General features: G+C 39.1%; 1 protein-coding gene across 1 annotated transcript; it reads right to left on the bottom strand.

Annotated features, from left to right (window-relative positions):
* Positions 1 to 23,806: 23,806 nt before the first annotated feature.
* Positions 23,807 to 123,510, bottom strand: SLC22A4 (solute carrier family 22 member 4). Its single transcript, XM_043981318.1, has 10 exons — positions 123,086 to 123,510; positions 75,478 to 75,581; positions 71,863 to 72,017; positions 58,111 to 58,282; positions 50,270 to 50,396; positions 48,325 to 48,425; positions 42,905 to 43,119; positions 35,211 to 35,393; positions 33,636 to 33,771; positions 23,807 to 28,739 (listed from the first exon to the last, which is right to left on the bottom strand). Exons 1-10 carry the CDS (start codon positions 123,476 to 123,478, stop codon positions 28,664 to 28,666), a joined length of 1,662 nt encoding a protein of 553 aa, XP_043837253.1. The 5' UTR covers positions 123,479 to 123,510; the 3' UTR covers positions 23,807 to 28,663.
* Between the last annotated feature and the right edge of the window lie 20,669 nt (positions 123,511 to 144,179).

Raw genomic sequence — 144,179 nt, 5'->3', positions numbered from 1 at the left:
CACTGTTAGGCCTGACCTAACAGGTCAATGACAAACAGAAAGGCAAATACACACCAAATCTATACCAAAATATTTACCATAGGGTCCCTATGGTTAGTGTTGGGGAGTTCTTCAACCCAAAGGGCCTAAAATGCTCAAAGAGATTACTTTCTCCCTCCTATGCCCATTTGACTGGAGATCAATAAATCAAGAGGCAGGGTCGAAAGATAAATAGTTCAATAGCATCTGCTGATGGAACCTTGCAGATTGCAGAAGCAGTGCTTAGAAAAAGGGAGATATACATAGATGGGGTTTTACAACATGTGAAGCTATTCAGCAATTTATTTGGGACATTGAGTAATAAGGACAGGAGGTCAGGTGATATGCGGTAGACTGTTAACTTTGGGGTTAGAACCTTAACCTTGGAGGCTCAGGAGTTGTCAAAGATCAAGTTTGTTCTAGTGGTTTGTTTTCTCTTAAATGAATCCCTCCAGAATATCCTGATGGGTCAGGAAATCTCTAAGTTAGTAGAGTCTTCCTTCAACATAGAAATCAGTAAGGCTTATCCCTGTCCTTGCTTGCTTGGTGGGGGATGGGGGGGTGTGTGTGTCTTTATTTACACAAGCCTGTAGCTCTGTTTCTTTGATTTCTAAGGTTACTTTTTCTGAGGAGAAGATGTTTACCCAAAACTTACAGGTTACCTCCTCCACAGCAACAAAGAACTGGAAATAAAGCATGTGTGTATATGCTAGTACTTTGGGCGATGGCTAAACAGATTATAGTACATAAATGTAATGGAATATTACTGTGCAGAAAGAAAAGATGAATATGATGAATACATTCCATCTCTTGACTCTGGGCATTTTCACTGGTTGTCCCCACGCTGGAAATGCAATCCCTCTTTATCTCTGCCTCCTGGCTTCCTTCTAGTTCCAGATAAGATTCCACCTTCTACAGGAAGCCTATCCTGGTTACTCTTAATTCTAGTGCTTTCCCCCATTGATTGTTTCCAATTATCCTGGATATAGTTTGTTTGTCCATACAGGCAATTCTTGCTTTATGTAAATTCATAAAAAATTCTGAAAGAAGTACACATGTTCAGTACTATTATCTCTCTCTCTCTCCCCCCCCCCCCCAGATCTCTCAGCTCAGCCATCTGTGGCCTTTCCTCCCCTCAAAAAAAAACCCTCTTCAAGTGAAAGATGAAGAATGGATGCACTGAAAAAACTGCCACTTGGGGGCTTGACTTGAGACCTCTGGCATTGAGTAAGAAGCCCTTTGCTTACTCAGCCCACCTGCTCATATGTCAGGCACCATGTCCCATCCTATCTGGGTCCCTGTGTCACCCCCTCCCCTACTCTACATATTCCCCATTTCCATTCTGGCCAGGCTCCTGGACTGGCTCAGCCAGATGTAGGGCTCTCCCTCCATGGTCACATGTACCCCCCTTTCTCCCTCCTTCCCTTTCTCCCCCAAGTCCAGGGCAACATTTGCATTATATAAAAATTGCTTTATGTAGAGGTCTGCAGAAGGGGCCATTTACATAAAGCAAGAACTGTATCTAGATGTTTGCATATTTTCTCCCCATTTAGACTATGAACTTCTTGAGATCAGGGACTATCTTTTGTCTTTCTATATTGTCAATACTTAGCACAGTGCTTGATAACTACTGACTAACTTACAGAGAAGGCTGGAGAGACATATGAACCAATGCAAAGTGAAGTTAGTAGAACTAGGGAAACAATAAATACAGCTATGTAAATGAAAAGAAATAACCACAAAACAAAAACTGAATACTGTGAGATATGAGAAGACACCACGTCTTTCCCTCTTTGCACAGCTGGGGCACCATGGGTGGGGAACACTGCATGTAGGTCAGACTTTTTCTTTTCTTTCTTTCTTTCTTTCTTTTTTTTTTTTTTTAGTGAGGCAATTGGGCTTAAGTGACTTGCCCAGGATCACACAGCCTAGTAAGTGTTAAGTGTCTGAGGCCTGATTTGAACTCAGATACTCCTGACTCCAGGGCCGGTGCTCTATCCACTGCGCCACCTAGCTGCTTGGGTCAGACTTTTTCAATGTCTTTGCTGAACTATTTTTTTTCTTCTTTGTTTTCTTGAATAAAGGAATGACTTTCTGGCAGGATCAGTACAGTAGGAAATGTAGGTGATAATGAAAACAAAAGATAGCAATAAAATGCATTTTTAAAAGATGGAGTGGTTCAAATCATTAGCATTACAAAAATTTTCTCTGTTAACTGTTTCTGTGTCCCTGTTCTTTTAGAATTGGCTGGTTATGCTTTTTACAATTATCTTGCTAATTTCTATATATTTTGCTTTAATTAAAAAGTCCCTTCTGGTACTATCTGCCAGAGAAAGGGAGTCTTTGCTAAATAATATCTAATTAGTTCTCTGAGAAGTGTTTTGATGATTTAAGTATGTGAGGGATTTTTTAAAAAGATGAGCATTTGGTCAATTAATAATACTTGGTTACTGCAAGGTGAAACATCTATTTCATCCTCACTGAAGGCACCCCACACTGCAGGTCACAAGTCCTTTACACATTAGATGATCTTCCTAAGTATCTGTGAACAATAATTCATCACCCTAAATTCAACTTGATGATGAGTTGAATTTATCTAAGCCACTCTTTATTATTACTGCGGCATTCCCCCCCAACTCAAACTCCTTCACCCCAAAACACTTTACGTCGTTCCTTTTTCACTGTCAGCACCAACAGGGTTCCACTCTTTTCCCTTACCACCCACTGGGAAGGGCTTGTCTCCCAGGGGTCCCAGGAGGCCACATGGGGTTTGGGGGTTCTCTATAACTTCCTCTTTCCCCTTCATTGCCCACCAACTCAAACAGCCTGGCATTATCAACAGTTGGGGTTTGCCTCAGTTTCCCCAAACTGCCAAGACCACCCCCAGAAAAGAATTCACTCAGCCCCTTTCTTTCTGTGGGGTTCCATGTGCATAGACTTACATGGTCCTTCAGCACCCTTTGCCTACCCCAAAAATAATTTTTTTTTTTTGGTGAGCTCACTTAATCCATCTGCATTTGAGACTTTTCCTTCCCTTAATTTGAGTCCCTTCCCTTAATTGGAACCACCCATACTTCCATGCCCAGTTCTCACCTGATTGCTGATAAGAGCTCAGTAGGACCTCCTTGTCAGAGAGAATTGTACTTGGAGGCCTGGCAAAGTGTTCCTTTCAAAACATAATATCATAAAACTAGCCCCACGCCAAGCTCCAAAATTATGAGAAACCCCATTTAAAAATTTCTGGGACTCAGTGTTGGAGAAGTATCAAAGGTCTTTATTTATACATTCACATGCAAATGGGTCAGCTCCCTAATGAAAATGGCAGCAAGTGTGGGACTCTGGAGCCCTTTTTTCTCAACTGGCTGGCCCCTCCCTTTTTCCTCAGTTACAATCTTCTGTCGAAGACACCGTGCCAAATGTTAGCCAATTGGAATGCAGTATAGTCAAAGGGGTGGCCCTCTAAACTCCTCCCCCACATGACCAGCCTTGGATCTCTCTCCTCATGTGATCCTGATTGCTGGGGAAAGGGGAAGGAAAGGAGCCATTAGTAAGTACCCTTCTTCCAGCTGAAATTCACCTCCTGGACATTAGTTAGTTGTTCTCCAGACAACTTCAATCAGCTTTTGAGGGGGCCCATATTTTTCCACAGGTCTCAAAGGCACATAACCTCAAAAAGCTTTTCTGGTTTGTACCAGCTTTAACTTTTTTGTACTTTGGTTCTGCTTGTCTTTGAGAACTCACCGTTATTTCCTAGTATCAGGGCAAGTTCTTGATGTGGGATGGAATTAGGGGTCAAATTGATCATGAGTCGTCCCAAAAGAATTACAAGACTCAGTGACTCAGTTTTCCAAGTTTTATTGCAATACTGTGGGTGACCACAGGGAGAGAACCAGAAATGTGGAAAGGCATCTCTCCAATACTTGGATTACTGGCTTAACCATCCAAACAATTATACCTGAATTCAAAACTCAAAACAATATAAATTACTGTCCCAAAAATATTTTATCTTAAATAGCAAAGCTCTACTCTCATGAAATTGCAATGAGCAAAAAAAAAAAAAAAAAGACTTACCAGGACACACACACATGTTGCTTGCTTTTTCCTTTCTTCTTCTCAGGTTTAAATTTTATCCTGGTGTAAAGATCAATCATTAGAAATTACTTCTATACAATAAGCAACCTTATAAATCCTCAGCAAAACCATTCCTTGTAACAAGCTCTTTTCTGGCAAGTTTACAAATTTTAAAAAGTCTAGAAGGTCTTTTTTTGCTGTGTAATGATTTACCAGTTTCCAATGCTTTCCTCTGTCTTAGAGGAAACAACTAATGTACCTATTTTTGTTAAAACCACCAATTGCTTTTTTTTCCAATAATTTTAACACAATTTTAACACATATACATCAATTTAAAAATAACTTTAAAACTTGGCAGTATTCTAGTTTTCAAATAAACTCAATTACTCGTTGGTTTCTTCCAGAATTCACAAACCTTGAAATGGCAGGTGAACGCTTAAAGTTGCAGTGCACCTTAAATATATTCCTCCCCCCCCTTTTTTTTCAAGATTCCAAATTCTTTGGTCAGTACAAAATGGCACAGTTTTCTTTCTATTTGCTTTTATCAATTATTTAAAATACTCTGGACAGTTTCTTAAGATTTTTCTAAACATTCCCTCTCTCACCTACCACTCCGCTCCAGTGCTGAGCAGCCAGCCAGCACCTGAGAAGGAAGGGGGGGGGGGGGAAGAAAGCAGCAGTGCAATCACGTTTCACTAACTTTGAAACTTTTACACATTACAACTAGTTCCTGATTTTTAACCATTCCACTACAAAAGATTTCAAAGTAGCAGCATTTTCAAACCAGCTTTTACAATGTTCATCTAAGGCTATTAATGCCTAGCAAAGAAGTTACATCCCAATTCCAAATTCAAAACTCTTAAGTAGACACATGCCTATACAGATATTCAGAAGTCAGAGACTTCCCTTCCCCCTACTTTTAGAGCCTGGCCATTGCTCTGAAAGGCTAGGTGGGTACAGCCAAAAATTCCCCACAGATTGTACAACACAATTACAACATTTGACAGACATAAATGCATGAGACAACAAGCAGGCTAGCAGCAGCACACAGACAAGCAAACAAACAGCCATAAAATATTACTTCTTCCTGACCATCCCACTGGGGCTAATCAGGAGGTCTGTTACCTTAAATCTTTCTCTTGCAAATAAGTCCAATTTTTCCCTCTTTTTTTCTCCAGATTTGTAAGTATACACCTGAGGGGTCATGCAGAATGTTTTCTCTCCCTGTCCCTTTAAGGTGGGTTGGGCTAAGACCGTACCTGTGAAAAATCCTACCTCAGACCTTGGGGGCCCACCCAACGTGACTGAGGTTTCTGAGGCAACAGAGGAGAAAAACACAATGCATACTTTATCCCGAGGAACCCAAGAGCCGAATGAGGGGGTTGCTGTGGCCAGACAGTATTGCAATAAAACACCACCTGTTCTCTTTTCCAGGTCAGTGCTATCAGACTTGTTCCAATTTGTCCCTTAATTCTCCTTTCTCTTAAAGTCATTTGTTTCTTTTTGGCTACATCCAGTTTTCTCCTTACTCCCTTTTCCCAATTTGTCAAAATTTCCTGACCCATCTGTAACCTCCTGGAGGTTATTGACACCACACCTGTGTCCATGTGGGTGTCCATTAAAACAGCAAAGAACCAAATCCAGGGTATCCCCCAAACTGCTGGATCTTGCCAACAGGGCAGTTCCTTTTTTCCCTTTTCAGGAAAAAAAAAGGAAACCCCTCAGGGTAAATCGCTTGATCCCAGACCAATGAGAAATACCCCCACTCGCTTTGGTGAGCTGGCTGGACTCCCAAAACCTGGGTGCAGGAGTTAAAGGCAGATCCCAAACTTACCTTAACGAGATCTCACCCCACTGAGTCTGGGACTTGAAGTCACACAGGTCACCAAATGATGTGGGATGGAATTAGGGGTCAAATTGATTGTGAGTTGTCCCAAAAGAATTACAAGACTCAATGTCACAAGAGGGAATGTGCTGCGTACAGGTGGAGGTATCTGGAAAAAAGCCAAGAGTACAATTTCAGACTCAATCTGAGGTAGGCTCCTTTTGGCTCATTGTGTTTCTATTGAATAGAAAATGTTTCCCCACCTGGCTATCCCTGAATTTGGCTAGTACTGTATGACTGGTGGTCACTTGTAACTTTTACCTGAAATCAAACAGAGCTAAGGATGTTTTATCCTGGCCTCATAATCATGTCCCTGCTTTTTCTTTTATAGCAGATTTCTATAATCAGAGCAAGTAGTCAGTAGAAGAAATGAGAACAATGCAAGTATGTAAGATCTTACTGTTTTCAGTTTAAATGTGTGGTCACTTGATATGCCAAACAACAAGGTATATTAATATTCAGGTTTGTCATCTGCCTGCTAATGCTTACATGGTATTATGATAAGGTTAAATTAACTGGGCATTTTTTTGGTTTAGAAGAAAGTGAAATTCTTCCCCATTCTGATGAGAGGGAGTATGGTAACTAGGAAACATAGTTATGCATTTTAGGTTTTATCATAAATCTGCCCAGTCAGATCTCTGTTATGTACTGCCAAGGGCACCAAGCTACCAGCTCCATAGTACAAGGGAATCACAGAGTAGACCTTGCTGCTAGATTAGTTGCCAAATCCATTCACCAGTCAACCCTAGCCCTGGTCTCCTTGCACCCTATTGTGCCCCAAAGGTATTTCCCCTTCCTATACCAAGGAGGAGATTATAAATCTTTAATGTTAACTACCATTTGCTTAAGCCCATATGTTATCTTGGGCTATTTGGATTATAGAGTAAAAATGCTACTGCCTCTTCTCATATTAAAGTCAGAAGAGGAACCTGGGATAATTTTCTTTGGTGGGTCTGAAAAACTGCTGCCCTTACTATTTTTTTTGTGGGGTAACTTGAACATGAAGCTATGCTTACAAATTTAACTTTGGTAATGGAATAAGTTTCTAATTCTACTGCATTAGGGTTACATGAATTGGAAGAGTGCTTTAACTTTCTGGCAAATGTGGCCCTGGACTGAGGCGGAGTCTGTATGGTTCAGAACACCTCCTGAAGTTTGAGCTGCCATGCAGAGATTACCTGGATGGCTGAAACTGTTCACAACAGCTTGCTTCGTCCAGTTTTTTTTTCATGGAACTCTTAGATTTATTCTGTATTAGGGTCCCTGTTGCCTCTTGGTCTGTTTGTAAATCATTTGTGTTTTGTGTTGTGGTTCTTGCATTTGTAACACTAGTTCCTACATTTCCCTCAATTCATAAACCCCGCTGTGGGCTGCTACTTCATCCCCACTCAGCAGGAAGCAGTAACAGAAGAGATGATCTTCGTCCTTTTTCCCGGGGTATATGAAAAGGGGGGAATGATGTAGGAGGCAAAAAAGGGTTAATAGAAAAACCCAAGACCCAAGCTCTAATTCAGATATTAGCTCTAAAAGGGAGTCAGACCCCAGTTAATGGATAACTTATACTAGGTTCTTGTACCTACAGAAATCAGTGTCCATAACAGGAACAGAGGGAGAGAGGCCATGATGACCTTAGACTAAAATGACAAGGCTATAGAAATTTTAAAGAAAAATGATTATATTTTGAAACTAGCCATGGGAATCAGAAAGAGACATGTGCAGAAAGGCCAAATTTGTCCCCAGATTCACCTTATGATGTGTAAACCCCCAAAACACACCTCCATTGAAAAAGGTACCCACCCTGGGGTTGGCTTAGGACCCCCAGGAACTCCAAATTAGGATAAGCCTTCCCCATTATAATGAGAAGGACAGGCCCTCCCCTGTACCTCCCCAAGGTGGAGATTATTATAATGAGATTGATAATCAATTTATCCATACTATAAATATAACTGTCTTTCCTTTCCTTATTTGAGAGATGTCTTTCCAATATTCTGGTTCTCTCCCTGTGGTCACCCACAGTATTGCAATAAAACTTGGGAAACTGAGTCATTGAGTCTTGTAATTCTTTTGGGACGACTCATGATCAATTTGACCCCAAATTCCATCCCACATCATTCTGACAAAAACAAATGAAGTGGATCTAAATTAGTCATTTGTGTCCTGGAACCCTTTGGCAGACTGATGAAATCTATGACTTCTTCTCAGAAGGGGTTTATGGCCTGTATTGATAATGGAAGAAAATCATAAATTTCACTTAATGGTTAGTGAAAATAAAGATGTATTTTTTCTCACATCCAAATTCATAGACTGCTTGAAATTCAACCACAGATGCCCTTGGACCCCCAATTAAGAACTCCTGTGCTTAAAAAGATATTTGAAATTTTGATTGGGTATGAGAAATTCTTAAAAAATATTAAATATCTGATTAGAAGTTATATATATATATAAAATTTTTTTTTTTTTGGTGAGGCAATTGGGGTTAAGTGACTTGCCCAGGGTCACACAGCTAGTAATTGTTGAGTATCTGAGGCCGAATTTGAACTCAGGTCCTCCTGAATCCAGGGCCAGTGCTCTATCCACTGCGCCACCTAGCAGCCCCAAGTTATATATCTTTAATAGATAAGTAACCCATCTGTGCTAGATATTTCTTTTTTCTTTTTTTTTCAATTTTTAAAATTTATTTTTATTTTTAAATAAAATTAAATTTTTTAATTTAAATTTTTGAGTTCCAAATTCTGTCCCTCTCTCATTCCCTCTCTCTCTACCCTCCCTCTTCCTTGAAGTGGCAAGCAACCAGATATAGGTTATACATGTGCAATTATGTAAAACATTACCATATTACTCATTGTATGCAAAAAGACTCAAGTAAAAAAAAAAAGTGCAAAACAGCATGCTTCATTCTGTGCTCAATCAACATCAGTTCTTTCTCTGGAGGTCGATAGTATGCTTCATCATTAGTCCTTTGGGATTGTCCTGGATCATTGTATTGCTGAGAGTAGTTAAGTTATTCACAATTGCTCATAGAACAATAATGCTGTCACTATGTACAATGTTTTCCCTGGTTCAGCTCACCTCACTATACATCAGTTCATATGAGTCTTTCCAGGTTTTTCCAAAATCATCCTTTTCTTCATTTCCTACAGCACAATAATATTCCACCACAATCACACACCACAGTTTGTTCAGTCATTCCCCAACTGACTGGCATTCTCTTGATCTCCAATTCTTAGCCACCACAAAGAGTTGTCATAAATAATTTTTGTACAATTTTTTTTCTTTTTCTCTTTTTCACACTTAGTATTGTTTCCCTCCATCCTACTCCCTTCCCCATGATATTTACTTATTACCTATCTTCTTTCACCCTACCCCTACTCAAAAGGGATTTGCTTCTGACTGCCCCCTCCTCCAACCTGCCCTCCCTTCTTTCACCCCTCTCTCTTTATCCCCTTCCCCTACTAGTTTCCTGGGGTGGGGTTAGAAAGATTACTCCACCCAATTGACTGTGTATGTTAATCCCTCCTTGAACCAACTCTGATGAGATTAAGGTCTTTGAGCCAATTCTGATGAGTGTTAGGCTCTATTCCTCCACCATCTCTCCCCCCACTCCATAAGCCCTTTCCTATTTCTTTCATTAGGATTTCATTCCATTCTACTTCTCCCCTTCTACCTCCCCCAGTGCAATCCTCTCACCCATCAATCTTACCTTAAAGATGTCATTGTGGGGCAGCTAGGTGACACAGTGGACAAAGTACCCACCCTGGAACCAGGAGGACCCAAGCCCAAATCTGGCCCCAGTCACAAGACACTCACCCACTGCTCAACCCGGGCATGTCACCCAACTCCAACCACCCCACAAAAAGAAAAGATAAACAAAAAATAAATGCTTTATAGATATTATCCCTTCATAGTCAATTCCCACCTATGTCCTCTGTCTAAATTTATTTCTATCATCTGCCCTAATACTGAGAAATTTCTTATGAGTTAGACATATCATCTTCCCATGTAGGAATGTAAGTAGTTTAACCTTTTAACATCCCTCTTAAATTTTTTTTCCTGTTTACCTTTTTATGCTTCTCTAGGGTCTTGTATTTGAAAGTCAAATTTTCTATTCATTTCAGGTCTTTTCATCATGAATACCTGAAAGTCCTCTTTTTCATTGAAGTCCCATTTTTCCCCCCTGCAAGATTATAATCAATTTTGCTGGGTAGGTGATTTTTGGTTGTAATCCCAATTCCTATGCTCTCTGGAATATCATATTCCATGTCCTCCAGTCCTTTAATGTAGAAGCTGCTGGATCTTGTGCTATTCTGACTGTAGTTCCACAGTACTTGACTTTTTTTCTTTCTGGCAGCTTGCAATATTTTCTCCTTGACCTGGGAGCTCTGGAATCTGGCTATAATATTTCTGGGAGTTTTCCTTTTGGGATCTCTTTCAGGAAGTGAGCAGTGGATTCTTTCAATTTCTATTTTACCTTCTGCTTCTAGAATATCAGGGCAATTTTCCCTGACAATTTCCTGGAAGATGATGTCTAAGCTCTTCCCTTGATCATGGTTTTCAGGTAGACCAATAATTTTCAAATGATCTCCCCTGGACCTATTTTCCAGGTCAGCAGTTTTTCCAAGAAGATGTTTCACATTGATCTCTATTTTTTTTTATTCATTTGGATTTGCTTTATTGTGTCTTGGTTTCTCATAATGTCATTAGCTTCTCTTTGCTTAATCCTAATTTTTAATCAATGATTTTCTTCAGAGAGCCTTTGTACCTCCTTTTCCATTTGGCCAATTTGGGTTTTCAAGCTGTTGACTTTTTTCATGACCCTCCTTCATCACTCTCATTTCTCTTTCCATTTTTTCCTCTACCCCTCTTACTTTTCCCTCTACCTCTCTTATTTTATCTTCAAAGTCCTTTCTGAGAGCTTCTATGGCCTGAGACGAATTCATATTTTTCTTGTAATCTTTGGATGCAGGAGCCCTGATGTTATCATTTACTGAGAGTGTACCTTGATCTTCCTTGTTACTAAAAACACTTTCTATAGTCCGCATCTTTCTCTGTCTGCTCATCTTTCCTGTCTTTTACTTGATTTTTTTTTTTTTTGGTGGGGCAATGAACTTTAAGTGGCTTGCCCAGGGTCACACAGCTGGTACACGTCAAATGTCTGAGACTGGATTTGAACTCAGGTCCTCCTGAATCCAGGGCCAGTGCTTTATCCACTGCACCACCTAGCTGCCCCCCTTTTACTTGACTTTTAACTCCTTCTTAAAGTGGGGCACTGCTTCCAGGATGTGCTGTCCCAAGCTTCAGGGGGTTTAAGGTGGTACGATTTAAGGATAGGCAGATTCTTCACTCACCTGTCCTGTTCCCTGGTCTGTAGATAACCCCAGACTAACTTGCTAATTAACCAGGCAGCAAAACTTTGTGTGCTGTGGTTGTTAGCTTTGACAAGCCTGTTCCCCTCCTCCACCCAGGCCACCACCACTCAAGCCTACTTCCTGGTTCCCAGCAGGGGTGAAACACCCAAATTCTGCCTCAGCACCAGCAGAGACCCCTGTAATCTTCCCCCTGCCAAGGGCTCAGCCCTCTCACTAGACCATGAGCTTAGTTCCAGATGACACTGGCATTGCCGCTAATTCAGAGGCTCTGGGGGTCTCTTTCTCTGGTGAGGCCTGCCTGGGACTGCATCTGTGTCAGTGTGACTGCGGGGTTGGGCTCCATTCCCACCCCAGCACATCAGCTCTCTTGTGCTGACTTTCTAAGCAGTCTTTGGCTGGGAAATGATCTCAGCCCATTCTTTTGTGAGTTCTGCTGCTCCAGGAATTATCCTATAGCATTATTTGGAGGTTTATTGGAGCGTTCACGTTGTGAGTTCCAAGAGCTTTGTGCTAGATGCTTCTCAATCTGGGATCTGTAGATAGATTTGGTGGGGAGGTGGGGGGGCAGGGTGGGGTGGGGAATGGGGGACTGTGAACTTGGACAGGAAAAAAATTCTTTATTTAAATATAATTGGTTTCCTTTGTAATCCAATGTATTTTATTTTATTCATTTAATGACATTATTCTGAGAGGGGGTCACTAGGTTTTTGACAGATTGGCAAAGTTGATCCATGTCACAAAAAAGTTTAACTCATGGCTTAGACATTCACTTGCCTGAAAGCAAAAAAAGTAGCCCAAATGCTCTCATAAGGTCCCTTGCAGCTCTATGACTATATAATTCTAGAACTAGAATGATAGTTAGCATTTACCATTCATAAACTAGCTGAAAAAGAATTTGTTGGGTGAGCTCAAAACTCTAAGTCTTGTCCTGCTAATGAATTAGATAAAGAGTTAACATGGCCATTTTATCCTGATATAACCAGGAAGAAGGAAGGTAGCAGAAGATTCAGAAGATCTGAGTCCAAAGTTCAAACTCAGCTGTATACAATTTTAAAGCCACTTTCCTTCTGGAGCTCATTAGTTTTTCTCTTTCCTTTCATGGAATAGGATTTTCTAGGTGATTGTACCTTGTAATTATGTCTACAACAGGAACCTAGCAATTATATAGTTATAGTGTTTGCTCAATTGAGTGCTTGGCATTAATTAAAATCAGAGTGAAGCTTGAAACATTTTACAGACTTCAGTAAAACTGATCAAAGTTTGAGAAATATGGGGTTAAAAGTCAACAACACATTCAATTACTTTGAGCAACTTGGAGAAATAGGCCTTAATTTTTATGAGCACAATTTATTTAAAATCACAATTTACCTTTAAGAGATCAGAGGAGTTATTTTGTAGATCTTGACAAAATAACAATTCATTTGGAGGGAAAAGTTTGAGAATTTCAAGGGAAATCATTTTTAAAATGCTGTAATAAAGAAGGCCTAACATAACCAGATATTAAGGGCAGCTAGATAGTTCAGTGGATAGAGAGTTGGACCTGGATTCAGGAAGACCTCAGTTCAAATTTGACCTCACACACTTAACCCCTGTTTGCCTTAATCCACTGGAGGGGGAAATAGCAAACCACTCCAGTATCTTTGCCAACAAAGAGTTGGACAGGATTGAACAGCAACAAACAGTACCAGATCTCAGAATATATTGCAAAGCAGCCATCATCGAAACAATTTGATACTTTTTTAAAAACAGAAAAGTAGATTAGTGGAAAAGTCCTAAAAGTAAATAAACACAGCAGTTCAGTGTTTGATAAACCCATAAAACTATAGAGAAGAGTGGAAGGGTGTAAGAAAAAATAGATTTAGACCAATACTTTTTTTTTTTTGGTGAGGCAATTGGGGTTAAGTGACTTGCCCAGGGTCACACAGCTAGTGTTAAATGTCTGAGGCTGGATTCGAACTCAGGTATTCCTGAATCCAGGGCTGGTGCTCTATCTACTACACCATCTAGCTGCCCTTAGACCAATACTTTTACGATATACCACGACAAGCTCCAAATGGATAAGCAACTTAAATATAATGGAAGGAGATACCATTAAGATCTTTGATTAAGAGAACTCACAACTAAACAAGAGAAAGAGGTGATTGTAAAAGTTAAAATCGATAATTTTGGTGTCATAACCCTAACCCCCCCCAGCTTCCTCATGATTAAAATAAGTACAACTATCATACAAAGACATTTTTGAGAAGAAATTTTTGTATCAACTATTTTTAATAAAAGTCTGAAGGTCAAGTTCTACAGGGAACTGACATAAACATAGAAGACCAAGAGCCAAATCCTGATATATATTGTCAAAAATTATGAGCAATTTGCTAGAAAATAAATGCAAGAGGTAAGGAATCATATAAAATGTTCCAAATGAACACTTCTGAAGTTTCATTTTATGTCCAGCAAATTCCCAAACATGTTAAAAGATGTAGGAAGGCCATAGGAAGTTGTTGTTGAAAGGTACACTAATACACTGTTGTATCGTAAACTGGTGCAAGGCTTCTGAAAAACAATTTGGAATTCTGTAAGAAAAGCTACTAAACAGCCCATTCATATTTTTTGACCTTGCAGTTCTACTACCAGGCATACACCTCAAGTGGGTTAGTGACAGAAGGAATTCACCTGTTCCATATATTCCACAAAATATTCTTAGTAGCAGTCTCTGGAAACAAAGTGGTTGTCCATCTTTTGGGAGATGGCTGAAAAATGTGGTATGTTAATTTAATGGATTATTTTTCTATCAGACATGATAAAAATGAGGAGTTCAAGTGTACATGGTAAGAGTTATATGAAGTAACAAAGAACAAAGAGCAATGTGTATGCATACATACATATATACACACATATACACATATACATTTGTTGGTGGTGGTGGTCCTTCATTCTCAAAGATGACCAATGACATCAAAAGGGTGATGTCAATGTAATCAAAATGATCCATTTTGTATTTCATAATATTCTCTATCTCATCTTTGGTCATAAATTTTCCCCTTCTCCATACATCTGACAAGTATATTTATTCCTTCCTTTTCTAATTTGCTTATGGTATCACCCTTTATGTCTAGGTCATATACCCATTTTGACTTTACTCTGGTGTACAGTGTAAGATGTTGGTTTATGCCTAGTTTCTGCCATACTATTTTCCAGTTTTCCCAGCAGTTTTTTTCAAATAGTGAGATCTTATTCCAAAGGTTAGAGTCTTAGGGTTTATCAAACAAGAGATTGCTATATTAATTTACTGCTGTGTTTTGTGTGCTTAACCTATTCCACTGGACCACCACTCTATTTCTTCACCAATATCAAATTGTTTGTTTGTTTTGTTTTTTTAGTGAGGCAATTGGGGTTAAATGACTTGCCCAGGGTCACACAGCTAGTAAGTGTTAAGTGTCTGAGGCCAGATTTGAACTCAGGTACTCCTGACTCCAGGGCCGGTGCTCTATCCACTGCACTACCCAGCTGCCCCAGTATCAAGTTGTTTTAATATTGCCTCACTAAAAAAAAAAAAAAAGAATATCAAGGGAATGAATGGAAAAAATGCAAAGGATGGTGACCTAGCTGTACCAGATCTAAAACAAACAGATATAAAGCAACCTAGCTGCCCCCTCCCTTGATATTCTTGACCTTTTGTTTTTCCAGATGAATTTTGTCATTATTTTTTCTAGCTTTATGAAATAACTTTTTGGTAGTTTGATTTGTATGGCACTGAATAAGTAAATTAATTTAGGTAGTATTATCATTTTTATTATATTAGTACAGCCTACCCATAAGCAATTGATATTTTTCCATCTGTATAGACTTGATTTTATTTGTGTGAAAAGTGTTTTGTAATTGTGTTTATATAGTTCCTGGGCTTGCCTTGGCAGGGAGACTTCCAAATATTTTCTATTATGTGCAGTTATTTTAAATGTAATTTTTTTTCTATCTCTTGCTGCTAAGCTTTGTTGGTCATATATAGGAATGCTGATGATTTATTCATCAGCAGTTTATTTTATATACTGTAACTTTGCTAAGTTATTGTTTCAAATAGTTTTTTATTTGATTCTTTAGGTTTCTCTAAGTATACCATCATATCATCTGCAAAGAGTGATGGTTTTGTTTCCTTCTTGCCTATTCTAATTCCTTCAATTTCTTTTTCTTCTTTTATTGCTGAGGCTAACATTTCTAATAAAATATTGAACAATATTGTCGATAATAGACATACTTGTTTCACCCTTGATCTTATTGGGAATGCTTCTAACTTATCCCCATTACATATAATGCTTGCTGATGGCTTAGGTATGTGAGGGCCAAATTTAATATATGGAGAGTTAATTGAATGGCTTACCGTAATATTGGGGTCCTGGAAATAATGAGGGACCTCTAGGTCCAAAGCTCCCTCCCCTCCAAAACTGCCTTTTTAGATATTTCTCCCAGGCCAGTAAGAAAGGAGCCTAACAGCCTCTTTTCCACAAATGAATCAGATTTTATTAATGGGAATAAAATAAACAGCAAAGGTGAAATTAATAAAAATCAAAGATAAGGGAATAGGGAAAAAAGAAATATGGATAATCCTCCTAGCTCTAACCTAAGTCTATACAATCCCCACCTTGCTTTCAGTTCAGCTAATTCAAAAGAAAGCAGGGCTTTTATGTTAACTCACAACCTGGGGTGTCTGCTTCTGCTGCTTGCACCACTGGAAAAGAAGGAGACTCCGGAAAAGAAGGAGACTCCCCTCAGCGAGCGTTTAATCTTCTTCCCCCAAAAGGGGAGGTCCTTCAAAACTGCCTGTGGAGAGTGGTTTCTCCTTCTGACATCAGCAGCATATGTCACTTCAGGGCAGGCCAGGTGTGCCCCCTCCCAATGAGTCAGCCAAATTCCAATAATCTTACTACAGGTAGATACTGTTTATCATCTTAAGGACAGCTCCATTTATTTCTGTGCTCTCTGGTGTTTTTAACAGGAATGGGTGCTGTATTTTGTCAAAAGCTTTCTTTGCATCTAGTGAGATAATCATATGATTTTGGTTAGTTTTGTTATTGATGTGGTTGATTATGTTGATTGTTTTCCTAATATTGAACCAACCCTGCTTTCCTGATATAAGCCCTGGTATAGTGTATTATCCTGGTGATACATTGCTGTAATCTCTTTGCTAATATTCTATTTGGAATTTTTGCTTCAATATTTATTAGGGAGATAGGTCAATAATTTTCGTCATCTGTTTTTGCTCTTCCTGGTTTAGGAATTAGCATCATATTTGGATCCCTTCTTTACCTATTTTTTCCAAATAGTTTGTATAGTGTTGGAATTAATTATTCTTGAAATGTTTGGTAGAGGGGCAACTAGGTGGTGCAGTGGATAAAGCACTGGCCCTGGATTCAGTAGGACCTGAGTTCAAATCCGGCCTCAGAGACTTGACACTTACTACCTTGTGTGACCCTGGGCAAGTCACTTAACCCCCATTGCCCGACCAAAAAAAAAAAAGAGAAAAGAAATGTTTGGTAGAATTCACTTGTAAACTCATCTGGCCCTGGAGATTTTTTCTTAGGGAGTTCATTGATAGCTTGTTCAATTTCTTTTTTTGTCTGTTTGTTTTTTCTGTTTGGTGAGGCAGTTGGGGGTTAAGTGACTTGCTCTTTGCTTGCTCATTTTGCCGTCTTTTATTTGACTTTCAACTCCCCACTGGGGGGCCCTGCTTCTAGGCTACACTACTGTCTCAAGCTTCAGAGGGTCCCAGGTGCTTTGGTTTGAGGGAGAGCAGATTTTTCTCTTGCCTGGACTGTTCTCTGGTCCGAAGATAACCTCAAGCCAACTTGCTAGTTAACCAGGCAGCAGAACGCTGTGGTGGTTCTTAGCTTTGACGAGTCTGCATCCCTCCCCCACCTGGGCCTCCCACCACTCAGAATTTCTTCCTGGTTCCCTGCTTGGTGTGACAGCCAAATTCCTTCCTAGGTCCCACTGATACCCCTGCACTTTCCCCTCTGGCCAGCCATTTAGCCCTCTCACCTAACCACAAGATCAGTTCCAGCTGGTGCTACAGCTGATTCAGAGGCTTGAGGGTTAAGTTCCTCTGATGCGGCATGCCTGAGGTGTCTATCAGCACTGTAGGGGTCAAATTTATTATGGGGAGAGTTAATTGGGTGGCTTGCTGTAATACTGGGGTTCAGAAAATGAGGGACCTCTAGGTCCAATGTTTCCTCCCTTCCAAACTGCCTTTTTTAGTTATTTCTCCCAGGCTAATAAGAAAGGAGATTAACAGCCTCTTTTCCACAAACCAACTTTTATTAATGGGAATAAAATTTACAAAGAAGGTGAAGTTAATAAAGTCAGGGACAAGGGAATAAGGGAAGAGAAAATGAATAAGCTCCCTTGCTCTAGCAAAGACTGACTCAAACTCCAAACTTCCTTTCTGCTCAGTTAGCTCAAAGAGCTGGCCTCAATTCCACTCATCACCTGGGGTCTGTAGTTTCAATGGGAGTCAGCTGTGCAGTCCCTCTCTGGTATGCTCCTCTGCTCACCAGAAGGAAAGAGAGCTCTCAGAATGAGTGTTCCCCTTTTTACCTTTATCTCTCCCTCCCCCAAAATGGAGGTCCTTCAAGTTGGTTGGCTGAGAATGGTCCCCCTGCTGACATCACTCTGGGCTGGCCAGGTGTGGCTTCCAATCATTCCCAAGTAGGTACTTAGTCAGTTTCTCATTCTTATCCATTTCAAACAATACTAAATCAATCAGGTGGAGCCCCTAGGCATCTGCTAAATTCCATTATTTTATCACAGCGAGATTGAGGGGTTGGACTTTACTTACAGCTCAGCATGGCCCCCTTTAATCTGTCTATGGATGGAAAATAATCTCAGCCCATATTTTTGTTGTTTTTTTCTGCTCCAGGGGTTCTTTTATTGCTGTTTTGGGGGTAATTGTATCAGGATCTCTGTGTGTTTCATGTCTTTTTCTCTCAATTTAATTCTCAATGAGAATTAAAACAACTCTGAGAAACCACCTCACATCTATCAGATTGGTTAATATGACAAAAAAGGAAAATTTTAGGGGCAGCTAGGTGGCACAGTGGATAAAACACTGGCCTTGGATTCAGGAGGACCTGAGTTCAAATCCAGCCTCAGACACTTGACACTAGCCGTGTGACCCTGGGCAAGCCACTTAACCCTCATTGCTCTAAAAAAAAAAAAAAGGAAAATTTTAGATGTTGGAGGGATGTGGGAAAACTGGGATGCTAATCCACTCTTGGTGGAGTTGTGATCTGATCCAACCATTCCGGAGAGGAATTTGGAACTATGCCTAAAGGGCTATAAAACTGTGTATTGTAACGATTGGAATAACGCCACCTGCTGGATACTTACTGTAGAAGAGTTCTGCCCATGAAGTGAAGGTCTTTGAGGGCAAGACCAGGAGTCTTTTCTTTGGCATCAGGAAGTGACGCGGACTAGTGGGAGGAGGAAGGAAGAGACTGGCGCTCACTCTCGCGCTCTTTCCTGAGGACGCTGGCGGAGAAGGGAGCTAGAAATGTGCTCTCCCTTTAATAGATAGGAATCTAGGCCTTTCTCTCTCTCTTTACCAAATTCTTATTCTCCTTAATAAATACTTAAAAACCTAACTCTTGCTAAAGCTTATAATTTATTGGCGACCACTCATTAGATATTTTAGACAGACTAGCTAGAATTTTAACCCTTAACAGATGGCTGACCACGAAGAGGAAAGCTGAACCTCACTTCTGATCTTCCGGTTGGGTAAGAAATTTCCCCTACCCTTTAAACTGCTAAGTACTGGCGCACTGGCTGTGTTTTCCCTTTAAGTTTTTTCAAATGGACCTTTTAAACTCCCTAATTAGCCTATTTTTGATTTTAGTCTGTTTAACCAGACAAATGGGAGATAAGATCATGTTAATGCTTTGTTTTTGTGGATTTTCTATTTTTCTTTTTCTTTTTGTTAAAAGAGCCAGCAACTTACTCACACAAGGAAATATCTCTCCCTCTCCCAACCATGCTTTTTCAGAGAAGCCTGAAGAGATTCCCGCAGCTTTTCCCAGTTCTAACAGTAATTGTTGCTTTAATTTTGCATGCCTGGAGGCAATGACCCACCCTCTAGAAGCTTTTAATCCCCTAGCACCTGGAGGCAAAGTGGGGGAAGAGGAATCCAGGCCTGAGTTCAAAATCAAGTCTGATTCAAATTGCGCTGGTCCCTCCCCTCCTCCCCAGACCCCACCCTCTACTCCTCCCATGGCCAAGCCCATTGCTTCCCCTGCCTGGGAAGTCCAGAGATCTAATGCTCATGCGCAACTTTCTCTAACTACATTTGCAGCTTCAGGCTCAGCCCTTCCCCAGCCTGGCTGTGCTTCTGAGACAACTTTAGAAAACCCTTTAAATTCCACATATGCCTGTTTTGTTCATAATTTTGCTAACCTGCTTTTGTCTTTAATTAGTAATCTTATAAAGCATTTGTATGGTGAAAAGACTGACAGACAATATAGAGGGGTTAAAGAAGAAAAACTTAAGCCGAATAAGGATGACAATCATCAACATAGTTCAAGACTCCACTTCTTTTGCCATGGAAGGGTATATATTTTACAGAAATGTAGAAGTAAGCAGCAAGGTATTGATATGAGTATTGGGGATTTTAGATATCGGAATCAAAAGTGTTCTGAATTCACTCAGAGTAATAGTATCAGTTCAGAGGTTACATAGGATTTCTATGCTATTACATATGCATTTTGAAATTAATGGTATGGGTTTATTTTCATAGAGATTTTCATGCTTTTGAGATTGTCTTATACTTAGTTTTTAAAACAAGGAGAATATTTGTAAAAGCTTTTTAGTCATGTGATCAAGTTTATATTTTATAATACTCTTATTAATATTAAGTTCATGCTCATTTAGATTTCCTTAGTTTGAATTTCACTGTCTTTTATTGTTCCATGTGTATTTTCTTCTATTCATTTATCTAATTTTAAAAAATTGCAAGATGGTTTTGATTTCATAATACAATGTTAATTCTAGGAGTATCGTGCTCCCATATTCTGAGTTGTTTGTTTTTGTTATTTTTTCTCAACTGATTATTTGATCAAATTCTTTAAAGTATTTCCCTGGCAAATTGGTTGCCATGGCAAGTGTAAATTGATTCCAGAAGTATTATTTTTGATAAGCATAGTCCAAAAAAAAAAAAAAAGAGGGGAACGTTTGTAAAAGTTTTCTTTGTTCAAAAAAAAAGTTTTCTTTGAGATTCTGTTGTGCTTTAACTTGTATTTAAATGTTCTGATTTTTCACAAAAGTAATTGTATACTAAGTTAAAAAAGGGGCATTATTTGAAATTGTTGCATAATTATATATTATATTCTGAGTCAAGATGTATTCACATTTTTTGCAATAATTTATTATCCTCAATTTTTAAATCCATATGAGACTTGGATTATGGGAACTTATCATTTAAGACATTAATTGCCTTTATTCTGAGTTATCAGATGCCAGTTGGCCAAGATGCCATCCAATCACAAGAGGAATACATGCAAGAGCAGACACTGAACTGTCACATGAGGGGATACATGCATGAAGTCAAGGTATGGCCAAGGGAACGGCTTTTGACAAATGTTGAGGTTGGATTCTCTTGGTTTAATATTTTATTTTATTTTTCCCCACAATATTGTACAGATGGCTGGAAGTATTGATCCCACCCATCTCACTTCTACACCTGGCTTCTATGCTCCCTCCTATATGCCTGATGCCATGGACCATCTCAATCCCATGCATCTGATTAAGTCTGACTCAGTTTCCTCCAATATGTTCGGTGGCATGGACATATATTCCATCCACCTATTTTAAGCCTGGCATACTGCATGGGCAGTATATATTGCTCAAGTGTGGGAATGCTCATATCCCATCATTTCTCTGTTCTTTTATGGTAACCCCCATAATTATCTCAGGTGTCATGATAAATACAGTGTTGAATTTGGCCTTGACACCTGTTACCAATTATATTAGATTTTTTAATTTCTCATAATGGCATGAGGATAATTAGGCAGATGATGCAAAAAGTGATGAAACAAAGATAAAAATTATTTTTAATAATTAATATCGCAGCAATTGTCTTCTCAATAACCCTCCATAAGGGGGGACTATAGTAATATTATAATTTTAAAGAATGTTTCAATTTTTGTTTTATTATATGTTTCATGTGTAACAACTAAGATTATGAATTCCCTTAGACATGTTTTTGAGAACTTTCATTGTTTGATTTGATTATTGACAAAGCTATTTTAAAGTTGTGTTAAGCTCAATTTTGTAGGAAATTTCCTGGCTGATTACCAGTATCCACACATCAACCCCTGAAAAGACTTCCATTCCACAACTACACCAAGAGGACATCTGAAAAAAGACTTTCAGAGACTTTAAATGAACAGTTTTGTTTTGTTTTTTTCTCTTTTCTTTTTCGGTTATAATATACACCATCTGTAACATGTATTCTCTGCAGAGGCCCTCCCTTTGCAAGACCAATGTCAAAGCGTCGGTTCATGAGGACAAAAAATCGCCCCTCTGGACAAAACTTTCCTCTCTTCCTTTTCTATATTGTTGTTCACATATTATTAGTTAGCAATAGTTATTATATTCTTTTTACTGTTCCGTCAAGGAAACATTTTGTTTCTTGAGGAACAACAGGGGGGACTGTAACGATTGGAATAACGCCACCTGCTGGATACTTACTGTAGAAGAGTTCTGCCCATGAAGTGAAGGTCTTTGAGGGCAAGACCAGGAGTCTTTTCTTTGGCATCAGGAAGTGACGCGGACTAGTGGGAGGAGGAAGGAAGAGACTGGCGCTCACTCTCGCGCTCTTTCCTGAGGACGCTGGCGGAGAAGGGAGCTAGAAATGTGCTCTCCCTTTAATAGATAGGAATCTAGGCCTTTCTCTCTCTCTTTACCAAATTCTTATTCTCCTTAATAAATACTTAAAAACCTAACTCTTGCTAAAGCTTATAATTTATTGGCGACCACTCATTAGATATTTTAGACAGACTAGCTAGAATTTTAACCCTTAACAGTATACCCTTTGATCCAGTAATATCACTGCTAGGTTTATATCCCCAAAAGGGGGAAAGGACCTATTTGTACAAATATATTTATAGCAGCTCTTTTTGTATTAACTAAGAATTGGAAATCAAAGGGATGCTTGTCAATTGGGGAACAGCTACACAAGCTATGGTATATGATTGTAATGGAATATTATTGTGTTGTTGATTGCTTGCCACCTCAGGGAGGAGGGAGGGTAGGGAGGGAAGGAGAGATAAAAATTGGAACCCCAAACTATAAATAAACATGTTTATTACATTAAAATAAATCTCCAGGGGGCAGCTAGGTGGCGCAGTGGATAAAGCACCAGCCCTGGATTCAGGAGGACCTGAGTTCAAATCTGACCTCAGACACTTGACACTTACTAGCTGTGTGACCCTGGGCAAGTTGCTTAACCCCTATTGCCCCACAAAACAAAAACAAAAACAAAACAACAACAACAACAAAATAGAAAGAAATAACAAGTAGGATGATTTCAGAAAAACCTGGAAAGATTTACATGAACTGATGTATAGTGAAGTGAACAGAACCAGAATGTTGTACATAATAACGATTTTGTTCAATGAAGAATTGTGAAAAACTTAGCTATTCTCAGCAATACAATGATCCAAGACAATCCTAAAGGACTAATAATGAAGCATACTATATATCTCCAAAGAAAGAATTGGTATTGATTTTGTTTTGTGTTTTGCAGGACAATGAGGGTTAAGTGACTTGCCTAGGGTCACACAACTAGTATCAAGTGTCTGAGGCTAGATTTGAACTCAGGTCCTCCTGAATCCAGGGCCAGTGTTTTATCCACTGCACCACCTAGCTGCCCCAATTGGTATTGATTAAATACAGACTGAAGCATGTTATTTTTCACTTTCTTTCTTTCATTTTGTTTTCTTTTATTTGAGTCTTCTTATACAAAATGACAAACATGGAAATGTTTTACATAAAACAAGGGAATTCTCTCAAACCAAAGAACCATTGAACTACTGGATGGGGTGTTTAGATTGTGGACAATGGAGTGGGGAGAAGAGAGGGAAATCCCTATTTCTCTGCCCTCCTTCCAGGTGTCTCCTTCATAAAGAACTCCATACCTCTACTCCTTGAATGAAATCACTCTCTAGGATTCAGCTATTTAAAGTTTGGCAAATGAGTGCCTATTTGGTTTTTGTTGTTGTTGTTCAATGAAGGTGCTCCTTTTTTTTTTTTTTTTTTTTTTGGTGATGCAATTGGGGTTAAGTGATTTGCCCAGGGTCACACAGCTAGTAAGTGTTAAGTGTCTGAGGTCGAATTTGAACTCAGGTCCTCCTGAATCCAGGGACAGTGCTCGATCCACTGCGCCACCTAGCTGCCCCGAAGGTGCTCCTTTTAATTCCTTCATGGAAAGACATTATAAATGAATCATGGCATAGCATCTTTACAGTTAGTTGAATACATCATTAACAAAGATTGTCCCTATACCATTTTTTGGCACTATCAGACAGAAGAATAAAACATGTCTTTTGGTCAATATCAACTAGTAACAGAGGTGGACTGGTCCTATTCCAAACTGGGCTCCCTGCATGCTGTCACATCAATGCCTAATTGATTTTAATGACCATGACTTCTGTCATAGGTGCAGAACCATCATCTCCTATTTCTCCTCCATCTTTATCTTATTCCCATTGCTTGTAATAATGTGCTCACACATGATGAATCAATCAAAAAACATTTATTGAGTACCTACTGGTGGGCACTGTGCTAAGTGCTGAGGATTCAAAAAGAGGCAAAAGATAACACCTACCCATAAGGAGCTTGCAAACGAATATATACATAAAGTAAGCTATATACAAGGTAAGTAAGAAATAATTAAAAGAGTGAATGCATAGGAATTAATAAGTATTAGGGAAGGCTTCCAGCAGAAAGTGGGACTTAAGCAAAGTCAGTTGGGTAGAAGAGGGAGAGCATTGCAGGCATGGAGGACAGCCAGAGAAAATTCCCAGAACATATTAAATGGTATAAAGGCATGTAGCAAGCACACAGTGGGTAGGTAGGGAGGAGTATCCATAGGTCAATTGGAAAAGGACTAAGTTTCCCATAATACAGTGGAATCAAGGCAAATACCCAGGAAAAAAATAAAGCAGGAGTGCCAGGAGGAAGAACCATGAGGAAGATGGAAAACCAGTTATCCCTTCCACATTGCATAGGTTAGGGGCACACTGCCCCCTCCCCCAAATCTGGAAAGTTTACATAAATTTTTTTGGCCCTCCCTTCATACAAGAGAAGTCTGAATTATTATGGCATTAAAAGATAAAATATGTTGATATTATACAATACTGTACATTTATTTTATGCTTTTCTGAGTTTCTAAACTTTTTCCATGTCATCTTCTGACCTTGGCATGTCATCTTCTGCTTCTGCAAAACTCCCCCCAAATTCCCATTTCATTTCTTATGCCAACCAGTGGATGGGCAATATATTGGAACTTCGAAACTGTGATGGGGAGAGTTGCAATGTGGAAGTGATACTTATAGTTTTCTAGGGATGGAAGCAGTAAGAAAAACCATGAACTGGCAATAAGAGCAGAGAGACTGCAGATTCATTTGGACCTGCACCTATATCATACACCTTTATGCCTGGGATTTCAATTCTTGATGTCACAAGGCTTTATAGAGATTGTGACCTTCTGAGAAGAAAGCTTCCTCAAGCACTTCTAGGACATCATTTTAAAGAAATCTCTTCTTTCTAGTAGATTTCTTTTATAGTTACCTAAATTATAATTTTGCTTTAAAGATACTAAGTATAACATGAAGAACTTGGAAATATACTGAAATTACCATAGAAGTAAGATTTACAATATTAAACTTTTCATTTTAAGGGGAAACAATGTTTAAATTTTAAAAATTGACATATGAAACGTGTGGTTTCCTGATTATAAAACCAACAACTAATTTGCCTTGTCATTGATACTTTAAGGAAGAATTTAGAATGAGATCAGATTGGGGGTATAGAGGAAATAAAGAATTATGATGCTGGATTTGTTGTAACTTCCTTTAAATCATGGCTTCTAAAATTCTCATAGGATTAATTTGTTTTATGGAGGTCAGTATTGAGATCCCTTCATCTACTAATATACAAACATATATAACCCTTGGACTTGTGTTTACAGGGACTGGGTGAGTGGGGTGGTTGTGCCTCCACCTGGGGGAAAGAGCAGTAGAGGTTTAAATAAAATTTAAATAAATAAATAAATAAATAATCAGGCAATTGAAATAGAAATAGAAACATTTTTACTCTTTGCTAATTTGTGATGTTAAATGTTCAGATACAAAGCAACAGATGTTTCCAAGGAAAGTGAAAGATGGTTATAATGAAATGAAATAATTTCTTAGTGATGCCTGTCCTTGTTCCAGTGCATTTGGAATCAAAAGGCTGGGATTGAATCCCAGCTGAGCCGGCAGTGCATTGTAGTATATACGGTTGGGTTTAGAGTCAGACTTAATCCCATTTTAGATACTTACTAGCTATATGGACTTTGGTAAGTCACTTCTTTCTAAACTTCAGTTTACTCATCTGTAGAATGGAGGCCGGGGGGAAGGTTGAATAGATGAATTCTAAGGTTTCTACCCTTTAGCGGTGTGACTATGGATAAGTCACAACTCTTTGGCTCAGTATCTTCATCTGTAAAATGAAGGGACTGGACTAGGTAATCTCTAGGTCCCTTCCAGCTCTAACATTTATAATCTTTGAATAAGACAGGACAGTTTAAGGCACTTATACGTTCTTTATATTGTACCATCTTGAAATCATTGACACAGTTTAAAATTTAAGTCATTGTTGGTTAGGGAATGCATTATGACCTTTCTAAAAATATTTCTCAGAGATTGTTCCAATTTATGCTTTTGACTACATATAATTTTCAGGAAGCAAACCATAATTAAAAACACACACACACACAACATAAATGAAACAGTAGCATAGGGATGTTACTGAGTAAATCCTTTGTTCTTTGGCCGTTTTTATACATACAATATAAACCTTTCCCATGTGCTTAATAAATGCTTATTGAATTGAATGAGAGAAGCCTTAAGGCACAAAGGAGCCATATTTTTCCTTTTAGAACACATGAGACTGAATGATAGATAAAGTGAATGGGTGGAAATAGGGGGAGAATTCCCATAATACCAAACATTTAAAAAATGCATATCTCAGTTTTTTGCTCCATGAGGGGCATGAGATTATAAAATACTTTAATATATTTAAAATTACATTTGTAATAATGTGCAATTGGTTCAGTGTGTCAATGCTTATATTTGTGTGTGTATTTTTAGAACAACAACAATAGTATCCTCTGACAAATTCTCTCTTAAGGAGATTAATAATTGATATTAATGTCAAATATTTTGAAATGAGCATCTTTAAATGATCTAAAAACTTGTATAGTTGCCAAATCAGAGGTTCTTTTGAAAAGTACTTAGACCTGGAAAGTTTCCTGTTGAAGAAAATTCTTTTCGAGAGTAAAATATCAAAAAAACTAGTGACCATTAGTGGTTTATTACATGGAGATTTTTTTTTTTGCCTAAGAAAATTGTTTTCAGGAGCCACAGAAAACATATTCCCCCCCCCCAAATCTAGTGGCCATTAGTGATTTATTCCATATACTCTGTAGCATGACAAATTGTGGGGAGTAAGATGAGTCAGCTTATTGCAATGATGCTTCAAGCACTTATGCATTTTTTCTTCAGAAAAACTATATTTTAAAGGGGAATTTGTGTTGACAATACTCAGATAACAAGGATTTGGTCTTTAGCACCTCTCAGAAACAGTGCCACATAAAGACTTAGCAGAACCACTGGCATTTCTAGTCTGATTGTTTAATTTGTAGGCCAGCCTACATAAAATACAAATGTTTGCATCTTAACAGGAGTGCTAACTTGATCAGTTTACCACTGAATGCATCAGGTAAACCCTGATGCCTGCCACTGACAATATACAATTGGAAAAGTAGGGCACATCTAGATAGTAGTGCTCAAGAACAGAAAATCTATTTCAGGAAAAGAGATGTTTTAATGAAATTTTTGAAAAAGAAAAACTTATTTCTAAATTTGAGAAGTTTCCATTTTAAAATATGCTTAGGTCAGATTACTCCCATGAACAAATGAACACTGCTGTGGTAATATCCATAACAGTGGGATGACCTGGTGATGTGCTTTTTATTTCAAACTTTTCCTAATGTACAATAGAAATAAATATCTGATGTGTAAACAAGCCTAATACAACAGAATAATTCTCATATTCAAAATGAATACTGACAAATTTGGAGTTTTCTTGAGGATGCTGGTACTGGGGCTAAGAACTATCCTCGGAGCTGCATTGTGGGTAGTAGCATATGGGTCACTTGATCAGCTTCTTTATTTCTACAATTTACCTGCACAACAATAAAGTCTTTTGCCATTAGTTTATCTTAAGAAGGGTGTTTGGGAAGTTTGTTAATGGTTGTTTTTTTTTTTTTTGGTGGGGCAGTGAGGGTTAAGCGACTTGCCCAGGGTCACACAGCTAGTAAGTGTCAAGTGTCTGATTTGAACTCAGGTCCTCCTGAATCCAGGGCCAGTGCTTTATCCACTATACCACCTAGCTGCCCAGTTTGTTAATGTTTTAACAAAAACATGAACAAATGTTAAAAGTGTCTATTAATGTTTTTAAAGATGTCTTCAAATACTAGGATAAAAGATTCTTACATTAGTGTGCATCAAATATAAAGGGTAGGAATACTACAATGCACCTTACTTTATAGGGAATGCCAAAAAGTTTTGTTTCAGATATGAATACATTGGAAATGCAGCTTCAATTGAGAAAAAAAAACACCCAAACATCTCCCAGTACTGAAAGCTATTCTCCTGCCTTTAACTTCTGAGTTAGGAATGCACAACATTTCTGATGTGGGTGGTATTTGCATGTCTAAAAATAAGTGAGACACCCTGAGCATTTCAATTCTTGGCTCTCATGTCCTCAAAAAGCATCTTGGACTTCCTTCACAGATGTAAATAAAGACATTGCATTTGAGAACTCTATGGAAACATATTTTGATTCTGGCTGACTAGTTAAGGTATCAGAAATAGCAGTACCCTAGTTCATCATATAGCAAAGATATTGATAATAACAGGGTACTCTTTGTGTTTTCCATCAGATGGTCCTTTCTGGCAGTTTATGCTTTGGTTTTTCCTCAGTCTCAGAGATGTCTGTTTACAAATGTGACAGAAGTTGATCAGAATGCAGTTATGAGAACCTTGGGGGTATCCTCTCTCCCAGTGGAGGTTTTTGTTTTTTTCCTGGATCTGAAACTGGAAAATAAAATTCTGCTTAGTAAAATCAAAGTTGTTTAGTAATTTCCCTCCTGTCACAAATATTTCATGAACCACACAGTCATATAATTTTAGACAGAAAAGACTCCAGAGACCATGTCATCTAGTCCAAAAACTTATGCAAGGATTCCCTTTGTCATCATAGCCCCCAAATTTACCACTTCATTCCAATTTGTTGGTGATAAGCCCTTTTGTGTTTAGCTCAATGCCATGTTGATTTAACATTTGTCAATTGGTCAAGACATTTTCATTACTCCTCTGTCTCTTTTGAATTGCAATGTGCATATAATTGGGATAACATGTGGGATTGAGCCAGTGAGTAAATAAATACAGGTGATGAATTCTCTATTTCAAGACAAACCAGGAAAAACCAAAAGATTACAAAGTAGCCTTTAGTACTATGCTGTCCCTTTCTGCTTCCATGATGGCTTATTATTATTTTGCCAATACTTTTATTCTATTCTATTTATTTATTTGTTTATCTATCTATCTATCTATCTATCTATCTATCTATCTATCTATCTATCTATCTATCTATCTATCTATCTATCTGCCTATTTACTCATGAAGCAATTGGGGTTAAGTGACTTGCCCAGGGTCACATAGCTAGTAAGTGTTAAGTGTCTGAGGCCAGATTTGAACTCAGGTCCTCCTGAATCCAGGGTCGGTGCTCTATCCACTATGCCACCTAGCTGCCCCTTCACCAATACTTTTAAATGAATTTGTACTACATTAATCATAACAGAATGCAATGATCAACTTAGATCTTAAAAAGACATTCATAAAGATGGAAGCCAGAGCATATAAGGAGAAAACAGAAATATGACATGGTAAATGGGAATGATATTACAAGCACAAAGGCTCCTAGTGAATTGAGATGATCAATTAATGCTAAGAAAAATAAAATAGACTTTTAAAAATATATTGGGGGAAAAGATGTTGACCAGAGAAAAGATAGATCTTCTATTTGCAGTGGATGGGATGAGGACAATGTATGATAGAAAGAAATCAGAATGATTCCATCTTTATTTTGCTTCTTTTTTTTCCTTCAAGAAGAAAGACTTTGGGGGCAGCTAGGTGGCACAGTGGATAAAGCACCAGCCTTGGATTCAGGAGAACCTGAGTTCAAATCTGGCCTCAGACACTTGACACTTACTAGCTGTGTGACCCTGGGCAAGTCACTTAACCCTCATTGCTCCACAAAAAGAAAGAAAGGAAGGAAGGAAGGAAGGAAGGAAGGAAGGAAGGAAGGAAGAAGAAGAAGAAGAAGAAGAAGAAGAAGAAGAAGAAGAAGAAGAAGAAGAAGAAGAAAGACTTTGAACTGTGAAGATCAACACAAAAGCTTAATGGGAATTGAAATTCAAGACAAATAGGGAGATAGTGAATTTTTGTGATTCTATAAATTGTACCTGACCTGTGAGGGAAGAATTATAAGCACTGGGGAGGGGGGGATTATAGGGCTAGATGTAGGTTTTATATAATGAAAAACTTTAATAATGACAGTTATCCAAAAGTGGAATGGACTACCTCAGGAAGCAGTGGTTTCATCCTCTCTAGGCATCTTTAACAAAGACTTGAAGACCACTTGTTGAAATGAATGTAGAAAGAATGTGGAACAGAAAGTTCAACTTGAAATCAGCCTGGTGGGGTAGCTTTGACTTGAAGAAGCCAGGAAATCCAGTATGTAGAAGTAAGGAGGGAGCACGTTTCAGGATAACAAGTGGAAATGCCCAGAGTTAGGAGATGTGATGTCTTGTTCTGAGGAACAGTGATGTAGTGGCAGCCCACTAGGCCTGGGTCCAGTTAGGGGACAGTCTGACTGCTAGGAGAACACTCTGACCATGAGAAATAATACAGTCAACCTGCTGGGGTCAGTTAGAAGGTACTTTTTCCTTGGAAAAACAAAGCAGTTAATTAACCAGATAGTAGTTAGTCTAATAGATAATAAAGCAGATGTGTTGTGGGTACCCAGAGAGTTGGGCACCTTGAAATTTATAGCAGGAATCTAATTGGAATCCAGATATTCTTGTTACATGTGACTAGGACCAGGTAGTGATTATAACCTTGTGGCCACTGACTGTTTCAAGCACCCCAACTCCCCAACACCTGTAACTTTTCAGTTTCAAGTCTCCCCCAACTCCCTATAAAAGCATTGTCTTTACTCTGACTGAGAAAGGAACATGCCATAAATCTTCTCCTTCCCTGGAGCTAAAGTTTAGACTTCTTCTCCTGACCATATATATCCCCTTGTGCCAAATAATAAAACTTCTACTTAAACTTTGATTGGATCATGCATGTGAGTAATTATTTGATAGAGAGATATTTCAGATCCAGTTTTGTGGTGTCAAGTAAGTAGGCACTTGAGCATATGAGGGGTAGTAGAAAGTAGAGGGAGACTACAAAAGTGGGGATGGAACTAGATTATAAAAGGATTTGAACAGCAAATAGAGGATTTAATATAAAATCCTGGAGGTGATAAGGAGCCACTGGAGTTTATTGAGTAGGGGAGTGACATGGCCAGACCTGAACTTTAGGAAGAACACTTTGGTTGAGCCAAAAGGCTAGAGAGGGGAGAGACTTGTGGCAGGCAGACCAATCACAGGATATTGCAGTAGTCCATGCTTGAAATGATGAGGGCCAGGTTGGTGGCAGTATCAGAGGAGGAAAGGGGGGGCATATTCAAGGATGTTGCAAAGGTGAAATCAATAGGACTTTATAACAGATTGGATGTGGGTGGTGAGAAACAATGAGGCATTGAGGATGACACCTAGGTTGTGAGCCTGAGTCACTTAGGAGGGTGGTGGTGCCTTTGACTGTAATAGGGAAGTTTGGAAGGAGAGTTTTGGGAGAAAGATAATGCATTCCGTTTGGGTCATGTTGAGATTAAGTTGCCTCAAAACATCCACTTGAATGTGTTTCATAAGTTGGAGCTGTGAGACTGGAAATTAGGACAGATGTTAGGGCTGGATAAGTAGATTTGAGATCTGTCACTAGATAATGGAATCCATGGGAACTGATGAGATCAGCAAATGATATAACACAGTACAGAGGGAGAAGAGAAGAGGCTCAGGATAGAGCCCTGTGGGACACTTATAGTTAATGGGCTTAACCTAGATCAAGATCCAGCAAAGGAGAGTGAAAGGTAGTGGTGAGATAAGTAGGAGAACCAGGAGAGAGTAATAATAGCCCAAAAGCCTACTGAGAAGAGAGTATCAAAGAGAAGAGGGTATGCAACAGTGTCAAAAGTACAGAGAGATCAAGAAGAATGAAAATTGAGGAAAAGGTCATTGGATTTGACAATTAAAGGATCACTGGTAACTTTCCAACTCTGCGAGTCTTTGATTAGGAAAATCAAAGTTGTTACTGACCCAAATGTATCACACTGTGGATGTGATTAGGCCTCCCAGCATGACTTGCAAACAAGTGATAATAGATGGTATCCACGCAATGTATGGATAAGATAATGAGCCAATCATGCATTAAAAAACTGCATGGAGTAATGGAAAAGAGTCAGAAAGGACCCACATTTAATTCTGCCTTTTACACTTTGTTTAATTATGGAAAGAAAGCACAATCTCTCCGAGCCCAGTTAAATAAAATGGGGAGACTAATACTTATAAAATCTACCTGACAGGGTCCTTATGAGGACTGTCAGTCAGTAAACATTGAGGCAGATAGATGGCTCAGTGGATAGAACACTGGGCCCGGAGTCAGGATAGACCCAAGTTCAAATCCAACTGCAGACGGGTCCTAACTTTGAGGATGTTGGGCAAGTCACTTAACATCTGCCTTAATCCATTGGAGAATGAAATGGCAAATCACTCTAGTATCTTTGCCAAGAAAACCCCATGGACAATACTAGCATGCTATGGTTCACTGGGTCATGAAAAGTTGGACTTGACTGAGCAACAACAAATGTTTACTAAGCATTTACACTGTGCCAGGCAGGCATTGTGCTATTTAATTGAGATAAATGATGTACAATATTTATATCTATCTATCTATCTATCTATCTATCTATCTATCTATCTATCTATCTATCTATCCATCCATAGTTGATTAATCCAACAAACAGTTGTCCCACTCTCATTTAACCCTGATAACTTTATCAGGTGAAAAACACATCTGGTGTTCCCACCTGATAAAGATCTCAAATATTAATTCTTTTTGTTATTATTATCAACAAATTCCTGGCCACAAACAGATGGAAGCTCAAAGGTTACACGGGCATTCTGGGAATGTGAAAATAATTTAAGGAAGATCTCCAGGGGGTTGGGTGGATTCTTAGTGAAAAGACACAGGGAGGTATTTCACAGGATGAGAAGGGATTGATGGGTCTAAATGGGCATTGGAAGAAGAAATATCCAGGTCATGAGATCCCTCTAGGTACTGAGTGAGGTATGTGTTCAATTACAGTGAAGCTCCATGCAGTTGTGTTGACACCTGATTTGACCTTTCAAACGTCTTTGCCTCTTCTAAATGAGAACCATCTGACTAAATGTAAGATGGTTTGCTATAGTGGATAGACAGCCTTGCCAGAGTCAGGAAGATCTGGGTTCAAAATCTGTCTCTGACACCCACTAGCTGTTGGGGAATCAGGTCAATTGCTTAACCTCTCAATGCCCCAGGTAACTCTAGGACGTTGGGGGTCTGAGGAGTTGCTACATTCTGCATCATCAGACCTGGAACATCTCTCCTACCCTCAACCATGCCAGACATTTTTTAAAAAAGGAAGGAAAGAAGGAAGAAAAGCCACAAAAGAAAGGGTCCTTTTAGTGGCATTGTTATGATTTAATGAGTTTCTCTCTAAACACTTCTGAATGATAATAATAGTTCTCTTTTGACTTTAGCAGAGGTTAGATCAAATCTACCTACCCTTTTACCTTCTGCATCTGTTCAAAGGTTTCTGGAAGCGCCATTCCAAGGCTTTCTGGGAAAAGCAGGGTAATGATGCCAATAAGTACGGTTAGGCTGCCCATAAGAATGTAGGGTAGGATTCTGTCATAAGCACCTAGTAGAAAATGAGAATCATAGAACCAGAACCTTAGAGTTAGAAGGAAACTTAGGACCCACCCAGTGCAGGAAACCTTTCTACAACACCCCTGATTTGGAGACTTTGTAATAAGGACTCTGTGGATGCTACACATGGAGAGTCCTTTGCTAAGACATCAGCAGAATCTGAGGCTATGATTTCAGATTTGGAATTCTTCAAAGGCCAGAAAGAAGGTACGAAATGTTAGTTCCACGTTGGCAGCCTCAATGGACCCTCTGGACTTCCATAATCATTTACTTGCTCAATTTTGCATTTCTTTGGAAGCCTCCATGTAAGCTGCCACTCAGTCATCCATGTGAAACAGATTGTTCTTTTAGTGGAGGAACTTAAGCTAACTCAGCCCCCCATTTATTGAAACAAGATGGGATAATTTTTTTTTTTGTTTAGTCATTTCAGTAATGGCTGACTCTTTGTGACCCCATTTGGAGTTTTCTTAGCAAAGACACTGGAGTGGCTTGCCATTTTCTTCCCCAGCTCGTTTTTTACAGATGAGGAACTAAGGCAAACAGGGTCAAGTGACTTGCCCAGGGTCACACAGCTAGTAAGTGCCTGAGGGCAGATTTGAACTCAAGAAAATGAGACCCAGCACTTTATCCACTTCGCTACTTAGCTGTCAGCCACCCCCCCCCCCATTCCCTCAAAGGGAAAGTGGTTGACAGTACTGTTGAAATTATAGGCGCTGTGTATGTAGTAAGACTTTGAGAATCTAACATCTAATTTTGTTCAGGATAAATCAATATTAAAATGAAGGAAATAAAATGAAAAAAGGGAAATTAATAAATGGAAACTCTAAAAGCCTCGTGGAAATGCATTTCCTTCCTTTTGTTGGAGACACAGGGGACCACGAATGCAGTCTTGAGTATGCTGTCTTATGAAGTCATAGGGTCAATTCGTTTTGGTTAACTAATTTGTTACAGGGAAGACTTACAAGAGGGAGGACTATCTACAGAAATGACTGTGATATAAAAAGAGAAGGCATTGATTGAGAACACCTAATAAAACACACCTTCCATCTCGTGACAGAGAGGTAGGGGAGTAACTAGAGCAGAATGTTGTATACACTGTTAGCCATAGTTTGTATCAGATATTTTTGCTTTGTTTCTTTAATATAGGAGACTTCAAACTGGGAAGGGAAGGTGGGTGTTTCTAGAAATGACTGCTGCAAAAACAAGTCATCAATAAAAACATTTTAAAAGATATCAAAGTAGAAAAAAAACTTTCATGGATTAATGACTTTAAGGGGTTTTTTGTTGTTTGTAAAAAAATTTTTTTTAGGGGCTGGTCAATGGGGGTGAAGTGACTTGCCCAGGGTCACACAGGACTTTAAGGTTTTAATGTACATAATTGAATTTTTCTTGGCTTAGAAAGAATTAATAAGTCATAAGTAAAAATCTCACCAAGATAAACGAAGTAAGGAGCAATGATACTACCCACTCTGGAGGACATGGAAGCAGCACCCACGGCCATGTTTCTGACAAGGGTTGGGTAGAGTTCAGCTGTGAAGACGTAGAGCATTGAGAATGCAGAGGTGATTCCAAACTTTCCTAGCATCACTAGGCCAATGGATACGAAATGGTATTCTGGAAAACAGACCCAATGAGACTACATGAGTTTTAGAATTGTCTAATCTCAATTTCCTTTCCTGTCTATTTTGATCCTGTTTTTTGTATATTTCCTATTAATTAAGGAAGCTTTTCATATATTCCCTTTGGCCTGGAAAGCCAGTTGCTGTTTTCCTTCATGCTGAAAAGCAACAAATAATACAGGGTATCTCAAAAGACTTTGGGGTCACCCTTTGTACAGTTGAATCTTCTTCTGGGTTTACCTATCACTGGATGTGATCAGGCATGGCAAAGGAAGATTGCTTTGTACTTTGTACTACTCTAATCCCAGATCCCTTATGATTCAGATGACCTTTGCACAGCTTCTGTGCATTTGTCACAAATAGTTCCAGGCTAAGTCATTAGTGAGTTAATGTAGTTAAACAAGTAACAACTCCCAAAGAGAAAGACCTTTTCTTTCTATGCTGACTTTAAAGATGGAAGTATATAGTGTGTTTATCATATCCTTCTTTAAATTCTTAACATTTTAATTCTGTGCTCAAGTGTATAACATGAAAAAAAAAAAGGATAAATACACTTACCATTGAAATTTGTTGTACTGGGTATTTAGCTCCATGAAGGCCTCACTTAGGTAGGAGCCTATATACCCTGCTATCTCTCACAATTAATATCACAGCATTAATGATACTAACTAGCATTTATTTAATGCTTTAAATTTTACAAAGCACTTTATATACGTTATCTCATTTTGTCCTCAAAACAATCCTATTTTACAGATGAGGAAACCAAGGTAGATAAAGTTAAATGATATGCTCAGGCTTAGAGCTAACAAATATCTGAAGCAGGATTTGAACTCCAATCTTCCTAACTCCAAGATCAGTGCTCTTCCCATGTATTACCAAGCTGTCTCTTTTATTGCTTATTGATAAAACCATGTCCTAGGTCATGGTATTAAAACTACTATTACAGGGATCATGATTTAGGGCTAGTAGGGAACTTAGAAGGCACATTGCTAAACTCTCTCATTTTACAAATGAGGGAACTGAGACTCGGAGATGTGGAAGGCTTGCCAAAGGTCATAGAACCTACAAGTGGCGGAACCTAAGCCCTCTGACTTCAAACCCCAGGTTCCCATGCTATTATATACATCTGTGAGAAATAGATATAGAAGCAAAGCTCAGTTTTAGGATCATGCATTTCTGATTCTAACTAAAGATGAAGTTGTGGAATATAATATTCCAAAAGGCAAAATACATAGACTTCCAACAAAGAATAGAGTTGAGTATCAACCTGTGTGTGTGTGTGTGTGTGTGTGTGTGTGTTTGTGTGTGTGTGTGTAGAATGGGTCATCTTTCACAGAAGACTTTCAAGCATTTCTAACAAAAAGACAGAAGCTGAATAGAAACTTTGAAATACAAACACAAGAATACAGAGAAACCTAGAAAGACCAATTTTTTCTTGCAATTGGAAGAAGTCATATGATAATGTAGCACTAATGTGCTGATGGAGAAGAAATGTATCTCTACATAACCTTTATTTATTGAGTGAGTTAAATTATATAATGGCTTTTCACATGCCCAGATCACTTAAGATGGAGGGGACTGCTTCTGGGAGAAAACAGTCTTTATTCCCTTATCACATGGGTAGAAACAGACTCTTTCCATTGGCTAAGTATCCAGAAGAGACTACTATCTTTAATTTATTCATCCATTTAACTATCTATCTATATATCATCTATTTTTGTTACATTTTGAGTTCTGAGTTATTTCCCTCTCTCCTTCCCTCCCAATCCCACATTAGAGAAGGCATGTTATATATTGTGTGGTGTGTGTATACATATATATATATATATACATATATGTGTATATATATGTATACACACACCATACAATACATAACATCCATATATCAGTTCTTTCTATGGAGGTAGACAGAATTTTCTGTCTTTCATAGTCTTTCATAGTTGATTTGAATGATCATGTTACTCAGAATAGCTTAGTCATTTAGTTACTCTTTAAACAATATTGTTGTTACTGTATATGACATTCTCTCGGTTCTGCTCATTTCACTCTGCATTATTTCATGTAGTGTTTTTTAAACTACCAGCCAGGGACAGTCTCTCTCTCTCTCTCTCTCTTTCTGTGAGGCAATTGGGGTTAAGTGACTTGCCCAGGGTCACACAGCTAGTACATGTCAAGTGTCTGAGGCTGGATTTGAACTCAGGTCCTCCTGACTGCAAGGCCGGGGCTCTATGCACTTCGCCACCTAGCTGCCCCTCTTTCTTTCTTTTTAGAAGTGTCAGTGGGGTGTCAGTGGGGAGTGAAAATCCTTTTCTTTCACATTATGGGTGCCATTAACTGAGCTGAGTGGAAGGAAGGGCAATCTTTCCCCTTTTAGACCATGTAGCCTAGAGAAACAGGCTTGGAGTTTTGTTCTGTTTTGTTTACCCTTTTCACTTGTAGGTACAAGTAGTGGACTTCCAGGATCTACACTCAAGCCATAGTGACCTTGGAGGCAGAATTCCAGACTGGCTGTTGCTGCCATCACTTAGCAGGGAAGTGCCTAGGAAATAAGCCCAAAAGGGGGCTTTGAACTTGGAAGGTGCCTTAGATTGCCTCCTAAACAACTGAGAAATGGCTGGAGAAATTGTGTTATATAAATGAAATGCAATATTATTGTACCATCAGAAATGGTGAAAGAGATAGTTTCAGAGAATCCTGGGTAGTGAGAACTGATGCAAAGTGAAGTGAGCAGAACCAGAAGAATTTATACATGGACAAACAACTTTGGAAGGCTTAAGAACTCCGATAAACTCAATGCCGAACTATATCACAGAGGACCTTGGATAGGGCATGTTTTCCACCTTCTGACAGGGTGATGGACATAAGGTGTAGAAAGAGGCATACATTTTGGGACATGACCACTGGATGTATATGTTTTGCTTGACAATGCTTATTTATTGCAAGTTTTTCCCCCTTTCCCCACTTGGTTTAAATAAAAAACACCCAATTTTGGGGGGGAAGGAAAGTGATTTTGATGTCTCAAAAAGAGGACTACTGAAACATTAAATGCATACAAACACACGCACACACACACACACACGCACACACACACACAAAGAGAACTGTAGTTCAGAAGGAAGCATCGACAAGTAGGATAGTTTTGAAAGTAGTATGGTGAATTAATTATCGACTTAAAAATAAGTCAAGATTAATGTCAATTAAATTAAATGTTAATTAAAATATTTAAGTAATATTAAAAATAAGTAAAGATTAATGTTAAGTAAAGATTGATGGTTTCATATACAATCCTCTTTTTTTTGTGTATATGAAATGCTTTTTTTGGTGTTTAAGTTCAAATTTTTTTTTTGTGTGGGGCAATGGGGGTTAAGTGACTTGCCCAGGGTCACATAGCTAGTAAGTGTCAAGTGTCTGAGGCCGGATTTGAACTCAGGTACTCCTGAATCCAGGGCTGGTGCTTTATCCACTGCGCCATCTAGCTGCCCCCTCAAAATTTTTAAAAACTGAAAAAAAAAAAAAGAATTCTATTTTGGTATTTTGCTGCATATATGGAAATGTATTTTTTATGTTTAAATTCAGAGTAAAAAATAATTTTAAAAAAGAGGGATGATTTTACTCCATGGTTTGAACTCTGATAATAATCCCAATCTTTCACCTTTTCCACTGCTTTATTCTTCTTAAATTTGCTCTTCATCTTCATTGCAACTTGTAGTCCCTCTGTCCCTCCCTATTTTCCCAGTCCATCACTATATTCTGTCTTCACTTCCCTCCTTTTGACTTTAACCTTATAGTCAACTGGTTTAACAAGGCATTGTCTAGTCCTTAATACCTTGTTTCTTTGTTTTTCTACTGTACAATCATCCTTGAATCATCATTATCTCTTCCTGCTTCCAAGTAGCTGAATGTTGTTGGAGGAAGCAATAAAACTCATGCTATCTGGGTCCACAACAAATTCATGTTGTCTAATTTCACTGATGCACAGCAATCTTTTCATGATGTTCTATCATCCTTTTCCTTATGGCTGTTTCAATTTCCTCTTTCTCTCTCATCAAGTCCTAAATCACCACTTTTATCTCCTATTTCAGCAAAAAACCTCACTTCTCATGTCACTAAGACAGGATATTCATTGGAAACTCCTTCATTTCCCTAGACCCTAAAACCTACACATCCTATTCTTATTTTCTCTGGTCTCGGAGGACAAGGCAGCCTTGCATCCTTGTAATTACAAGGCAGCCTTGTAATCCTTGCCGAGGTATTAGCATACCTCTACTGGTACTTTTGGTCCCATCCCCTCTCATTTTCTTCAGGACCTTATCTTGTTAATCATTTCCTCTTTTGCAGTTTGGTCATTCCTTATCCATTCTGTCATCTTCATTGCTGCCTGAAATCATGATTAGGTGACCTCTATCCTTAGGAAAAATTTCATTGACCTTGTCATCCTTTCAAAGTATCTATAGTCTTTTATTTCTCTGGCTATTGAGTCGTATACTACTAGAAAGAGTAATCTGCAATTGATGCATCCATTTTCACATCCCTAATCGTTCCCTTGTAATTTGGTTTTCAATCCCATTATTCTATTGAAACTTCTTTCTCAAAGATTGTCAATGATCTCTAAACTGTTCAATCTGATGCTCTGTCTCTGTCTCTGTCTCTGTCTGTCTGTCTATTAATATTCTGTTAACCTTTTTGCAGCTTTTGGAACTGTTGACTGCTCTCTTTTGCTAGATTCTCCTCTTCTTTTTTCCTTGGATTACCTGACAAGGTCATCTCTAGACTCTCCTCATACCTGACTGAACACTCTCAGTCTCTTTTGTTGGGATATTATCCATCTTGTGGTCTTGAAGTATGGATGCTCCCCACAGTTCTGTCCTAAGAACTCTTTTCTTTTCTCTCTATACTCTTTGCTTTGTTATTCTTATTTATTCCCATGATTCAATTAGCACCTCTACATAGATAACTTTTTTTTTCTTTTTTCTTTTTTTTTGCACAGGGCAATGAGGATTAAGTGACTTGCCCAAGGTCACACAGTTGGTAAGTGTTAAGTGTCTGAGGCCAGATTTGAACTCAGGCCTTCCTGAATCCCAGGGTGGTGCTCTATCCACTGTGCCACCTAGCTACCTCTCCATAGATAACTTCTAAATCTATATATCCAGCAATAATATCTCTCTCAAATTCCAGTCCTATTTCACTAACTGCCTGCTGGACATTTCTACCCATATGGTTCACTTCAAAATCAACATGTTCAAAAGTGAATTAATCATTCCCCCCACCCCCAGAAAAACAAATCGTATGCCTCCTTCAAACTTCCCTATTTCTTTTTTTTCTTTTTCTTTTCTTTTTTTTTAATGGGGCAATGGGGTTAAGTGACTTGCCCAGGGTCACACAGCCAGTAAGTGTTAAGTGTCTGAGGCTAGATTTGAATTCAGGAACTCCTGAATCCAGGGCCAGAGCCGCCCCAAAACTTCCCTATTTCTGTTGATGGTACCACTATCTTCTCTTAAACTCCCAGATTCAGAACCTTGAAGTTATACTTTATTCTTCTTTTTCCCTCATCTCCTATGTCCAATTGCTTGCTGAATCCTATTGATTCCTCTCCCACATTAACTCATATCTGTTTCTTTCTCTATTCATACTGCTACTACCCTAATGTAGTTCCTTATCATTGTAATAGTATCCTAACTGGTCTCACTATCTAGTCTCTCCTCTCTTCAACCAGTCCCATCACACATAGCTGCCAAGAGATGTACAGGGACTCTGATTTCACTGGTATAAGGAACTCCCTCCCAGGTAAGGAAATTCCTTCTACCAATGAAGGCTGACACTTTCACTGAAACTTACAGTCTTAGAGATTTGCCTAGAGCACTCAGAGCTTGTGAGTTATCCAAGATCACACAGCAGGGATGTATCTGAGGTAGGACTTGAATCTAGCCCTCTATTCACTATGCCATGGTACTAAGATAGTCTTTCTTTTTGTTTGTTTTGTTTTTTTGGTGAGGCAATTGGGGTTAAGTGACTTGCCCAGGGTCACACAGCTAGTAAGTGTTAAGTGTCGGAGGCCAGATTTGAACTCAGGTCCTCCTGAATCCAGGGCCGGTGCTTTATCCACTGTGCCATCTAGCTGCCCCTAAGATAGTCTTTTAAAAAATTATTATATCTTTAATAATATTTTATTTCCCTCCAGTTATAGGTAAAGATAATTTTTAACATTCATTTAAAAATTTTGAGTTCCAAATTTTCTCCCTCTTACCTTCCCCCTCCTTGAAACAGTAATTTGTTAGACATTATACACGTATAATCATATGAAACATATTTTCATGTTAGTCATGTTGTGAAAGATGACACAGACCCAAAGGGAAAAAACAACACTTAAAAGTGAAAAACAGTATGCTTTGATCTGTATTCAGAATCCATTAGTTCTTTCTCTGGAAGTAGATAGCATTTTTCATCATAACTCCTTTAGAAATGTTTTGGTTCATTGTATTGCTGAGAATAAGACAGTCACAGTTGATCATTGTACAGTATTGCTATTACTGTGTATAATGTTCTCCTGGTTCTGTTCACTTTGCATCAGTTCGTATAAGTTTCTCCAGGTTTTTCCGAAATCCACCAGCTCATATGATAGTTTTAGTTTTTAGTTTTTTAGTTTAGTTTTTTTTTTTTTTTGGCAGGGCAATGAGGGTTAAGTGACTTGCCCAGGATCACACAGCTAGTAAGTGTCAAGTGTCTGAGGCCAGATTTGAACTCAGGTCCTCCTGAATCCAGGGCTGGTAATTTCCCCACTGTGCCACCTAGCTGAACAACTGAAAGTTGTTTCCTCTAGTAGAAAATATAGATCTCTTGGTCTGGCATTTAATTTAAATTTGCCTTTCTAACCTTATTTCACATCACTCTTCTTTATGTACTTAATGTTTTGATCAAACTGGCCCATTAGCTCTTTCTGAAATTCAAGAAGTCATCTTTTACCTCCTGGGATTCATGCAAGCTTGAGAAATACCTGTACCTGCAATAGACTCCCTCGTCATTTTTGCCTACATCCTATCTTCCTCTAGAAAGGTAGGTTCATATGCCATCTCCTCTATTTAGTCTTCCTTTCCCCTCCTCCAAATGAAAACATTCATTCCCTCATCAGATATTCCTTAAGCACTTTACCTGGCTCCCTCCCTTGCCTTTACTGCTTCCTACATTGACTGAGCAAATATATCCTTCCAACAGAATAAAAAGTCCTGAGGACAGGGACCATTTCCATTTTGTCTTTGTATGCCCAATGTTCCAAATGGTAAGTTGCATGTAGTAGGTCCTTAATAAATACGTGTTTAATTGAACTGAATTGAATCATCACTCAGATGTCTAAAACCAGGACTAAATTCAGAGTGCTCTGGTGACAAAGGATATTAACTTCATTTGTTTTACTAGGAGTTTGAAAGACAGTAATCTGTGATGGCCTAAAAAAGGATTTGATTTTTTTTTCTTTCTGTAAAGGTAGTGTATGATCTCAACTAAACTTCTCACCAGTGGGTACCAGCTGAATGAAAAGGAGAACCCCTCCACCCAGGAAAAGCGTCCCGGCAATGATATATCGTCGGGGCAGGTTTCGGAGGAGCAGCCAGGCAGCTACATAGGCAGGAACTTCAATGGCGGCAGACAGGAAACAATTCAGATAGACGTCTCCATGTAAATTAGGAGTGTTGAGAGAAAGACCGAAGTAACCTACTGACACTAGCATCCTGAAAAACAGAAGGAAAGAAAAGGATAATGAGGGTTTAATCATGCCAATCTCACCTTGGTCCAGGATTGGTCCCAGAGGCACTTTATGCCGAACACTTCAACAAACTTTGATTCTAAGACTAATTGGATTGGAAATATTAGTCTTTCTTGATACCCTATAGAATTTCAATCCTTTATTTCTATTATTCAAGGAGGAGTTTTTTAGCCATACAGGTTAAAAAAAATAGCCTAGAGTTCATTCTTATATCAAAAGATAGAAATACATGGATAGTAGGGTGATAGTAGAAGGCTTGCTTACAGTTAAATTCAGACATTAAAATGAAACTCATTTTGAGGCAAGGAGAATAAATAGCCCATATTGCTTCTCAGTTTTATAAAATGTAGGTTGTACATTATGTGGTAGTTATATAATAATAATATTTAGCATTTATATAACACCTAGGACTGTGTGGCAGGGACTGTGCTAAGTACTTTACAAAAGTTATCTCATTTGAATCTTACAACTCTGGGTGGTAGGTGCTATTATTATCCTCATTTTACAGATGAGGAAACTGAGGAAGAGAAGTCAAGGGACTTGCTGGAGGTCACTTAGCTAGTACATGTCCAAGGCTGGATTTGAACTTAGGTCTTCCTGATTCTAGGCCTAATCCTCTATCTTCTTCCCTTTCTAGCTGCTCAAGGTACACTTTACTATCAATTGGAATCTCTTCTGTGGGGAAAAAATAACTATACTTTGAAGGTTCTGTTGTATATAAATAATTGCTATAAAGCACATGATAAGACAGAAAACAGATTGTCTCCAAATTCTTAGAAATGTATGAAAAATAGGGGCAGCTAGGTGGCGCAGTGGATAGAGTACCAGCCCTGGATTTAGGAGGACCTGAGTTCAAATTCGATCTCAGACACTTAACACTTACTAGCTGTGTGACCCTGGGCAAGTCACTTAACCCCAATTGCCTTGAAAAAAAGAGAAATGTATGAAAAATATCCTTAATGACAGAACTATTGGAACTTTTGGTCATCATAGAAGTAGATATAAGACTAAGTCTATACTAAGTTAGAAAACACAAATCTTTAGGAAGAGAATTAGACATATTTACCCAATAATTTAAATTTCTTTTACCACTTAAATTTGGTGAGATTTAAGTTTTTTTATTTTAGTTAAAAAAAATTAAAATAAAAAATTTAATTTAAAAAATCTGCTAATGAAAATTCATGTGGGCTGTATAGATAATTAAACTAAACAAGTAACTTTGGCAAATTATTGATGTCCTAGAGATCTTCTTGCAGATGTAATCCAATCTAGGAAATTAAAATAGCTAATAACCATGTGAAAAAAATTCTAGATTCCTTAATAATCAAAGAAATGCACTATGAGACAACTTTAGGAGACTACCTCACAGAAGCTAGAGTGGCAAAAATGGTCAAAGATAAAATGTTGCCAGGCTGCAGGCAAACAGATATTCTATTATTATTAATTAAATCATCAACTGGTGTGAATGATTTTTAGGTCAATTTTGGCAATAGCAGTAAGAGTAACAAAGCCAATCATACCTTTTGATCAAGAAATTTTGTTTTTAGGACTTTATCCTATAAATGTGTAAAGGGATATATGATCTCTCTGTACAAAAATATCCACAGCTGCTTTACTTATGGAGTAAAGAACTCCAGCTCATCTGGGCAAGGATTGGGCAACCACTAAAATGACTATAGTACATTAATGTCATGAAACGTTGTGGGGCTGTAAAAAGCAATCAATATGAGGAAATAGAGGAAGACCTGATGTTAATCAAGATCTGACGAATCAGCTGAAAGCCCACAGCCTCTAGCTCTTTTCAAAGAAAGGGAACAGAGCCAAAGGTAGCAAGTCTCCAGAACAACTGGGAGAAGGGGCACAGGGTAAACCCATTTTTGTTTATGAGTTACTTGTTAATTTAGTTGGCAACACTTTATTAAATGCTAAAGGTTTTTGTCTTCAAGACTTTGCTCCTTCATTGTTTGTCCTTGCTGATGGTTGTAAAGTTTTTACAATTCTGTCTTTCTGAGAGCATAGCACAATAAAAGTAGTGAGATACTCTGTATCTAGGATTCTGTATTTGTTTAATTCCAGCATCCACAGATTCACACATCATTTCTGTTATCTTTGAGCTTTACTGTTCATTTCCTCTAGGGCTGGGATTGGAATCAGGAAAACCTGAATTCAATTCCAGCCTCAGACACTTAATAGTCATGTCACCCTGGGCAAGTCATTTAACTTCTGTTTGCCTCAGTTTCCTCAACTGTAAAAAGGGGAATAAGAGCACCTATTTCACAGGGTTGTTGTAAGGATCAAATGAGAAGATATTTGTAAAGTGCTTGCACAGTGCTTGGCACATAGTAGGCACTATATTATAATTGCTTATTTCTTTCCCTTACCTTCCATACCTCCACTGGGGTCACTCCTAGATCCTAAACTTATGGACCGTTTTTTAAAACGGTGTTTTATTATATTTGTTTTTAAAATTTTTTTTATTATTAATATGATGCAAATTAATCCTTCATTCCTTCTTTCCTTCCGGACAATATTTAAAATACTCATCTAACTCTGAAGTCTGAACTAAAAATGGTTTAAAATGAAAGTATGATACTGATTTGGAACAGAACTAAAATGAATCCTAAGTGTGTCATCTGTGGAAAAACTTTTCATATACCTTGAAAATCCCATTAGCTGTAACAAAACAATTTAGCAGAAAATAGGAGACCTTAAAAAGCTTCAACTCTCCTGAAAGCATGTACTATACCTCAGGTCATCTTATAAATCATGTGATTTTGTTATGAATAACTTAAAACTATTAAAGCTTAAAACTTCACGAAGAGATTTAGGACACCCTGTACAATCAAGTGTCACCTATGGACAGTACCAATCATTGTGCGCTCTCCAAATCTGCCCTCTGGACTACCTGAAGGCAGATGATCATAGAATGACAAGGGCCTTTAGAAGTCATTGGACTAACAATTTCCTCACTTCATAGATGAAGAAACAGAAGCTCAGAGAACTTAAGTGAGGTGCACAGTGTCACAGAGGAGATAAGTAGAAAGAGCTGTAGGTTGGTCCTAGGTCTTCTGGCTCCTAATCTCATACTTTTCCTACTCTGCAACACTATTTTATAAGAAGTTGGGCAATTTTATAATTGAGGTATTGTTTTTTCATAAGCACAAATGTTTTGATGTAACTTAAAAGTGAATATACTGTTAAATTGGCAAGTGTCTGTTGTGAAGCCCTCTGGCTAGGGGCCTTCCCTCCTTTTAATACTTTGGAAGGTGTTTAAAAAATATGTCCTATGAAATGGAAATAGATCTTTACATATGAAAGGGGATGCATGGACTAATAGACTTTGATTTTGTTTTGTGGGACATGATGCTTCAGAGATGATGATGGTAATTTCCAATTAATATTTCAGAGGACATTTTCAAGAAGAAGGAAAATTACAAATCTAAGGCACATCCTCTGGTGACTGTTGGACATTGGTGACATGCATTTGTCTAAATTTAAAAAGATATTTAATCATCTGATAAAGACAGTTCCTCTTAGCCCACATATCCCTCAAAGTTTTCTAAATATGTACTTAACTTTCTGTGGAATGTTATATTTATTTCTAAACTGAATAAAAATGAATGGGGCAGCTAGATGGCACAGTGGATAGAGCACCGGCCCTGGAGTCAGGAGTACCTGAGTTCAAATCCGGCCTCAGACACTTAACACTTACTAGCTGTGTGACCCTAGGCAAGTCACTTAACCCCAATTGCCTCACTAAAAAAAAAAAAATGAATAGCAGCAGCAGCAGCAGCAGTGAGGCAGGTAGGTGGTGCAGTAGATAGAGTGCCAGACTTTTTGATTTTAAATCTGGCTTCAGATACTTACTAGCTGTGTGACCCTGGGCAAGTTACTTAAGCCTGTTTGCCTCAGTTTTCTCATTTGCAAAATGAACTGGAGAAGGAAATTGCAAACCAATGCAGTATCTTTGTCAGGAAAACCCCATATGGGGTCACAAAGAGTTGGACACAACTGAAATGATTGAACAACATCAGCAGCAGTGGTAGTGGCAATAGTAGTAGTGGTAATGGTAGTGGTAGTAGTAGTAGTAGTGGTGGTGGTGGTCAGCATCTGCCATGTTATAATCATATCAGGAAATGATCTAGAAGGTTTTCATAAATCTATCTACATATAATAGAAATGTTTAAACTTTGGGAAGAGGAGCTGAGAATGATAAGCACTCAAATCTCAGTAGATACTGCTGGAATCCTTTTGCTCCAATAGTTACCGACTTCTTGCCGTCCTGTTAGCCTTGGTCTGCTCTTCTCCTTCTCTGTATTTCTCAGAGGGCGCAGAATTTACCCTCAGATCCTACCTTCAGTCCTAAGGTCACTTTTAAGTTTAACTATAGCAAGTATATCCTAAAACGACATCATTGAGCATATCAAGTTATGGCACTGGAGAGTCTTAAATTGGTTTGTTCTGACATAACACTGTAATAGATCTAGAAGTTGCTTCAAAACTATTAGCTTGAAAAAACAAACAAACAAACAAACAAACAAACAAACAAAACCAAATAGCTCAGGTCAGGTCACTCATCTTGTTCTCAACCCTCAAAATAGTTGAGAAAACTCATTTGGGGATGAGGTATGGCAGAGCCACAATTAGGAATGAATGTACTTGAGGCAAATTTAGTTGCAGGGGTTTGGGAGAGGGAGCAGTGGAACAGGCATTCTGGGAGATGGCTTGCATGGAGAGTCTGGCCACCTTCATCAGGGTTGAGGAGGAAGGTAAGCCCCAGGACCCTGGGGCTAGGAGCCTATAGAAGTTGTACCACACAGAATGACATCTTCATCCCCTCCTCACTTGCTTCCCCTGATCCCCCACCATTTTGGTACTCTGGGTCAAAGACCTAGTTGCTAGCAATGGTCCTGAGACACAGTTCTAGCAGCCTGACTTGCCACTTAAAATCAACAACTTATATCAAGTTCCTGAATATTCATCATTGTCAAACCGCAGAAAGGAAATTTAGAATCAATTCCAAATTGCTTGGAATAACACTTTTTTTATTTGTCACTGATATGGATTCCAGCCCTCATGCCTACTGCTTCCCCTGACTTAAACAAACCCACACAACTTCATGGACTTTTGTAGTAGCCATGCATTTTCAGGTCACAGTGGGGACACTTACCACAGCATCAAAGACATGATGGTGATAATGGCAATGTGACGAGTTCTGAATAGGTCCAGGATGAATCCTTTTTGCTGTTTTAGGGGTGTTAGCTCCTGGAACTAAAAGAATGGAGATGATTTTGAGATTAGTTAATGAAAAGCATGAAAAGATTCTCTAATACACAGAGATACCTACTTAATCTGGTGTCCTCCTGGGACAGGATGGTCCCATCTCCTCTCTGCCATGTGTGTTGTTGGTCCACAACTTATTCCATTTAGCATTTGATTTTTCTGAATTGTACATATTTCTATAATTGTTTCATGTCTCCCTCAGGGCACTGTGAACTCAAGGGTAGGGACATAGGACTCCTTCCGTCTCCCTGGCTGCTAAGTATGTATTATTTACTCAATAAATACTTTTTGAATTGGGTAGACTTTAGAAGGGTGACACTCACTAACTATGCCAGTTCAAGTGGGCTGCTTAAGTGGAATGGTTATTTCAAGGACGATTTGGGACAATGGACCAATCCTGGGGAGCTTAAGCTCTGTGAAGCTTCCCCTCATCTGTGACTATGTTCATTGCATAGACATATCCACCTTCCTAGACCTCAGAAGCTCTAATGGACACTGACAAGATCTCAGTGCTATCATTTACTACCTGTTTGACCTCAGGCAAATAATCGACCCTCTCTGGGCCTCAGTTTCCTTAGCATAGTGCATGACACATGGTTGGCTCTTAATAAATGCTTGTTTTCCCGACTTAATTGTAAAATGAGTAGGGATGACTAGATGACTTCTGAGGTGGATAAGTTCCAAATCTAAATCATCCTATGATCCTAGAATTATGGGTATGGTTCTGTACTGGATACTTGAGAGGGAGCATGCCATAGTGGAGGGGTCATTGTCAGAAAGACCTAGGTCTCAGATCTCACCTTACTAGCTCTGTGACCCTGAGCAAGTGACTTGATTTCTCTGTTGTCTGAGTTTCCTCATCTGTAAAATGAGGGGGTTGGACTCAATGATCTTCTAAATCTCTAAATCTAAATCTCAGAAAATAATAGCTAGCATTTACACAGAACTTTAAAGTTTGCCAAGAGCTTTAGATTATATCATTTAATTCTCACAATAATCTGTAAAGTAGGTGCTATTATTATTTCCATTTTGTAGTGGAAGAAACTGAAGGTAAGAGAGGTTAAGTGACTTGCCCATGGTCGTACAATTAAGAGGTATTTGAATTTGAAATTGGCTCTTCCTGTCTCCAAATCCAGGACTCTAGATACCATACTGTTTCTCTCCCTATGTCATTCTAGAAAGTCATAAGAGTCTGATACTTCCTAAACGTGGAGGAACATAGTCTCAACTGCAACAGAACTAATGTCCTTAGTACCTTCATGCTTTAAAATGCAACCCCAAGCCCACCGTTTCCAATTGCCAGGAAACTTTCCCAAATTTACAACAAACTGGGAAAACCCCATATAAATCTCCCCAAATCTAACATTACCCTTATCAATGTGCTCTTATGGGGCCAATAAAATGAAAGCTCCCTGAGGGCAGGGACTGTTTTTTGGTTTTTGTCTTTCTATCTCTGTAGCTGTGCACGGGTGCCTTGCAGAAGGTACTTGCTTAATACAAGTTGAATGAATGAAAATTTAGATGTTCCATGGAGAGTCAGAAGGCACATCAAAGCCTCTATTTCACTCCTATAATGATCATTGGCTTTTGATAACCTGACAACCCCTTGGTGTCGGTTTCCTGTTGGTTTGCCCTATTTCTCCCATTGGATTATATGTGGGAAAGACCCCTATCAAAGTTCTCTTTGGAGCATAAAGAATTATGGACTTTGGGGCCTTTTATTTAATGAAAGCTCAATACATGTTTAAGTATGAGGAGCATAATGATATGTTATGGAGTTAAGTGTTCACGGTTGGCATATCAGAGAAGAGCAAGTGCCCACAAATGCTTACCTCCAAAGGATCGAATACTATGACAGGGGCTGTCACATTGTTCATTTTGGCAGCCTTTTGGATGATGACTTCCGCCTCTTCAAATCTTCCTTGGGATATCAACCATCGTGGGGATTCAGGAATAACCCTGGAATTGAGTTGGGGGGTTTAGTTCTTACAGGCTATTTATTTTGTTCTCAGAAGCTGTCAATTGCATAATGACAATAAAAAAATCTTTAAAAAGATTATCTTCCATAAAACTATTTTTTTAAAATTAAGATTTAGTTCTTTTCTTTTACTAAGAGAAAAACCTCTCGATTTCTCCCTAATCAGAAACTTTTCACTAGTGGGTACATATAAATTTAAAAGAGGTTTTTAGGAGTATTTGGACCAAGGTAACCCAAAACACAGGGTGATGGAGACATTACTAATCAACATAAGACATAAGTAGCCAAGGAGATATTCAAGGAGTTACCTGGGTATCTTTGAAAGACTGCATAGGAATTATGTGTTAGTTCCTTCCTTGTAGAGAGCCACTGTGGTGTGATTGAAAGAGATGCAAGATACCTGAGTTTAAATTCCACTGTGGGCACTTAGCTAGTTGCAAAACTGTAGAGAAATCTCTTAACTTGTCTAAGGCTCAATTTCCTCACCTATAAAATGGGGACATGTGAGATGGTATCTATCTCATAAGGTTGTTTTAGGATCAAAGGAGGTAATATATGTTGACTGTTCTGCAAGCCTCAGAGTATTACCTCAGGTATATTAATCTGGACAAAGATGACAGGGTGAGCTCTTGAAATATTTTTTAAAGGTTGAATGAGTCAGACAATCAGCTAAAATGAATTATGACCCCTGCTTTAGCAGAATTCCCTACATGAATGAAATCACAGGTCTTGATGACCCCCCCCCTTATTTCCTAAACCATGGAGGTGGCACAGTGGGTAGAGCACTGAACATGGAGTCAAGAAGACCCAATTTCAAATCCAACCTCAGACACTTACAAGCTGTGTGACCCTGGATAAGTCATTTAACCTTATCCACCTCAGTTTCCTCAGCTGTAAAATGTGGAAAATAATAGGATCTAGCTCTCAGGGTTATTGATAGGATCAAATGAGATAATATTTGCAAAGCACTTAGCACAGTGCCTGGAACATTCCTGGTGTTCAAACATAGCATCAGAGGACATAGCTTTTCCTGACCTTACCTAAGTTATTTCCCTTTCCTACTTCAGGCTCAGAATTTCTTAGCTTTCCTAAATTACCAACTATTGAGATTTTTTTTGTATTGTTTCCCTGGAAATTTAAATTTTATTTTAAAAAAGGTATTTGACATGTTTTTTCCTTGATATTAGTAGGACCCCCAGTACTAGTGATGACCTAATTGAGAACTGGTCAGAAATAATAACGTCACAAAAGCATCCCTGCTCCAAGCTCTCTTTCTTGTCTCTAGGCAGATGGATTATTGTTTTTCCCCATGAGATTGTAAACTCCTTGAGAGCAGAGACTGCCTTTTTTACCTTTCTTTGTATCCCCAGAATTTAGCACAGTGCCTGGAACATAGTAGGTGCTTAATAAATGTTTATTGACTAACTTGAAAAGATCCCACGTAAACCCATTTGCCTTAGTTTGAAACAAATGCCTATCTGTCTGCTGCCATATATTATTGAATAATGCTATCTACCCCAAACCCTCCCTGTTGAGTTAATCAACTTCCACATATAACTGCTGGGCCACTGAAATACATCTTGACCAATGCTCTTAGCAAATATGAATCTTGATCCTGGTGATATATGGTGTTTTATATCTGGATAAATATATACACAGATATTTTGTTCACATATACATATTTATATATATTTGTATATATGTATGCATATATATATACATGCACATATATGGAAGCACAGAATGATGAGATCTCTGTGTATATAAACACATGCATATATATGCATATGCTAAATATATATGCTCACACATGTGTATATATGTAAACTTGTGAATGTACATATACACATATCGTATTCTTCCATGTTTTGACAAATTGCAGGGGTCCAATGCCCCATGATCTCAGATGGCTGAGTCAATTATGTTTGTGCAAGACCAGTTGGTATGAGTAGGCAGCTTTGGGAGTTTCTCTATGAGACTCTCACCCAACTGTACAACACCTCTGGTTACACTCTGCTTTTCTCTCAACTGTAGAGTGCAAAGGAAGTTGGTTTTTTCCCCCATGTCTCCTATAAGGTAACACAACTTTGAGAATATGGCAAAGGCCTGAGGTTAGAGACACTAACCCTCATACTTATGAACAAAGGCAGTGCTGAGTTCTGTGTGATGTAGTTAACAAAAGGAACTCATAACTTGCTTGGTACCTATTAAGGAAAAAAAGTCATATCTAGGAATTTTTGTACTGGCATAAATATGAGAAACTGTGTTTTGGGTAAGTGACATTAAGTTTGCCCTCGGTTGGGATGGGAAAATACTACCCTAAGACCATGTGGGAGGATTGGGGGAGAGTGGCATAGAGACCCACAATATATCTAGAGAAAGTTTCAGGTATGGGCTGGGCAGGACAAAACAAGGCTTACCTCAGCACACCATTGGGGAACATCCTATTTTAACTAATGATTCTTGTTAACCAAGTGCTAAGGTTTTTGGTTTCTACACTGTTGAAAGACTCTAAATGTTGTCAATATCCTCTAAATTTGGTGCCCTGGGACAAAGCCCTAGGTAGGATCTGAAGGTTGAACAGTCCAACTGGATGATGTCTGCTATCGGGGATACTATGAGGCTAAAAAGCAAAAAGAGGAACCTAGCACTGGAGTTTGTGTAACACACACAGCTATTTAAGGGAATCAAGAAGTAGCTTCTCAGGTGGTAATATTTATTTTAGAAGCCTGAGTGTGGTGAAGAGAGGATGGAGCACTGGCATCTGGATAACTTTGGAAGTTTGTGAGCAGTAGCAGAATGGGAGGAATGATTCCCTGACTGTCCAGGAGGAAGAGTGAGTAGGTGAGGAGAGACATCAGTGAGTATGTTTGGAAGAGACAGTATGAGTGAGTGAGTGAGCCTTAGTGCTGAAATAAAATGGCAGAGTTGGTAAGCCCTCACTGTTCAGTGAATCCTGACCTTGAACCCCAATAATCTTGTTGCCTTGGGCAAGTGACAACCTTTCTGACCCCAAGTTTTCACAGCTGTAAAAGGAGGGAGTTGAAGTTGATGGCTCTTTTGCTTCCTCATAGTTCCAGATCCGAGATTTTATGACACTAGGTAGTAGGGGAGTGAGTGAATGATTTGGATCCCAGTTCCTTTTCCTCAATTATGCCCATGAGACAAGTGGAAGTAGCTCCATGTATTCTCGGTGCCAAACACCAGCACTAGGGTAGGAGCTAAACTCTCTAGGGATGTGCTATTTAGACCAACATTTTGCTTTTACGTGGGAAACATTGATGAGGCTGTGTCTCTCAGACCCATCAGACTCAGACGGATTGGAGCCAGCACTGTTGGAAGTGGGTAGTTTGTCAAAGGAGGTATGAGATAACAGTTGTCATTGCACAGAGTAAAAGCTGAGACAGCTTCTGCCCCATATCATAGTTATGCACTTGTATTTCCCCTGTAGCTTGGGAACCCTAGAGAAATACTATGTGAAGACAAGAATGGGTTATTAAAAGACTTGGGATAAAACCAAAATGGCAGATTTCTCCTTAAAACCAAAGCAGTTTTTAGCCTGCCATTAGGCAGCTAGGGGGCATAGTGAATAGAGCACTCAACGTGGAATCTGAAACCCTGAGTTCAAATCCACTTCAGACTCTTACTAGCTGTGTGACCCTGAGCAAGTCATTTATCCTTTGCCTCAGTTCCATCAATTGTATAATGGGAATAATAATATAGCATCTACCTAGTGTTGTTGTGATGATTCCATGAAGGCCCAGTGGAAAATGCTTAACACAATATCTGGCACACAGTGTTTGTTCTTTTGTTCCTTTTTTCCATAAGTAAAAGAAAGAAGTTGCTGCCTTTTCTCCACCTACCTGAGTCAGTCACCTTCTCCCCTTGCCAACCAACATCAGTGCACTATGGCACCTGATGTCACTTGGCCAGCAACTTCCCCATTTCAGGTGTCCTAAGCTGAACAGGGAGATGAAAGTCTACCTCTGGCCACCTGGCATGACCTGAGGTCCCCATGAGAAGATAGATTCAGATAGGAGCATCCTAAACATAACCCAGCTCAACAAGCACACAAATCAAGAAGGAAGAATGAGTGTTGGTATCCTCTAAGTCAAATCAAGGGCAAGGCAGGGAGGGCCACCAAGGAGACAGACTGGAGAAAGTTAAATAGGAAATCAGTAAATCTGGATGCATCCATTGAGTTGTACACACACAAATCCAAGCACTACATGAGTGGACATGTGTGAAGGTGGGGACTGAAGGGAAACTTCCATACCACAAAGACATTATAGATATAGCAGTAGTAGTAGTAGCAACATCCCATCCCAGAAAACAATATTAAAGAGGGTCTGGATGATGGTCAGAAGTGTAGCTTAAATCCCAAAATTATTTCCCTTAGACTCATAATATTAAAGGGAGCAGGTAGAGATTATTGTAGTCCACTATCTCCTCTCTCTGAGGAGAGCAGGGTGATCAACCTCTGGACCCAACCTTCTGCTTTCCCTGATGGCAGGATTAAAGACTTCTTTGGAGAAGGGCGGGGAGGGAGAGCAGATGCTAGAGATATTAATCTTGTCTCCATGTAAGCCACATCTGGACAGACCCATGTTGACACCCATAACCTACACAGGCAAAACAAAACAACACCTTCCTCCCTTCACTAACACCCCCCCCCACACACACACCTTACACTTGTCATTAAAAGGAAAACACCCCTTGAAGCCAAGGGGACCTGGGAGGGCAACACTTGGCCAAAGTATACGGCATGTAAGCACTGCTCCTAACCAGTCAATTCACCAAGGATACCTTTCTCTTGGGTCTTGTCTTTACCATACAGCTCAGTCATAGTCCCTGGCAAGATGAGCCCCTAGAGGTTCCAGACAGGTGCAGGCAAAAGGGAACACTCCATAAGGGCTAGTGTACCAATCAGGAAGTAGAGGAAAAGGCTTCGTTGTTTTTAAAGAACAAAAGCAAAATAGTTTCTCTTTGAATGGATCCTGTGAAATATAGCTGAGGGGTTTAAAAAGTTGGGGCCACGGTGCATTTGAATCCTAATGTTTTTTCCTTATTACTTGTGTCACCTCAATGCCTGTCTGGGTGGAAGATTCCTCATCTCAGGAAGCTAAGTGGTGTGGCAGACAGAATGCTGGGCCTGGAGTCAGGAAGATCTGAGTTCAAGTGTGATCTCAGACAGTTACTAGCTCTGTGACTCTGGGCAAGGCAGTTAATGTCTGCCTCAGTTTCTTCAACTCCTCAAATGAGGATCATAATAGCACCTAACTCTCACAGGGTTATTGTGCTGATCAAATGAGATAATATTAATAGGGTGCCTAGAACAATGCCTGGCACATAGTAGGTACTTAATAAATACCTATTCCCTTTCCTTCATCTGTGAAATAAAGGGTTTAGACAGGATGACCTGTAAAGGTTCCTTCCAGTTCTAAATTCTTTGAAAAGCTTGACTTCCTTCTCCTGACACTTCCCCTCCCTGCAAAGACACTTCAGGTTTATGTGATTAGCCTTAACTACAAGGCTGATAAAAAGTTGTTTCTGCTTTTTAAAAGAGTTCTAATACAGGGTGGCTAGGTGGTGCAGTGGATAAAGCACTGGCCTTGGATTCAGGAGGACCTGAGTTCAAATCCAGCCTCAGACACTTGACACTTAACTAGCTGTGTGACCCTGGGCAAGTCACTTAACCGTCATTGCTCCACAAAAACCCCCAAAGAGTTCTAACACACTTGAGAGGGAAGCAAGAGACCTAGAGATTCCTGCTCAAAAGGGAGAATGATTAAGAGGCATTTCTTCTTGGAACTTGTATCTTCTTATAGTTCTTGGTACTAGGATCTCTTACAATGGGATGGGGTCAACAAAATCAGCCAGTGGGAATGTGGGGTGGAAATAGAGTCTGTCTGGGTGGGGCTTCCCTTGGGACATTCACATGCCATTGCAGATCCAGGATGATTTCCCTGAGGCAGAGCTGCTTTATAAGGCAGTGGGTATAATGTCACTGTGACCTGCCCCATTGGTTAAGTTCGACAGCCTTTTAACCTGAGTGGTATTCATGAAGCATGTTGAGTAAGCATGAAGGTTGGTTCTTGGATTCAGGATAAGAAGGGGTCAACTGAATTGGACTTATTTCTAAGCCCTACCAGGCTCCATTTCAAACTTTGGGAGAAACATGGGAGGGGAAATATCATTGGCTCCCACACACTAAATTTATACTGGTGATCCATCAAAGTTATGGAGGCACTCATAGTTTGTATCAAGAAAGCAGAAAAAAAAAGGCCCAAAGCACATTTATGACTGTGGCACAGTGAAGGAAAAGGTAGGTAGGTATCTAGTTAGATGAATGTGAGTCATCATCAGATAATGCACATTGTGGTGTAAAGTGAAAAGGTTTTTATATTCAAAACATGACCAAAAACCATGCCAACCTTTAAAGTCTAGACATATTAAGCCTTGAAAAAAAACGATGACAGAGGTTTTCATGGTACTGAATAAGAAAGTCCCATAGTCCAACAGAGGCAGCTTTCCAGAGTTATTGATGGGAGGCTGGACTGTAGCCAAACCAAGGGTAATTATAAGGAATTTAATGGATTAAAAAAAAAAACCCTCTTAAAAGACAGGGTGCTTTCTCTTCCTGCTTCAATGTGAAAAATAAAAGAAATAAAACCACAAAAGTCACATCAAAACCATCCACAAAACCCAATGCTCAAAGGGGGTTGGATTAAAAAGCTATTTTTCATTTCTGTGCCTCCCTCAAATGCCAAAATAGGCAGAGGAAGATATTAAATTTACTACTCCATCCCTCATTCCTTCTGTTAAATGAATTCTATTTCAGCCAGACTTTGGGTCATTTTTCAAACTCCAGTACTATTTCAAGAGGGAATAGGCCACAAATGAGTTGTAAAAAGACCTGACTGGAAGGAAATTTTTATTTCTCTTTGTTTTAAAAATAAAAATTCTTGGGGGCAGCTAGGTAGAGCAGTGGATAAAGCACTGGCACTGGATTCAGGAGGACCTGAGTTCAAATCCCACCTCAGACACTTGGCACTTACTAGCTGTGTGACCCTGGGCAAGTCACTTAACCCTCATTGCCCAGCAAACAAAACAAAACAAAATCTCTCTCTCTCTCTCTCTCTCTCTCTCTCTCTCTCTCTCTCTCTCTCTCTCTCTCTCTCTCTCTCTTTTTCTCTCTCTCTCTCTCTCTTCTCACTTCTCTTTCTCTCCTCTCTATTCTTTCTCTCTGCCTGTAATTCTATGAAGATAAGCAAACATCTTAAACATTGTAGGGAAAGTCCTGTCATAGAAAAGTTGAAGGACTCCATATATATTCATAAACAGAAAAGACTTTTTAAAGGAAGACAGAAGTAGAAAGGGAAGTTAGCACATGAAAGAGAAAAACAAATAGCCAACAAAAAGGATGTCTGCAGGTTAAGATTCTCTACTCAGAGCAGCACTTTCAAGCCATCATGGAGGACACTAACCACAGTCACCACACATATCAGTGAGATGGAGCATGTGGTGTACTGGCCCCAAAACAGAAGCCTTGCTTCTGCTCTTAGCAGGCATCAAGCAAAAAAAAAAAAAAAGCCTGAAGCAAGGTAACATTTCAACCCAACTGGTGATTTTAAAAATTGTAGCTCCAGATGTGCCCCCCTGGAGGGGAATGCCTGTGAACATGGTCTCACTCACCACCACAGCGGGACACACAGCACCCCCGGCACGGTCAGAGCCAGTAGCAACATCCGCCAGTCTCTGATGAAGTAAGCAAACAGTGGCAGCAACATGTAGCCAATTGCAAAAAATATGCAAACTCCTAATGTAGAGAATATAATACGAACTGATTTGCCAAGTATCTCTGTTCCTGTTCAAAACAAGGGAGGAGTATTAGCATTGGAACTCACTTTAGTTTAACAATTGCTCTTAACAATATCATCCAACTTTGTGTTGGAAACTAGACTTCAAGCTAACCACATTCTTAAGAAAGAAGGAGGTGTTTCCCTGGGGATTCATATCAAACTCTAGGGAAGAAATAGTCTGGTGTGTCTCCTACCTCACAGTTTGGGAGAAGATTCCTGTGAGATTCTAAAGATAAAAAATGGGCCTGACTCACAGAGAGTGTAGCATACATGGTTAGAGGTGGTGGCTGTGTCAAATGTTTTAGAAAGTTTAAGCTGTGGGGGGAGGGAAGCTATAGAGATGACCATGACATAAAGACAAAAGGCATCAATGAAATGGATTAGAAAAAGCCACAACCATTATTGTATCTCACAAATGGCCTTCCTCAAAGTAAAGGCAAGCCATTCATCTGTTGGAAGAAACTAAGCCCTGCTCCCTGAAAGCTTAAGGAAATCCAAGGCCACTTCTGCAGTTAGTGGGCCTTGTTTTACTGTGGCAGAGGCCTTATGAAAATATCCCAAAGCAGCCTAGGAAGGTTCTGGAGAATAAATGTGTGTGTGCGTGGGGTGTGTGTGTGTGTGTATTTAGCTTGTATTTCTAAGAATGTTCTATGCAGATAAATGGGAGGAATTTCAGCTGAGTTTTTGTCTTTGTCACAAATGAAGATGGTCAACAAATTTATATTATTAACTCATTGGGAAATAAAAGAGGTGAAGATTGTTTTTGTTTCTAAGAGGTTATTGTGATCTTCCCAACCCTAAGGTATTTAGAAGGGGGGGAAAAACAGGACCAAAGTGAAGGGGAGGAATTTAACCCTTTACTTTCTTCTTTGGTTTTCCAGGATCTGGAATGAAAAGCTCCTCTGCAAAGAGTTTTTGTTCAAAGACTTGTTCCTGGGGCAGCTAGGTGGCGCAGTGGATAGAGCAATGGCCCTGGATTCAGGAGGACCTGAGTTCAAATCCGGCCTCAGACCCATGACACTTACTAGCTGTATGACTCTGGGCAAGTCACTTAACCCCAATTGCCTCACTAAAAAAAAAAAATCAAAGACTTGTTCCTATATAGGCAGAAACATTTCATTCCATTGAAAGAGAAGGGGGGGGCAGCTAGGTGGCACAGTGGATACACTTGACACTTACTAGCTGTGTGACCCTGGGCAAGTCACTTAACCCCCACTGCCCCACCAAAAGAGAGAGAGAGAGAGAGAGAGAGAGAGAGAGAGAGAGAAGGAAGGGCAGTTGCTAGTGTCTGGAATACAGACATCAAAGTAATCTGTGGCCAAAGACAATTCTGCTTTCTACATCCCAAGGCAATAGAACCTACTGAAGGAATCTCACCATCTATTACTGGATAGAAAACAGGCAGCGCTTTAGGATGAGGAAATGGCCGGATTTGGAGTCAGAAGACTTTGGTTCAAATTGCAGCTCTTTGGCCACATTACATTGGACTGGCACTGACCTTATGATTTAGCTTAGTCTAGGAGAAGGAAGGCTCATCAAGAGGAAAGCTTCTGGTGCTTACTAACCTTTGGACATTGAGGAGGTTGCTCATCCCCTCCTCCCTGCCCCCCATGGCCTCATTTTCCTGATCCATAAAGTGAGGGGATTAAACTAGATGGCTTCTGAGATCCTTTCCAGCTCAAAATCTATGATCTTATGGTCTGGCCTAGATGCACAAACCTATAGGAACTCTTTCTCATCACTGGCTTAAGTAAATTCAGTAAACACAAAACACTGTTTGCAATACTTGGTTGGTCTTTGAATACAGGCTCAGTGACATAGAGTGGTTTATTGTCCAGGGACTAGCACAGTTAAGTCCAGGGAGATGTCACCCAAGGGCTGCCCAACAGATGATTTTTTTTTTCCTCCCCAGATAAAGCAACTGACACATTCAGCTATTGAATAGTACTGGTCACCTGTGTGAGTGGAAGGCACACTTCACTGATGAAATCATTAAGCCTTAAAACATTAAAGTATATTCAGGGCTCTAATACATGCTAGAGCTGCAAAGATGTAAGTCACGCCCACTTATATGGTCCCCCCTATAACTGATCATCAGTTCCAGTTTCTCAGCATTTATCAGAGGTTAACTCAAAGGGTTCTTTTGATTACCTTCAAGTTCTAATGAGGAGAAACTACTCATGAAGTATACTCTAGGAGAAGGGAAATGGGTACTCAAAAACCTTTGCCATCAGCCAACTCTGCTGGCTTCATCACAGAAGCGGTAAACTTGGACTCAGAAGACCTGGGTTCAAAATGATTAGGATGCTTCTGCTGGAGGCAGCTCTAACCAACTGGAACTGTGATTAGTATGATTTAATTTTCTACCCTTTGTTCATTGTTCAACTACACACAGTAGTTTGTTCAGTAAATGCTTGTTGAATTGAATTGAGCATAACATTAGTTACTTGATTGTCTTTTGATAGTGTGTAACTTAAGAGTGGCATCATTCCAATCATTACAATAGGCAGTCTAATTGCTAGTGGCAGTGAATAGAGCCCTGGGTCTGGAATCAGGAAGACCTGAGGTCATATCTAGCCTTGGATACTAGCTTTGTGATTCTGGGTAAATTACTTAACCCCATTTGCTTCAGTTTCCTCATCTGTAAAATGAAGATAATAATAGCACCTACTTTCCAGGGTTGTTGTGAAATTCAAATAAGATAATAATTGTAAAGTGCTTAGCATTGGTGCTCAACACATAGAATGTACTATATAAAAGTTAGCTATTACCATTAAACATTTTTACAACCTTCTGAAGGATGTCTGCTTATAGTAGAGTATTTATTAAGATAGAGAAGAATTAAAGAAACATATAATCTTTATAGTATATGAATAGAACTTCAGGCTATATTCAGTGATAGGTCAGCTGTTTGTAAACAGAACAATGGTATTGGGATAACCAGCGTGGACCTTTGCTTGCCCCTGCTTGCTGTGGCTCACAGGCAGCTTCCTGGTTTGTATGTTCCCATCATCCTTCTGTCTTTTAGGAAAGGGAGTTTTGTCTGTTTCATTGTATCCAGAGAATATTCCTATTTCAAATCATCTTTTGGCATACTAGTCGGGACCTTTTATCTCTAGAAATCTAGAAATTTTTTTTTTACTTGGAAATTTTATAAAGAATCCCTGAATATCTAGAAAGAATCTCCTCTGGGAAGTATCTAGAGTTTCCCCAGGTCAGGGCTAGAGAGAGTTCCATGTCTCGGTTCCTGGGGTCAGAGCATTTTACAGAAGTTAGTGCTAAGGTCAGGGTTAGGAACTATCATCCTATCTGCTCCATTCCTAATACTCTAATGCTTCCTCCCAATACCTTGGTGAATTCCATCCTTTTTGGGAGTGTCAATCCCACTTACAAGAAGGGGTCCTGAGAGGGGGTCCTGGAGAGCCACCTACCTTGAATTTAGCTTCCTGATTTTGGTTTGGAACTAGTGACCACCAAAGTCAGGTGATCTAGAACATTTGCCCCTCTGGAGAGGAAACACATGGGCTGCACTAGAAGGGAAGGTACAAAATGAGCCAGCATCTCTGCCCATCTCAGAAAGACACACGGGGAGACTTCAGGAATGGCTGCTATCCTTTGGGTTCCTATGAAAACACTCAATAACCTCTCCAAATGTGGCAGCAAATTCACATATAGGGTCACACACATATTAAGTGGCAGAGTTGAGATTTCTCTGACTCCAAATCCTCATTATACCGATGTTCACTGACTCAGGGAAAATTTCTCATTGCCTGGAGAAATTTCCTTGATACCTCCCCCTTCATTCTCATCTCAGGTCAAAGTGATTCCTACTTCCTTTGATCTCCTCTAAAGCTTTGTTTATACCTATTTATTTAAATGACTTTGCTCAGGGTCACACAGCTAGTAAATATCTGAGACTAAATTTGAACTCAGATCTTCTTGACTCCAGGCCCAGTGCTTTCTCCACTGAGCCACCCAGCTTGTCTTCATCTCTAGACTCTCTCTGAGCTGCTTGAAGGCAAGAACTATTTTTAAAAATATTTATATTTAACATAGAGACAAACACAGATATTCTACATACTAAGGACTTAACAAAGGCTTGTGAAATGAATAAAAACATCATTCACCCCACCCCTCCTAAGTAACCTCTTCTTGCCAAGTGAGGAGTTAAGCTGCGCAGTTGCAGATCTTGTCCAGTAGGGGGAAGGGTCAGGAAGAGTCCTTTTACTCAGAGCATCCCTGGAATATGGTCAGAATGATTTTGTAGAATCTAATACATCTTATGGTTGGAAGGGGATCTACACAGTCCACGTTCCCATCCCATTCAGGAATTCCCCTTATAATTCCTTGACAATTGCCATCTCATCTCTGCTAGCACATTTTCAGCGAATGGGCTCTTAGCTTTGAGGAGGCCATCCAAATCAGCTTTCACCACAGGACATTTTTCCTGTGGTGTAGTCAGAATTCACCTCTATCTAATTTGCTCCTGTTGCTCCTAGTTCTGTTCTTTTTTGCCAAGAAGAATGAGTCTGATGCCTCTTTCATTTGACATTCTTTCAAATATTTGAAGAAAGGGATGGTATCCTTCTGAAGTACCCCCCCAACCTCTTTTTCAGGGCTAAACATTACCAGTGCCCTTCAAATAATCCTCATACAGTACATTGTTGAGTCCCCTCCCAATCCCTATTCCTAGGGCAGCTGAGAGGCAGTGGATAGAGTGTCAACTTGGTGTCAGAAAGAATTGAGTTCAAATATGGCTTCAGACATTTCATAACTGCATGATCCTGGGCAAGTCACTTAACCTCTGCCTCAGTTTCTTTGTAAAATGGGGATAATAATAACTCCAATCTTGCCAGGGTTTTATATGGTTCAAGGAGGTGATATATGTATGTGTGCCTGATATATATATGCATATGTATGCACACAAACATATATACTTATATATACAGTTATTTCTGGTGGGGCAATGAGGGTTAAGTGACTTGCCCAGGGTCACACAGCTAGTTAGTGTCAAGTGTCTGAGGCTGGATTTGAACTCAGGTCCTCCTGAATCTAGAGCTGGTGCTTTATCCACTGCACCACCCAGCTGACCCCTATATACTTATATTTTTAAAAAGAGCTTAGCATATTACTTGGTACACAGTAGAATATAAATTATTGTTATAGAATTGTGAATTATAATAATAATATAATGATACTATAATATAATAATATATTTATATTATACACAATATAAATGTAATTTGTATTATACATGTATAATATAAATATATTATTACAAATTATTATTAGTATAGATATAATTATATACATAGTATATAAATGACTATTCCTTTTCCTTCCCTTCCCTTCCCCAATCCTGATCCTTTGATTATACCCCAGTTCTGCAATGAGAAATTCTTATGAGTGGTATTGGCCAAAGGGTCCAAATATAACTTCAGGTTCTCTGATGACCCTTTATGAGAACCTGAGCACACATGACTGAGGACTGAGGTCACACAGAACCCTCAACCTACATACCCAGGATGTCTGGAGCTAGGGACTGGACCTATGGTTCCATTGGAACAGGAAACTCCTGGGTAAGGAAATTCCCTTCACCAATAGAGATTGGCACCTTCTCTGCCAATTATTGTCTTAGAGAAGTGTCTGAAGAACAGAGAGATTATGACTTGCCCAAGGTCACAGAGCCAGTATGTGTCAGGGATAGTAGTTGTGGTTCTCTATACCACATCTTCAAGTCAAATAAAATGCAGAACTATTTAAGCTCTGAAATTATTTTTTAAAAAGTGACGCTAGAGGTCTCTATTGTACAACTTTTAGCCCTAGGGAATGCCAACAGATGCTCAATGTCTTCAGAGTCTGGGTTGATGAAGTAATAGAACTGCGGCTTACTAGGATAAGAAACAGATAATTTCCTGAGTGCACCAAAATTTTCGCCACTCACTCACTCAATTCCAAACTTGAAGACCCATTAAAAAAAATCCCAGAATAATAATAGAACATAGAATACGGAGGTTTCCAGTAGAATGCATAGAACAAGAACGTTACAGCCTTGTTAGTAGAAGACTCCATGGATCTACAAAAGATGTTAACAGTTTGAAGCAGTCCAGGCTGCTTGGAGAATAGGATAACTCAGGCTGAGAAACCAAGAGTCAGCATCCAAGATAGCAGAAAGTCAGTTTGTTGGTGAATACTCCACCCCACTTATCCCTAAACCAGATGCAGCTTATGTTTAGGCTGATTTTATCTGGTAAATTAATTTACATAGAAACTGTGTTTATCTCTCCTCTGGGGCTTAATGTAAAGTTTGTATAGAGGATTACAGCATTGTTGGATTCTAGAGTTAGAGCTGGCAGGGATCTTTTAGAGTTTTAACATTTTACAGAAGAGGCCAACAGAAGGGAAATGACTTGACCAGGGTCACACAGGTAATTAAATAGGGAATATATTTATATATTTCAATATATTCCCAATATAGTCATTTCCAAGCATCTTGGCTTCCCTATTTACCAAGATGTTTGGAACTGAATATATCAAGGGCCACCAGAAACTGATTAATCCTGGAATCACAATAAAGCTGAGAAGCATCTACCATAGAGATGGTTAGGTAGAGCAGTGGATAGCATTCTGGACTTTGAATGGAAAAGGCCTGAGTTCAAATCCTGTTTCAGACATTTACTTAACTGCATGATTCTAACCTCTCTCAGCCTCAGTTTCCTCATCTGTAAAATAGGGGAAATAATAATATCTATCTCTCAGGGTTGTTGTGAAGATCAAATGAGTGAAGCACTTTGAAAACTTAAATGTGTTATTTAAATTGGGTATTATCCTGGTCCCATTATCATTAACACTAAAGCAGTTCCATGGCAATATGATGCCCAAATGCAACTGCACTCATTATTCTGGAGACACTTCTCAATGGCTTAGGCCTGCAAGGAGAGTTGACCTCAATCTTTCTGCTACCACTGAGGTCCTGGGAAAGCTATGATTGGTCAGGCGATAAGGTCTCACTGTTACCTTTTCTCTTTTCATTCAGAGTAGATGTGGTGCCTCTCTCCTGGACTATTAATCATCTCCTTGTAACATTTCTCATAGTTGTTCTCATAGTCTTTGTTAGCGAAACGGATTTTTTTCTTCCTTGAGTAATAGATTATTTCCCCAAACAGTCTGTCTTTAGAGGAGAAGTACACTCAGTATTGACACTCATAAATGTGATGACTGACAAAAAATGGAGAAGTCTGGCTTTGCTAAATTTTGAACTGAAACACCATTAGGAAAAAACATAGCTTCTGTCTCCTCCTTTTCAGCCTTACTTTTCTTCTTACTTTCACTGACCTCAGTGAGAGATAGCTAAATAACTCAGTAGATAGACTACTGGGCCTGGAGTCAGGAAATCCTCAATTAAATTTGGCTTCAGACACATCAGCTGTGTGACTCTGCCTTAATCCAGTGGAGAAGGAAACAGCAAACCACTGCAGTATTTTTGCCAAGAAAACCCCATATGGGGTCATTGAATGACTAAACAACAATAATAGTTTAGTTAGAGTAAATCTGCTTCTTTGACCCCAGGCTAAGAATATTTTCAGATAATTAGTAAATAAATTAGAGAGGTGGTCTGGCACAATGGATAAAGCTCAGAGAGAGGAAGGCCTGAGTATAATTCCTTGACGATGACCCTACCTAGATATGTGACCATGGACAAGTCATTTAATCTCTATGAGACTCAGGCAACTCCCTAAAATACTAAATTATTAAGTAGATCGAGATCTGTCAGTGGAGGGAGTTCTCACACCCACAAAATCACAGGTACTTGAAATTGACCTAGCAAAAGTTGCCTGGGAATGTAGAAACTCAATGGGGCTCTTTACAAAGTCGGTCCAGTCAGAGGGTGCCTTGTTTTCTATCGAGAAGTCAGTTTGCATTGATTTCAGCAACTTCTCTGTCAGCTCCTCTATGCTGATGATTCTCAAATCTACCTATCCTTCCCCATCCTCTCCAATCTTGCATCTCCAACTGTTTTTCAGACATTTTAAACTCAGCATGTTCCAAACCAAACTCATCATCTTTCCTCCCTTCTAACTTCCTATTTCTGTTGAGAGCAACACCATCCTCACAGTCCCTCGGGCTTGAGACCTAGGTGTCATCTTCAATTCCTCACTATTACTTTCCCTCATTTCCAATCTTTTGCCAAGGCCTACTGATGTCATCTTTGCTGCATCTCTTGGAAAAGCCTTCTCTCCCTTGGCATGGCCATCACTCTGGTACAGGCCCTCATCACCTCAAACCTGAATTATGGCAATAGGCTGCTAGCGGGTCCCCCTGCCTGAAGTCTCTCCCCACCCCAATACATCATCCATTCAGCCACCAAAATGACTTCCCTAAAGTGCAGGTCTGACTATGTCATCCCCCTATACAGTAAATTCTAGTGGCTCCCAGTTACCTTCAGGATCAAATGTAAAATCCTCTGTTTGTCATTCAAAGCCCTTCTTAACCTAACCCCTTCCTACCTATCACGTCTTCTTACTCCTTGCCACACACTCTCTGATCCAGTAATGCTGGATCTTTGATATCCCATGAACAAGATGCTCCATTTTTAGACTCTGGGTATTTTCTCCAGCTCTCTCCCATGCTTAGAATACTCTCCCTCCTCATTTTTGCTTACTGCCTTACCTGTCTTTCATTTTCCTTTTGGTTCACAAGTGCATGTTGCATTTTATTTTTTATTTTTTGATTTGTTTTTTTTTGTGAGGCAATTGGGGTTACATAGGGTCACAGGGTCACACAGCTAGTAAGTGTCAAGTGTCTAAGGCCAGATTTGAACTCAGGTCCTCCTGACTCCAGGGACAGTGTTCTATCCATTGTGCCACCTGGCTCCCCCCATGCTGCATTTTAAACAAACAAATGAAACCTTGAACCTGCTGGATCAAGCCAAATTTAGACTTAGTCTATAGTAATAAGCCAAAGAGTCCCTCAAAACTTTTTTTTATAACTTTTTTTGTGTGTGTGTGAGGCAATTGGGGTTAAGTGACTTGTCCAGCGTCACACAGCCAGTAAGTGTTAAGTGTCTGAGGCCATATTTGAACTCAGGTATTTCTGACTCCAGGGCCGGTGCTCTATCCACTGCGCCACCTAGCTGCCCCCCTCAAAACTTAACATAGAATTTAAAAAAGCTCAAACGCAGGCCATATAACCCCAGGTAGAGTTTCTGTTCTGTATTACATGTTTCTACAATGCCCTTTTCTGACGATTGTCTATATCAATAAAAGAATAAATGAAAAGCAATCTAGCTGCAATTCAGAAAGACTTCTTACTGTATTTCAGCCCATACTCTTACCCACAGTGAGAAAGACACGCAGTAGCCAAAATTCAAAATGGGATCTTACTACAAGGGGAAGAGGTTCCCCATCAATGACTGGTGTTGCCAGAGGGAATATAGGGACACTGAGACTCAATCATGAGGCTGGCATCATCAGCCTCCCTACCAAATGTCTAAACCAAGTAGGGAAAAAATGGGTTGCTAGGTGGCACAGTGAATAGAGCACGAGGTCTGGAATCAGGAAGACACATCTTCCTGAGTTCAAATGTAGCCCTATACACTTACTTGCTGTATGACCTTGGGCAAGTCACTTAACCCTGTTTGCCTCAGTTTCCTCATCTGTAAAATGAGTTGGAGAAGGAAATGGCAAACCACTCCAGTATCTTTGCCAAGAAAACTCCAAATGGGGTCACAAAGAGTTAGACATGACTTAAAAAAAAAAGACTGAACAACAGCAGTTAGTAAAAACCTCTAATGTCCTTCAAAGCTTAGCTTATGTGCCACATCCTCCTACCAAGGCCTTTAGTGATCTCTCTGGTTGCTAGTATCTGCTTCCCAAATTACTCTGCATCGACTTTGTATATAGTTCATATTCACTTATGTGTCTCTATGATGTTGCCCATAATGTAAGCTCTTTGAGGGCAGGGACTGTTTCATTAATGACTTTGTAACTAATCTCAGTTCCTAGCATGATGCCTGACACAAAACAGGTGCTTATGAATTGCTTGTTAAATGAACTGAGAAAGGAATGAAGTATGCAAGTAGACCTATGCTAATGTATTTGAAGACAGGACTTGGATAAAGAGCCTCCAAAATGATGAAAGGGAAGAGATCAGACTTCTGGGGAGAGTTTGAGTGTGATGGGAAAGAAGGTCTGTAGGTAGATGTTCCAATTTTTAAGCAGGCAAAGTGTTACCTTAAATACTGATGTTTCCTTATCCTATTCCTCCATGGAAGACAAAGAAACAGGCTGACCCTATAGCAAGAGGGGCACAGGGATATCTCACCCCAGGACAGTCCGCTAAATGTACATAGAAAGGCTAACTACTTCTAGAAACACACCCACTGCTCTTGGACAGTTTGGGGGTTGATGGACATGAGGTCATAACTGGAGGCAGGAGGCTGGACTGAATGACCTGTTCCTTCTTTGCATGTTTTGTTGTGTGTAAGAGTCCTTAATATTTTGATGACTATCCAGGCCTCAGAAGATGCTATTTCTGTCCTGAATTCCTTTCACCACAGGGATTTCCAAAATAACTAGATGAGCAATTACAAGTATTTCTTGTGTGGTATGAAGTGGGAATCACTTTGGAAGCCTATTCCCTTCTTGAAAAGGGTACAATGAGGACAGTGCAATCAACATTCAACAAATGCTTTTCTCTAACCTAGTCTTTTTCAAAGGGTTCTGACGATGATATGACATTTTTTTTTCATCTCCAGACCACTATGATGTAGGCTCTAGCAATAGCAGTGTCTTGGCTTTTCCATACAAAAATGACATTCTTGACCCTTTTCAGTAAGTCCTCGCCTCTGAGCTGGGTTCCCAGCAATGTCCTGAGGGTGACTTGAGACATTCACAGCCTCTCATGTTCAGTGGCACATGTTTGTGAGATGTCTGGCCAGAGGAGACTTTGGAACTGGAGCTAGGGGAATTATCTTGTCGTAGGTCTGGGCCAGGCTTAAGAGCTGATCTATATAGCCTGGGAACAGAACGAAGTCCACTGAGCCATGTGGGAATCAAAACTATCACCATGGATTTATTTATCGCCACCAAGTCCTAACCAAAGCATAGCTCGACAAAGGCAAGCCCTCTAAGTGGTCTATGGGCTCTCCTACAGCACTGGAGCTCATCCAAAATAAAAATTGCCTTCCTATGAACTTACTGAGATGCTTTTAAATTTTTTTGTAGTGACTGTTGGAAAGTGGTTTGTCTGTAGACCTGAAAGTTGTAAATGACTGTTCTAAGCAGCAGAACCATCTCTACACTGCCTCCTGACCTAGTGGAGCTAAGAGGGAACTGTCTATTATGACTCTGCAGCTACCCCTACCTGGGACCCTCTCGGCTCTTGGGCAAAACCTGCCTATGTCTGTCAGTCACTAATGAAGAGAATATCTTGCTAGATAGTCGGAGAGAGGAGAAAGTGTGTTTAGTGCCACTGGGCTCTCCTAGGGCCAGACATCCACCCTTCAGTACACACCTCCTATCTATAGCTCATGCCACTTTCTCTCTTCCCTGCTTATTTTCTGACTCTATGACCCATGAACCTTCTCAATGGCTGGACCGCCAGTTATTTCATCAATGATTGAAGGAATGGAATTTGAGCGTGACATCTGGTTGGTCACCCGACAGAGGTTGTAAATATGTTCACTTCAAAGAAAACATATCAGACAAGAGTCGACCATGTTTAAAGATCTCTGGGAGGAGGGAGGGTTAATGTTCAGAATCAATCATTCTGTCCAAGCTGGAGATTATTGACTTGTCATATTTTCTTCTTATGAGTCAGAACTTTCTCCATTTAAGTGAAAGCTGATTAAAGACCCTTGCATGACTTAAAACCCAGGGAACAATCTTGAAATGGGGAAGATATATGTTTTTTAAATTAAGAATTCCTTCTCCCTGAACAACAGTTTTAATAAAAGATAATGTTAAAAGCATCTGGTGACTATTCCAACAATGGAAATAGAAATAAAACAAATTTTAAAAACCTTTGAATTTGAAACTTTTGTAATTATAATGACCAAGTTTGGCCCCAGAGAGGAAATGAGAAAAATAAATTTCCTTTCCTTCTTTGTGGTCGTGGTGCACTCTGGGTGTGGAACATCAGCATATACTTATTCAGACTCTGTTGATATATTGGGAATTTTTGTTGAGCTGTTTCCCTTCCACTCCTCCTTCCTTTCTTTCTTATTCTCTAGATAGGGGAAGGGGAAGGTATATTTGGAAATGAAGGTGATATGAAAAAAGAGCAATAAAATTAAGAATTAATAAGGTGCCCAATGAGGATGGTTTAATACAGTAAAAATGGAATTAATGAGTAGCATTTTAATAGCTCAATGTTTGAGTCATTTTCTGACCAAATTAACCCTCTGGAAAAACTGACAACATTTTAGTAACACAAAAGACTACCTTCTAGGTGGAAGAGCTGAAGCAAAGAGCTGCTTTGGCTCTTTGGGTTTCAACAGGAAATAAAGGCCTTAACCAGACTCTCTTCCAATAGTAGAGTGCTCCCTTTCACTTAGCCACCCCAACCCTACATGCAGGAGATAAAGTGAGAGACTGCAGAATAGGCTGATGGCTCAGAATATAGCAACCTTTCCATTGGAGCTCTCTTCCTGAGGGAATGGACCAATCTTTGGCATTTAAGAACTGGGCATTGAGAGCAGCTAGGTGGAGCAGTGGATAGAGCACTGGCCCTGAAGTCAGGAGTACCTGAGTTCAAATCCGGTCTTCAATACTTAACACTTACTAGCTGTGTGACCCTGGGCAAGTCACTTAACCCCAATTGCCACACTAAAAAAAAAAAAAAAGAACTGGGCATTGAGGAGAAGGGGAGGTTAGAGAGGATTTCTGAGACTAGGTTTAGGAATGACACCTATGTGGCCTCCTGAATCCCTCAGACACTTTCTTTGCTTCTTAATAACAAGACATAAGTAGACTGGCTTCCCAACCGAGCCTATGGATTCATAGCATTTGAATACATCCCAAAATTTGCATGAGACTTTGCATTTTTAAAAAAGTAGCAGGATTACTTTAAGATTGGTGCAGAAGAATAGACTAATGTTAGTGTTCCTGCCCTGCCAACTTTTATCAGGCTTGACTTGAGCGATAATCATGATTTCAGAGATGTGATTTAATCTGTGGCCTGTCCAAATTCAATACAATAAACTGTGTTGATTGATAATGGGGCTCCATTTATCATCAAAATAAAACCTTTTTCTTACCCTGACCTCTTCTATCTGCTCTTGTTAGAACAAGAAATTCTCTCTGTGCTTCCAAAGCTGATAAAATATATGTTTGGTCTAAACTTTTAAGCTGAAGAACATGGTGAATAACAGAACACATCCACTGAGTGGAAGTTTTGTTGTCTGTTTCATCAGGAGGAATCTCTCTTATAGCTTTCTAGAGGTTCTACTCTTTTATCTTTCCACTTCACCCTTGGTGAATGCAGTTGGGAAGAATTGAGCAAGTGAGAACAGAGGAGGAGGAAGAGGAAGAAGGGAGAAGAGAAGCACACGACCCTTCTTGCCATCGCTCCCCAGCCAGCCTACCTAATATGAAGGCCACTACGTAGTTGGAGATCTGGCCCATGCCCACGATGACAAACAGCACAGTGAACATCTCCCAGTTGGTGGAGAAGATCTGCAGGAAACTGAAGCCTGTCTGCACGGCCATAGTCCCAAAGAGGATATTCTTCCTGCCAAACCTTAAAAACACAATGCAACACACATACACCCAGCATCAGGTTATAGAAATGTCAGGGCTTTTAAAGGATCTAAGAGATTCACTGGGTCTAAGCAAACATCAAAATCAAGACTCATATGAATTGAAGTAAGCAAAATCAGGAAAACAAGATACACAATGATTCCAAAAGTGTCAACAGAAAGAACAAAAATATCCCTGAAACTAAACACTCTTTAATTATAATGACCAATCTGGGGCTCTAAGAAGAGATAACAAAATGCATCTCCCTCCCTTCTTTGCAGATATGTGGGACTATGGGTGTGGAGAATTGCATATACTGTCAGGTTTGGTTGGTGGGCTGGTTAATTTTGCTTACCTACCCCACCTCCCAATTAAAAGATTTTTTTGTTACAAGGGATTGATAGGGGAAGGAGAGGAGTAATAAATTTGGAAGACAAGATGATGTAAAAATCAAATAACAATGCATTTGGAAAAAAATTTTGACATCAAGGGAAGTATCATTTCTCAGACAAGACAAGAAACTAAGGGCTAAGACCAAACTTGTAAAAGCCTCCAGTTTTCCTCTGAAATGAGGAAGTTGGGTCGGATGATCTCCAAAGTCAATGATTGACGCTCTGGCACCAGAGTCATGTAGATGAATCACAGAGGTAACTGACAACCTCAGCTGCATGACCAGCTCTCCCTTCTTCCTCTGTCCTCTGAAGCAGGATTCAGCACTGCTGAGGGAGCCGCTTGGAGGTAGATGGTCAGCAGGGAATTCTCTTCTCTTTGATAGGGGCCTTTACAGAAGTCATCCTCATCTGCTTTAATTCCAGTGCCTTTTCTCTTCAGTTTATCTTGTCTATAGCTTGTTTATCTCTCCCATTAGACTGTCTTTTGCCTTTCTTTGTAGCCCCAATGCTTATGTAGTGGGCACTCCTAGGTCCCCTCAGGCAACTCTCTAAAACTGTAACTTGCTGATTCGTTATGCAGATCTGAATTCCTTACCTGGAATTCCCTGCATCAATGACAGCAGAGGTCTCTAGGACCCCTGACCCCCCTCAAAAAAAAAACCCACAACAAACCCAAACAAACAAAAAATCAAAACAAAAATTTATCACCTGAAAAATGACCTGATGGGAGATGACCAGATGATAAGGATACTCCCTTCACCAGTATAGATATCTTCCTTCCCCTAGTTACTTGGAAAACAGTCTTCAATAGTTACTGTTTCCAAAAGCTTCACCATTTTGGTGCAGTCAGCTTTTCCTACTGCTCCGTCCCTCAGCCTTTTGAATCCTAAGCTACAGAAGCAGGAGAAGGGAGCATCTTCCAGGCTGGTCCCTGCCTTTGTCCTTGATGCTTCTGTTATGTGCTGCTTTTGCCATTCACCTCCTAAACTGCCCTGGTTGGGGACCATGGGGTAGAGGAAGGAGGCTGGGGTCACTCCTGTGTTGATGGTGGTTGTTATTGTTGTTTTGGAATATAATTTTAGGGTAAAAGGCCAGAGAATTTAAAAGAGAAAATTTTATTTTTTACCAACTTGGTCACGAAGCTGAACTTAGCTAAGTTGGTCCTTGTATGACAGAAACAAAGTTCTTTGCCAGGACTAGACAAATATTTTAGAACTTGTCAGAGCTTGGGCCCTCCTGGCTGCAAAAGCAGCCTCTGAGAACTAGGGTCATATCTATTCCATAATGAGGCATTGAGGACTGCAGCAGAGGCAAAATCCTTCTTTGAATAAAAAAATAAGCTCAATTTAGAAAAAAAAATGTTTTTCCTGAGCAAAATGCAGGCTGCTTAAATACTGTAGCTACTAAGCATCTGCTATAAGCAGAGGAAGCAGCGGCAACTGCAGGCTGGGGTGGGGTGTAGCAAGAAAGAAATAGGGCATATATCTAGTCTCCCCAGTTGAGGTTTAGCATTACAAGACAACTGACTGCCCTTTGTTGTAATGGGAGAAGGAAGGTGACAAAATATAGGACACTTTTTTAAAAGGTGGAAAGTTACATGTTTATGAAATACAGGTCACTAGCCAGGTCAGTCACTAGATTTGTGTTCTAGTCACTAATTACTTACTAATCACTTGGTCACTAGTTAACTGTGTCTGGAGAAATCACTTCTCCATTCTCAGTTTCTGAATCTGTCCAATGGGGATAATGAACCAGATGCACAGTGTTGTAACGAAGGTGAAAGGTGTTTTTGAAAAGCATGAGGTAACCGCTTTCTTCCTCTGAGTATTTTGCTAAAATCTTCTTTAGACAGCATAATGTACTGAGACACACAGTTCAGGAATCTCCATCTCCTTTCACCTTGACCTTCTTTTGTTTGGAAAGGAGTGTTTATCTTTGGGATCACTCCGTACTGGGGGGCTTGATGCCCTCTGGTGTTAATGCTGACTTGCTACCCATGCTCCTCATGAATTGAATATCTCTGCATCGTGGCGGAAAATCCCCAGGTCATTGGTAGTAAAGTCTTTTCTGAACTCCAGCCAAAACTTCAAAGTCGATGTCGGCTTATTTGGTACCTTGTTTAACTCAAAGTGGTGGCTGACCTGCTAACTAGGTGCTTCTTCATTTCCTAACAAGAACTGGGCAGCATCCTCCATTATTAATTCATGCTCTGTTTTCAATTTGTTGTATTTTGAATGAAAGAGGCATAAAGATTATTATTTTTTTTTTTAGTGAGGCAGTTGGGGTTAAGTGACTTGCCCAGGGTCACACAGCTAGTAAGTGTTAAGTGTCTGAGGCTGGATTTGAACTCAGGTACTCCTGACTCCAGGGCCAGTGCTCTATCCACTGTGCCACCTAGCTGCCCCAGCATAAAGATTCTTACTGAGCAAATTCCTGAGTCAGATGTTGATGGCTGGTCCTGAGAAAAGAGGGTGGGTTACAGGACTCACCCACCATCTCCAATAATATTACTCCCATTTTTTTTCTAGGACCTAGTGAGCTTTTGTAGGTTCTCTGAGGGAATTGGGGCAGGGGATGGGGTAGCAAGTTGTTTGTCCTGTAGGAAATGCTGTATTCTTCCTGACTCTGTCTTATCTATCTCAATAGACAGTAGTATGAAAAGAGAAACTGGGTAAGAAAGAAGTAAGGTGGCCAAAGGACACAGGTGAAACTTCTGTTGACTTTTGGGGTTTCTCTGGGGAGAGAGTGAGGCCACTATTGTTGTGGAGCCCTTGGATGGGTGAAGACTTTGAGAGGCCAGCTCCCTATCTCCAAGAAGCACCACGCCTGCACTAGACCAGACAAGAGACAAGGGGTCTGCCTCTTACCCTCAGGTCTGGTTGGAGGTATTATGGGAAAAGGCCCCATTCGTGTCTGTTTGTTATTTGTCAATCGGTGAGTTCTCCACAGAGAGCCTGTAGTGGTATTCATTAGTCAGGATTAAAGACCAGAGCTAGTCCCAATCCTCTAGATAGTAACAAAATTGCCCAATTGAAGATGTCCTCAAGCCTGGACACATGCCCTCTTTACCTGTCTGAGAGTTGTCCTGATATGAAGGATCCTATCAGCACACCCACGAAGAACAACGAGGTCGTTAGGGGGGGTTTCCAGTTTTCATCACACACTATATTCCACTGCCAAACAGAGAAACAGACCATGTTAAATGTTGTTGAATCACCACAATGGACCAAGAGTTTCAGGATAGTTGCCTAGCAATGAAACAACTTCATTATGAAGGAAGAGATGGTTAGAATCACTTAACACATTGATGTGAGGTAGTCTCTACCCATGCTCAATATAAATTAGGACATAGTGCTATTTAAAATGAGTTTCTCTTGGGGGCAGCTAGGTGGTGCAGTGGATAAAGCACCGGTCCTGGATTCAGGAGGACCTGAGTTCAAATCTGGCCTCAGACACTTGACACTAGCTGTGTGACCCTGGACAAGTCACTTAACTGTTATTGCCCCACCCCCCCAAATATATATTGTGAGATTAAAATTGGATATTAGATCATAAATCTACCCTACTTAACCTTTCCCTTAATTTATCTCCCAGACTAGTAAATGGAAGAAGCTTCTGGTTTTCTAGATAGACCTTTTATTGTATGGTAGTCACAAGGTGATGTTGATTAGAAGGATAGGAAAGTAGAAATACAATACAAATCGTCTTAAGTCTAGGCTTAGTCTATATTCTGTATAAAACTCACCAAAAGCCGTAGGCCACCTTTGGGGAGAGAGACCGAGTCAAGCGCGTGCTGTTAACCGAGAGCCGGGCCGAGTCAAACTCCAGTCCGCATCTCTCTGTGCAGCGCAGCCAAGAGACCAGCAGAGCAGGAAAAAAGGCCCCACTTCCGTTCTCTCCTTGCCTTTTAAGCTCGCACCCCGGAAGTCGAGTGCTCAGCAGGCAATCTGGCATGCGTCGCAGGCGGACTGGTGTGTGTAGCTCATGCTGTTGGTCTCCTCCCCAAAAGGGTGGTCCTAAAAAAAAACCTGGCGTCTCTCCATTATCTAACCGACTGTTAAAACTTTTTACCACATTCCCCCCTTTTGTTCCTCAAGAATATAAAATGAGTTTCTCTAACAGAAAGTTTATACCCTCAGTCTTATGGACTATACCTCAGAAACTACCAGGGTCTAATGGACAGGATGCATCATTACCTGTATAGATTGGGGAGGTAGCAGTAGCAGGCATTGGCATGGACAGGGGATTGTTAGGAGTGATTGGGAGTACCTAAGTTCCTTCCTTTGTTCTGAAATGGTAACTGAGTCATCTTAGGAGAGATCCCCTTTACCATACTTTGAAAGATTACCGTTTCTATACTTAGTCACCACAGATAAACAAGGACATAATACAACTAATTAAACATGAAACTATAAACTTACTTTATGATTTGTTTTTTAAAAGTATAGATTAATTTTAACACAATGGCAAAAAAAAAATGTTCATTTTGCTTCTGTGTCCCCTTCTGGATGCTCCCCCCACCCCAGTGTATTTTTCTAGATACTGTTGCTACCATTATTTACACAGTCATTACTCCTGTCTTTGCTGTGAGTGGCCACACCCTGGTAAACCATCTAGGCAGATGGGCTAAACCAGGTTGAGGGTAACCCACAGGCCACAAACCCATTGGTGAGTTAGGGAGTTGTCTACCCCAAGCGTGTGAAGACTTCCCCTTGAGGAATGGGCAGATGAGAACAATTTGTGAAGTGCTTAGAGTTTGGTCAAACATCAAAGACACCAAGGTCATCTACTGCATCCCCAACTTTTCTCTTGCCACTAGATGGCTCTGGGAGAGTGATGCTGACAACTGTGCAACTCTGCCTCACTTAAATCCAATTCATGGGTAAGTCAGGCCATCACTCTTGTGATGTCAATGGTCCTCTTGGAAAATGAAGGACAAACAACAACATATTGGATTACTCTCTTCATTATGTATAATTTTATAGGTCTTTCCATATTTCTTTGTATTTGTCATTTGTTATTTTTTTTAAGATAGCACAATAAGGGAGAGAGGCAGTGTGGCTGAAGAATTAAGACATCTCCTTTCTGCCACATCTTAGTTGTGTGACTCTGGGTTCCAACGGTGTATTTTGTTGTTGTTGTTGCTGCTGCTGCTGCTGCTGTTGGCAGAGTTAGAGAGTAGGAGTGTGTCAGGACCTGGGATTTCATTGATGTCAGGATTTCCTGGTATGTAATTCTTCCACCAACACATATTAACATCTCTTCTGTAACAAGCACTGCCAGAAGTAGTGTGAATTGCCTGTGGCAACAGTGTTAGTATGTGTCACGAACAGGACTTGAACCCAGGCCTTCTTGGTTCCAAAGCCAATTCTCTGTCCATTACACATATTGCCTTTCAAGCATATAGTGTTGGGCATATTTCTCCTTAGACCCACTGGTACTGAATTTCATAATTTTAAAATGCCTTTGATAATTCAATGGATATAAGGTAAAATCTCAAAATGGTATTAGTTTGCATTCCTCTGATTATTAAAATCTTTGAAAATATGGTTATTATTGGTCATTTATTTTTCTTCTTTTGAGAAATGATTGTTTATTGACTTTATTGAGGAATACATCTTATGCTCACAAATTTGTATCAATTGTTTAGAGATTTTAGAATTTTTAATTGATTCTTTTGGGAAGAACCATTCATTTTTTTATTTCATATTTTTCCCTTAACAAGTACTTGTTTGTCCCATCCTCTAGCCTCCTCCTTAAAAATACAGAAAAATAAAATCTTTGTAACAAAATAGATCTAGTCAAGCAGAACAAATTCCTCTATTGGTTGTGTCCAAAACTGTATGTCTCCTGTATCTCTCATTCATCACCTCTCTGTTAGGAGATGAATTCTACGTTTCAAATTGGTCCACTAATGGTCCCCAATGTAATTATGGGGAGTCATTGCATTAATCAGAGTGGAAGAACCATTTTCACGAGGGAACCAAGGATAAGAAAGATTAAGTGACTTGCCTAAGGTCACCCAGCTTGAGTCTAAGGTAGTATTTGAATTCATGTCTTCCTGATTCCAAGTCCAAAATTTTTTTTTTTTTTTTTTTTTTAGTGAGGCAACTGGGGTTAAGTGACTTGCTCAGGGTCACACAGCTAGTAAGTGTTAAGTATCTGAGGCCAGATTTGAACTCAGGTACTCCTGACCCTGGGGTCGATGCTCCATCTACTGCGCCACCTAGCTGCCCCCCCCCAATTTTTTTATCTACCTAGTTGTATCACCCAGTTGCCCATAGGCATAACTGGCATCCACAAACTGGCAAATAGTTTTCACCTTCCTCTGCCCAATTCTATGATTAGAGGTGCTGACCTGTAACTGAATGGCCTGATTTGGGCACTCATTTGTGCCCTACCCTTTCCCTACCTGGGGAATTTTGAGAAGGTGCCCTCTGCAATCCTCCATCTTCTCAATGCTATTATATTTTCAAAACATATTCTTTCCTTCCATGTATGAGTTGGACTAGATAAGTGAGGTATCTTCCAACTCTTAAATTTGATGATTCTCTGATTCTTTCAATGTGCTTAAGACACTGCTATGTGACTGTTTTGTGAGAATGACTGAAACAAAATGGGAAATATGTGCAATGCTGATCTTGCCTGAGCTCAAACTCGTCTTCCCACATCTCTCATCTTTTAATAGACCCCAGATACACAGGATATTAGAGCCTATTTCCTATTTTTTCTCTGATTCCCACCCCCCATCTCTAATCTCCATTTTGCTCAAAGCAGGGCTTCCCAGCATTGTGCATATTCTCCCTTTGAACAGATAATCTAATACCTTAGAATAAAAGGCAAGGGAGAACGTACACAAGGTGTTGGAGACGGGAAGATGTGCTGGGATGACATGTGCCCATCACCCTGTATTTGGCCTGATTTATAAAACTAGCTTTGCTTCCTCACTCTTGGGATCCTCAAAGATAATCCAAAATGCTCCAGAGATTGCCCTAAATGGAATAAGTCAAAGAAAGGACATTTCAAACTCTTTTTAAACCTAAGTAGAAACATTTATTTAAAAAGCCAACTTCCTTGTCTGGGGCTGTATTCCCTGGTGACTCAAATCTCAATGAGGTTGAAAAAAACACCTCAGGCCTTTGAAAGGTCCAAGAAACAAGACTCAAGGACACAAGTGCAATTGAAGTGGAAAATACCAGCCCTCTGTGATTTCTCTACCCCTTCCCCTGAGATATTTCCAATTCCTACAGGGACTCAGAGGGGTAGGGCCTAAGTGAGTGGCCATTCAGTTACAGGTTAGCAACTCTAATCACAGAATTGGGCAGAGGAAGGTGAAAACTATTTGCTAGTTTATGGATGCCAGTTATGCCTACAAGCAACTGGGTGACACAACTAGTTAGATAAAAAATTATTTTGGACTTGGAATCAGGAAGACACGAATTCAAATACTACCTTAGACTCAAGTTGGGTGACCTTAGGCAAGTCACTTAATCTTTCTTATCCTTGGTTCCCTCATCTGTAAAAAAAGGACAATAACAGCACCTACCTCACATGTTTGTTGTGAGATAACTTATGTAAAATATTATGATCATTATCCACTCTCCCCATGTCCCCAAAGCCATGGCTGACTCCAAAATTGAATGTCACATGGAAATATGTCAGAAAATCAAAAACTGGTAAATCTCTTCATTGTTTCTTATGTTTACTATGTTGCCTGGAAAGGTTGGAAGAGCCACTTTTGCCAAATGTTTCCCAAGTAACTATCTGTGTCTTTTCCTTGGAGATGTGATTGGCAGGGCTTGTATGTAGCCTGGGCCCTTCTCTCGTGGTTATAGACCTCTCTCATGAACCCACACTCACCTTCTCTTCTCAAAGAATATTCTTCTAGCTCTGCAGATTGCTTAGCCAGGTCCATCAAACTCAAACCTTACCTGTTTTTGGCTAGGCAAACCTTTCCAAGACTTTTGACTCTGACCATTTGATGTTTCAGCTGAGTGACTCAGAAACCACATAGCATCTGCTCTCCTCTAATGCTATTTAAGAATTTTAATGCCCTTGAGGTTGATTCCTGGGAAGTATTCTACATCATGGGGGGAAGGATGGGGGAACAAAAACCTTTCATGGAGACGTGAGGTGACCAGTCTGGGAGAACTGAAAAAAAAAAAGGACAAGGTGCCCTAGAAACTGAGGAGCATTCGGATTTTCTTGGAAAGTTGTTCACAGACTCAGTCTGCCTAGGATTTTTCAGTTTAATTTCATTGACTGATGATGTCTGGGTCTCTGTCCACAACCAACTCTGCAACAGAGCATCTGCTAAAGGGATGAAACTTCACTGGAGAATATAGGAAGCATGGCATGATGTAGAGAAACTAGATTAGGAGTTAGAAGACATGGGTTTGAATCCCAATTTTGATACTTATGGCCTATGGAATTTTGGGTAATTCCTGGCCTCTCTGGTCTTAGTTGCTTCATCTCTAAAATGCAGTGGACAGCCCCCATCATGGACATCATGACTACCAAGATTATCTCTAATCATCTCAGGATGTTATTAAATTCTCCAAACATAGTTAATTTCATTTACCTTAATCTTAAAAATAAAATGTAGCAATTCACAGTTTTAGGAACAGGATATGTGTATGTCCAATTCAATTCAACAAATATTTACTGAGGAACTACTTTAAGTAGGTGATACTGGAGATAAATATAATATAGTCCTCAAGGAGACTGGCAGGAGAGACAAGATATTGTATTGTGACATGGATGATAATTATCCATGAATGATAGAAGTAAAAAATGCTATATGAACACAAAAGGGGGTGATTGGAGATTTCATGGAGGAGTTAGCATTTGAAATGAGATTTGGAGGCAAGAAATAAGATTTCATTAGGTGAAAGGAATATGGGCCTCTATTCAAGGGAATAAGTTAAGATTTCTTGTTGGGAAGCAATTCGTTATTGACAATGTGTTATAGGCAAGTGGCAGCTTATTCTCTTTGGAGCAAGATAGAATGTTCCGGATCTTTATAAGATTATACGCATAGCATGCAATTGAGAAGTTGCAGGGGCAGCTAGGTGGCGCAGTGGATAGAGCACCGGCCCTGGAGTCAGGAGTACCTGAGTTCAAATCCGGCCTCAGACACTTACTAGCTGTGTGACCCTGGGCAAGTCACTTAACCCCAATTGCCTCACTAAATTAAAAAAAAAAAGAGACGTTGCCAAGTCTTTGGCCCTAGGGGTTTGGGGATGTAGGTCCTGGGCTTGTTGGGGTGGGGAGGAGTGCTGAAGAAGCTATGCACTAAGAATACCCATCCCTTGAGCTCCTGGTCTTTTGAAGCAGCATTTACTTCATTGAATCTATGATCCCATAAATAAAGGAAATTCTCTCCAAAAGTTCAGGTTTCAACTCATCCAGTTCTTAATGAGATTTTCATGTACTGCCATAATTCTTTTTTTTTTTTTTAAGCGAGGCAATTGGGGTTAAGTGACTTGCCCAGGGTCACACAGCTAGTAAGTGTTAAGTGTCTGAGGCCAGATTTGAACTCAGGTACTCCTGACTCCAGGGCCGGTGCTCTATCCACTGCGCCATCTAGCTGCCCCTGCCATAATTCTTTAAAGAGGATTGTTCAAGCATGCCCTTATCACCTCTTCTCATAATTGATATTTCTGCATTCAGTCTCATCCTTTAACACAGATGCTAAATTGATAATTCCTAATGCACAGACTTGACTACATCACTCTTCTGTTCAAAAAGCTTCATTGGTTTCCTATTGCTTGTAAGATATAAGACAAACTCTTGTTTGGTATTTAACACCCTTCACAATGTGCTTCTGTTTTGTTGTCGTTGTTGTTTTTTAGTGTTTTCTCAATGCTTTTCTCTATCACACACTTTTTTTTTCTTTTTATCAATTTTTATCTCAGCATCTTTTTTCTTTTTATTCAGTTTTTTTCTGATCAATTTTACATTTTTTTAATGAATGAAAAACCACTTGTTGAGTGCTATGTGCTAAGTACTATGCTAAGTGCTAGTAATACAAATAAAAAAATGAGGTAGAATTTGTACCTAAGGAGGGAAAGAAGACAACAAGCATTTATATAGTATCTACTATGTGCAGACACTGGGCTATGCACTTTACAAATATAATCTCATTTGATCCTGTGGTGAGTAAAATGAGATTGAGGCAAACTGAGGCATGATTTTCACTAGGGCACAATAAGTTTATTAACAGTGACCCATATATCTATTAATAAAGTGCATCACTGGACACCTCAGCAAAGCCAAAGACCTGAACAGGATTTATTGGTTCAATTAATTGATTGATTGATTCCATTTATTAGTTAGGCTAGCAATGACCAACTAATTGAATCAATGGCCTCTCTCAATGACCAAAAATCTTAAGTGAGGGAAAATAGGGTCTTTTAAACCCAACTCTCTCTTCCTTCTGATTGGCCTGACAGTACATCATTTGGATCTCCCCTGGCAAAGGTAAAAAAAATCCAGACTGGTAGATATTTTAGTGAGGAGGTAGGTTAAAATTTACTTCAACTCCTCTCTGTTTCTTTCTTGGAAGCCAGGAGTAATCCTCAGATAATAGGACTAGTCTGCAGACCTGAGTGTAGTGTGTGTGTGTGTGTGTGTGTGTGTGTGTGTGTGTGTGTGTGTGTGTGTGTGTGTGTGTGAGCCCCCCTGCCCAATTCCCAGGGAGGGGATGGCTTTAACTGAATCAAATTTTAATACCAGAATGGAGATACAAACTAAAATAATAGAATTGAGACTCAAAGGACCAAAGGCTACCTGAGTGTTGTTGTTTGTCCTTCATTTTTTGAAGAGCACCAGTGACATCACAGGGGGATGTCTTGACTTGCACATGAATTGTATTTAAGTGAGACAGAGCTGTACAAAGTTGTCAGTCTCACTCTCTCTTCCAGAATCATCGAAGGCCAGTGGCAGGACAAGAGTTAAGATGACTGGCGATGGCCCAGGATGCCATGGATAACCTTGCTCCATGGTGCCTGCTTCAGCCACCTTTGTGGCTGTTGGAACAAATAGTTCTCATTCACCCTTTTTACCAGGGGAAGTCTTCACATGTTTGGGTGGATACTCCCCTAAGTCAACAAATGTTTTTGAGACCCATCAATTACCCTCAACCTGGTTTAGCCTGTCTGCCTGGATGGTTTACCAGGATATGACTGCTGTGCACGCTACAGCTTCTTGGAAGCACAGGTGAGGGGGAGTTGAATGCTAGGTAGACACCAAAGGTGGATAAGCAGTCCTGAAAAAGGCCCAGCAAGTCCTCATACTAGGGCTTCACGCTAGGCTCATGCTAGTCCTTCTTGAATACCCTATATACCCCAGCTAATTCCAAGACAAAACTTGACCTTTAGGCAAACTTCTCAAGAATGTAGGTGAAGAGTGAAGTTATAAGGGTAAGGAGTTTAGACTCACATGGCATGGGAGAGTATTAACCTATGCCAGTTTGACTAAGTCTTAAAAATAGGATTAAATCAAATTTCAATTTTTACAATCCTCTCAATAGTCCTGTGAGACAGATGCTGTTACTCTTCCCATTTTATACGTGAAGAAACAGAGGCTGAATGAATTTTCCAGGGTCACACAGTAAGTATCTGAGGGTAGATCTGAACTCAGGTCTCCCTGATTCTAAGACCAGCATTCTATCCATTGCATCATCTAGCACCCACTCTAATTGGGGGGGGGGCAACAAACTGTAAAAGAAAGTTCAACTTCAGTCAAGTCAACAAGTTCTTACTAACAACTCACTTGCTATATGCCAGGGTTATAAATACAAACAGAAAGACAGTCCCTGCCCTCAAGGAGATAACATTCGGGGGTGGGGGGAAGACAACACATAAAAAGATGTTGAAAAGGAGGGGAGAGAGAAATTGGGGGTGGGGTGGGAATGGTAGAAAAGTTCTAGAATCAAGAATAGAGCCTGAAGAAGAATGACATCATGGCTGGCCTAGACCTCCTCCTTAAAATGGAAGGCAGATGGCACCACAAACCCTAAGGACACATTAGTGGCAAATGGTCAGGTCTGAAAAGGCATGAGAACATATTGTGATCCTCTATCTCATTAGATGGAATGGAGTTGTTGACTTCCATTTCATTCTATAAACCAGGCAAACTTGCTATTCTCCATACATGTTTTTTTAAAAAAATCTTTTACCTCTCTGCTTTTTGCACACACAGGTTATTTATTATGTCTAGGATACTCTCCCTCCTTGCCTCATCTTTTTTAAAATCTCCAGCTCTATTTAAGACTCAGCTCAAGTGCTATCCCCTTTGTCTGATTTGCTCGGTAGTTAGTGTTCTATTCACCCCCTCCCATCCCACCCTGAGAAATTACTTTGTATTTATTTTGCATATATTTTATTTTCATTTATATGTCCACACGTCGTTTTCCTCCAGGAGAACATGAGCTCCTTGAGAGCAGGGATGGCTTCATTTTTTGTCTTTGTATCCCCAACATCTAGCACAGTGTCTAGCATATAGTAAACTCTTTTTTTTTTTTTTTTGGGTGAGGCAATTGGGGTTAAGTGATTTGCCCAGGGTTACACAACTAGTAAGTGTCAAGTGTCTGAGGCTGGATTTGAACTCAGATCCTCCCGAATCCAGGGCTAGTGCTCTATCCACTGCACCACCTAGCTGCCCCTAGTAAACTCTTAATAAATACTTGTCAATTACATGAACTGATACAAGGTGAAGTGAACAGAACCAGGAGAACATTGTACATAGTGACAGCAACGATGTTTGATGACCAACTATGAATGTGTGTGTGTGGTGGTGGTAGGGCACAGGGCAATGTAATGATCCAAGACAATTTTTTTTTGTGTGTGGGGCAATGGGGGTTAAGTGACTTGCCCAGGGTCACACAGCTAGTAAGTGTCGAGTGTCTGAGTCTGGATTTGAACTCAGGTACTCCTGAATCCAGGGCCGGTGCTCTATCCACTGTGCCACCTAGCTGCCCCCGATCCAAGACAATTTCAAAGGATTCATGATAGAAAAATGCAATCCATATCCAGAGAAAGAACTGATGGAGTCTGAATGTATATAAAAACATACTATTTTCACTTTCTTTATCTTTTTCTTGTTTTTTCCCTTTTTGATCTGTTTCTTCTTTTGTAACATGATTAATGTGGAAATATGTTTTACATGATTGCACATATATAACCTATTTCAAATTTTTACCTTTTTAGGGAGGAGAGAGAGAGGGGGAAGGGAGAAAATTTGGAATTCAAAATTTAAAAAAAATGAATGTTAGAAATTGTCTTTATATGTAAGTGGAAAAAATAAAATACTATTTTAAAAAATGAATGCTTGTCAAATTGAATTTCTTGCATAGTTACCAGCCTCCTGTCTTTGGGCCATGAATGGCTCAGTTTCAAAGGGCAGGGCACCAACATGGTCTCCTAAAATAACAGCATGTCGGATGAGTGACACTGAGAACTCTAATGGGGGTAAATACTATACAGCTAAAGGGCTTCTGCCTGCATTCATGTTCACCTCTTTCTGTTCAGAACTGAATAACCCATTCAAGATCTGGGCTTTAGTAGGGGACACAATGTCTTGGGCAGTGGGGAATAAGAGCTGGGCTTTAATCATTTCTCTCTCGTGTTGCTCATTTCTTGATTCAGCAAGCCACAAATCTCCTCCTTGACTGCTCCCATCTCTGTCTTCTTCCTTTTGCAGGGCAGGGCCACAGGTGGACCAAGGCAGGCAATACAAGTCAGGATTTAGCCTTTGAAGGCACGATACTCACATCCAGTATCTATGCTTTCAGTCTCCTGATGGACTATCCTTACTTCCTGTCAGGCTCAGTGATACCAGGGAATGTAAATTTTGGGAGTGAGCTGGGGAAAATGCACTGGGCCCTTATGGGCACAAGATGGGAAAGAAGGGAAGAACTGTGACCCTGAGAATCACAAGTATTGAAGCTCTTGTTTCTCCCTCCTCTTCTCAAGTCAGAATTTCATAAACAAGGTTGAGTGAACACACAAGTCCAAGAATGTACTGTATATATGTATAGGTAGAATCTACTTTTAAGAAAGCAAAGCACATTACACAATTTTTGAAGGGTCTAGACCTATGATTTCATCAGCATAGAAAATTCCCAGTATGGGAACTCCTTCCACTGATGCAGTTTGGCATCTGTAACTTACAGTCTCAGGGGGTTTCCTTGGGTACTAAGAGTTTAAATAGCTATTATGTGTTAGAGGACTTAAATGTATCGTCTTGATTCCAGGCCAACTCTCTATCTGTTATCTCTTACATGCTGCCCATCATGCAAGCTCCTTTCTTTCCCTTGGTACATCTTCCCCAATAGCCTTTGGGTTTTTTGTTGGAGGGGATGTGGAAAAATTGGGACACTAATTCATTGTGGGTGGAACTGTGGACTGATCCAACCATCCAATCTGGAATTATGCCCAAAGAGTTATTAAACTGCCTATACACTTTGACCCAGCAATACCACTACTAGGTATATTTACAAAGATGATTAGGGAAAATGGAACAGAACATGTGTGTTCTAAAATATTTATAGCAGCTCTCTTTGTGATGGCAAACAACTGGAAATTGTGGGGATGCCCATCAATTGGGGAATGGCTGAACAAGTTATGGTATATAATTGTGATGGAATACTACTGTGCTATAAGAAATGATGAGCTAAATGACCTTAGAAAAACACGAACAGACTTGCATGAAATAATGGGGTGAAATGAGCAGACCCAAGAGAAAATAATTCAGTAACAACAATATCGTTTTTTGTTTTTTTTTGTTTTTTTTTAGTGAGGCAATTGGGGTTAAGTGACTTGCCCAGGGTCACACAGCTAGTAAGTGTTAAGTGTCTGAGGCCGGATTTGAACTCAGGTACTCCTGACTCCAGGGCCGGTGCTCTATCCACTGCGCCACCTAGCCGCCCCTCAACAATATCGTTTTAAGATCAACTGAACAACTAAATCATTTTGATTATTATAAATACCCAAATTAACTACAAAGGTCATATGAAGGAAGATGCTATCTGCATCCAGGAAAAGAATTGATAAATAGATGTATAGAATTATATATATATATATATATATATATACACACACACACACACATACATACATACACACACTGTAAAGAATTAATTGTGATTTGAGGTTTCTATGACCCCATCTTTGGCTAAAATTAGAAGCCCCAGGGCATGCCCCGGTCAGCACGGCCCCCTCCATGCTGGCACAGTGTTCCACCCACTGGCTGTAGCCGTCCCCAGGGCACTGCAGCTCACATCATCACCACCCACAAACGCCTACATGGGCCTGGCCAAATTATGATGACTAAAAGCCCAGTGAGGGCAGTCATGTGACTGTCAATCAGGGCTGCCAGCCAATTAGCTTGGGGCTGTGTACGGATGGCCTGGGGTTTTCTGGGAAGGAAAAGGGAGGAGATTCTCCATTTTGGCGTGTGAAAGGGAGAGAGACAGGGCGCAGCCATTTGGCTCTTTGGGAACAGCTGAATCAAGTTGGTGTGATTCCAGGTCATATTATTTTCCTTCTCCATTCCCTTTTCCCCTTGTCCCTAGTTCTACTAATCTTACTTGTGTTTTAAATTCTTTCCTGTTAAAAAACCCTGTTTCGTTTTTTTTGAAAGAGGCTGTTAATCTTTTTCCTTACCCCAATATTATGGCAAGCTGCCTAACACTCCCCAATTAAAATTTGGCCCTAAAAATGCACATACATGTATATACACGTACACATATTTGTGGCCATCTCTAGGGCAGAGGGGAGCAGAGAAGAAAAAAAATTAAGTTACATGATAACTTTATTATATATTGAAAAGGAATAGAAAGTTGTACATAATAGAGTTACAATTTCATGTGCAATTATCTTTCCCCCCTTCCCCCCATTCTACTATGTCATGGAAATGCTTACTTTATTTAAGTTCAGAATAAAATAAATAATTTAAAAATGAATTAAAAAACACTATTTTAAAGAGTCCATAGACATCGCCAGGTTTTACAAAAGGTCCATGCCACAGAAAAGTTTTTATTTTAATAAACATTTTTATTTAAGTTTTGAGCTCCAAATTCTATCCTTCCTTCCTTCCTTCCTTCCTCCTCTCCCTCCTCCCTGAGGCAGTAAGCAATTAGATATAGGTTATACAAATGCAATTATGTAAAACATTACCATATTAGTAATTTTGTATAAGAAAATGAATTTTTTAAATGAAAGAATAAAAAATAACATTCTTCAGTCAGTATTCAATCAATATCAGTTCTTTCTTTGGAGGTGGGTAGTATGCTTCATCATTAGTCCTTTAGGATTGTCTTGGATCATTGTATTGGTGAGAGTAGTTGTCATTTCACAGTTCTTCATCAAACAGTATTGCTGTCTTTGTGCACAATGTTCTCTTGGTTCTGCTCACTTCAGTATAAATCAGTTCATACAAGTCTTTCCAGGTCTTTCTGAAGTCATCCTGCTTGTCATTTTTTATAGCACAATAATATTCTATCACCATCATATACCACAGTTTGTTTAGCCATTTCCCCAGTTGATGGGCATTCCTTTGATTTCCAATTCTTAGCCACCACAAAAAGAGCTGCTATAAATATTTTTGTACCCAGACACAGAAAAGTTAAGAATCCTCTAGCAGGTTTTTCCACTGAAAAAATCACTTACTAGCAAGATATCTAATACCAGGATGCTCATTTCTTAAGTTGGCCTTTAGGGGCCATTGCTGATACTGATCTTAAAGGACTACAAAGATAATGGTATATTGTATATAATTTGATTAGAATTGTAGCTGTGGGGTCTGGGTGAAGACAATGAGCAACTATTTTACCTACCCCAGGGGAAAAACAACAATAATAACTCTCATTTTTATAGCACACTTTAAAGTTTGCAAAGTGCTTTCCATACAATAATCCTATGAGTTATGTAGTACAAATATTTATGATCTCCATTTTATAGATGAGAACATTAAATGACTTGGTAATGAGAAAAGATCACAAATTCCAGAGGCAGAGGATCTGGGTTCTGATGCTTATTACCTGTGAGTCATTTTAATCTCCCCCAGTTTAGTGAACTAGACCTCAATTCTTAATTTGTAAAATTTGTGTGTGTCTTTGTGTGCATGCCTGCCAAAGGTCACATGGCTAATATGTGGGTGAGGCAGGATTTGCACTCAGGTCTCCTGATTCAAAGTCTATCGTTCTTCCCATCATGTAATGCTCTTGCCTTTCAATGTGAGATTTTTTCTTTAAAAAAATAAATTTATGGGGGCAGTTAGGTGGCGCAGTGGATAAAGTACCAGCCCTGGATTCAGGAGGACCTGAGTTCAAATCCGGCCTCAGACACTTGACAGTTACTAGCTGTGTGACCCTGAGCAAGTCACTTGACCCTCATTGCCCTGGCCAAAATTTTTTTTTTTAAAAGGAAAAAAATAAATTTACTTCCCACCTGATTTACCCAAATTAGAAACAAGACTTTCACTCAGAGGAACCATGTTCCTATGTAAATGGACTTTGTGAGTTGTTGTTTTTAACCAACAATCATTTCTGGGGCCAACGATCCCATCATCCAACAATGAAAATTAGATTTCTCTTATGTTCTTGTTACAGTTGTGTATTGCAGCTAGAGAACATACTATGTTTTAGTGGTTAATTCCTAACAGATTATGTTATCCTTCCCCAATTCCTCATTTACAAGTTGGAGGCTATAGATGGAATTATTCTGGGAATCAGTAAACAAGTCTGCTATTTTATCCTTTCATACACTTTGTAGGTCTTACATTTGTACAGTCCTGCCAAAAAGTCATTGAACCTTAAACTGTTTTCAAAATTTCATGTTTCCCAACTCCTTAGTAAAAAGATCATACATTTAGAATTAGAAGAGACCTGGGGAGTACCTAGTCTCAAACCTTTCACTTTACAGATGTGGAAACTGAAGACAAGAGAAAAATTTTAAAACCCCAAACATTTCTTCAAATAAAATAGGTTAAATGACTTTCCCCAGGTTTAACTGGCGGTATGTTGTAGAGGCACAATTTGAACTCAGGTCCACTGACTTCAAATTCAGTGTTCTTCCACTATCTCCCAAAAATCACTCCTCCCCCCCAAAATTCAGGAAAAATGAAGGAAAGAGGAGGACCCAGGAAACACAGCCCCCCCCCAAAAGAGTTCTCTGTATGGCACTTTAATTCTCACCTACAATAGCAAAGAAAACCCAGAAAAAAAAAAGTCCTTGCAAAAGGGCCTCACACACTTCAGGAGATGAAGAGGCTGTCCTGGGAGCATCTAGAATAGGGGTTCCATAGCTTTGCCTCCACCCCTGGTCTTGACCCTGAAGCTTGGAGTTCTGAAAAGGCCTATCTCTGCAAGTACTTCTTCCATCTTTGCCACCAGGAAACCCCAAGTAGCCAGTATGGATGGAGTTCTTGGCAGTCCTGGCTTTTCACTGGTAAATGAAAACCACATTTTTCAGCCTTTGCCCAAAGAATCTCAGCTCTCATCCTCCACACTGTTTCTGTTTATAATTCTTGTGACCTCTACAATGACACTTCTTGATTTCAAGAACATTAACATGAATGACTTTGAAATGCTTTGCTGATTCTTTTTAATAAAAGTTACAGCTGGAGCTGGCTTAGAGCAGGAGAGTCTGAGCTAGCCTGTGACAAGGCAGTGTTGTGTACTGGAAATCTGAAGTGAGAGGACTCCAGTTCTTTTGTGTGTCAGCTAGTGCAAATCATTTAACTAGGCCTTATTTTACTCATCTGAAAAATGAGGTTAAACTCAGGAATCTCTAAGATACCTTTAGGGGTAACTTAAGTGGCACAGTGGATAGAGTGCAAGGCCTAAATTCAGGAAGTCTCGTTTTTATGAATTCAAATTTAGCCTCTAACACTTACCAGCTGTGTTACCCTGGGCAAGTCCCTTAACCCTCAGTTTTTTCATCTATAAAATGAGCTGGAGAAGGAATGTCAAACCACTCCGGTGTTTTTGCCAAGAAAACCTCAAATGGAGTCATGAAGAATTTGATAGGACTGAAAAACAACTGAACAACACAAAATGTCTTTCAGTTCTAAATCCTGGGATAGTAAGTCAAGGAATTTATGCCAGCTCTCCTCATGGGCATCTAGAATAAAGCTTTCCCTATCACACAGTTGGAGCCTGTCCTATTTGGGGGTCATCATTCGTTCAGGCATTTAGTACTCTAAGGGCCAGTTAGGTGGCATGGTGGATAGAATGCTGGGCCTGAAGTCAGGAAGACTCATCTCCCTGAGTTCAAATCAGGCCTCAAACATTTACCAGTTGTATGAGCCTGGACAAATTACTTAACCCTTGTTGGCCTCAGTTTCCTAATGTGTAAAATGAGCTAGAGAAAGAATTGGCAAACCACTCCAGTATCTTGCCAAGAAATGGGGGTCACATGAAAAGTCAGACATGACTGGAATGATTGAACACCAACAACAACTCTACTCTAAGCTGACCTGACTGGCTCTGTACGCTGTTTACCGGAAAGTTTACCAAAATATTTTGCACTCCGTGGTGGAATGTCCCAATAAATCATCAGGGTCTTAGAAGATTTCAGAGGAATTCAGAGAAATAGTGCTAAGACCTTTTCAGTAAAGGTTTCTTTTTTTTTTCGTTCAGTAAAGGTTTCAAATCCCCAAAAGTTGGACATTTTTGGTGGAAATAGTGGAACCCAGGCAGATGGCAATCTTAGGATGAGTTCCAGAGATGGCTATGGGGTACTGTGAGAGTTCTCTTCTGAATATAGAAATCATCCTGAAATGTCTATCCTTTTCACAGAGGAGAACATACACATTTGCCTCCCAGACAGTGGGGGCATAGCGGATAATGAATCCACCTGCATAGCATAGATATGGCTGAGTGATTCCCATGACTATATTACGTGGGTCCTGACACTCCCATAGCTGCTAAGGAATGAGGTGTGGGAAGCAATTGTGGGAAGCAGAAGGAATGGGGTGGAATAAAGAGTGGAATGGTCACTAAAAGGGCAATTCATACCCAAAGCAGCGTTACTCAGGGCCAGGATGTGGGTTCCTACCTTAAACAACAGCAGCTTGTGGTGAGTACAGATAGCAAGCCCTCAGCACACTCCCTGCCAGTGAGCCGTCCTTAGCAGAGGATGGAGGGTGTTGCTTTTACACAGTGGCCTTTTGCCAGAAGTGAGTGTCTTTAAAGAGAGAAGAGGAAAAACATCTATTCTTTAGTCTAGAGCCACCCTTTCTATAGTAAAATATAACAATTGTATTTCTTCCTTCTTAATGCTTTCTTTTTTTTTTTTTTTGTTTTTTTTTTTAGGGCAATGAGGGTTAAGTGACTTGCCCAGGGTCACACAGCTAGTAAGTGTTAAGTGTCTGAGGCTGGATTTGAACTCAGGTACTCCTGAATCCAGGGCTGGTGCTTTATCCACTGCGCCACCTAGCTGCCCCTTAATGCTTTCTTAGTGGGGTTCCCCAAACCCCTTCTAATTAATCCTTTTTTTCCCCTTCTAACCTCTGCTTGGCCTCTACCAGTAGGACTAAGGCAGAAGGACCTTCTGGGGCATATGGGTCATCTGGAGGTGTGGTGGGATCTGGTGCTCAAGGGTCAGTAGGATTCAAGGCCCAAAGGTCCAAGCCTGTCTGCCTAGAGAGTGAATGAGATCTTGCCTTAGATCTGTGTCTGAGCTGAAGGCCCAGGTCATTAGGAGTGCTCTGCTCACTGGTAGCCCAGGCCAGAGCCCTGTTCCCTAATATCCAGATATCTCTTAAAGGAGCTTACTAAGGCTTAGCCCTTTTTATGTTATGACTTCATACAATGCTTTGGGTAAAGCAATCCCCCAGCAGCAATGCTCAGTGTCATAACAGAGCAAAAGGCTGGTTTAATTTAGCCTGTGACATATCTAGAAATGCACATCCACCCTTCTCAGAGGCCTTTGGAATCAAGCTCTCTGGAAGTTTTATTTGTTTGTCTGGGAATTGTTCTAGGATTCAGTCACTGATATCTTGTTCAATAAAATGGTTCTGCTCCTCCCACTCAAATCATCCAGGAAGGGTCATCGCTGCATGCTTGAGGCTTATTGCTGGCCTCAGGTACCAGCCCAGTCTTGGGTAAGAATGAGGTACATGGGGGTGAGATAGGTTTGCCCCTGGAAGGATGGGGATGTTTGGATTCACCAGCACACATTTTCCCTCAAGAGGTGGCCAGTGGCAGCCCCATATCTCTACTCCAGCCCCACTTGGTGGGGGATGCCCCCAAATTCCATGCCTTATGCCAACATGCAGCATTGAGATAGAAAGTGGGAAACTCTCTTATCTTAGAACCTTGGCCAGAAGTCAGGGACCTGGGAACTGCTGTTCAAGTTGATAAGATTAGGGGGCTGAAGACCAGGGGCTAGACCCTGCTGCCTAGAACCTTAAAAGAGGGCTCCCATCCAGGCAGGAGAAACTGCTCCTTACACAAAGGTCAGGAGAGTCCAAGCTGTCCTTCCAGGGCCATAATAGTCAGAGACTTGTGGTACCCATGCGTGGCTCTATTCCTTGGTGATCTAGACATCAAGCCATCAAGGTTTCTAATTCCTCACCCTTAAAGGGACCTCTCACTGGTCCTGACAATCAGGCAGGGAAAGTTTTGGGGTAAAAAAAAAAGAAATCTCTCTTGCAGGCACAGTGGTGAGTGCACAGAACTTGCAGTCAGGAAGAGCTGAGTTCAAATTCAGCCTCAGACAATTCCTAGCTGTGCCACCCTGGGCAAGTCACTTAACCTCTATTTGTCTCCATTTCCTCATCCATAAAATGGGGAGAATAATAGCATCTACCTCAAGTGGCCATTGTGAGGATCAAATGGGATAATGTTTGTAAAGCACCCAGCATAGCGCCTGGCACATAGTCGGTACTATATAAATGTTCATTCCCTTTTCCTTCAATCTTCCCTCATGCCTGGGTACCACAATATAGAAGTACTCTCCAGAAGAGACATGGGTTGGAATCCTGCCCTGATACTAGTTGTGTGACCATAGGTAAGTCATTTAAACTCTGAATCTCTGTTTCCTTGGTGGTAAAATGGGGCCCACCTCACAGGGTTGTTGTAAGGTTTACATGATATGACCTATGTAAAGTACTTTGCAAACTTTGAAGCAATGTAGAAATTTCTTTTTTTTTCTTTTCTTTTCTTTTTTTTTTTTTGTGGGGCAATGAGGATTAAGTGACCTGCCCAGGGTCATACAGCTAGTAAGTGTCAAGTGTCTGAGGTCAGATTTGAACTCAGGTCCTCCTAAATCCAGGGCTGGTGCTCTATCCACTGCACCACCTAGCTGCCCCCACAATGTAGAAATTTCAATCATTTCCCAGTTGCAATCTAACTCTTCATGACCCACTGTGGGGTTTTCTTGTCAAAGATACTAGAGTGGGTTTGCTATTTCCTACTCCAGCTTATTTTTCAGATGAGGAAACTGAGGAAAACAGGGTTAAGTGACTTGCCCAGGGTCACACACTAGTAAATGTTTGAGGCCAGATTTGAATTCAGGTCTTCTGACTGCAGGCCTGGTGCTCTATCCATTCTACCACCTAGTTCCCGAAATGTAGAAATAGGGATTGTTATTATTCTTCCATCTAATCTCTCTTTACTTTAATTTGAGATTCTTCCCACTCAGAGTTTAGCCCCAAGAACATCCATGTGCCATCCCCTTGTGCTTCCAGAGCCAATCAAATGTTCTTTGCTCCCAGCTGAGATTCCTTGTTTCACAGGCTGAGACTGTCACATGTTCTACTTTACCTTCTTTGCCTATGGGTCAGGGGCAACATATGGACCATTTCTATGGCTCATCAACATGGATATTCTGGTGACCTTTGTGCTTTTCAGGGATAAAACACCACTAAAGACTGATAGGAAAATGGACCAACCTATAGTGGGAAGGCTAGGCTGATAGAGGATACCCAACCATGAAACTTCATGACAGAGGTTGAGGGAAAGATCAAAATTCTCATTTTCATAGTAGTGGCATGAGCAGAATGTTCTTTCCTCATCTGTCTTGAGAGGTCATATTTGTGATGCCTTGTGATAGAGTAGAACAAAATCAGGTTGAAGGCTTTTTAAGCATGGCCTTAAAAAGAAAATGCTTAAGAAAAGCTTGACTATTTGTTTTAAGTCCCCACTTCATAAAAACATCTCCTTAACTTGCTCTATGCAATTCTCAGACCAACATTGCTTTCTCATTGTACTGAGGCAATGTGGGGCAGTGGGCAGAATCAAGAATGTGGAGTCAGGGGGCAGCTAGGTGGCGCGGTGGATAGAGCACTGGCCCTGGAGTCAGGAGTACCTGAGTTCAAATCCGGCCTCAGACACTTAACACACACTTACTAGCTGTGTGACCCTGGGCAAGTCACTTAACCCCAATTGCCTCTCTTAAAAAAAAAAAAAAAGAATGTGGGGACAGGAAGTCTTAGTTTCAAATTCTGCCTGTGATATTTACTAGCTTTGTGGCTATGGGCAAATCACTTTGTTTCTTAGAGTCTCAGCTTTTTTATCTAAAGGCTAGAGATTTGTTATTTAGTCATTCTAGTCATGTCCAACTCTGTTTGGGGGTTTTCTTGGCAAAGGTCCTGGAATGATTTGCTTTTTCCTTCTCCAGCTCATTTTAAACATGAGGAACTGAGGCAAACAGGGTTAAGTGACTTACCTAGGGTCACACAGCTAGTAAGTGTCTGAGTTTGGATTTGAATTCATGAAGATGAATCTTCCTGACTGTTCTATCCACTGTGCCACATAGTACTATTTATACTTTCCTTCACTAGTACAGAAATCTGTCCAATACATGAGCCTTCCAAGTGAACTAGTGCCAGGGTCATCAAAAATGGAAACAAACTATTGGCCGAGCTCCTGGGAATAGTCTCTAGCAGGGTGTAACTGCTTGTATAGGAAGAGCAAAAAAAAAGTGATGATATATTAGGAAACTGGAAACTACCTTTTTTTATCAGCTGCAAACCTTCATTCATTCATAATTTCTCCAAAGGAATTAACTGAGAAAGACATTGGCATGAGTGATAACAAGGAATCTTGCCAAAGAAAAACATTCTCCTCAATATTCAGAAGCAATTGAATGCTTCCTCAAAAGCATAATGACCAGACATTCTCAAAACTAATTTTTTAAATAGCATTCAAGTAAATAAGCAAACCAAAGAAGAACCCCCTCTTCTCTCTCTCTCTCTCTCTCTCTCTCTCTCTCTCTCTCTCTCTCTCTCTCTCTCTCTCTCTCTCTCATCTTTCCTCTTTTCCTCCCCCCTTGAAGGAATTAAGAGAAAAATTAGCATAAATACTATAAGATTAAATAAATAAAAAAGCTGAATGCAACTAAAGAATCTCAGGACAAGATTATGAAACAACAGTTTAGAAATATTCATTGAAAATGTAAACAAACAAAAATAGATTGGATAAAAAACAATTGTTACTGGAGTACAGGATGGCAGAAACAAAGGAAACATAAAAAGAAGCCCAATAAATTATTAAACTGAAAAAAGATTTTTAAAAAAATGTGAACAAATAATGGCAAATTTAGAGAAAAAGAGCAAAGAGAAAATTTAGAAGTACTGAGTTGACTAGAAAAAGAAAATAATCTGCAGGAAATTACATACTAAAATATCTCAGAAATGCTAGAAAATGAGGGATGGATTTTAAATCAATGATTTCACAGGAAGAAAACCAACAGTGGTGAATCCCAAATTCAACACACCCAGACACATTATCGTCAAGCTTCAAAACCATAGAAGGAGACAATTTTATAAGCAATCAAGGAGAAATGGCTTTTATTTAAACAAACCATTAATTAGAATTTTAAAAGATTTTTTTCTGTGAAAACGAGAAGTGACAGAAAAGTCTGGAGTATAATTTACTCAAATATAAAAGATAGAGGACTTCATCCCCAAGTTGTTTTTTTCCCCCAAAAAACCCTTAAGAATTCTTTTTGAAGGCAAAATGATACAATAATATTTATAAATCTCAATAACTTTATTGTAAAAGTAATTTTAATGCAATTAGGAGTACATGTAAAGAGTTTGTGGCCATAAGGTAATATTTAAGGTATGATAATATTTATAAGTCTAAAAAATGTAATATAAGAATGATTAGAAAGGGTATATGAAGACAGATGGTGTGATCATAAGGTGACACTGATGATATAACACCATAGAAAATAAAATAAAGGGCTAAAAAGAAATTGCATGGAAGAAGTAGGAAGGGAAAAACTGAATGGGGTGAACACACACATAAACAAAGAGGCACAAAATAAATAAACAAATGAACAAACAAGCAAATAAATGAGTGAGTGAGTGAATGAATGAATGGATGGATGGATGGATGGATGAATGAATAAATGAATAAATAAATAAATTATCAGAATGGAGGGGAAGAGAGGGGACATGGGCAAAGATTAAACCTTACTCTTACCAAAGTTGGCACAAAGAAGGAACAACAAATACACTCAGTTTGATATGCAAATCTATCTTCCCCTATATGGAGGTTCAGATAGGGACTGTGATAATGGAGGGGGGAGGGGGGACTGATACAGGGGAGGGGATATTGGGGAAGGCAGTGATCATAGGTAAGGCAGTTGTGGGAAAAGAGAGGGTGTGGAGTCAGAATGGGAAGAATGAGCAGATGAAAAATAGCATGGAAAGATATAGACAGTTAGTCATCATAACTATAAATGTGAACACATTTGAGGCAGAGTGATACATGCAGGGTGAATGTAGAGAATTGGAGTGAGATCTATTATGCTTTGGCTGGAGCAAGGAAAACAGGGGTAGCAATTATGATTTCAGACAGAACAGAGGCAAAAATATATCTAGTTGGGGGAGATAGGGAGGGAAACTATATTTTACTGAGGGGTACTATGGCCAATGAAGTCATATCAATACTTAACATGTATACGCCAAGGGGTATAGCATCTGGGTTTTTGAAGGAAAGTTGAATGAGTTGAAAAATCTCTAGGACCAGATGGATTCACAAGTGAATTTCTAACAAACTTTCTTTTTCCCTAACAAATTTTTAAAGAACAATTAATCCCAATACTATATAAATTATTTGAAAAAATAAGAGCTTCAAAGAAACTTGGAAAGACATCTATGAAATGATGTATTGGGAAGTGAGCAAAACCAAGAGAATACACAGAGACAGCAATATTGTTTGATGAAGAACTATGAATGACTTGACTATTATCAGCAATGCAAAGATCCAAGTCAATCCCAAAGGAATATTAATGAAATATATTATCTACCTCCAGGGAAAGAATTGATATCAATGGAACAGATTTGGGCATGCTATTTTTCACATTCTTTCATTAAGTGACAAATATGGTGATATTTTCCATGATCATAAATGTATAATCCATATTGGATTATTTACCACTGTGGGGAGGGGAGGAGGCAAGGAAGGGATAGAGACTGGGATAGAAAAATAAAAATAAAAATGTTTAATCTGTAAAGGTGGGGGAGGGATATGCTGGGAAGGGTACAAGAGGTATATATGTATTTATATACACACACACACATATATATATATGTTGTACATTTATGAATTATTTAGGTATTATTTAAATAGTATCTTTAAACAATTTTTATATAATTATATAATTATTTATAGAAACTATATTTGTTATTTATAAAACAGTTATTTAAGGAATTAAAATACTAAGTTATGGGGCAGCTAGGTGGTGCAGTGGATAGAGCGCCGGCCCTGGAGTCAGGAGTACCTGAGTTCAAATCGGTCCTCAGACACTTAACACTTACTAGCTGTGTGACCCTGGGCAAGTCACTTAACCCCAATTGCCTCACACTTTGTGTACATTATATCTATGTTTGATATATGTATAAATAAAATTATATATCACAAATAAAATAAAAATGTTTTTAAAAGATAATAATTAAAAATAATTCAATAAACGTGGAAGTCCCATTTTAAAACAGCTTTTCATACTCAAAACCAACAAGAGCACAGAGCTTCTGTGTACAGAACACAGAGACTTGATTAATCATATCTGGAGATAGTTTGCAACTGCTATTAAATAGTATCTCCATGTAATTACCAGAAGAGGATGAAAATCGAGGCAGAGGTATAAAGTCCTCATTGTTCCCAGATAAGGCTTCTATTCTGATATAGACTCAATATCATGCCTGTGTCACACATCTGAGATATGCCTTTGGCTTGGTCAGAGGTCAGGAAAGAGAGCTAGGAGGTTACTTGACTATTCAGCAGCCTTGAATTCTTTCTCTTTGTAGGTGGGCCCTACCTAGGATAGAACTATAAACCAATCAATATTGGGTAAAAGAGACATCAAAGAAAAGATAAGACATTTAGGATGAATAAAACAATAGTTACTGAGGCAAAATTCCTAAACTCATTTCATTATTTTCTGCCATGGAAAATAATCTTTGGACCGGAAAAGATAATGAAAATAGTAAAAATAGAGAACTTATATCCAAGATATGTAAGGAGGTAGACCACCTATCTTCCATGAGTCACCAAACCTGGATGAACTACAAGCCAAGATACAAGAAGAAATTGTAGATACAATTGCTGAGCCACAGTGAATGATATTTGAAAGTTGGCAGAAAATAGGAAAGTTGCCTGAGGACTAGATGAGAGAAAAAATATTTTAGTATTTTTTAAGGGAAAGGGGTGTAGCCTGAGAACTGTAGGCTAGTAAGCTTGATTGCAATTTCTAGCAAAATTCTTGATTATATCAAAAGGATGGTTAGTGCACATTTAGAAATGGAAGCAGTGATCACAAAGAACCCACATGACTTCATCAAGAACAAACAATACAGGGGCAGCTAGGTGGCACAGTGGATAAAGCACCAGCCCTGGATTCAGAAGGACCTGAGTTCAAATCCGGCCTCAGACACTCTTGACACATTAGCTGCGTGACCCTGGGTAAGTCACTTAACTCTCATTGCCTCACCAAAAAACAAACAAAAAAACAATACAAGACCAAACTCGTTTTATTTTTTGACAGGAAAACTTGATGAGTAGACAAGGAGAATGCTATACATGTAATTTACCTATATTTTAGTTAAGAATTTGAAAAAGTCTGGGGGCAGCTAGGTAGTGCAGTGGATAAAGCACTGGCCCTGGATTCAGGATGACCTGAGTTCAATTCTGTACTGACAGTTGACACTTACTAGTTGTGTGACCCTGGGCAAGTTACTTAACCCTCATTGCCCCGCCCCCCCCCATTGAAACAGTCGTTCATGTTATTTTTATATGTAACATGAAGAAATATGGGCTAGATTACAGTATAGTTAGATGGACTAGCTGGGCTGCAAAGTGACTTGGTGGATAGATAGAAGGCTGGCCCTGGAGTCAAGAAGATCTGAGTTCAATTCTGGCCTCAGACACTAGCTATGTGACCTGGGAAAGCCATTTAACCTGTTTGCCTCAGTTTCCTCAGCTGCAAAATGGGGACAATAATAACACCTACATCAGGGCAGCTAGGTGGCGTAGTGGATAGAGTACTGGTCCTGGAGTGAGGAGTACCTGAGTTCAAATGTGGCCTCAGACACTTAACACTTACTAGCTGTGTGACCCTGGGCAAGTCACTTAACCCCAATTGCCTCACTAAAAAAAAAAAAAAATAATAATAATAACACCTACATCACAGGCTTGTCGTGAGGATCAAACGAGATAATAATTATAAGGTATTTAGCATAGTGTCTGGCACATAGTAAGAGCTTTATAAATGTTAGCTATGATGATGATGATAATTAAAAAGAAGTTGGAAGGATAAAGATTAGTGAGTAATGGTTCAGTATCAAATTGGAAGGGGTGCTATGATAGAATAGCCAAAGGTTCTGTCTTTGGCTTTGTGCTGTTCCACTTTTTAAAAAAGCTACTCAGATTCTTTTATTTTTTAATTTTTTTAAAAAAATTATTATAATGTCTTTATATTTAACATTCATTTCAAATTTTTTTGAGTTCTGAATTCAGCCCTTGTGAAGACAAGAAATGTAATAACAATTATACATGTGAAGTTTTGCAAAACATTTCCATATTAGTTGCCCCCCCTTTTCCTCTCTTGATCTCTATCCCTCTTTTGCATGTTCTCTCCCTCTTTCCCCCATCCCTCTCCCTCTTCTCTCTTTCCCTGCCCTCCCATCCCCACCCCATCAAAGAACCCTGTAAAGTTCTTGGGCACTTTTGTCAGTCACTGCCAGCAGCTCCCTTCATTCATTCATTCTCAGGACTCCAAGTCTTCAGAGTTGGAAAGGACAGCAGAGGCCATCTAGCCCATCCAGTAGCTGACCAAGCCACCCCGCATCCCCCACCAAAGGCCCCTTCAAGCATTAGCTTGGAGAGTCCCAATTAAGGGAGTGCTGGCAGCCCAATCCATTCATTCACTCCTTTAGCAAATTTTAATCTGCTTAAAGCATCTGGATTGGGCAAGACATGGGGGGTGGGGGGTGAGAGTAAAGATTGAAAAAACAAATAAACAATTCCTGCCCTCCCCGAGGGATGTAGTAGTGAGGAATGGAATCCTAACCTAGGCCACTTTCATATGTAATATGACATGAAAGCACTTTGACCCTACACCGGCAGGTGGCCCTTGCTACTGTTGTTGAGGGGAGCAACCCTTGTGGAGAAGGGGTCTGACATCTTCTGCCAACAGCACCACCAGCAAGGAGCTGCTGCCCTTCCGGCGGTTAAAATGGAATAAAGAATCTGATGATAACCTGTGAAAATAAGATGCAGACAGAATGTGACCCTGTCTACACCTAGCTGGTGAAACGGTGGAGCCTTCTATCCTCCCTGGATCTCCTGAGTGAAATGCCCCTTGATCTACTATTCAAGCAAGAAAAGGCCCCGATTTCCCCAAGGAGTTCCACCTGGCACTTCCCAGCTCAGAAGGATATAGATAATGCCCAGATGATACAAAACTCTGAGAACAAATCAGAGAACCCTCACTTGCAGTTGTGAGTATCCTTCTGGAACCAGGCCCCACCAAGGTTCCCTTGGGCCAGCCCAGGTTCATAGTATGCAATGCTTACAGTCTTTGGAGACAGGACTCAGTACAGAAACTGAAAAGAGTTCTGGTTGTTCCAGTGGTCAGCTCCTGCCTGACTTGGGGTCCATACAGATTCAGGGTCCAGGGGCCTACATCACTTCTTTTCTTTTTCATAGAAGTGTTTTATTATTTTCCAGTTACATGTAGAGATAGTTTGCTACATTTGTTTTTTATAAGATTTCTAGTTTCAATTTTTTCTCCCTCCTTCCCCCCCTTCCCAAGACAGCTAGCAATCCGATATAGGTTATATATGTACAATCATATTAAATATATTTCTGCATTAGTCTTGCTGTGCAAGAAGAATCAAAGCAAAAAGGAAAAACCTCAAAAAAGAAAAAAAAAATAGAGAGTATAGTTCAATCTGCATCCAGATTCCATAGTTCTTTTTTTTCCCTTGAATTTAGAAAGCATTTTCCATCATGAATCCTTTGGAACTATCTTGGACCATTGTATTGCTGAGAAGAGTCAAGTCCATCATGGTCGATCAACACACAATGTTGTTGATACTGTATACAATGCTCTCCTGGTTCTGCTTACTTCACTCCGCATCAGTTCATGTAAGTCCTTCCAGGTTTTTCTGAAATCTGCCTGCTCATCATTTCTTATAGCACAATAGTATTCCATTACATTCATATACCACAACTTGTTCAGCCATTCACCAACTGATGGGCATCCCCTCAGTTTCCAATTCCTTGCCACCACAAAAAAGCAGCTATAAATATTTTTGTACACATGGGTCCTTTTCCCTTTTTTATGATCTCTTTGGGGAAAAGACCTAGTAGTGGAATTGCTGGGTCAAAGGGAATGCACAGCTTTATGGCCTTTTGGGCATAATTCCGAATTGCTCTCCAGAATGGTTGGAACACTTCACAGCTCTACCAACAATGCATTAGTGTTCCAATTTTTTCACAACTTCTCCAACATTTATTATTTTCCTTTCCTGTCATATTAACTAATCTTATATCACTTCTAGTAAGATGATCAGACAGCCCCCAAACTGAAGATCATCAGCCTCCTACCCTCCAAGGTGCTCAACCAGGCTCCATCCCAAGGCCAAGAGAAGACTCACCTACAACCCTTGATCAGCCCCTCCCCTGGCCCTTGAGAGGTGAGCCAATGCTGGCTTACCTTTGCCTTACTGACCTTGTAACCCTGACTTAGTCACTTCCCTTTCCTTAGCTTCAGTTTTCTTTTCTCTAAGAGGAGAGGCTTCTACTAAATGAGGTCTCTAACTGTTTACAATATATAAGCCTGGAAAATAAAGGGATGTCCCTATGCGTGGTGGTGAACATTTCTATATTAGCTATTCTGACAAAAAAGCAAGAAAATTAAGTGAAAAAATATGCTTCTATCTGCATTAAGGGTACAATTTTCATCATAAGTCTTTTGGAATTGTCTTGGATCATTATGTTGCTGAGAATGGCTAAGTCATTCACAGCTGATCATCATATAATATTGCTTTTACTGTGTTCTGGTTCTGCTCATTTCACTTCGCATCAGTTTATATGTCTTCCCAAGATTTTCTGAAATCATCTTGCTCATCATTTCTTATAGCACAATAGTATCCCAATATAATAATATCCCAATTCAACATAATCATATATAACATTATTATAATGTATTTTATTTTAATGTACTATATAATTATGGTACTATATAATATTATAATAGAATTATATTTACTATAATAGAATCAATCCAATATAATCATATTCCAATACAATCACATACTACAACTTATTCAGTCATTCCCCAATTGATAAATATCCCCTCAAATTCCAATTCTTTGCCACCACAAAAAAGAGCTGCTATAAATATTTTTGTACATATAGGTCCTTTTCCTTTTCCTTTTATTTCTTTGGGATACATACACAGTAGTGGTATTGTTGGGTTAAAGGATATACATGGTTTTATAGGCCTTTGGGCATAGATCCCAGTTACCCTCAAGAATAGTTGGCTTAGTTCACAACTCCACCAATAATGCATTGTTGTTGTTATTGTCGGGTTGTTTTAGTCATGTCTGACTCTTGTGACTACATTTTGGATTTTCTTGACAAAGATACTGGTGTTGTTTGAAATTTCCTTCTCCAGCTTATTTTATAGATGAGAAACTGAGGCAAACAGGGATAAGTGGCTTACTCAAGGTCACACAACTAGTAAGTATCTAAGATTGGATTTGTACTCATGGAGATGAGTCTTCCTGATTCCAAGTCTAGTGTTCTATCTACTGTATCATCTAGCTGACCCTAACAGTGTATTACTGTCTCTATTTTTTCACAGCTCTTTCAATACTTGTCATTTTCCTTTTTTTGTCATATTTGCCAATCTGTTAGGTATGAGGTGGTACCTGGGAACTGTTTTAATTTGCATTTCTCTAATCAATACTTATTTAGAGCATTTTTTATTTGACAACATGTGTCTTTGATTTCTTCTTCTGAAAACTACCTGTTCATATCCTTTGACCATTTATCAATGGGGAATGACATATTGTTATAAATTTGATTCGATTACCTATGTATTTGAGAAATGAGACTTTTATAAGAGAAACTTGTAAAATTTTTTATACCAGTTTCCCGCTTTTCTTTTAATCTAATGTTACAGATTTGTTTGTTTGTGCAAAACCTTTTTAATTTAATGGAAACAAAATTGTTCATTTTGCATTGCATGATTCTCTCTATCTTTTGGTTGGTCATGAATTCTTCCCTTATCCATAATCTAATTTGCTTCAGATATCACCCTTTCCGTCTAAATCATGTACCCCTTTGGTCCTTTTCTTGGTGTGAGATGTTGGTCTCTATCTAGTTTCTGCCAAACTGCTTTCCAGTTTTCCCAGAAATTTTGCCAAATAGTAAGTTCTTGTCCCAAAAGCTTGGATCTTTGGGTTTATCAAGCACTGGATTACTGTGGTCATTTACTATTGTGTATTATATAACTAATCTATTCCACTGATTTACCACTTTATTTCTTATCCAGTCTCAGATTGTTTTGATGATTACTGCTTTATAATACAATTTGAAATCTGGTACTGCTAGGTCACCTTCTTTCATATTCTTTTTCATTGATTCCTTTGATATACTTTTATTCTTCCATATGAATTTTGTTATAATTTTTTGTAGCTCTATAAAATAATTTTTGGTAGTTTGATTGGTATGGCAATGAATAAGTAAATTAATTTAGGTAGAATTGTCATTTTTATTACTTCAACTTGGCTTCTCTGTGAGCAATTAATATTTCTCCAATTGTTTAGAGCTGTATTTGTGTGAAAAGTGATTTGTAATTTTGTTCGCATAATTCTTGGGTTTGCTTGGCAGATAAAAACACAAGTATTTTATATTGTCTGCACTTATTTTAAGTGGAATTTCTCTTTCTGTCTGTTCCTGCTACATGTTATTGGTAATATAGAGAAATGTTGATGATTTATGTGAGTTTATTTTATGTTTTGCAACTTTGCTAAAGTTTTTTTGGTTCATAGAATTCTAGAATTTGTTTCCCCTTTGCCTATTCTAATTGTTTCAATTTTTTTCTTTGCTTATTGCGATAACTAGCATTTCTAGCATAATATTGAATAAGAGGGTGATAATGTACATTTTTGTTTCACTCCTGGTCTTATTGGGAAAGCTTCTAGTTCATTCTCATGATAGATAATGATTGCTGATAGTTTTAGATAGATTCTACTTATTATTTTAAAGGTCTGTTTTTTTACTTTGCTTTATAGTGGTTTTTTTTTGGGGGGGGCAATGAGGGTTAAGTGACTTGCCCAGGGTCACACAGCTAGTAAGTGTCAAGTGTCTGAGGCTGGATTTGAACTCAGGTCCTCCTGCATCCAGGGCCGGTGCTTTATCCACTGTGCCACCTAGCTGCCCCCGCTTTATAGTGTTTTTTAATGGGAATCTGTTGTATTTTGTTGAAAGCTTTTGAGATAGAGTATTGAGATAATTATATATATTTTTTGTTTTTGTTATTTATAAGATTAATTATGCTGATCGTTTTCCCAATAATTAAATCATCCCTACATTCCTGGTATAAATTCTACCTGGTCATAATGGATGATCTTTGTGTGATAATGTTGTAATCTCCTTGTTAATATTTTATATAAAAATTTTTGCATCAACATTCATGAGGAAATTTGTTTTTTGTAGTTTTTGGTTTTGCTCGCCTGGTTTAGGTATTGGCACCATATTTGTATCATAAAAGGAATTTGGTAGGATTCCTTCTGTGTATATTTTCCCAAATAGTTTATATAATATTGGATGAAATCAATTGTTCTTTAAAGGTTTGGTAGAATTCACTTGTGGATTCATCTGTCCCTGGGAATTTTTCTTAGGGAGCTCATTGATGGTTTGTTTAATTTCTTTTTCTAAAATAGGGTTATTCTATTTCCCTCTTCTGTTATGCTTGGCAATTTACATTTTTGTAAATATTCATCCATTTCACTTTGATTATTATATATATTGGCATATTGAGCAAAAGAGCTCCTAATAATAGTTTTAATTTCATTTTCATTGATGATGTATTCATCCTTTTCACTTTTGATACTGGTAATTTGGTTTTCTTCTTTTTAAAAAAATCAGATTAACCAATGATTTATTTTATTATTTCCACCCCATAAAACCACCTCCTAGTTTTATTTATTAGTTCATGGTTTCCTTACTTTCATTTTTATTAATCTCTCCTTTGAATTTTGGGATTTCCAACTTGGTGTTTAATTGGGTATTTTAAATTTGTTCTTTTTCTAGTTTGTTTAACAGCATGCCCAATACATTGATCTGCTCTTTATTTTATTGATATAAGTATTCAAAAATATAAAATTTCCCCTAATACTACTTTGGCTGTATCCCATAAATTTTGGTTTGTTGTTTCATTGTCATTCTAATGAAATTACTTATTTCTTCTGTGATTTGTTTTTTTGGCGCACTCATTCTTTAGTATTAGATTATTTAGTTACCATATGACTATGGGAAAATAAGTCATTAATATTTGGCTCTCAAGTTTCTCTTCTATGAGATGGGAATAATAATACCTACCTTACCACCTTGTAGGGTTATTGTGAAGAAAATAAACCTTAAGTGAGTTGTTTAGAAAATTTTTTAAAATTTAAAATAATTAACTACACAATGGTTTCTGTCACTAGCATGCCACAAAAAGCATTCACACTCAACTTTTCAGCAGAGGAAAAAAAGAGTTAATGATGGGAATAATAGGAAGGATGGGAGGCATTTAATTTTTTCTTTTATTCATTCAGCCATTCAATAGTCACTTATTAATCACCTGTTATGTAAACTGATTGGCACTGGAAGAGACAAAATCAGGAGGGGAACGGCTAAACTTTGGCATATAGATGAAATGAAATACTTATGGGGGTTATTAAATTTAAAACATTTGCTGAGAGCCCCTCCCATCCTTTATATGCCTTTTGCTACTATCTCTTCTTTCACCCCTGTCTCGCAAAGAGATTCCTCGCCAAGGCTAACCTCTCTATTTCATCTTATCTTCTCCAGTATATTGCTCTCTCTATCATCCTTACTGTCTCATTCATCTTCAATCTCTCCTTATCTTTCGATTACTTCTCTTCTGCCTACAACATGACCATATCTACCCCAACCTCAATGGATCCATCCACCCTTGCTAGCTATTGTTTTGCATCTCCCCCTACCCCTTTTGTTTGGCTAAACTCCTTGAGAAGGCCATCTATAATCGGTGTCTCCATTTCCTTTCCATTCATTCTCTTCTTAATTTTCTGCAATCTGGTTTTCAGCCTTATCATTCAAATGAAACTACTCTCTCAAAATTTACCCATGATTTCTTAACTGCCAATTCTAGTGGCCTTTTCTCAGTTCTCATTCTTCTTGACCTTTCTATAGCATTTGACACTGTTGATCAACATCTTCCCCTTGATATTCTTGTCTCTCTAGGTTTTCATAATACAATTCTCTCCTTGTTCCCCTCTTAATTGTCTGACAACTTCTCAGTCTCCTTTGCTAGATTTTTATTCAGGTAGTGACAAATAGCCACAGGTGTCCCCCCAAGGCTCTTGCCTAGGCCCTTTTCTATTCTTGTTCTTTACTATTTCACTTGGTGACCTCATCCTCTCCAATGGATCCCATTACCATTTTTATACTGATGATTCTGAAATTGACTCATCTAGCCCTAACCTCTTTCCTGACCCCTGTTCTTGTATCTCTTATTTATTGGACATCTTAATCTGGTTGCCCTATAGACATCTTAAATTCAAGTATCTTCAAAAGTTAACTCATTATCCCCTCCCCCAATTTTCCTATCACCGTCAAGGATAATGCCATCCACTGTGTCACTCAGGCTCACTGGGGTGTCACCCTTGATTCCATACTCTTTTCTCCCACATATCCAATGTTACTAAGTTTTGTCAATTTTACTTTCATAACATTTCTTCTCATGGTACTGACATCACTATGGTGTGGGCCCTTAACACCTCATTCTTGGATTATTGCAATAACCTACTGGTTGGTCTGCCTACCTCATCTTTCTTCACTCTAATTCATCCTCTACTTAGTTGCCAAATTTATCTCGCTAAAATGCAGTTCTAACCATGTCACCCCTCGCCCCACCCCGCCACTTAAGAAATTGTAGTGGCTTCCTTTTAACTCTAGGATCAAATATAAAATCCTCTCTTTGGCTCTTTCTAACCTAACCCTGCCACCCCAACTTTCTAGTTTTCTTATTCTTTACTCCTCTCCACATACACTCCAATGACACTGGAATTTTTGTTGTTCCTCTATCAAGAGCCCATCTACTGACTGGGCATTTTCACTGGCCATTCTCCATGCCTGGAATGCCTCCACATGTCCATCTCCTGTTTTCTCTGGCTTCCTTCTAGAACCGGCTAAAATTTCCACCTTCTATAGGAATCCTTTCCTGATCCCTCTTAGTTGTACTGCCTTCCCTCTGTTGACTAGTTCCAATTTATCCTTTCTTTGGCATGTTTCTTCATAATCGTTATCATGCTGTCTCCTTGATTAGATTGTGTGCTCCTTAAAGGCCATGATTCTTTCTTTCTTTCTCTTTTTTGTGGGGGGTGGGGTGTGTGGGTGCGGGGCAATGAGGGTTAAGTGACTTGCCCAGAGTCACACAGGTATGTGTCAAGTGTCTGAGGCCAAATTTGAACTCAGGTCCTCCTGAATCCAGGGCTGGTGCTTTATCCACTGCACCACTTAACTGCCCCAAGGCCATGATTATTTCTGCCTCTCTTTATATTCCCAGTGCTTAGCCCAGTGCCTGGCACATAGTAGATGTCTGATAAGTTTTGCTTGAACAGATGTTGAGTAGAATAAAAAGAACCAGAAGAACAACATATAATAACTGCAACAATGCAAAGGAAGCTGAACCTGGAGCAAAAATCAAACACCAGTGATGGTCACAGAGAACATAGAAGGCAACCTATCTTCTTCCTCTTGGGAAAGGGGGGAAATATGGGTTACAAAGGCAGAATGTTGCATGTATTAATTAATCAGATGAAGTCACTGGATTAGTTATTTTTGTTGAACATTTTTTGTATTTTAATTTTTTGCATTGTGCTAAGTGTTTTACAAATATTTTCTCCTTTGATCTTCACAACAACCCTGGGAGGTAGGTACTGTTATTATCCTCATTTTACAGATGAAGCAATTGAGGCAGACAGAAGTTAAGTGACTTGCCCAGGGTTGCACAGCTAGAAAGTATCTGAGGCTGGATTTGAACTCAGGTCTTCCTGACTCCAGGTCCTATCCTCTATCCCAGCTGCCTATACAAATAATAGAGAAAGGGGATTGTATGTAAAACCATGACTCTTCATTATAGACAGCTTTTATTACCATGTTTATAATAAATTCATCACAATTTCAAAGATGCCCTCCTTGTCTTTATCTGTCTCTGGACTTGCTTTTCTTCTCTTCTGTGATTTTTAGTGCTTCAGTGACATTTTTCTTCAAGGTAATTTTTCTTTAGAATGTTGTAGTCATTATATAAATTTTTCTTCTGCTCACTTCACTCAGTACCAATTGAAACAACTTTTCTCTCCTTAATATATCCCATTTGTCATTTCTTTATTCATTCATTCTTCCTTTTATTTATTTGTTCATCCACTTATTTATTTACTTATATTACATTTTGAGTTCTAAGCTTTCTCCCTCTTTCCCAACCATGTATTAGAGAAGACCAACATTTGATACATAGCCATATAAAATATATATAAATATATAAATACACTTATATACATATACACATATAGATTGATATATAGATCAATAGATATATATGAAAGCATACAATACATACTTCCATATCAGTTCTTTCTCTGGAGGTGGATAGAATTTTCTTTCATAAGTCCTTTGTAGTTGATTTGAATGATCATATTAATCAGAATAGCTTAGTCATTCACAGTTGTTCTTCCAACAATATTGCTGCTACTATATATAATGTACTCCTGGATTTGCTTGTTTCACTGCATTATTTCATGCCAGTTTTTCCACATTTAAAAAAACCCAACCTACTTGTCATTTCTTATAGCACAATAGTATCCCATCATAATTATATACAACATCTTATTCAGCCATTTCCCAATTGATGGGCATCCTTTCAATGTCCAATTCTTTTCCATCACAAAAAGAACTGCTATAAATATTTTAGAAAAGGTTCTTTTCCTTTTTCCTTGACCACTTTGGGAAACAGACCTAGTAATAGTATTGCTGGGTCAAAGGGTATACACAGTTTTATAACTCTTTGGGCATAATTCCAAATTGCTCTCCAAAATGGTTAGACCAATTCACAACTCCACCGATAGTGCATCAGTGTCCCAATTTTTCCACATACCTCCAACATCTGTCATTTTTCCTTTACTATCATATTAGCTAATCTGTTAGGTATGAAGTGGTACCTCAGATTGTTTTCATTTGCATTTATCTAACCAATAATTCTTTAGAGCATTTTTCATATGATTTTATATAGCTTTGACTTCTGAAAACTGACTATTTCTATCCTTCGACATTTATCAATTGGGGAATGATACATATTTTTACAAATTTGACTCAGTTCACTATGTATTTGAGATATGAGGCTTTTGTCTGAGAAACTGTCCAGAAACCCTCCCCATTCCAATTTTCTGCTTTCCTTCTAATCTTGGTTACATTGATTTTATTTGCACAACCCCTTTTTACTTTAATTAGTAAAAATGATACATTTTACATCGCACAATGTTCTCCATTTCTTATTTATTCATAAATTCTTCCATTTTCATAAATCTCATAGGTAATATACCTTATGCTCTCTAATTGACCTATGGTATCTCCCTTTATGTCATGTATCCATTTTGACCTTATCTTGATAAACAGTGCAAGATATTGGTCTACACATGGTTTCTGTCTGACTGCTCTCCAGTTTTCTCAGCACCTTAAAAAAAACCCAAATAGTGAGTTTTTTATCCCAAAAGCTTAGTTCTTAGCATTTATTAAACATGAGATCACTATACCCATTGACTACTGTATATTATGTAACTACTCTATTTCACTCATCCTCCATTCTATTCCTTAGGCAATACTAGATAGTTTTGATAATTATTGCCTTATAGTACAGTTTATGATCTAGTACTGCTGAACTTCCTTCTTCTCCATTGTTTCCACATTAATTCCTTTGATATTTTTTACCTTTTCTTCTTCCACATAAAACTTTTTATTATTTTTTCTAGCCCAATAAAATAATTTTTGATAATTTAATTGGGATGGCATTGAATAGATTAGTCTAGATAGAATTTTCATTTGTATTATATTGGCTCAGCCTAACCATAAACAATGAATATTTCTATAATTATTTAAATTTGACTTTATTTGTATAAAAAGTGTTTCATAATTATTTTAATGTAGTTCATGGGTTTTTCTTGGCAGGCATATCAAACAACTTTTAAAAAAATATATCCCATTTGCCATTTCTTAAAGTACAATAATTCCTACCAGTTTGGGGCAACCTTCCAGCTAATCAGATATTGCTAGGGACACTATAGTTTGTAACATTTTGTATCTGGAGGGATCAATAATGGAGGACCCTCCTTAGAAAGCTCCAGGGTGCTCTCAGAGTGTGGTAGTGTTGAGCAATGTAAATGTTTTTCAACCTGTGTGTGAGGGCTAAAGCCCTCAGACTGGGGCAACACAGGTGCAAGGTTTCTGAGTCTCTATTGTGAGACAACATTGGAAATATAGCACTCTGAAACTCAAAAATCCAGGCAGTATTTAATCCAAAGATCACTGAAAGAACCTAAGGGACCCAGAAGAAGACCAAGCAGGGTTGGCCATCCCATCCAAGATTATGGCAGGGGATGGATAGATACTGGCCCTGGAAGAAAGATATAATTTGGAAACTAAAACCAGATAGATGAATGAACCAAATAAAACACCATCCAGGTTAAGAAGTTATTGCAGGGGGCAGCTAGGTGGCACAGTGGCTAAAGCACTGGCCCTGGATTCAGGAGCTCCTGAGTTCAAATCCGGCCTCAGACACTTGACATTTACTAGCTGTGTGGTCACTTAACCCTCATTGCCCTGCCCCCCCCCCAAAGTTATTGCAAAACTCAGTACCTCAAAGGGGAAAAAATGCATTTTCCACAAGGACTACATGACTACCTGGAAGAAATGAAGCAAGAAAAATAAAATCTCTGTACAAAAGAATTAGAAGGAGAATAAGTAGCTTAGCAGAGGAAGTGGTAGAAATTACCCAAGAATTAGAATCCCTGAAAATCAGAACAGACCAAACAGAAATCAGATACTCTATGAGACAACAAAAAAACATTAGAACACAATCAAATGACTAGAAAATAGGGGGGGAAATGTAAGATATCTGATATAAAAACAATTGATCTGGAAAATAAGTCAAGGAGAGATAATTTTAAGCATCACTGGACTTTGTGAAAACCATGATTTTAAAAAAAGGACTGGTACAATACTTCACAAATAAAAATTGCCAAAATCTATTAGATATAGAGGTCAAAGCAAAGATAGAAAGAATCTACAGATGATTTCCAGAGAGGAACTCCAAAAGAAAAAATCCCAGAAATTTTACAGCCAATATTCAAGTTCCTACAGCAAAGAAAATATATAGTAATAATGTGGGGAAAAACTGTCAAAGAACCGCACAAGACCTAGCAGACTCTACTAAAAATAAAACAATAAAAAAATAAAAGATCTAATAATATAGCATTCCCAAAAGCAAAAATATAGGCTCACAATAAAGAGTAGCTTAACCCTGCAAAGCTGAGTATCATCTTTTTGGAGAAAATGGGTCTGGTAGTTGATCATTGTGGAACACTACTGTGCTATAAGAAATGATAAGTTCATGGATTTTATAAAAATATGGAAAAACTTGCATGAAATAATGAAGAGTAAAATCAACAGAACAGGGAATGTTGTATATAGTAAAAGCAATACTGTTATAAGAACAACTTTGAGTGAATAAGGACCTATGAAGGAAGATGCTATCTGCCTTCAGAGAAAGAACTGACAAATTGAAATATATGTATACATATACACATATATGTGTCTAATGGTAGCCTTTTCTAGGGTGGATGAGGGGAGAGGGAAAAAAGAAAATAAGCCTTTAAAAAATAGAGGACTTTGAAACATTCCTTATGAAAAGATCAGAGTGGAATAAGAACATTGAAATACAAAAAAAGAGTCCAGAGGAACTTAGAAAATCAAATTTATTTGAAAGTAGCTGTATGATGATGTAATATTCATATTCTAATAGGGAGAGAAGAAACAAGTGTCCCTTTAGAAGCTTAATATCTTCAAAGAGTATTGAGGAAAATAAGAAAAACAGAAATTTGGGGGAGGGGTGGATTGGTTCTGTTCTAAGGGTTATAAGAGAAAAAAAAGAGGAGGGAAGATAAAAGAAGGCATACTCCAAAGCAGAAAGGAGGAAGAAGGGTTTTATAATTGGGATGGGTATGAGGAAATGTATTCCTCTTCCTCTCAGGGGAGAATGGTTCCTAAGAAGGAGGCAATTAATGGATTCTTTCTATATTTACTTTGACCTCTGTATCTAATACACCTTGGCAGTTTTCATTTGTGATTTCTTAAAATATAATGCCCAGGGGTGCGGCTAGGTGGCGCAGTGGATAGAGCACCGCCCCTGGAGTCAGGAGTACCTGAGTTCAAATCCGGCCTCAGACACTTAACACTTACTAGCTGTGTGACCCTGGGCAAGTCACTTAACCCCAATTGCCTCACTAAAATATATATAATGCCCAGGCTTTTAAAAAAATATATAGTTTTCACAGAGTCCAATGATGCTTAGACATGGAGAAAAAGGTGAGAGGAGCTTATGAAATGGACAAAGGGAGGTTTGAACACACACACACACACACACACACACACACACACACACACAGAGTTTGGTTAGAAACACATCCAACTCAATAGGGAAACAAATGGGGATACATAAGGGAAATTAAGAAAAAGTATAATACCGGGCAGGGAATAATTACAAGTGAAACAAACTTCCTAATTTTGACAGGAGAAATTAAAACACGGGGAAGAGAATGCAAAGAACTAGAATCTAAGGGGATATGTCATATTGTTTCTTAGATAAATGGAGAATGGCTGAACAAATTGTATTATATTGATGTAATGGAATATTATTGTACACAAGAATGACAAAAGAGATGCTTAAAAATTTTTTATTTATAGTTTTGAGTTCCAATTTTTATCCCTCTTTCCCTCCCTCCCCTACCTCCTCCCTGAAGTGGTAATCAATCAGATAAAGGTTATACATGTACAATTATGTAAAACATTGCCATATTAGTAATTTTGTAGAAGAAAACTTGAATAAAAGAAAAAATGAAAGAAAGTGAAAAATAGCATGCTTCAGTCTGTGTTCCATCTATATGAGTTCTTTCTTTGGAGGTGGATAGTATGTTTCATTGGTAGTCCTTTGGGACTGTCTTGGATCATTGAATTGTTGAGAATAATTAAGCTTTTCACAATTCTTCTTTAAACAATATTGCTGTCTCTGTGCACAATGTTTTCTTGGTTCTACTCACTTCACTATACATCAGTTCATACAAGTCTTTCCAGGCCTTTCTGAAATCACTCTGCTTGTCATTTCTTATGGCACAATAATATTCTATCACCATCATATACCACAGCTTGTTTAGCCATTCCCCAATTGATGGGCATTCCTTTGGAAATGCTCTCTTTCAATATTTAAGTTCAGAATAACAAAATAACACCTGTCTCACAGGGCTGTTGTGAGGATCGAAGGAGATATGTGTCAAGTTCTAAGCACAGTGCCTGGCACATAGTAGGTACTATATAAATGTCTTCTCTCTTCCGTAATTAAAAAAAAAAAAGCAAATAAGAACTCTTATCTGTCCCCAGGGAGTTTCTATGAAATAGGAGAGGATAGGACAGGTTGCCAAAATGTAATACTCTGAAATAAATATTACACTGTCTTGCTCTACAGTTTTTGTATGAAAGTAATACCAAATACCTTATGAAGTTTGAAGGGGAAATATAATTTCAAACTGAAGGAGATCAACAAAAGTTTTCTAAAGGAAGTAGTACTGAACTGAGCCTTGCAGGGAAAGTAGTATCTCAAAAAGTATTAGCGGGAGCACAGAGATCAGTGTGAGCTGTCTCAGAAGTGGGAAAAATGTGGGACATGTAGAAGAGATATCAGATGGTTCTACTTGGCTGCAGAATTACATATGTGGAAAGAAATAGTGAGAGTTGAAGTTGGAACAGTTGGATTTGCCAGATACATTAAATGTCAGGCTAAAGAATTGAGACTTTATTCTGAAGAAATTAGAGAAGCATGAATGCAATGATGAAACATGAAACTTATGATGAAACATGTTACTTACCTCTTAGCAGGGAGATGATGGAGAAGTACAGATCGAGGTATCCATTTTCATGTGAGGACATGTACCTTTCCCTACCTGCCTCACCCCTTTGATCATGCTTATTTGTTGCAGGGAGAGCTTTGATTTGGAATGTGTATATGTATATAGGTGCAGGGGGATGAGTTAATGGGGAAAGACAGAAATACAAAAAGGAGAAAGAAAGATGGGTATGAAGAAAATATTAAATATACACAGGAAAAAATAAAAATAAGTTCAGAAGGAGATTTAAAAGGGTATTAAAAGGGTAATTTTGCTACTAATCTTCATTTCCAAATACTTCAAAACATTTACTTTCACATACAATCCTTTTTTGTTCTCTTTTGCACAGAGAAATGTTTATTTGTCGATGATTGGTAAACTGATAAAAATTAAATTTTAAAGACTGATATAGAAAGTCATCAAATACTGTCAAGCAGAGGAATCATTATTATAAGAAAGGCTGGTGGGGCTCAGGCCATGGGCACTCATGTTAAAATTAATGTATTCAGTCCTCTCTTTCCTTTTCCCACATCCTCTTGCCAGAAACTGCTAAAGTCTGGCAGGAGAGGGTGTTCCAAGGTCATTACAGCAGCTTTCCAAGGTGAAAAGAAGCTGAAGAGAGAAGAATGACATAGCAGCTTTGGGGTGATGAGTCATTAGGCACCCAAAAAGTGCCCTCCTGGAGGAGAAAACTAAACTGCCTGCCTCTCCCAGAAATATCAAATTTCTTTCTAATGACAAGGAAAAGTCCAGATGCTTTGGTTCTGCCAAGTCTTAGGCTGTTTCCTCCATAAGCCTTTATTCATCCTTTACTGTTTTTGTGACACAAACTTTCTCTGGCATCTGGGTTGTCTTTGTGACCTTTAAAGAGTTAAAATTGCTCTCTGGGAGGGGTTCCTAACCTTTTATCCTGGATCCCTTTGACAGTTTGGTGAAACTTATGAACTTCTAAGAAGAATGTGTTTAAATGCATAAAATAAAATACAAAGAAAACCAATGATGTTGAAATACAGTTATCAACATGTGTAAATACCTATTATGCACCTAAGTGTATATAGATAAACATTTGTGTATGCATACACTCATATCTATATGTATATACACACATATAGGTTCATGGACCTCATGTTGCTATCCCTTGCTATGTAGGAACCCAACCTTAAGTACTGAATACAAAAGCCACCCTCTCCCCATTCACCATTCAGAATACAAAATTACAGCAAAAATTTGGAAATATCCCTTTGTTCCCCTTTCCTCAGTCTCTTCATTCACCTCCATTCCTCCATTCCGCATTTCACATTTACCAACCAATAAAGAAGCAAGGAAGGAAAAAATAAGGAGAAGTGTTAGTGGAGAAAACCAGATGAGCCTAGTTTCTTTCTCCATCTCTTTAGCTAAGCAGAAATAAACACAGCAAGAAGGGCAATGACTTATTGATGGTGAGCTTGTAGATTTTAGAAAAATATGGATAGACTTGCATGAAATAAGCACAACCAAGAGAAAGTTGTATGCAGTAGCAGCAATATTGTTATAAGAACAACTTTGAATGAATAAGGAAGATGCTATTTGCCTCCAGAGAAAGTTGATAAATAGAAGTATAGTATGGTTTACATGCATACACACATTATGTATATATACATGCACATATAAATACATATATATACAAACACACGCATTTCTGAAGCCCTGCCAACTACACAGAGCTTCAAAGATGCTTTGTACACTTGGTGCCAATTGTTCACAACCACATAAAATGCCTTCCCAAACATGAAAGTTGCAAAGAGGCAGTTTTAGGCCCTTTGTAACAAACAAACCAAAAAGTTCCTAGCAATGAGAAACTTCCCAAAGTGGAATGGGTTGTCTTGGGAGAACCATTAAATGGGAAACACTGGGCTAGGATATCAGCTGTTGGGGATGTTTATAGAGGTTTGGGTTTTTTCGTTTGTTTGTTTCTTTGGTTTGTTTGGTTCTTTTGTCACATAGGCATAAGTCTCTGAGATCTCTTCCAACTCAAATGTTATGTGAAAAGGGATAGTGCTGAACTATTGAAGCCACTATTAGGAACATTTCCTGAAAGTGTTATTAAAAATAAAAGAAGATATATTCTGCATGATTTCACATGTATAATTGATATCATATTGCTTGCCTTCTCAATGAGTCGGGAGGGATTGGAGGGAAGGAGAGCATTCAGAATTAAAAAATCTTTAAAAGTCACAAATGATAAATTTATTTAAAATTAAAACCAAAAAAGACAAAATCTATCTGCTCAAAGATTTTCATAGTAGCATAATTTATAATTGCAAAAAAAAGAATGCAGCCTAAATGGCCAATAAGAGAGAAATGTTTCAATAAACTGTGGTACATTAATATAATGAAACACTAAAATACAATTTAGACAATGAGAATCAGGAATACAAAGAAATCTGGTAAGATATTTTTGAAATAATGCAAAACAAAAAAATCAGAACTAAAAGAGTAGAGTATTTACTAATTCTGACTATATTAGGAAAAGCCAATGAAAATGAAATAAAACACATAAGACAAATAATATTTGATGGGAACTCAGGGGGAATGACTAAAATAGCAGTATACTTTATGAGTCGAAATTAATTTATTTACAGGAAATCTAAGAAGAAGCCATAGTGGGTTATTTAAAAACTCAAGATCTAGACTACGACCTACAGGCAAGTGACTAGGTCAGGACATGTGGTTCTACCTAGTCCTACCTACAGGTAGGCCTGAAGTACTATACAGTCTCACCTTTCAGCCTCTTTCACTCTGAAAACAGACTTGGAAGGAGAATTAGAAGTTTAGTGCAAAATGTATTCATAGACTACGTGAAACCAGAAATGATTTCACTTAAATGTAAATAGTTTGGTATTATGTTGGAAGTCAAGCTTCAAATAAAATAATTATTAAAAAAGGATTGAGCCAACAGTAGGTTAGGCAGAGCCCATGGCTCAGACAAACAATTCCAGATAAAATAATTGGCAGCTCCATAGAGACCCTTACAAATAGTATTTTTCCAGCACATTGTTAGAATGATTGATTTAATTCTGGACTTCAATATAGAATATGCCAAAAGGGATATAGAACTATGCATACACTTTGTTTAGGGTTTTGGGGTTTTTTTTGGCGGGGCAATGGGGGTTAAGTGACTTGCCCAGGGTCACACAGCTAATAAGTGTCAAGTGTCTGAGGCTGGATTTGAACTCAGGTTCTCCTGAATCCAGGGCCGGTGCTTTATCCACTGCACCACCTAGCTGCCCCCTGTGCATACACTTCGATCAAGCAATACCATTGCTAGGTTTGTACCCCAAAAACATCCCCCAAAAGAGAAAAAGACTTATTTGTACAAAAATATTCATAGCAGCTCTTTTTGTGGTGGCTAAAAATCGGAAATCAAAGGAATGCTCATCAATTGGGGAATGGCTAAACAAACTGTGTTATATGATGGTGATGGAATATTATTGTGCTATAAGAAAGGACAAGCAGGATGACTTCAGAAAGGCCTGGAAAGACTTGTATGAATTGATATATAGTGAAGTGAGCAGAACCAAGACAACATTGTGCACAGAGACAGCAATATTGTTTGATGAACTGCAAAAGACTTAACTATTCTCAGCAGTACAATGCTCCAAGACAATCCCAAAGGACTATTGATGAAACAAACTATCCACCCAAAGAAAGAACTGATATCGATTGAACACAGACTGAAGCATGCTATTTTTCATTTTTTTCTTTTATTCAAATTTTCTTGTACAAAATGACTAACATGGTAATGTTTTACATAATTACACATGTATAACCCATAGCTGATTGCTTACCACCTCAGAGAGGGGGCAGGGAAGGACAGGAAGGTGGGGTAAAAATTGGAACCCAAAACTATAAATAAAAATGTTTATTACATTAAAAAAATACAAGACAAAACAAAAATGACATTATGTTCCTTGAAGATAAAAAAGAGAACTAGAATATTCTTCTAAGAGCAAAGAATATCAAATAAAGGGGTTTTTCTAAATTGAGAAAAATGAGGGGGGAGTGTAATTGTAAATTCCTTTAACAAATATAAAGAAAGTCATGCAGCTTCAGATGAAAAAATAAAAGCTGTCTATTGCCATATGAAAAAATGCTCTAAATCACTACTGATTAGAGAAATGCAAATTAAAACAACTCTGAAGTACTACCTGACACCTATCAGATTTACTAATATGACAAAAAAGGAAAATAATAAATGTTGGAGAAGGTGTGGAAAAATTGGAACACTAATGGATTGTTGGTGGAGTTACAAAAAAAAAGAAAGAAGAAAGAAAGAAAGAAAGAAAGAAAGAAAGAAAGAAAGAAAGAAAGAAAGAAAGAAAGAAAGAAAGAAAGAAAGAAAGAAGGAAGGAAAGAAAGAAAGGAAGGAAGGAAGGAAGGAAGAAAGAAAGAAATGATGAACATGTGGAGTTCAGAAAAACCTGGAAAGACTTACATGAACTGATGCTGAGTGAAATAAGCAGAACCAGGAGAACATTGTACACAGTATCAACAACATTGTGTGATAATCAACTATGATAGACCTAACTTTTCTCAACAATACAATGATCCAAGATAATTCCAAAGGACTCATGATGAAAAATGCTTTTCACATCCAGAAAAAAACAACTGAGGAATCTGGATGCAGATTGAACCATAATGTTTCTACTTTTTTTTTTTTTAGTGAGGCAATTGGGGTTAAGTGACTTGCCCAGGGTCACACAGCTATTAAGTGTTAAGTGTCTGAGGCTGGATCTGAACTCAGGTCCTCCTGACTCCAGGGCCCTGGAGGTGCTCTATCCACTGCGCCACCTAGCCGCCCCTATTTCTACTTTTTTTTGTTTCTCTTTTTTCCTTTTTGAGGGTTTTCCCTTTTGTTCTAATTCTTCTTTCACAACATAACTAATGCAGAAATATGTTTAATGTGATTGTACATATATAACCCATATCAGTTTGCTTGCTGTCTTGGGGTGGAGGGGGAGGGAGAAAAATTTGGAACTAGAAATCTTATAAAAACAAATGTTGAAAACTATCTCTATATGTAACTAGAAAATAATAAAATACTTTTGTGATAAAAAAAAGAAAGGCAGGCAGCTGGGTGGCAAAGGAGATAGGGCATCGGCCCTGGAGTCAGGAGGACCCCAAATCAAATTTATCCTCAGACATTTACTAGCTGTGTGACCCTGGGCAAGTCATTTAAGCCAGATTGTCTCCCCAAAATCCCACCCAAATATGAAGAAAGTATGGTAGAAAAATATTTTAAAACATTTGAGGTGATGCTATAGAGTAAGAGACATTCTGGCAGAGAAGATAGAGGAGTTGCCTTGGAATCAGGAAAACTTCAGCTCAAGTTCTGCTCCTGACAAACTTCCTTTCTGTCTAGGCAAGCTACCCAACACTTTTATGTGCCTCAGGAAATTCTTTAGAAGTTATTTACTAAAGGCAAAGAAGGTTTAGGAGCTCTTTGGTGGAGGGAATTCTCACACCTGGAGTCCCTCCTCCTTGACAAAATCAGAGATGGTTTCCTGACTTCCATTAATATATCAATAAACAAGTACTTTAATTTTGTAAACTTCAGCAAACATTTATTGTGTCCATTCTGTGCAAGTGCAAGTGCTGCAAGAGAACCCGATTTCCTCCCCTCCACCTCATCCAGTTTACATTATAAACTGTGTGTGAGGAGATATTGAATTGAATAGGCAAATACTTTAGTGACAGTTTAAATAACTATGGGGGAAAGTGAGAGGAGTCCAGAGCCCTTTCAGCAGCAGAGTCATTAAAAGATTACAAAATCAGTTCGTGGACCAACTTCAGAGCACCGCCTGCCTGGTCAATCAAGACAAGCCCCGAACATAAGAACATCACCCAGTCACCCAGATGCTAGATGTACTGTACTGGGAGTGGAGGTGGGGGTAGGAGGGAGACAGAGACAGAGAGAGACACAGAGACAGAGACAGAGAGACACAGAGATGCAGAAAGACAGAGAGACAGAGACAGAATTAGTCTAATGCAAAGTGAGATTTCTATGTCTGTGTTTAAGGCCAAAGGAGCAGGGGCGCGGGGGGTGGGGGGGTGGGGGGGTGGGGCGGGAATCTGCTCCTGCTACTGTCAAGCTGCTTCTCTGGCACTTCGAAGCCGGGGTGGAGCTGGTCAGCCACTCTTTTCTCTCGACCCTGTCATTCCCCTGGAGGAGGGTGGTGGTGTGTGTGTGTGATGGGGGGTGGTGGGAAGAAACTTCCCCTTCTTTTGGACTGTTCTAACGTAACACTAACTCAACTAGTCTACCTCTGGACAGTTGACGCCTGGGGCTGTTGACATGCCAACATTTGGTTCTTGGGAAATAGGTCCAGACCTAGTTATGAAACCGGAGGAAAAAGGCGTATTGGTAGTAACGTTTGGCCCCTGGCTGGCTCGGCTACTCTGGCGCGGCTTCTCCCTCACCCGAGCCCTGGGACCCACTTCTGTCTCAGGGCTCCTAGACCTGGCGAGCGCTCTGTGGGGCGTGCAGACCCAGACCCACCGTTCCTTCCCGAGGCGCACGCCGCACGCTTTGCTGACACCCAGCAGTCACCCTGACTCAGGCAGACAAACCCGGAGCACATAAGCTTGGAGTCACGGTGACATGCGCCCGCGAGCTCTGCTGGAAGGCAGCGCTGGCTAAGGGATCCGGAGGGAGAGACCACAAGACTCCCAGGGCTGCGGCACCCCTTCATCTGCCTACGGTACCCACCTCGGTGATGATGGTGGACAGGTACGTGTCCTGACTGTACTCCCAGCCATCCAGACAGGGCTCCAGCGCCACCTGACTCAGATTCACGTCCCTCCCGGGCACCAGTCCCTGGGCCGAGAAATTGGTCAGCGCCGCGAGCTGGTAGCGCCGGCACTTTCCGGGCACCTCGCGGCCATCCTGCAGCTGCAGCGGGATACTGTGGTTGCGCCACTCGCTGCTCAGGTTCGCCGAGGCGGGCACCAGGCAGTGGTGCTCGGGGATCCCCGCCAGGAACACTATAGACATGCTATTGAAGCCGTTGGGGATGATGCTGGCGCTGAGCAGGAAGAAGATGAGGCACTGGAAGGGTCCCCACTCGCCCAGGAAGGCTGTCACCTCGTCGTAATCCCGCATGTCGCAGCTCGGGGGTGATAGAACGTCCCCGGGAGAAGGGCTAGGAGATCTAGTGCCTTTATTGACTGAAGCCCCACAGCGGGGTGGGGATGGGGGGGTGGGGTGGGGTAGTGAGGCGGGGCTTCACTGATCTGCTCCTTCTTCCACCCCCTCCCCTTTTCGCTGCCCTGGACACAGGACCGTACGATTGGTTGGTTGCTGTCGGAGTTCCCTTTGCTCCGCCCCTTCCACGGGATAGGGGCGGGTGCAAGGTCTCTAGAGCTGGAGAGCGCCACTTGCTCTGACCTTAGTCGTACAGTTTCAGGTCAATAGGAATACTGTCACATGTGGAGGCGTGTGAGGGTTATAATTTTCTTTAGGGTCCAAGAGCGGGAAGGAGCTTAGAGAATACATACGATCCATGCCCTATCTGTTCACCCTGCTCCTGTAAGACAGGAGGGCTTTGGGCAGAAGTGTCCGGATCAAGGGAGCGATTCAATACAGCCGTATCTGCCAGATTCACACCATATCCAGCGTATTAACTTAAATTCTGGGTACCACATTTTAGGAACGACATTGAGAGAAAGAAAACACTGATGGGGACTGGAGGTCATAGAAGGATCTATTGAAAGAATTTGGGGGAGCTCGGGTGGCGGGAGGGGTTCCGGTTTAAGACAGACAAGGGTTCAGGGAGAGAGAAATAATCACCACCTTCAAGTATTTGAAAATTTATGATGGGAGGGAAATAGATTTGTTCAGGTTGTCCCCAGAGAGGATTAGGTTAAATGGCTGGAAATTGAAGGGAGACTAATTTGGGAGAGGATTATGAGAAAGAACAACTTAGAGAAGTTCGAGAAAGTGAGTTCACTGTTACTGTAGATATTAAAACAGCGGCTCCATATGACACATAAAGAATGCATGGGTTAATAGGGTAAGGAGATTGAAGTAGGTGTTTTCTGAGGTTTCTTCCGACTCAGATTCTGTGCTTCTAAGGTTTTGTTACAGAGAGATCCTAGGAGACAGTATGATGGGGGGGGGGGAGGTCTCTTTGGAGGGTTCACCTGAAGCATCATTGTCTGAAAGAGATCTTGGGAGCCCAGGGAGCAAATGTTTGTCTTCTGTCAGGCTGGGCCCTTGATCTACCTTTCTTCCTTATCCACCTCACAATGTGCCTTTCATCCTGTTTCTTTGGGAATATTCGGATGGGTCTGCAAAAGGCCCTTGTAGTTATATAACCAGAGGATAACCTTTAGCCTAGAGAAGCTCCCCAAATCACAGAACAGCCCTTCTTCTTACTTTGGTCCCCAGAGAAGACATATTTCTTCCCATGTGAAGGGAATGCTCTTGGGGGTGGAGATGGGATGGGATGAGATTGCAAATCACATAGAGTTCTAGGTGTGTAAGCTTGAAGGGCAGACTTCTCAGAAGGCCTCTATTTTCTGAAGTGTTGATTTTGTAATGATTCAATTTAGGTCGGCAAGGTGGCACAAGAGATAGAGTGCTGAACCTCAAGTTAGGAAAACTGGAGTTTAAATCTGGTCTCAGGAACTTACAAACTGTGTGACCCTGAGCAAGTAGTCACTTAAGCTCCACCTGCCTCAGTTTCCTCTTCTGTAAAATAGGATAATAATAATAATAGCAACTACCTCCCTGGATTGTTGTGAAGATAAGCTGAGACAATATAAAGTATTTTGCAACTTTAAAGTGCTATATAAATGCTTCTGGTATAAAAGACCCCTGCCCTCAAGTGACCTATGGATATATTTCAGGGGGCTAATGAACTTGGTTGGGGTGGGGGGGAAATGCATCTAATGCAGTGTGACTTATTTAATGTATTTAATCCTCTTTATTTTATTTTATACATTTAAAAACATGATTCGAAGAAGGGATTCTTAGGTTAGCAGACCAGGATACATAAAAGGTAAACAACTCCTGGTTTAGATGGTTTGTGCTTCGGAAGACCCAGCCTGACTCCAACCCTTAGAGGACTGGTGAGTTTAAGAATTAGTAGAGATATATGTTGTTCAAGGTCAGGGTGAGCTGAAGTATTGCTCTAAGACTTCCCTTAATCCAGAGGATTTACAAAGTGTTCGATTTACTATGTTTGTTCTTTAAAGAGTTTTGTACCTTGGGCGATATGCAAAACTTAAGTCAAGATTATCCAATGTTTTCTGAGTTTTCTGAAGCATGGTCACTGGTAGCTGCTTCCTGCCCAGGTCTGTCGCTTGTCAACTTCCCCAAGTCTGATATTCTGTTAGTTCAGGTATGTGTTGAAAAAAAACTTGGGGGTGGGGTGGGGTGGGGCGGGGAGTGTGAACGGTAAGTTCAAGGAGTAAGCATATCTTTTAAACTTTTTATTGATTTTTTATTAGATTTATCTAGTTCTGAGAGTGGAAGATTAAAGTCCCCCACTGTTATAGTACTACTATCTTTCTCTGCCTCTTATTCATTTAACTTTTCTTTTAAAAATCTAGATGCTATAGTATTTGGCACATCTTCTGCTGAATATACCATTTCCCTCTGGGCAAAGTGAAGAATTGATCAAAATGTGTCTTTATGGGATCATAGCTACATCTTGCAAACTTGCCTCTACTTGCTTGATAATCCAAAATGTACACAATGGCAAACTTCTTCTTTCTCCATGCCCATTCATTAATCCTTTATGGTTCCCCTTGCTAGTCTTGGTTCTATTTCTCAATCTCCAGTGACAACATTGTTTTAAACCACCATCACAGAAGAAATTCTGTTGGTATGAAGTCACATGTATCTTCTTTCTCCTTTCCCTCACTTGTTGTCTACTCCATTATTAGACTATGAACTCCTTGAGAAAAAGGACTGCCTTTTTCCTTTCTTTGTATCTCTAGCACTTAGCATAGTGAAATCTCACAAAGAACTGTGAAATCTGGATCATATTTTCTCATCAGCTAGGTGATACTGTGACTAGAAAACTTGACTTGGAGTCTGCAATACTTGAGTTCAAATCCAGCCTCTGACACTTAAAGCTGTATAAACAACCCTGGTCAAGTCATTGAACTTCTGTCTCAGGTTTTTCATTTGTATAATGGGGACAATAATAGCATCCACTTCACAGAGTTGTTGTAAAGGTAAAATGAGATGATATTTGCAAAGTCCTCTGCAAGCCTCAAAGGTACTTAGAAATGCTATTATTTTAAAATGATAATATTATTAATGACTAACTAATAATTAATAATTATTATTTTAAATAACAATAAGGTTACTATTTTAAAAGCTCAATTTATTTGCTTTGTGATTCTTTCAACTCCATTCTCCATGGATTAAGTATTGTTTTTCATTGTTTCTTTTAATAAAGTTATAGTCAGCCATATGGTCTATTTTGTCTATTAATTAATTAAGCAAATAATTACTTGGAGAAAGGACAACTTATTCAGCCATCCACCAATCAACTGACATATAAGCTGTTTAAATTTGTTATCATTACAAATACTGGGGTCACACTATTGCTGGGTCTTTTCCCCTCTTCCCCTCTCCTCTTCGTTCTCTTCCTCCTCCTCTTTTTTCTTTCTATATAGTATTGAATCTTTTGATATCGACATGAGACTAATAGATATTTTAGGTAGAAATTAATATATTGTAGTAACTTTAAACGGGGGTTCTTAACTTTTTTTTTTGGTCATAGACCCCTTTGGCAATATGGTCAAGCCTATAGACTCCTTCTAGAATATTGTTTTTAGATAACTGAAAGAAATACTGAGAATGTTGTGTATAGTAACAGCAATATTGTTTTAAGAACAACTGTGAGCAGCCAATTCATTCTATTATAAATATCTCAATTCACTGCAACTGTGTTTGTTTGTTTGTTTAGTGAGGCAATTGGGGTTAAGTGACTTGCCCAGGGTCACACAGCTAGTAAGTGTCAAATGTCTGAGGCCCAATTTGAACTCAGGTCCTCCTGAATCCAGGGCCAGTGCTTTATCCACTGCACCACCTAGCTGCCCCTTCACTGCAACTGTGAAGGAAGATGCTGTTTGCATCCAGAGAAAGCACTCACACACACATATGTATACACACATATTTGTGTCTAATGATAGCCATTTCTAGGGTATGGAGTAGGGAAGGAAAAAAAAAGAAAGTTACATGATAATTTTGTTGTATATTTAAAAGGAATAGCAAGTTGTACATAATAGATATGCTATTTCATGTGCAATCCTCTTTTCTTCTATCCCACTTTGTTATGGAAATGATTGTTTTATTTCTTAAGTTCAAAATAAAAAATAATAAGAAAGAAAAACAAAGAAAGAAATACTAAATTTTATTTGTTGTTGTTCAGTCATTTCAGTTATGTTAAATTCTCCATTACCCCACTTGGGGTTTTCTTGGCAGAGATAGGGAAGTGGTTTTCCATTTACTTCTCCAGCTCATTTTACAGATGAGGAAACTGAGGCATATGGGGTTAAGTGACTTGCCCAGGGTCACACAGCTAGTAAGTATCAAGTGTCTGAGGCCAGATTTGAAGTCAGGTCCTCCTGAATCCAGGGCCGGTGCTTTATTCACTGTGCCACCTAGCTGCCTCAGGTCACCAAACTTTTAACTAGGTGTTATATTGGACAGTGTATTAAGCTTGGAGTCAGAAAGACCTACTTTGACTTCTTCAAACATTTTTTAACTGCGTGACCTTGTTTTTACCATCTATAAAATGGGAATAATAATAGCATCTACCTCACAGGGTTGTTGTGAGATTCGAATGAAATAATATATGTAAAAGCCTTTGCAAATTTTAAAGTGCTCTGTAAATGTTAGCTATTATTATCACTAGTTATTATCATAATTCACCTTCTTTGAAATTTTGCTAAGTGGAACATCTAGGAAGGCATTTTCTGATCATAACTCTGATAAGGTGTTAGGCTGAGGAGGGGAGAAAAAAAGGAGGGGAGTCAAAAAAAAAAAGGAGGGGAGAGAAAACAGTTAACAAGATACAGTTAAATACCTAAAGGCATTTTTAACTAGGTGGCTGGATATGACTAGCTAGGATCTGTATCTCAAAAGAACAAAAATAGTATAAAATAGTATAAAAATAGAAATGTTTTCTAGAAATGATCTCTCCTCACCTGCCAGGGCAGCTTAGGAAAGAAGCTGCATTGCAGCTAAGACCAACAGATGGCAGTAGTCTGTTGCTCAGTGGAGATACATAGTGGTGACTGGAAAAGCCCAGAAGTCAGTTATTTATTGTTAAGTGTCTAGCATTTGCTATGACAAATTGACCTATTAATTCTTACTTAAATTTGGCATTTCAGCTTCCATGTTCCTACCTTTTCACTATGTTAAATGCTGAGAAAATAAAGAAAGGCAAAAAAAAAAATCCCTGCTTTTAAAGGAGCTCACAGTCTAATAGGGAAATAGCATAACTTTGATGTACAAAGAAGTGATATACAGGATAAATTGGAAATAATCAATAGAGTTAAAACACTTGCATTAAGTTTATTTGGGATAGGCTGCATATAGAAGATGAGATTTTTATCTGGTACTTGAAGGAAGCCAGGGAATCCAGAAGATGGAGATGAGGAGGGTGAATATTCCAGACATGGCAGATAGCTCAGAGACAAGAGATGAAGTGTCTTGTTTTGGAAACATCAAGTTGGCCAGTGTCCTTGGATCACAGAGTATGTAGTGGGAGGTGAAAAGTGTGAGAAGATTGGGAAAGTGTGTGTAGGCCATTTGTGAAGGCTCTGAATGCCAAGAACATCATGATATCACCAGAAGACATTGGTTGCTCTGTAGCATTGGAAGTGTGAATTACCCTGACCACATGTGCTATCTGGCCTTATGGGTTCTCATCCCAACTGGTGGTGGAATGTACCTTGTATATACTGAGGAGGTGATATTTATTGCCATTTATTTTGTCAAGTTGTTTGATTATCCATCATTTTCTTTGAACTAATCTTTCCTCTGGTTTGAATAGTAGAAGAAATACATTGTTGGGGTCTCAGAGCTATTTGATCCTGAGGTAGCTCTCTAGGGATCCACATGTCAGGGAGCACTGTGCTACAACAAATTGACCTATTAACTATGCGTTGAACCTCACATTTTAGTTGCCATTTTATTACTTTCATACAATCTGTCTCCAAGCACAGAATGCCTAGAAAGCACTCTTTCTATATTTCAGTCTCCATGATTATCTGCCTTCTAGACTTGGTTCAGGTGATATCTCTTATGGGAAACATTTCCTACCTCCCCCTACCCCACACCTGGTTGTTTGTGTACTCTCTTTTCAAATTACATAACAATATGACCAGATAAGATCACTTGCAGGGTGCCTATGACACAGAGTTGATAATGAAATGCCTCAAAATTCTGAAAAGCAACCTGGGAAGAAAATTGAAAGGGAGGAAATGGGAAGAAAAATGGCATGGCATGGCACATATTGCTAAGGGCTTTTGAGATTCTGAGATTTTCCTTCCTTTTTGACAAGCTTAGATGTCCTATAGAGTCAATACTAGGAAGCTTCATTGAACCTGGGAATCAATTCAGTCCATGCTCAAAAGGATCCTAGAAAGCCCATCAATTGGGGAATGACTAAACAAGTTGTGGTATATGATGGTAAGGGAATATTACTGGGGGGATTGCGGGGGGGGGGGGATTGCGGGGCAATGAGGGTTAAGTGACTTGCCCAAGGTCACACAGCTAGTAACTGTGAAGTGTCTGAAGTCAGACTTGAATTCAGGTCCTCCTAAATTCAGGCCTGGTGCACCACCCAACTGCCCCCAGGAATATTGTTGTGCTATAAGAAATGAGAAACAGGATGATTTCTGAAAGGCCTGGAAAGACTTGTATGAACTGATGTATAGTGAAGTGAGCAGAACCAGGAAAACATTGTGCACAGTGACAGCAATATTGTTTGATGAAGAACTGTGAATGACTTAACTATTCTCATCAATACAGTGATCCAAAACAATTCCAAAGGACTAATAATGAAGCATACTATCCATCTCCAAAGAAAGAACTGATATTGATTGAACACAGACTGAAGCATGCTATTTTTCTTTTTTTTAATAAAAGTATTTTATTATTTTCCAGCTACATGTAGAGATAGTTTTCAACATTTGTTTTTATAAGATTTCCAATTTCAAATTTTTCTCCCTCCCTCACCTCCCTTCCCCCCTCCCCTAGACAGCAGGTAATCTGATATAGGTTTTATATATATATAAAATAACATTAAACATATTTCTGCATTAGTCATGTTATAAGAGAAGAATCAGAGCAAAAAGGAAAAACCTCAAAAAAGAAAAACAACAGCACCAAAAACAAAAGAAATAGTATGGTTCAATCTGCATCCATATTCCACAGTTCCTTTTTTTTTTTTCTGGATTTGGAGAGCCTTTTCCATCATGAGTCCTTTGGAACTTTCTTGTAACATTGTATTGGTGAGAAGAATCTAGTCTATCACAGTTGATCAACACATCATGTTGATGATACTGTGTACAATGTTCTTCTGGTTTGAAGCATGCTATTTTTCACATTCATTTTTTTCTTTTATTCAAGTTTTCTTGTACAAAATGACTCATATGGCAATGTTTTACATAATTGCACATGTGTAATCCATATCTGATTGCTTGCTACCTCAGGGAGGGGATAGGGGAGGGAAGGAAAGAGGGATAAAATTTGGAATTCAAAATTATAAATAAAAAAATGTTTATTATTTAAAAAAAATTTCTGGGTAGGTCTCACCATTCTTATCTGATAGGTTTTTCTTTTGAGCAGCAATGTTTTCCAGATTCTGATGAGTTGGTGTTTCTGTGCTGCAGGGCAAGTTTTTATTCTAATGTTTCCAGTTTCCCTAGACTGACCTCAGCCCTGGGGTTGTCTGGGCTAGAATCACCATCTTCTGTCCATGGGGGTTGGGACAGTTGGGAAGATTTTGATTGGGAGTATTTTTCATTGATGTGTTTTCTTAATGTCACAAAGCTTATTATTTTAATTAAATTGTTTTTGTTTTTAACCTTATGTGGTATCATGTAATTCATAGTGAAACAGCTTGAAATTTTAAGTTAGAGAACTTTAGGGGCATTGGAACTTCTTGACCAGCAAATGAAGTGATTCAATGTGGAGTAGATGCTGTAATGGCTGGTGACTGAGGGACTAAATCTACTTCTTTGTTGTTGTTCACTCATTTTCAGTTGTGTCTGATGCTTTATGACCCCATTTGGAGCTTTGTTTTGGCAGAGATACTGGAGTAGTTTGACATTTCCTTCTCTAGCTCATTTTACAGATGAGAAAACTGAGGCTAGCAAGATTAAGTGACTTCCCGAGGGTCACACAACTAGTAAGTGTCTAGGAGGGGCAGCTAGGTGGCGCAGTGGATAGAGCACTGGCCCTGGATTCAGGAGGACCTGAGTTCAAATCCGGCCTCAGACCTTTGACACTTACTAGCTGTGTGACCCTGGGCAAGTCACTTAACCCCAATTGCCTCACCCCCCCCAAAAAAAAGTCAATGTAAGTGTCTGGGTCCAGATTTGAATTCAGGAAAATGAGTCTTCCTGACTCCAGGCCTAGTACTCTGTCTACTTTGCCTCTTAGCTGCACCCTCCCCCAAATCTACTTCTCTAGTTCATGTTACTCATTAAGTTCCCCTTGCTCACTAAGAATCTAAGTTCCTTAAGGCCTGGAATTGTTTTGTTTTTGTCTTTCTATCTCTACTTCTAATAAAATAGTTGCTTAATAAATGTTTGTTGAGTGGGGTTGAATTAGATTGAATTGAATTCCCGGGACTTTGCCTCTTAGTCTTTGTACAATTTAGGATTGCGGTCACAAATGCCATTGGTGCCCATCCTCTCAATCATTTGGAAGCCCAGCTGCTGTCATTTATCTTACATCAAAGGACCTTCCTGAAGAATGCAGATTTGGTCAATATTCTGCTCCATGAACTTATTAAGAAAAGACTATCAGCAATTGTGAGATTTAAAATTGGATATACGAGCATTAAACTCCCCCCTTTAACTTTTCCCTCAATGTCTCCCAAACCACTAAGAAAAAGAAGTCTCTGAGCTTAAATCTGTGAGGGATTAGTTTTTATTGCTTGGGAATTAATTAGACAATAAAAGGTGATACCAATTAGGGAAATAGGGAAGTAGAAATACAAATGAATAATCTTAAATCTAAGCTTGGTCTATTTTCCTTTATAGAACTCACCGAATCCCAAATTGCCCACCAGGCTGAGAACCAGCACATGCGCTCACCGCCACAGCTAAGTTTAAAAAAACCAGAGAGACCCATTTCCGTTCCTCCCTCAGTTTTTAAACTGCCATCCCAGAAGTTGGTGCCCTCGGACATGGCATGCTTGGCCAGCTCTCCCGGTAGCAGCAGGCGCACGGCTATTCATCGCGGTCTCCTTCCCAAAAGGGCGGTCCTTCAAAAGCCGCTTCAATAGCATGCGCTCAACTCTCAAATGATTCAGCTAAAACTTCTGTTTTTTTTTTTTTTACCACATTCCCCCCTTTGTTTCATTTGAAAAACGAATGAGTTTGCTTAATGAAACAGCCAAAAATAATATCCTATGCTAACTAATAATATGATAATATCATGGCATTGTCAATGATCAAATTAGTAAATTCCATTACCTTTCCTCCTTTATATAATAGAGGGTTGAGGTAGTTATGCAGTCTATAACACTTCATGTGTCTGGATAAAAGCCAAATTTAGTATGTGTTCATGATGCCTGAAAAATGTTATGGAAAGATGATCATACCATATCTCATGGTTTCGAGACAGCCAGTGATTGTGCTAGGCCACAGGTGATTAGACTGAGTGAGACAAAAAGAAAACAAGTTCAGTTAAATTAGGTTATATTAGGAGGGAGAGAGGATGAAACTGGACTGTGTCTAGCAATTGTGCTCTACATAGTTGCCATCATAAGCAAACCATGGACTTATGTATACCTGTCTCTCCCTTTTTTTGAACATATTTTCTCCAGGGCATGCTTTTAGTCTCTGAAATGAAAAGTTTCCATACTTCCAAACAGTTAAAGAAGAGAATCCAGCTTTCCAGACCAGAGTCCAGAATCTAGTTTTCCAGATCAGAGTCCAGAGTCCAGAACCCAGTTTTCCAGACGAGAATCTAGCTTCCTCCTGATGACATCTTACCACTTCAAGAAGACAAGAGAAATCAGAGACTTTATATGAACAGTTTTGTTTTGTTAGTTTTTGTTATCTCCTTCTGTTATTTATTATATACCATCTGTAACATGTACTCTCTGCAGAGGCCCTCCCTCTGCAAGACCAATGTCAAAGCATTGGGTTCATGGGGGACTGCCCCTCTAGACAAAACTTTTTTCTCTCCCTTTTTCAATATTGATATTATTTTTTACCATGCAATGATGAGACCTTGAGTCAACACTACTTTCCTTTGTAAGGGCCTGTGGATTGGCTGCAAGTATTACTGTGCCTCACACTTTTCACATAGGTGTATGAACACCTTCTTATTCTCTTGGATGGCTCAATCATTCTTATATGCCTTATAATATGCCTTTATACTGACAGGTCTAGGGTACCAGAGAAGGACCACTACTGCATGGTTATATTTAATCACTCCTAGTGTCCTTGAAGATAACCTTGGTGTAGAGGAATATACTTCCCCTACTTAACATTTACTTCTATTAATGTGATTCTGTTTACACAAACCAGGCAGTTACAATGATAACACTTTTTAAATCTCAAACGTAATATCCTTATCAATACTGCAAAAGAGAAAGTAATCCCACCACATGTACTTATACAATAAATAAAATGCAGGAATAATAAATATATTTCTAGGTCACACTATCCACCAATGCACTCAGTATCTATGGGGTAGAGTGGGTACCTACTTATTGAAACCTACCAAGAAGGCACAGGAGGGAGGAAAAATAAAACCCTTATAACAAATATGCCTGCGGTCCAGCAAAACAAATTCCCACATTAGATATGTCCAAAAATGCAAGTCTCCTTCTACATTTAAAGTCCATACAATTTTAAGCTCATTGGATAGTTGGTTCATAAGTGATATTATCAAACAGGAGATGAATTCTATATTTCATCTTCAGTCCTCTGAATACATGTATTATTATTACATTGCTCAGAGTTCTGAAGTCTTCCAAAGTGATTTTTTTTCTTATAATGTATAAATTGTTCTCCTAGTTTTGTTTACTTAACTTCCTTGGATACTGTTAATTTCATGATTTCTTATGACACAATATTCCATTACATTCATATACCATAATTTGATTAGAGATTCTCAGTAAGTGGGTACTCCCTTAGTTTTCAGTTTGGAGCTGTTTTTCTCTTGTTAATCTCTTTTATCTATAGGTTTAGTTATTTGGTGTACAGGTCTAGTAATTTTCCTCAGATTTTCTTTAATTTGCATATAACTAGTTGTTAGTAATTTTACTAATTGTTAGTGTTTGGAACTTTTTTCATATCATTCATAGCTTGGATTTTTTAAAAAACCATTCATATCCTTTGACAATTTATCTAATGAGGGAATGACTCAGTCTTATATTTTGAATAAATTTCTTATGTATCCTGGATATGAGACTTTTATAAGTGAAACTTACTGTAAAGATTTTTTTTCACAGTTACCCATTTCCCTTCTAATTTTAAGTGCATTAGTTTTATTTGTACAAAAATATTTAAAGTTTAATTAATGCAAATTGTCCATCTTATCTTCTCTAATACTGGTTATGATTTACCCCTCAACCATGTATCTGAAAGGTAATTTCCTTCTTGCTCCTCAACTTTGATTATGATATCACCTTTTCTGTCTAACTCTAGTAATGGGGGCTAAAGAAATGCAGGGAAGCAAGGTACCTTCATGTTAGGTAATCTGAATATACTGAACATACTCAAAATAAGTCCTGTTCTCACATACCTGTATCTATCCATCCATCCATCTATCCATCTGTATAGTGTACTCTGGTATACCATGTGAGATGTTTGTTTATAACTAATTTCTGCCAAAATGCTATCCAATTTTTGTGGCAATTTTTGTCAAACAGTAAGTCTTTACCCCAATAACTGGGGTCTTTGGATTTATAAAACATAGACTACTAGGTTTGTTTACTTCTGTATGCTGTTTACCTAATCTGATCCACTGATCAAATTCATTACTTTTTTAAAAGATAGCATCAAATAGTTTTAAGGATTACTGCTTTGAAGTATAAATAGAGATTTATTAGGGAGGGACTCTTTTTATTCACACTTTTTTATTGTTACCTTTGAGATTACTGACAGTTTGTTCTCTGTGAATTTCATTATTTTTTTCATCTCTAGAAAGTAATCCTTTGGTAGTTTGATTGGTATGATATTGAGCAAGTAAGTTAATTTAGCTAGTGCTATTATCTTTACTATATTATCTAGACCTAGCCATGAGTAATTAATATTGCTCCAACTATTTAGGTCTTTATTTCTGAAAAAAAAAAGTGCTTTGCAACTGAATTCTTATAGTTCATAGCTGTGTCTTGGTAGATACATTCCCAATTAATGTATATCTACTATATTTACTTTAAGTGGAATTTCTTTTTCTATTTCTTCCTGTTGTTTTTTTCTTTAATATCATGCAACTTCACTGAATTTATTAATTATTTCAATCAATTTTAGTGGTTTTCTAAGTAATCAACATATCACCTGGAAAAAAAGCAGTAATTTTGTTTCTTCTTTGCCTAAGCTTATTCATTGATTTCTCTTTCTTGTTTTGTTGTTATAGCTGGCATTTCTAGGACTATGTTAAATGGTAGTGGTGATAATGGACATCCTTGCTTTATCCCTGATCTTATTGGAAATACCTCTAACTTTTCCTTATTACATATAATGCTTGTTCATGGTTTTAGATACATGTTATTTACTATATTAAAGAAAACTCCAATTATTATTATATTAACTAAGTTGGATTTTTACAAAAGTCTTTTCAGTTTATTGATATAATCATGTTGTTTAATGATTTATATTATTAATATGATTTATTATATTTATAGTTTTCCATATATTGAGTTTATTCTACATTCCTGGTATAAATCCAACCTCATCATAATGAATACTCTTTTTTTGTGTGTGTGAGGCAATTGGGGTTAAGTGACTTGCCCAGGGTCACACAGCTAGTAAGTGTCAAGTGTCTGAGTCTGGATTTGAATTCAGGTCCTCCTGAGTCCAGGGTCAGTGCTCTATCCACTGCGCCACCTAGCTGCCCCATGAATACTCTTTTTATACGTTTTATATCTATTTGCTAATATTTTATTTAAAATATTTACATTAATGTTCATTAGGGATATTGAGCCAGAGTTTGCTTTGTCTCTATCTGATTTAGGTATCAAGCCTGTATTTGTATCACAGAAAGAGATTGGGAGGTTCCTTTCCTTTCTTTTCCTATTATTGGATATAGTTCATATAATATTGGAATTAATCATTCTTTGAATATTTGATAGCCTTCACTTGTAAATCTTTCTGGCCCTAGTTTTTTTGTTTTGTTTTGGTTTTTTTCAATTTAGGAGTTCATTTTTGCTTTTTCAATTTCTGTTTCTGTTATTAGATTATATAAATAGCCTATTTCTTCTTTTCCTGAGTATTTTACTTTTTGTAAATATTCAGTCACTTCCTATAAGTTATCAATTTTTTTGTTAGCATAATAATTTCTGATAATTTCTTCTATTTCCTCTGATTGTTAATTATTTTTTCATTTTTAATATGGAGTTTGATTTCCTCTCTTTTAGATAATATTAACCATCTGTTTTGTTATTTTTTGAAGAAAATTTTTTTTCTAATTTTACCTATGAATTCAGTAGTGAAGTTTTTGCTTCCAATTTTATTAATCTCTAATTTTCAGAATTTCTATTTTCTTGTTCAAGGTGGGGTTTTGATTGTTTTTTACTTATGGCTTCTATTTTGGGGATAGGTGTAGGCCAGCCATGCTTCTTTCCCCTCTTGATTGTACTTCTCACCCTGGAATTTCCTTCAATACCTGGGGCCTTCTTACCCTGTAACATACCTTTCCTATACTGGCCCCCTTCTCCCATTGGTGAGTGCCTTCCAGGGTCTTCCACTTTGGTCACAGGCCTAGGCCAGCCTTGCTTCTTCACCTTCCTGGCTGTGCTTTTGACTCTGGATTTTTCCAATATGTCCCTGCTGATCCCCTCCCCCATTCAGCTCTCTTTTATGTGTTGCTTCCCACATTAAAATGTCAGCTCCTAGAGAGTCTGTCTTTCTTCTTGCTTGTTTGTTTTTTTTAATCTCCAGCATTTAGCACAATGCATTGTACACAGGAAGTACCTAATAAATGTATATTGCCTTGTTGTATGCATAATTAATTAACTTGTTCTTTTGTTGATTAATGCATTTGGAGATATAAACAAAAACTACTTCTCAAAGGTTTTGGTATGTTTTCTCATTATTGTCATTTCTTTGATGTAATAGAACAGAAATAGGACATTGTATTTATAGACCACAAGTGCCAGACAAACTCCCTCTCTTTTATCATTCTCTTCTTATTTGTAAAGACTAGGGTAGGAGTAAAGAGAGGAAAAGGCACAATAGTACAAAATGGAGGGAAATACACAATTAACAGACCAGTACAGCTTTTCTCTTCCCCTTGTCCTGTTCCTGATCCCAGGTTTTTACTATTTCTTCCTTTACTTATAATCTCCCCTCTTGTAGACATTGGATTGTGTTTTGATTATGACTATTCCTTACCTATCTTACATTTTAAATCTCTCTCTCTCTCTCTCTCTCTCTCTCTCTCTTTCTCTCTCATTATGTTCAATCAGATTTCTTCTGGCTCCTACCCATTCCCCTCCTCCCGCAAACGTTCATGTATAAATTCTCTTCATCTTATGAACTTCTACTATATGATAGCAAATCACTCAACCTCTTAGTGCCTCCAGGTAATTTTTAAACTGTAAATTGGAGAACAGGTGCCAATCTACCTTACTATAAGGAATTTCTTCATCAGGAATCTTTTTTTTTTTTCCATTTTTTCCCTTTGGCTGTTGTTCCAGTCTTGTACAAAATGACTAATGTGGAAATGTTTTACATGAGTGCATATATATAACCTATATATTAGATTGCTTACCATCTCAGTGATGGGGGAGGGGTGGGAAGATGGGAGGGATGGAATTTAGAACTGAAAACTTAAAAAAAAACCACCCCAAAGCTAAAACTTGTTTTAACATGTAATTGGGGAAAAATAAAATATTATTTTAAAATATATGTAAAGGTTGGAAGTAGCAAAAACAGTGAAATATAAAGGTGTAAATAAAGTACTCCCCACCTTAGAAATTAATAAGAAACTTGAATAGCTCCACACCATATGAAAAGGCCAACAGAGACAATGAACTTGCCTCTAGAGCACAGAATGAATTTATACCTTTGTCACCTACATAAGGCCCCCACAGGAATCTGGGAAGTACAACTGGTTGAATTGCTGCTGACTATCAAAAGCAAAAGAGGAGTCCCTCATTGGGAGAATTTGTTGTGAAGGAGGAAGCATTATTGGATAGGAGAGGCTAGATCTATCCCATCTCTTTCTAGAAAGAATTGTGAACCTCAGATTCAAGTCTCATAGAGAATCAAAGAGTAGAAGTTTCTGCCAATCCTAAGGTAATGATTGTTTCCAAAGCTGAAAGAACACTGAACACTGGCTGAAAAGGGTCCTGTAATACTCCAGCTAAGTAATCTCCCAACTAAGCCAGTGGCAGAAAGTAGAAAGTGACTGCAGTTTCCAATGGAAGATTAAACTCAGGGAATCCAGCTGGTCGGCCCATGGAACAGAAACCCGCATCCTTAGAAGGGTCCAGTGGCTGAGAGAGCTGCTGGCACAGCCTGTTTGGCCTACCAGCCAAGTGACCTACCCAGGTCTAGACACACTAGTGGATGCATTGGTGGAAGAGAAGGTCAAGAGCCACTGGTTAGGAAGAGCAGCCACCCAAGGTTTACCTCTAGACCACTGGTAGTAGTAACAGCCATACCTCTGGTGCTCCAAAACTGCCACTGGGTAGGGGAAGGGGACAGATATATAACATAAAAAAGGTGATATAAAAACAAATTTTGAAAAAACAATTAAATTTTTAAAATTTAAGTGCTGATTAGAGGTACAGTGACATTTTGAGTATGAACCATATTAGGCTTGCTCAAGTAATTAGATGGTGCAATTTTATCATGGTAACTACAATGTTTCTATTGTGATCTGGAGCTTTTTTTGTCATATTCTTGGATTTCTTCCTTTGAGATCTTATTATTCATAGCTGTTAGGTGACACAAGTGGACAGAGCACTGGCCCTGCAGTCTGGAGGATCTGAGTTCAAATCTCACCTCACACGCTTACTAGCTGTGTGACCCTGGGCAAGTCACTAAACCCCAGTTGCCTTAAAGATCTGGGGCCATCTCCAGTAATCCTGATATATATCTTGCTGCTGGACCCAGATGGCTCTGGAGGAGAGAGTGAGGTTAGTGATTTTGCACAGCCTTCTCTCATTTAAACCCAATTGAGTGCAAGTCATTGACATCATCCTGATATCATGGACCTCTTTGAGAATGAAGGACAAAAAACAATAACAATTCATAGCTGTTGTAATAGTGCCAGTTCTCTATTTAGTATTGACTGTCATTTCTATGTATTTGAATCAGTTTCTCATAGATATTTGATATCAGACTTTGCTCCAAAAAGTGGCTACAAAGAGTTTTTCCACTTAACCATTTTGCTTCTAGTTTTAACTTGAATTGATTTTGTTTGTGCAAAACTTTTTGATTTTCCATGATCAAAATTATCCATTTTGTCTTTTATCAACCTCTGTATCCCTTGTCTGGTAATAAACTCTTTTCCAATTTGTGAAATGAAGGATCCTAAAAGGCAGAGATGAGGATGGAGTCCATTTGAAGCATGGGGGACAATCAGTGCAAACACAGTAACAGGAGATACTGTATGAGGAATGAGAAGGAGACCTGTCTGGCTAAACTGTAGACTGCATTAAAGAGGGCAATGTATAATTTGCTTGGAAAGTAGGTTCGAGTTAGATTGTGAAGGGGTTTAAATGTCAAACACAGGAGTTTGTATTTGATCCTAGAAACAATAGGGAGCAATTGGAACTTCTTGAGCAGGAGAGTGACACATTCAGATCTGTGCTTTAGAAATTTGACTTTGGCCATTGTGTGGAGGCTAGATTGGAAAGTGGGGAGCGAAGCATTACAGATATGAGGCAGAAAACCCAGGGAGAAAACTGTTGCAATGATCCTGGTGAGAGCTGGTGAGGGGGTCTGTACTAGGTTGGTGAATGTGTGGGTTGAGGGAAAAGGCTGGATCCAAGAGGTGTTTTGAATATTAAATGAAACATCAGAAGAACTTGAAGGGAGAGGGCAGCAACACATTAGCAAAAGATTTCCTACCATCTTGCACCAATTAAAGGACTCTATCGATACTCACCCTAGTTTAACATGGGAAATCAGGGGACTAGATGGCAGCCCAGAGATGAAGCAGGAATAGAGAAAGAAGAAAAAAGGGGGAAAGGGAGAGATATCTTTCTTTTGTGAGTGGCAAGGAACAACTAGGAGAAGTAGACCAAGACAGGACTTGTGGGAAAGGGCCTCATCTAGAAGAACCCTCATACTTGGGACTCTAAGTGAATCTAGGAACTTAACAAATCTTTAGGACTATTGATTCCTCATTTAAGTATGTCTGGTTTGTTTTCCTCTCCAAAAAAAAAAAAAAAATGAAAAGGCCTCTGTGATTCTGTGACGTGCATACTTGCAAATGAAGAGCTGGCCTTGGTATACGGAGGGATATCGTGTTTACATTTTCCCAGGTTTCCTAGGGAGGGGACTATGAGCCAAAAGATTGATAGCATCCCTTAAAGTGTTTCCCAGGATCTTCCGGTCATGAGACAGCCCCTGATACAAAGGTTCCACTTGTAAAATGAGGACAGAGGTGCTTTGCTTCTCTCATGAAGCATGGTGAGGAGCAAAAGAGATCATGTATGTTGCAAGGGCTTAGGGAACTTTACAATGTAGTGAAAACATGAGGGAAAGGAGCAGACATGGCTATGCCTCTGGGGAGCCCACAACTCACTTATATACTGAGGTGTTCACTGAATAATATTGGAAGCAGCAGTTGGGACTATGTATATGAGGGAGGTACAGCTGTGAACATGTCTCTGTTCCAGTGTGAGAGCAGGCAGTGGAATGCAGATGAATTCAGAAATTGCCTTATTGAGCAGAAAGCAACTCAGAACATTTTTTTTCCATGAAATGAACAGTGTTTCTTTTGGGCAAGACCTTGTAGGATCACATTGGCTTTGATCTGGAAGAGATCTCAGAGGGCATCTAATTCTGCCCTCTGAGTTAATATGAGTTATTATCATTACATTCCATCTATAACTGGGATTCTTAACCTGGAGACTGCGAACTTGCTTACAAAATATATGGATGTGTGAATTTCAGTATAATTAGTCTACTTTGCAATCCTATGTATTTTATTTTATGTATTTAAACACTTTATTTTGAGGAGACCATAGGCTTCATCAGACTGCTGAAAAGGTACAATAAATTATACAAACAATACAGAAAATGGTTAAGAGCATCTGCTCTGTGACATTCTGGACTAGTGTTAACCAGGTTCTATTTGAAGACATCCAGTGATAGGAAACTCACTACCTCCCAAGAGAATATATTCTACTTTTGAACAGTTCTACTTGCTAGCAGATTTTTCCTGACATCTGGTTGAAATTTGCCTCTCTGCAACTTCTACCCTTGTTCCTAGCTCTGTCCTTTGGGACCAAGCAAAATAGATTTAATCCTTCTATATAGCCCATCCCACTCCCACTAGTAATAATAAACACTTATATAGCACATTAAGTTTTACAAAGCATTTTATAAATATTATCTCTTATAATAATAATGATGATAATGATGGCTAACATCTATATAGTGCTTACAATGATCCAGGTACTGTGCTAAGTATTTTATATTATTATCTCTATTATCATTATCTCATTTGATTCTCACAACAGTCCTGAAAGGTAGGTGCTATTAATATCACTTCTTTACAGATGAGAAAACTGAGGCAGACAAAGGTTAAGTGACTTGTCCGGGATCACACAGCTAGCAAGTGTCTGGGACTGGATATAAATTCAGGTCTTCCTGCCCGGTGTTCTATCTGATGAGCCACCCAACTTCCCCTTTCCAGACTAGATATTCCCAGTTACTTCAATTGATTATCACATGGCATCGTATCCATTTGTCTCACCATTTTGGTTGCCATATTGTGAATATAAACCTTATCATTGTCTTTCACACAATGTGCTATACAGAGCTGGATTCCTCATATTTCAGATGTCATCTGTCCTGGGCAGAGCTCAATGTTTTTGAAAAGCTGTGTGAGAACCTAATTTTCACAAATGGAATGAAATGAAATGTCCTCTGGACATTTTCCCCCCTAAAGGACTCCCACTGTGAATTCTTGTATAAAGTAGAAAATCTCTGTCAGATGAAGAAATGTCCCCTAATTTATAATCTCTAGAAATCTGTGTTTTCCTGGATCAGGCTGGCTCAGGGAGAAGCATAGACATTTGTTTTGGGAAAACACTTGATGATGACGTGTAGCCAGCCTACAGTAACTTTTACAAATTAACTGCTACATAACAAAGTTTATTGAGAGGAGGCAGCTGGGTGGTGCCGTGGATAGAGCACCGGCCCTGAAGTCGAGAGGACCTGAGTTCAAATCCGAACTCAGACACTTAACACTGGCTGTGTGACCCTGGGCAAGTCACTTAACCCCAATTGCCTCACCAAAAAAAAAAAAGTTTATTGAGAAAAACAATGTCTCCCATGGTAACAAGAGCCTCCACACTAGCAACCTTTAGTACTAATTTGAAAAGTTTTGGGTAGAAATAGGCTTGTGCATGAAATTGGATGGAACCTGGTTTCTTCTGTAGTTCTACATTCATAAAACTACTGTGTCAAAGAGGAATGTTGTTCAGTCGTTTTCATTCATGTCTGACTCCATTGTGACCCCATTTGGGGGTTTCTTTCTTTTTTTTTTTCAGGAGTCACACAGCTAGTAAGTGTCAAGCGTCTGATCCAGATTTGAACTCAGGTCCTCCTGAATTCAGGGCTGGTGCTTTATCCACTGTGCTACCTAGCTGCCCCTCATTTGGGGGTTTCTTGGCAAAGATACTACAGTGGTATGCCATTTCCTTCTCCAGCTCATTTTACAGATGAGGAAACTGAGGCAAACAGGGTTAAGTGACTTGTCCAGGATCACACAGCTAGTAATGTCTGAGGTCATATTTGAAGTCAGGTCTTCCTGACTTCAGGCCTGGCACTCTATCTGCTGCACCACCTAGATGCTCAAAGAGGAATGTACTGGATGATAAATGTAGCTTATATAGGATCAAATCCCAGTCGGAGCAAGGTTAGCTGGTAACCTCTAAAATCATCTAAAACCAGTTTGTTCTAGACTAGCAAAATCAGACAAGGAACACTCATTTTAAAAGTAAGACATTTAAATGGGCATAAAGCAATTAGCAAAGGAACAAGAAAAGCAATACACAAATATACTCTAGGTTAGCAATTCTCAAACTTTTTGGTCTCAAGCCTCCTTTTCACTCTTAAAAATTATTGCGGATGCCCAAAGAACTGTTGTTTACATGGGTTATGTCTATCAATATGTACTGTATTCAAAATTAAATATAAAAATTAAAAACTATATAGAAATAAAAAATTATGAATTCTCAAAC

Source organism: Dromiciops gliroides, chromosome 2 (genome assembly GCF_019393635.1).
Source record: "Dromiciops gliroides isolate mDroGli1 chromosome 2, mDroGli1.pri, whole genome shotgun sequence".
Taxonomy (NCBI): Eukaryota; Metazoa; Chordata; class Mammalia; order Microbiotheria; family Microbiotheriidae; genus Dromiciops; species Dromiciops gliroides.
Note: the sequence above shows the minus strand (reverse complement) of the source record. Positions and strands in the feature narration are given on the sequence as shown.

What these genes read in the sequence shown, in the direction of transcription:
- SLC22A4 (XM_043981318.1), bottom strand. Translation starts at nt 123,478, where the DNA reads ATGCGGGATTACGACGAGGTGACAGCCTTCCTGGGCGAGTGGGGACCC. An exon ending in CGTAGTGGCCTTCATATTAG is followed by an intron (nt 58,283 to 71,862) that starts GTAGGCTGGCTG and finishes TGTTTTGAACAG; the next exon opens with GAACAGAGATACTTGGCAAA. An exon ending in TAGTATTCGATCCTTTGGAG is followed by an intron (nt 48,426 to 50,269) that starts GTAAGCATTTGT and finishes CCATTCTTTTAG; the next exon opens with TTCCAGGAGCTAACACCCCT.